At 43.4% G+C, this 142,359-nt stretch overlaps 7 protein-coding genes across 11 annotated transcripts in view; 1 reads left to right on the top strand and 6 right to left on the bottom strand.

Moving 5' to 3' along the window:
• Positions 1-4,894, bottom strand: part of TSPAN15 (tetraspanin 15) — an 18,686-nt gene extending 13,792 nt beyond the window's left edge. Inside the window, exon 1 of the mRNA XM_030488512.1 lies at positions 4,691-4,894. Within this exon, the coding sequence (XP_030344372.1) occupies positions 4,691-4,786 (96 nt within the window). The 5' untranslated portion in view covers positions 4,787-4,894. The remainder of the gene's footprint in view (positions 1-4,690) is intronic.
• Positions 4,895-9,887: 4,993 nt separating this feature from the next.
• Positions 9,888-20,071, top strand: TACR2 (tachykinin receptor 2). The gene is made up of 5 exons (XM_030487049.1): positions 9,888-10,391; positions 14,287-14,481; positions 17,597-17,753; positions 18,385-18,581; positions 19,882-20,071. Exons 1-5 carry the CDS (start codon positions 9,988-9,990, stop codon positions 20,069-20,071), a joined length of 1,143 nt encoding a protein of 380 aa, XP_030342909.1. The 5' UTR covers positions 9,888-9,987.
• Positions 20,072-22,480: 2,409 nt separating this feature from the next.
• Positions 22,481-62,953, bottom strand: LOC115608335 (hexokinase-1). The gene is made up of 18 exons (XM_030487048.1): positions 62,805-62,953; positions 54,872-55,034; positions 49,583-49,731; positions 44,574-44,693; positions 41,777-41,872; positions 40,433-40,532; positions 40,158-40,341; positions 39,787-39,942; positions 37,536-37,769; positions 35,720-36,024; positions 34,986-35,134; positions 34,766-34,885; positions 33,442-33,537; positions 32,311-32,410; positions 29,715-29,898; positions 27,487-27,642; positions 26,532-26,765; positions 22,481-25,665 (listed from the first exon to the last, which is right to left on the bottom strand). Exons 1-18 carry the CDS (start codon positions 62,865-62,867, stop codon positions 25,521-25,523), a joined length of 2,754 nt encoding a protein of 917 aa, XP_030342908.1. The 5' UTR covers positions 62,868-62,953; the 3' UTR covers positions 22,481-25,520.
• A 14,839-nt stretch (positions 62,954-77,792) lies between these two features.
• LOC115608733 (hexokinase HKDC1-like) lies at positions 77,793-99,686 on the bottom strand. 3 transcript variants are annotated; one of them, XM_030488016.1, is made up of 19 exons: positions 99,449-99,686; positions 98,740-98,939; positions 94,600-94,762; positions 91,522-91,670; positions 91,311-91,430; positions 90,505-90,600; positions 89,078-89,177; positions 88,298-88,481; positions 87,581-87,736; positions 86,562-86,795; positions 85,625-85,929; positions 85,168-85,316; positions 84,960-85,079; positions 83,200-83,295; positions 83,009-83,108; positions 81,843-82,026; positions 80,952-81,107; positions 79,959-80,192; positions 78,484-79,320 (listed from the first exon to the last, which is right to left on the bottom strand). In XM_030488016.1, exons 2-19 carry the CDS (start codon positions 98,800-98,802, stop codon positions 79,176-79,178), a joined length of 2,754 nt encoding a protein of 917 aa, XP_030343876.1. In that variant the 5' UTR covers positions 98,803-98,939; positions 99,449-99,686; the 3' UTR covers positions 78,484-79,175. The 3 variants fall into 3 exon arrangements, 2 of the variants coding, with proteins under 2 accessions (XP_030343877.1, XP_030343876.1); XM_030488017.1 differs by lacking the exon at positions 99,449-99,686 and having other exon boundaries at positions 77,793-79,320; positions 98,740-99,417; XR_003991648.1 differs by lacking the exons at positions 81,843-82,026; positions 99,449-99,686 and having other exon boundaries at positions 77,793-79,320; positions 98,740-99,418.
• A 1,897-nt stretch (positions 99,687-101,583) lies between these two features.
• Positions 101,584-123,130, bottom strand: SUPV3L1 (Suv3 like RNA helicase). Of its 2 annotated transcripts, XM_030486330.1 has the most exons (15): positions 122,605-123,130; positions 117,698-117,775; positions 117,297-117,404; positions 116,011-116,125; positions 115,278-115,446; positions 113,661-113,772; positions 113,300-113,377; positions 112,076-112,167; positions 110,970-111,150; positions 110,365-110,458; positions 109,425-109,644; positions 108,978-109,058; positions 107,380-107,556; positions 105,749-105,897; positions 103,271-105,359 (listed from the first exon to the last, which is right to left on the bottom strand). In XM_030486330.1, exons 1-15 carry the CDS (start codon positions 122,849-122,851, stop codon positions 104,861-104,863), a joined length of 2,400 nt encoding a protein of 799 aa, XP_030342190.1. In that variant the 5' UTR covers positions 122,852-123,130; the 3' UTR covers positions 103,271-104,860. The 2 variants fall into 2 exon arrangements, with proteins under 2 accessions (XP_030342192.1, XP_030342190.1); XM_030486332.1 differs by lacking the exons at positions 115,278-115,446; positions 117,297-117,404; positions 117,698-117,775; positions 122,605-123,130 and having other exon boundaries at positions 101,584-105,359; positions 116,011-116,097.
• Position 123,131: 1 nt separating this feature from the next.
• Positions 123,132-135,162, bottom strand: VPS26A (VPS26, retromer complex component A). 2 transcript variants are annotated; one of them, XM_030486333.1, is made up of 9 exons: positions 134,961-135,162; positions 131,802-131,951; positions 130,015-130,087; positions 128,923-129,079; positions 128,273-128,437; positions 127,703-127,809; positions 126,544-126,612; positions 125,802-125,944; positions 123,132-124,890 (listed from the first exon to the last, which is right to left on the bottom strand). In XM_030486333.1, the coding sequence occupies exons 1-9, from the start codon at positions 134,961-134,963 to the stop codon at positions 124,777-124,779; spliced, it is 981 nt and encodes a 326-aa protein (XP_030342193.1). In that variant the 5' UTR covers positions 134,964-135,162; the 3' UTR covers positions 123,132-124,776. The 2 variants fall into 2 exon arrangements, with proteins under 2 accessions (XP_030342193.1, XP_030342194.1); XM_030486334.1 differs by lacking the exon at positions 134,961-135,162 and adding an exon at positions 132,542-133,078.
• A 758-nt stretch (positions 135,163-135,920) lies between these two features.
• SRGN (serglycin) lies at positions 135,921-138,603 on the bottom strand. Its single transcript, XM_030487363.1, has 3 exons — positions 138,428-138,603; positions 136,438-136,585; positions 135,921-136,253 (listed from the first exon to the last, which is right to left on the bottom strand). The coding sequence occupies exons 1-3, from the start codon at positions 138,516-138,518 to the stop codon at positions 136,040-136,042; spliced, it is 453 nt and encodes a 150-aa protein (XP_030343223.1). The 5' UTR covers positions 138,519-138,603; the 3' UTR covers positions 135,921-136,039.
• Between the last annotated feature and the right edge of the window lie 3,756 nt (positions 138,604-142,359).

Genomic DNA, 142,359 nt, shown 5'->3' with positions numbered 1-142,359 from the left:
AAATAATTGATGCTAAGTCAAAATCATTTGGCATTAAACCTATGGCATGCTAAAAAAGTCACTCTGAATTATGCTAAATTAAAATAAAAAATAAATCCCACAATACTTAATCATGAAAATTGCAATGGAAAGACTTTACTGCCAACTCCAGCTGCCAGGCACATCCCCAGGGAAGAGACCAGATTCAAATAAACCATTCTGGCAATCTGATAAACATCTCATCAAATCTGATAAACAACATTCCCCTCTTCTGACCTGACATTTCCACTGGAACCCCAAGTCTGCTCCCCACACATCAAAGGCAAGGAGAGCACACCAGGCTTTTGGTTATCACATGGTATATCCCAGAAAAAAGCCTAGACAAACACAAGACATACTCACGTGCAAGATTGCGAGCCAAACAGTTTAAATATTTTTTTTTAATTATGGGATATCTTAAAACAAATATCAACTTACTAGAAATCTGTGATTTTCTACAGGAACTAACAATAAGCCCAAAGGACAATATGTGGGAAATGCCACCAAGTTGTCATTTAGAAAAGAAAAATCTCAGAAGGGTTCACCCATAAAAATAAATATACTGAAGCTATTTAAAAAGCAACTTAAAATTTTACACAACCAAATTCAGAGTAACTTCTCTGACAAATTCAGAAACTGTACTGTAAGGTTACAGGAGAGAAAACACAGTGGACAATTAACAGGTACCCAAATTTACCACTTATACGATTCTACTGTAAAATTGTAATTACAGTGTTTTATTACCAAATGGTTGATTTTAGTGTTAGTTTTAGTCTTTAAAAAAATTAATTATTTGGGAAACAAATTATAAATGGCTTTTTAAGCAGGTGACAACATAAACAACTCAGTTTGAAATATTTAAATACAGCCTTAGCAATCGGGAAAAGAATCTCAGAACCATACAAAACAATTACAGATTAAAAAATTAGTGAGTGTACATGTATATGTGATTCAAGAGCTCTACTTTGATGATAATTTCAAAAATATAAAAATAAAATTAAAACCTGATACGTTTGTGTCCCGACTGCATTCACCCTGCTTAGAAAGCAGCAGATAATACAACTTAAAGACAGGCTCTCCTGCAAACACTAAAGCAGCATTTAACAAGGTCAACATTTACCTGACAGTTTCCTTGTTTAGGAAATAAATTTAAAAAAATCCCCAAAACAAAAAACCCAAAACAAACCTGGACATAAACCAAAGGAATTAAAACTTGATGGGGATTATTTGAATTTCAGAAATGTGTTGTTTCAAGACTAGAACGTTTTACTGAAATCTTTTTCTTAGCCCTAGTTTTCTCACCAAAACATTCAATCTAAGGTTTTTTTTGTCTGCTTTAAAGATTCAAAGGTGCCTGTGAGTAGAAATACAAGACACATTCTTACTTTCAGAGCTTAAGATACATAGACACATATAGTGATCTTCATATACATTTGTATCTTCACCCCTTTCTATTGGGACTTTTGCTCACACGTCTTCCAAGACCACTTCTAGTATTCTAAATGTACAAGAAACTTCATGCTTTTTGTTTTCTGACACCAGCTTGATCCCACAAAATAAAAACCCATATTCCCCTCCTCAAATTCCCCATTACAGCTTTTACTGTCCCACGGACCAAGGTGGTCAATATCACATCCCAGACAAATGACATGATTAAAGTTATTTTGTGACCCACGGGGGATTTCTCACCATCCCTCTGATCTCTTCTAGAAGTGCATCAAGCCACTTGCTCTGGAAAGCTTCAGACATTAAAACTGTGTCACTCCCCAAGAAGACGACTACAACAAATACCCATGTAATAAAAGCAATCCTAAATTAACAGTTCTGCAAACCAGCATGCAGAGGGCATGTGCCACAGTAATGCTTCATGCTGCGTTCAGCAGCTCTGTTGCTATGCCAGAGGAAAAGCATCAGCTAACAAATAAAAATCTCGGATCAACTTATCATATAGCAGACACGCAGGCATTCAAGTTTTATAATATTTGGAAACTTAAAAAACTATTACAGGGGGAAAAAAGCTCACCTAAGTACACCATTAAAATCTTAATTTTTTACAAGCAGGATTTATGCTTTTATTATCTTTTTAAGCATTTAATAAAAATATTTTAAACCTTTAGTATGGTCAAACCAGTAGCTGAAATTATTTACGCCAAGCAGACATGCTAACTTAGGAATCATCCCACCCAAGTCTCTTCTCCGGGACCGTACTTTCCTGTGACTAGGGGTGGAAAAACAACTTTTACATAGGCAGCCCACCAATATACATGCTGTTTACATCCTGCATCCTTCACAACAGCTCCCAGTTTGGCAATTCACACTGTGTCCACAGGAAAAATTAACTGGCCTTGACTGACATTAAATGAGTATCCACCAGCAAATACCAGGGACTTTCTCTGGGGCTTTTCCATGCACAGAAATTGCTTTCCCAAGAGAAAGGAAAAGCATTTCTTAATAAGTAGTGAGTTTAACCCTATAGTTGCAATACTTACTCTTCAATAAAGTGCCCACTCAACAACAGCACCTTCTGTTTAAAACACTGGATGTTGTTTCAGCCAGGCAAGAAAAACTACATTACAGCCTCATTCACCAGCAAAACAGTTGCCTGGAAAAGTTTTTTAAAAAGCCCCAGGTGACATGGGAAGACACAGCAGCAACCGGGCCTGTAGCAAACATCCTCTCCGGCACTCCCAGCAATGCTTTCATTTCCTTTCTGCTTTTGGGTAAGGCTGATATTTAGTTCCTGGTGATTTTAAGCAATACTGGGGAATTGAATCCGGGTGTTCATCATCACAGATGTACCAGAGGAACAGCACGTCAGGGAGGAAACGAATGACTGCAGCATCCTGTACATCAAAACCCAAAAAAGCAGCAAAGGAACAGAAATCACTCAAAATTTAAACAAGCCAATGATCCACGGCCAAACTTTACTTCCATTTACACTATTTTTAAATTTTTTTTAAGTCAATACAACTAACACAGCTGGAAAAGGAACCAGACCACTGACATTCATGGCTGATGAGATCTGCTTTGCTAAGCTAGAATAAAAGAAAATTCCGAGAGAGAAACCCACGTGCCGTTCCCCACACAATACAGCATGTGTTCAGCCTGAATACCAGGAGCATACTGCCCAGCACCAGCCTTCCTGAGAGCGAACGCCATCAGCTCCCATCCTTCCCTTTCCCATAGCCCCCATCCTGCCTGCTGCCCTCTCTCCCACCCCGAGCAAACCATCTCCCCAGCAGAGCCGACAAACAGAAGCTCTTGGCTATAAACAAGGGTAGAGCATTGAAAATCCACAGCAAGCAACTACAAAGAGTAAATAAAATCCTCAGGCTGCTTGAACGGGGCTTTGTCCTCCATGGACGCTCAGAGAAACATATCAGAAGGGCTCTTTTTCTGGAACCAGATTAATGTTTACATCCCACCAGCAAGGGCCCTTGCCAACGGAAAATGCGGGGTAGACAATATGCACAGTCCTTCATAAATGATATGCTGCAAGAAAAGGGTTTGAAAAATAACGCGACAAATTTCTCTTTTCCGAAAATTGCACCTGTGGAACAGCTGCTGGGGAGTAACACAGGGAACTTCAGGAATCTAATCCCAAGGGCTTTCCTTGATTGTTTTGTCTTCTAAGAAAAACAGATTACCAGGATCCCAAAAAGTTTGAATTACACCCAAACACTTTGCATTTCAATTTTTCTTCACCCTTAAACCATAGCTTTAATCAGACACCTATTATCAAACCTGGTGGATCTGAACCTCTTCTCCCACACAACATGCCAAATGCTTTATGTTCCCACCTTGTAAATACGGTGTCTAGTAAGACAGAAACACAGACCAGCAAAACAAGAGCTTAAGAAATGTTTAAACTGAAAAAGGCTGAAAGAAACCCCACCTAAGCATCTCTACATCGGTACAGCCTGGAGCCAGCATAGCCAGACAGCATCACTCTAGTATCCTGGAACCTGAAAAAGCACGTTTTAGAATCACAGTCCTTACAAACAGCCCCTAGAGCTCCTTCCAGCGCAGGGGGTGCCTGGTGAGGGTGAATTTGCCATATTTGAGAAGTCAGTGGTGACAGTACGGACCCATCCTCCGGGACTTTGTTACTTTCAGGAGACAGCACATGGGTTTTAGCACACCTGGCTGGGGACAACAAGTGCGACACACCTTTAAGTTTTAAAGCTTTACAGTATCACCTAGACAAGGCTCAGAAAAGGAATTACTCTGTCCACTGATCAGCGATTGTGTAGGGCAAAGGCTTTATTTGCCCAGCTCCCCTGGGGCAAAATTCAGTATTTAATACACCCATAAACGATTTTTATCAGCCAAACTTTCAACCCTTACAAGTCCTCATCCGCCAAAACTAGTTTGCCGGTGCCTCGGGAAGGCCGGGGAGCTGCACCCACAGACACAGGTGTGCCACCCGCGGCTCCGCGACGGAACCATTAATTATTGCAAAACCCCGGTGCCTTGCGCGGGAGGGACCCCGCTGCCCGAGAGGACGCCGCGCTCCCGTGGGAACCGAGCACAGGACTCACGGCTGCTCCCCACGGACGCCCCGGGACGCCGCACGTTTGCACAGCCCGAGGCTGGCGGACCGCAACCACTCTCCATCAGCTGCATGCAAACACACGCACACGCACCACCATCCCACCCCATCCGCTCTCACCCAGAAGGTGGTGGAGTAGGTGATGAGAGTGAGCTTGAGGCAGAGGTAGGACAGCCGGCCGCAGTACCGCACTTGCTCCGCGTCCCCCGCCGCCATCCTCCCACCCCGCCGCACCTGCCGCCGTACGCAGCCGCCCGTCCCCTCCTCTTCCCGGCGGCCCGTGCCCGGCGGAAGGGAGCGGCCGCCCCGTCGGGCGGGTCCGGGGGCGCCGCCGCTTCCGGGAGCGGGTCCAGCCCGCGGCCGCGGGGAGGGTGGCAGGAGTGGGTGCCGGGGGATGCGGAGCGTGGTGGTACAGCACACAGCGGAGAAACACAAAGAACATGGGGCGGGAGGAGGATGTCGGAAGCCAAATGAAAAGCTCCGAAGCGCTCCCGGCTGCGGCTTTTTATTATTTCATTTTTTCTTTTCTTTTTCCTAGCCGTTCCCTTTGCAAACGCCGAGGTGCCGAGGGGCTGCGCCTTCAGGACTAACCCCATAGCTGGAGTTGTCATAAAAAATTATATCGCTACTCAAAACAGCCATCTCATAGCGCTGCCGGAGCGGCACACGCATCCACAGCCCTCGGCAATTGCCATGGAAAACGGCGTGGGCAAAAATATAGAGGCTCGGGTGCTGGGTTTTGGTTAAGCATACATAAACAGTGCAAAGCAGAATCCCTACACTTTACAGCAGCACGATTAAGCAATACCAGAGTATTTACCTTTAATTATAGCACCTAGGCAATTGCCTGTGCAAAGAGGGTCTCATCCTGCAAGTAACACAGCAGAAGTGCAACAGTTAATGGGCGTATCGCCCTGGCCCCATTTTCTGCCTATGCCGACGTTTATCCACATGCCTCTGCCGTGACAGTGGGCCAGTGTTGGGTCTTAGACAGCGATCATGAACTGCAAACACCATTCATGCCTACGAGATGAAATAACCCCTTTCAAGCTGGCAGTGCTGCACTCCAGCCCCACAAAGGGCTATTTTCTTCGGGGAAAAAAAGTCTCATTCAAAGTGGCAGACAACTGTCACAGAGTTGGTTGTTGCATCCTGGCCCAGAGCAGACAGATAGCATTGAAAATCAGTGTCTGGTATCTGAGAAGATGAAGTGCGGCAGCATTTATTCTTAAGTTACCTAGCAAAGAGATTGTGGAAAACCTCAGAGCTGTATATGTAAAAGTGGTCAGTCACACAAAATTTTGTTAGATACATACAATATAACAGTAGTTTCTTCCAAAACCTCTTTTATAAAGCCTAAAAAATATTCCTGGATAGTTCTGTTACAAAAAGTGCCATTGCTTTTGCATGTGGTGCTAAATTCTGCTTCTGGGAAACAAAGAATCTAGCCCAGGGCCCTGCCAGCAACAGAACAGCTCCTTACCTCCTAGGTTTCTGGCAATAATGCATAATACAATGTCCTAGAGCATTCCTCTTCTAAAATATCAACAACTTCAATTTTCAGACAAATTTGCAAATATCCCCAACATTTACCAGTGGTGTGCAGGCTGGAAATCACATCACATGTCATTTAAGTGCTGGGAATTAGTGTCCGCTGCACATTCTTTATGCCTCGTGGGCGTTGTTCACATCCAAACATGTTCCTGTCATTTATGCGTTTTCCTTGTTTATGTATTTAACTAAGTTAATAGTTTTGGTTTGATTTTCCTAATGTTTTACCTTGTCATTCGTGCTGTGATTTCCGCAAATAAAATTTCAGGGTACAACCTGCTGGATGGGGAAGCCAATAAAAAGGACTGTCCATTTTCCTGATATTGTGGCTCTGAACTGAGCCCATACATCAAAACAGGTTCCTGTTGCAAAGCCATATGAATATAATTGAATAATCCTTTGTCTGAATCCCAGATATTGTCTAGACAGTGAAATGGCAAGATTTCTGGACACAATTAGTATAGTTTAGCAGCAAAGAGTGGTTTAAAGTAAGATGTTATGAATTGCCTGCGGTGCTGATGGTCCTCTCCACCTCAGCCCTATGCAGCACAGAGCTGCAGTTTTCCAACCAAGAGTTTGGCATCTCTGCCAGCATCGAGACAGATCATGTATTACATGATCCCAAGACCATCCAATGGCTCAATTCCACGGCTATCAGGTTGTTGCAAGTGTGCACAAGGCATGGTAGATCCCATGGATAGTCTCCAAAAGCCACGGTCTGACCCAGGGCTTTAGGAGATCTGCAGAAAAGGAAAGTGAACCTGCAGCTAGCCCTGCACCAAGGAGCGTAGGATGACCCTATGCTTTTTAGAGCAGCCAGGAGCATTTTTGCTGCTTTCTTCCACCCCAAGCCTGGCTGACCAAGCTGCAGTCTGGCTGTGCATTGCCCCACCCAAGGTGAATGCTGATGGTCCTCACACCCCTTTCTCAGAGCTGTGTCCTAGACAAAGACCCTTCCTCTCAAAGCAGAGTCCAACATGCAATACTGTTAAAGCCTCTACTGCCTGAGTTACCTTGTATTGTTTTTCCAAAACACAAAATGCACTTTATTCACCCTCCTGACCTTCCAGACCTGCATCTTTTGTTTGCATCTCTCACCCTTTGCTCAGTCCTGGGAGCAGTGACTCAGCATGGTAACCTATGGCCTCAAACAATCCTGCCCGTAATAAAAACAGTGAAACCAGCCAAACCCAACCACTGCTCTCTGATAGTCCCTTTCCCTGGTAAAACTCTAAAATCATTGGAGAGGCAGGTTTTGCCCTGGTCCCAGGCAAGTGCAGCTTTCCTGAGGTATTTGTAGCCTGCTTGTGTAAAAAATCGCTGCAGTTTGCAAGTGAAAAGGCTGATGGCACATGCTAAATTGCTGGCCTGGCTCCAAGATGATAACTTTGTCAATGCACAACCAGCAAATGAATAAAAGGTGTGGGTGTGTATAAACAAAAGCAAGTCTCTGCTGACTTATATGAGGAAATGTTGACCAAAGGGTGGCTGCTGTCCGACTACCACCCAACTAATAGATCAGGGACTAGGGCCGACGGTTTGGTGAAGGTTCCTAGGAAACACAGGCACCCTGATCATCTTCAAAGTCAGCTGAGAGAGGTTATGGTTTCACCACTGAAACATCAGAAAGTACAGCCCTTTTTCTAAGCACTTGCTAATGTTCCACTTTAACAAAGGCTGATAAAGCACTTTAGCTGCATTCTCAGCTAAACAGCTGGATGTTTTTACTCATATTCTCCTTGGAATTTGAAGAGATTTGAGAGAGATGAAGGGAAAAAAAAATAATCTGAAGAACACTACTAGATGTTGAATTCATATTGCAAATCATGAACAGCCCTCCTGGACTGTATACAGAAAATGGAAGGTTCATAAGCTGTTTAATGAGGTGTCAGTGGAAGACTTTCAAAAAGAGCCTGGAATTGCTTTGCAATGCACATGAGAAGACACATACAAGCGTATTTTTGCAGTTTCTGGGTAGGGATTACCTGCAGGGTAGTCCATCGTAATGAGGAGGAGATACTACATGTAGTACTACAGGTATTAATTTCTAAAAAACAATGCTTGGATAATACTGTATCAGAGAAGACCTGCTTTAAAGAGTTTCAGTGTTAGGTGATGGGTTAACTGAAGACTGCCTCCAGAAATTAATGAAGCAAGGAAAAAGTCCATGCTGAGCTGGTGGAAAAGATCCTGAACTGATAAATACCACCCTGTTACAGGGGAGGCTGGCACAGCTGCAGCCCCAGCAACTACCGGAGCTGGAAAACTACTGCCATCTGAGGGCCATGCACACAGGGGGAGTTTTTCCTTTATGTTTCTGAATCCTGAAAACAGGTTTTAACACCTGAAACATTTTCAGCTTCCAGGCAGAGCAGGCAGAAGCCAGTGCCAAGTACTCTTTGAAATCTCAGCCTTGACATGTTGCTTATGTTTATGTTCTTTACTGCAAAGCTGACAGCAAGCAAGAGCACTGTGCTCTGAGCAGAGAAGGGAGACAGGGGTTCTACTTTCCCATGAGGATCAGATACTCCTTCTTGCATGTGTGAAGTCAGTAAGTTTCTGCAACACACTCTGGGAAAGGGGATGGAGTGCTCCGAAGGAGCAATACCCCTTATTAAGCCCCTCAGCAACACGGAGAGTGGAGACTGGTAGCTGAGGCTCCTCTGAATGTTTCTATGCTGGACAGCAGCTGGAGAAAGATTTCTGGAGCTTTCAGTGAAATCCTTGGTGCCAAATTCCCACTGAAGCCTTACTAGAAGTCCCAGCTCAGGTCTGTCCTTCACAAATGCCTCTCTCCTGGCATTATTCATCAGCGGCACTTCAAGCATCAACAGGACATGTTGTTGTAATTTAAATAAATTAAATCATACCATACCAAATCTATTAAATATGGCTTGTCAAGTCATATTATGTAGGGCAGTCACCATTAAGCAAAATTTACTAAAAATGTGGATAAGCCTCCAACTAGTTGCAGACAGCAAGACCATCTTGCTAAATTTGTGCTGAATATATTTTGTTTCTTTTTTAGGTGTGCAGAGACCTTACAGGAAGCCAGAGTGCTGGAAATGCAAGGATTGCAGGACTGATAAGCCTGGCAAAGTAGCTACCCTTGCATTTAAGTCTGTAAAATCCTGGTATAGCAGCATGTCCATTTCAGAGGTTATTTCGAAATGAACAGCGGAGGGGGGAAGGAGGGAAGATTTAAGTACCACTTTGCCATGTTTCATTTGATGTCAAATTGGTTGTTTAGCTTTTGCCTGCGAGAAGCTCCACCTCCCTTCAAAGTCCCCTTAAACCCTGTAGAGAACTTATCCCAGCACAGCTCCTGCCTCCCACTTAACAGTTACACCGGCAAAGAAAACCAAAGTCCTCAGTCCCACTGCAGAGGGTTCAAATACCAGGTGCCTTGGAAAACCACTGCCCTGAAAAAGAAGGATTTCCACTTGGATTGAAGTTTTTTCTGGCTTGATATGTCCTTTTATATTCTTTTTGCCCTACAAATAACCTAAAGGAAGACAACATTGCCTGTCACCTTTCCCACCCCACCATTTTTTTTTTCCTTTTTTCCTTTTTCTTTCTTTTTTTAGAGGAAAAGAATATCAAGGGGGAGAGTTGTTCTTTAGTTTTTGCTCTTCAAGCATAGGTTAAAATGCAAGGCAAGGAAGAGTCCCTCAGTACCGGTCATCTCCTGAAACTGCCTTGCATCGCTTGGAAAACAGGACGAGAGAACATGAGACATCTCATCCCAATGTCTTTTTAACTGCACTTAGGTCATATGCATGGGGATTCATAACACCAGCATCTACTGCAAGAAAATGAGCAGATGCCAGAAGATTTCATTTTATGCTTAGCTGAAGAAAAAAAACATGAGCACATTTTCCATTTTAAATGCTAGCAACATTTCACAGGCTGACTCCCATGAGGACAGTGGTAATTGGACGGAGGTAACCCAGTTTACCCAGCCGGGCTGGCGAATTGCTTTGTGGGCTATCACCTATTCCTTCATTGTTATCACATCCATCGTTGGCAACATCACCATCATCTGGATTATTCTTGCACACAGGAGAATGAGGACTGCTACCAACTACTTTATTGTTAATTTGGCTCTTTCAGATTTGCTGATGTCGGCTTTCAATACCATCTTCAATTTTATTTATGCCAGTCACAACGTCTGGTATTTTGGTGAGGAATTCTGCAGGTTTCAGAACTGGTTCCCCATCACTGCAATGTTTGTGAGCATTTATTCCATGACAGCTGTGGCTGCAGAGAGGTAAGAGGCAAATGGAGAAGATAAGGTCCAAAAAATCCACTGTAAGGTATAAAAAATTCTTGCAATACTTTGTGCAATTGGCCTGCACCTACTCTATCAGGTGCCTTATCAGCAAAGCGCGCGGAGTGCCAAGCAAATAGACTACGGGGTTAGATGCTAGTTATGGTGTGAAAGGAAGGCTCTTCTGGTTTATCCCTGGTCTGAATCACACCCAAGTCTGTAATAAGTGGAAGTGGCTGGTATTTTGTTGTTCCCACGTTATTGATCATAAATTGTTTCCCAGTCATCCTGCAAACTATTTTATTTATTCTTTTTTAAACCATGAGAAGGACCCATCACTTGGGCAGAGCTGGAGTGATAGGAATGTATTAGAGTGCTGAATGTATCAGCATCCACGATCCTGTTTGTGAGTCCAGCAAACCACCAGAAATAATGGGAATTGGATCAGAAATGTCAGTCTGCTCCGAGAGTTCACACAAATTACTTGTTCCAAGAGGGAGGAAATTAATTACAGTGATTTTGTTTGACTTCTGAAGTAGTTTGGCGTTTTCATCATGCTCTTTTACATCTGCCAAGTCTCTTTTACTCGAGCTTAAATTTGTGTAGTCTCAATGTTAAGTAGGTCATTGTTAAGCTCATTGTTAAGTAGCCTGATGCTGGTTTTCTTTTTACTAGAAAGAGGCCAAAAGTCCATGGGAATTTCCTCTTTTAAAGGCAATGGCATGTAAAAGAAATTGAGGAGGTTAAGCTCCCTTCTAGGCTCTCTGCCCTCCTTCCCCTTATCCTTCCCGTTGCCCCTCCATTACTTCCACTCTCTGCCTGGTGCTGGGAACATCTGTATCTTTTCCATCCTATGTCTCTGCTTAACCTGACAGCAAAGGTCTTCCCTGGGGCAGTCCAACACTGAACCCAGAAATACCCGGCAGTCCTTTATCAAGCCCTCCTGCTGACTTTGCAGTTTCCTTCAGGTTTCCCCCGTTCCTTATCAAGGATGCATATCCACAAAGGGCCCTTCCAGCTCCCTCAGGAGCAGAGCCAGTGTCCCTCTGGAGCCATTCAAAAAGCATCTCTCTGTAAGTCATTGGGGTCACGTTCGTAACTTCTGCCCTGCTCACAGCTTGTCTCACCCGGGCACACCCAGCCACAGGAAGCAATCGATAGACAAAACAAACCAGATAAATAAACTAGCAGGAGAAAAGTGGCTTTGCCCTGTGTGCCTGTGACGCCTGCTGCAACCCGCACTGGAGCTGGGGATATGGCACAGCACAGGGTAGTGGCTCCTGTAGTTGGTGGAAGGATTGCTAATAAACACAGGGATGAGTGGTATGTTTATCAGCCTGCAGTTGTCCAGATGAAAGCAAATCCCTATTTAGAAGTAATGACAGCTCAGTTTTAGACTCGAATACTCTTTGGCTGTTCCTTTTAATAAAGGGCTGTTGGTAACTGCTATTTTATACGTGTGGTCTGCCAAAAAATATTATTTAAAAAACAAAACAAAATCTATTTCAGCCTGTCCTCATGTCTCCCTACTCTCATTCCTTGTGGACTTTTGGCGGAAGTACCTTTATAGCCAAAATCTCTTTAGTCACATGGCAGGGATCAGAAAGAAAACTTGGCATCTCACTGCAAACCATATTTAGCTATTCTTTGCTTAGCCTTAAAATAGATCCTGACACTGTCTCCTGGAAACTCATGGCTTCCATTTATTGTTATGAGAACTTGTGTCCACTTGGGCTCCGTTGTTTAACTTTGATAAAACAATGTCTTTTGAAGCAGTTTCTTGTGAGGAAGGAGGCTAAGAAGTGACAGCTCTATAAGTCATCCTTGTCTGCTGTGGGAAAGGCCCTGGCTATATTGCTCACTGTTGGATTTACAGAATCACAGAATGGTTGGGGTCAGAAAGGACTTCTGGAGATCATCCAACCCCCCTGCTAAAGCAGGCTCACCTAGAGCAGGTTGCACAGGATCGCAACCAGGTGGATTTTGAATCTCTCCAGGGAAGGAGACTCCACAACTTCTCTGATCAGCCTGCTCCAGTGCTCTGCCACCCTCAGTGTAAACAAGTTTTCCCTCATATTCAGATAGAACTTCCTGTGTTTCAGTTTGTGCTCATTGCCCCTTACCCTGTTGCTGGACATCACTGAAAAGAGTCTGGCCCCATCCTGACCGGGATCTGGCACCTGCCACTGAGATATTTGTATGCACTGATAAGATCCTCTCTCAGCCATCCCTTCTCCAGGCTAAACAGGCCCAGCTCTCTCAGCTCTTCCTCATAAGAGAAATGCTCCAGACCCCTGATCATCGCCATAGCCCCCAGCTGTACCTTCTCCAGTAGTTCCTCATCTTTCTTGTACTGAGGAGCCCAGCACTGGACACAGTACTCCAGGTGTGGCCTCACCAGGGCAGAGCAGAGTGAGAGGATCACCTCCCTCGACCTGCTAGCCACACTCTTCCTAATGCACCTCAGGATACCATTGGCCTTCTTGGGAGCAGGGCTCAGAGAGAGGCCACAGGGAGCACAAGCAGCAGGGGGCAAAGGCAGCCCTGCCACACAACAAATGTGGCCAGGGGACCCCAGCAAATTCAGTAAATCCAACTCCAACTGGCAGGAGCTTGCCTAGAAGCACCGCTTGTCTTGGGGTGCACCCCTGGCTGACTGGGAAAGCTTCCACTCAGCAGCCCAGGCAACACCTTCAGTATCTGCAACACAGGCTGCTTCGGCAGCACAGTGGGTAGAATCACTTATACCCACAGTTTGTGGTTCACTGAGAGCCACAAATCAATTCTGGAGAATATTCGCCACTTGATTCCTCCCTGACCAGATTCAAACATTGTATAATACTGCCTACGATGAGCTAAAGAAAAGCAAGGCAACATTAAAATTTTATAGCTAAATAAGGCTCTGCTGCCAGGCAGCTCTGGCTTACTTACTGTGCCGCCTATCCATGCAGCCACTCTCTGTCCTGCACCAGCAGCCAGGCAGAACTGCCTCCCAGTGGCCTGGCCAAAAGATAACACAGAGTTTGTCACATTTTTGCTATGAAAATGAGGAGGCAATTGGACTTTCCACTCTTCTGCCCTTGTAAAAACCATGTCAAAGAGTACGGAAAGCATGACAAGAAATGCATAATTGATTATGTAGTCATTACGATACCATGCATTTCTACTCACGGAACTTAAAACCAGAGAGCCCCAGGCTTGCATGTAATCCAGTAGTCAGATGTGCCATGAGGGCTCTGAGCAGGTGTGGGATGAAATGGTCAGCCTTTCCTTTCCACTGCAAGCACAAGCACTTGAGCATTTATAGGCAGAGGTGGACGGCACAAGAGTGTTCCACGGCTAAAAATCAGAGGGGAAAAATTCAGGGTAAAAGATACTCAAGACCCCAGTCTGCTGTTGTGATAATATGGGGCATCAGAGGAGATCAAAATAATTAGGGGGGGAAAAAGAGTGTTTGGGGGCTTTTTTTTTTGTAGAGGAAGGAGAAACAGCATGGTATTAAACACCACATATCTCTAAACTAACATGAACAGTTCACAGCATGAAATTTCAGACCAAACACATAAAGCATTTGAAAAATTAATTAAAGGGAAGAAAAAAAAAAACCAAAACAAACTCCAAGGGGAATACTTGCAAAGACCATATGCAGAAGGCATAGATGACTGCTTGCTCCTCATACCTTGAAACACAAGGGTTTAATATATTCTTCCCTAAGACTTGCAGTTGTTCTCTTCAGAAAGGATCTAGCTCCTTCTAATTATTTATAGCATGGAACCTATCAAAATGTCTCTATAAATAAAACCCACTATACCATCCTGGTGAGTTTTTACACTTGCTGTATTTGTTATATAGTTTACAAATGCAACTGTAAAAGCATTACCTATTTTTCTTGCAGGTACATGGCAATAATTCATCCCTTCAAGCCTAGGCTCTCTGCTGGAAGCACCAGAGTCATCATAGGGATAATTTGGCTGGTGGCATTTGGGCTCGCCTTCCCACAGTGCTTCTATGCCGAGATCATGATGGACAACGGAACAACAAAATGCATTGTTGTCTGGCCCGATGATGTCGGATCAAAGCATCAGCTCACGTAAGAGAAACAAGAAAACTCCTAGTTCATGCAAAAGTTAACTAGGAAACTCATTTCATCTCCAAATTGTTGGCTACAGGGAGAGAGGACAGGATGGAACCACACAGCAGGGGAATATGGGTGTGAGGCAGGCAATCTAAGCTCAGTTTAAGCCAGCTGTGGAAAAAGCTGCCAGGTGATCACAGCTCAGGGTAAGGAAGGGTAATCTAGCCTCCCCTTCTCTGAAAACTGATTATAAGATCTAGAAACCCCAGATACAGAGCTCAGAAGGTTTAAGAGAAACCAGCACAGCCTGGTTCGAAGGATTTTGGATTTTCTCCCTCCATCAGGCAGAAAGAAACTGGGTATCTTTAATGCTGAAAAGCTACATATTTAGCTTAAAAATCAGGCTGCTCTTTGGGTTGGGGGGGGGGTGGGGGTGGGAAAGAGGAGCACATTTCAAGCATCCTAAGGTTTTATAGACCAACTTATCTAGGCACACATCTGTGCTCCCAAAAGCTCCTAACCCTCACAGCAATTTCCTCCTTCTTTAAAACATGATTGTTCAGACAAATGAAACAAGCCATACCCTGCATCTAGGGGATGTGCGGTGATTAATCATTATTCAAAACACATGATACACAGAGTAGTTTGAGAAATTTATCAAGCAAAACATATTTATACTAAGAAGTAATGGAAGAACTGCAGAAAAGGAACAAATCTATTAACAAAATGGAAACAATTTTTCAAACCAAAACGAAGTGCTAAACTCCCCGTGTCTGTTCTTCACTGTGAATGCTTTTGACCAGCTCTGTGTACCAGGCACCTTCTCAGTCTTCATCTCTGGCAGACAGCTGGCTGCCTTCTATGGTTAGTTATTACCAAATCAACTGTTTTTCACACTAATATGTGCCAAGTTTCAGGAGCTTCGTGTAAGTTTGGCCAACTTGCAGCAAATTCAGCCACTGGTGGCCAGTTGTCCCCAGTCTCCAGAGTCACAGAATAAGAAAGAGTCAAATCAGGCTCATATCATGTTGGGTGATCTTCCTCCCAGGGGTCCTTGGTTGGTACCCCGTGGCACATACTGGGGAACACAGTGTGCTAGGCTCCTGTCAGTTGAGAAGGAGGGATAGTAGCTAATTGCTTATATGTAAGTCGCTGATGACTATTTCATTTGGATGAAAAGTGTGAGGTTTATTTCTCCCGCATCCATGGTTTGAAACAAAAGTTTCCCAGCATAGTGACAAAAACTCTGCAAGCTGGAAAGGCTGGTCCTGAATGCAGCAAATAACAGGACAGGTTCTTTCTGGGATCCCCAGCTTGAGAGCAGCAGTTCCCGAACAGAGAACATTACTTCATTCACCAGCTTACTCTCCCTGAACAGCCTCAGATTTGCAGGTTGCAGTAGTTCTCCTAGAGAGGAAGTTGGAAGCAGTGCTCCCCAGAAATCATCTTGAGTGAGGGAGCAGTTGGGACAGATGCCTGCAATACAGACCACTGAGAAAAAAGCTATATGCCATTCGTGTGCTAGTCCAAATACAAAGGGAAAGAAATACTAAGAAACCCAAAGAAAAAACAAAGAAGCGGAGAACTGGGTTCCTCTGTTGACTGTGGGTTCTCAAAATCCTTCAAAGTTGAGTAAAACCAGCTTTCAAGATTTCTAGACTTTGGAACAAAGGAAAACCCTTTTCTGCAGGAAAAATGTGTATAATTATGATAAAAACAGGTAAAAAAAGACCCAAACAATGTACTACTGTGACTGCCAGTGCCTGAGAAACACTGGATACAAAGGGACCAAATCTGTAGAACTTTAACCAAAATAAAGAACCTTAACCACAGAGGATTTTTTTTATTTTTTTCCTAGTGACAGGTTAACTTTGCAGCAAAGTAGCAAAATTACAGCACTAAAAAGTTTCTTTTTTCCATGTGCAACTTAGGCTCCTATCCTCTCCTCCTCCCTCACAGGATGGGAACTCTAAAAGGGCTTTGCTGATTAGACCGTCAAAAGAGGTACTGCCCTGAGGACATTTGGGAAAGGCAGAAAACAGGCAGGGACTTGTCACATTTCACAAATACAGTATTTTTCTATATGCAGCCACTGCTCTGATATCTGCAAACATTCCAAGCAGCAAACACCACCATGCACCCCAACACCCATTTCAACAGCCCTCTACAAAGCAGTTGACTCCACTTGCTAATGCAATGAGTAACTCCGGAGTGTTGTCATGCTGAGAAAGACCATTTGCACCCAGCCTTTTGTGGCCATTGCCAGCAGCTTGTGCCAGAGCCCTCCTGCCTAATCCTGTTTTTTACATTGTTTATGTTAATTTGACAGCTGCTGTAACAGAATGAGCAGGTTGTTCCCTCCCCATAAATGGTGATTGCTTAAAATAATCAACCCCCAGCATGAGGGAACCAGCAGAAGCTTGCAGGGTAACATGGAAGGCTAGGAAGGGCCGAGCTAAAACACAGCCAAAGGACACACCAGCACTTTTGGCTGGAGCAGTAACCGAATAGCCTGTTGGTGGTACATAATTGTGTGCACATACAAACAAAACAGTCAGCAACACAAATACAGCTATAACTGCCACTCATGTTCTGCATGCTGTAAGCAGGCAATATTCCTTCCTCGCTATCTGCAAAGTCTTACCTGATGACTTCGTGCATGCTGTCAGCAGCCAGCTGCATCTTGCAGTCCCTGATCCCAGTATTTTCACTGTTGCCAAATTAAGCTGTTGGCACTATTGCATTCGTCAAGTTACTCTGTAGTTTTCAGAATATTCCTTTTCAATATCTGTCATTTAAAGGTTTGTATTTTTACAGCACAAGTCTCAGATGTGTCTCTTTCCCGACTGTAGTGGGATAGCAAAGTTCAGTGCTCTCTGGAAAAAATAAACCATATTACTCCATCTCGAAAGATCAGTAAATCCAGTGCAAGGACTAATCATTACAACACAAGAGAGACGAGCTTTTGCTGTTTACAGAAGTCCCTGTAAAGATGTTTGTAGACAAAATTTCTGCTTCTTTATGCTTTGAAGTTAATGGGAGCCAGACATACATGTCCAAATGACAATTTCTAAAAGAGCCCTTCAAGAGACATATTGACTGTGAAAACGTGCTTGTTCTTCTTTTTCAGGTATCACATTGCAGTGATCGTGTTGATTTATTTACTGCCTTTAATGGTGATGTTTGTTGCATACAGCATTATAGGAATTACTCTGTGGAGCAATGCGGTTCCAGGCAACCACCTTAACAGAGCCCGCTACGAACACCAAGTTAATGCCAAAAAAAAGGTCAGAAGTGAAACTTACAAATAATTACCCTCAACACACCAGTGCTGCTGGCTCCAGTTCCAAAACGGAGCTTGCATTTGATACGAACTCTTGTGGGATTGGGTATGAAAGGTTGACAAAATGGGGGTGGAGGGGGTAAAGGGCATCACCCAGCAAGTATGAAAAAAAATTGTGATCTACATGCACCACCCATCATTCAAGGAAGAAAGGCTCACGTCAGTAGGCAGCAGGCCAGTTTCCAGCAATCCTTAGAGAGTAAAGCCCGGTGTCCAGTGAATCCACACATCGCAGGATAAACCAGGGCAAAACTCTGGACAGGGTGGGAGAGGTTTCAATGCAACAGCAGTTATTTCATTTCCCTACTACATCTCTCTGATGTAGCTGCAAGCAGTTCCTCTGCAGAAAGTCCACTCGGTGCACCAGGAAACATTTGATCTAACTCTCAGGCTGTTCCTACTTTCCACCATCAGCGCTGGGGGTTTTTGCCCTAGCGGCTCAGGTCTACATACCATACGCAGTACTTCAGGAGGAGAAAACAGACCCAAACCAAAAGTAGCATTTCCCATTTCCCCAGCAGGCTCAGATGACCATCCAGAGGCCTAGGAATAACACAGTGGTTTTGTTTTCCTAGTTTGTGAAGACCATGGTGGTAGTTGTGATCATTTTTGCTGTCTGCTGGCTGCCCTATCACATATACTTCATTCTGGGGAGCTTCAAGGAAGACATCTACCAGCAGAAATACATTCAACAGGTTTATCTTGCAGTCTTTCTCCTTGCCATGAGTTCAACGATGTACAACCCCATCATATACTGCTGTCTTAACCAAAGGTGAGTAGCGTGCATGTGAGCGCACAGAGAAAACAAAAATCTCAACCTGAAAAAGCATAAATCTCTGGAGGTGACAACAACTGTGATTTTCAACTGCAGTACATGGGCTCAACAGACAATTTATATACTCTGCTAATAATGTGAGATGAGCTTAACCCTTAAGATTTTCAGACTCCGAATAAAGCACAGACAGCAGGCATATGATCAGCGCAGCCACTCTTGTACACATTTCCACACACTGACTACCTTATTTCCAAGGAAGGAGGGAGGAAGTTGTAACCTCTGCAACGCATTTGCTGACTTAACACTGAGCTGGCTTGGCCACCCGTTCTTCTAGGACTGCCACCATCCCAGCACAGCCCTGTGCCCCTCACACAGGCCCTGGGCTCACCCCTGTGGGGAGTAGAAGCAGCCCACGGGTGACCTGCCGAGACTCTCATCCCAGCACGCTGCTACGAGCGAGTGGCTGGGAGAACACAACCCCGTTGTACCAAGAGATGTCCCTCTTGCTCTGTGCTGAGAACGGGCTGCTCTCGGGACGCTGGTGTGGCAGGACGCCGAGTGTGGGGAGCTGCTCTGGCTGCCCTGCGGATCTCCATGCCAAATCCTGCCTGCGCATCGCACTGACAGACCTCTTCTTAATCCGCATCTCTCTTCAGCCTAGCTGAGCTCGCAGTGAGCTTTAAGGGTATTTATTACACACCTTGTCCAGCACCTCCAGTGCAGTTTCACTGGAACTCCACCGGCAAAACGCCTAATTCCAGGGTGGTGCAAGGAAGCTCACTCCTTGAGAGCATTTCAAACAGCATCCTGCCCATAAACTCACAAAAGGCAGCAGCTTTGCAGCCCATTCAGCCAAACTGCACTTAACGTGAAACACCCAAACACATGCTCCTCCTCTCAGAAAGCAGACAGCTTCCTCCTTTAATTATTGATGGGTTTTTTTTTTTAAAGCTTCCAGTGGATAAGCATACATATTTTTCTCAGATTATACACTTCTCACAAATGCTGTTATCAGCATGGTCATCACTATCTACTGAGCACATCAGACATCCTGCCATTTCACTGATCATACATATTTACTTAAAATATAAGGAAATCTGATCATAAACTATTGCACTTTTCCTCCATGGTTTTATAAATTTAGCTCTTAATCTCACTCCTTTCATTTCAATAGAAACGTTTTATTTCCATAGACATTCGGAGGTAAAACCACACTCTTTCTCTGTGAGAAATTTGCTCTTTCTCTGAGCAATTAAAAAGATCATTTCACAATTTAATTTCTTTTCTTTGTGTACAGGTTTCGTTCTGGCTTCAAACTAGCCTTCCGGTGGTGTCCATGCATAAAAGCAACTGAGAAAGACAAACTCAAACTCAAGTCCCCATCTCTTTACCAGACAACCCACAGGAAGTCAAGAACAACAAGTTTTGATACAGAAACCCAATTGAATGAGAAGACATCATTTACCCTCACACAGCTAACGCTCTGATTTTCTCCTCCTGGTTCTGGCTCTATGCTAACACACCATTCCAAGGCAGCAGATTTGTAGAAGCCTGAGGCAGGTCTTTTTTTTCTTTTTTTCTGGAGCAAGTGTTTCCGTCGGGACGTTTTTATCAGCATTGAAAGCAGTCTGCTGATAATGCTTATATCCACATAGGCCCAAATATCACCCAGCTATGGATACAGGTTCAGCTCTCCCCTACACCAACAACTGCAATACAGAACAGAGAGAGCTTGCTTGCCCATGAGGTCAAAAAAAGCAGCAAAGCAGACCTGAGGCACTGCCAATAAGTAAAATATCAATTATTCTCTTCCAGATGGCAATCTCCTTTCTGTTCCACCAAGACACTAAAATCTAGAAAAGAGGTGATGGAGCAGAAAGGCTGGGGCACATTTGGTCCAGTTTGGATGGACTCTTGGGGCTACGTGTGCAGCTAAGTCCCATGGCCCAGCGGCACCATGGTGGACATGACTGTGGAGCAAAGCTTGTTCACAACAAATGCAAACACTAACACATCCAGACTGAAAAGCCTGCCGTGAAAATTTTCTGAGTTCTGGGATTTTCATGCCTGCAATTTCATCAGCACTGTCCGCATCAGTTAGAAGTGAGAAACAGTTCCCTAAGACGTCTTCATTAAATGCATTTCTATTACCTTGTACCAAAATAAGATGTTATTTTCCTATTAAACTGTGCCCAAATGATTTCTCCAACTTCACATTGTTAATTGTCGTGCCTAATTTGGAAAGCGAGAGTCTCTGAAGAGTCAGTAGCCTGGTGTATGATGTTCACTGGCTTGGTCAGGGCTTGTGGATACAATCTGAATCCACCTCCTTTATCTCCTCGTAGTCTTAACGACAACCTGCCCATCGCTGTCTCTTCCCAGATAGCCCCCTTCATCTTCACTTTCCAGACTTACCCCATATTTATCATCACTGTTCTTCTCTTCTCAGATACAAAATAAAGGCTGAAATACCATCTTCAAAGCCAGGGACATTATGGGTAGGCATGCAAAACAAAAGAAGCTGAAATATAAACATTTGTATAAAAGTAATACAGCACTTAACGCTGGTGTGATAATTAGCACCTCAGAATCACCTTCACCTTTCATGACAGGTTTGTATATAATATTGCAGAGCCATGCATTAGCACACAAAAAACTCCTACAACGTTGATAAGATCCAGTTACTTGAAATACTCCATCTTGCTCTGTGAAAGCAAAACTACAAAGGATTAAATTCTGCAGTAAATTCAGAGAAAAGTTCCTGGATTGAACTGAAAGAGTACTCAGGGATATGAATTTCCTTCTCCACTTAACCTTCCTCACATCCCTGGCTGCTATGGAGAACAATTATGTTACAAACAAACTTAGCTTGCTAATGGAACAGCAGAGCACAGGACTGTATGCCCTTCTTAAAGAGTTGATTACTTTAAATCATTCCAACAGGTAGCGTCTAATCTAGATGCAATCTGCCCAGCCTTCTTAACTGGCCAGCCTGCTCTTCCCAAGACTGTACCACTGGTGCACACAAGGGAGAGGAAGAGCAATAAGAGGCATTTACAGCCAGCCACCACCGAGTCTTTTTTGAAGGGATTCAAAACCACTGTGGAGGGATGCTCTGCAATGCAGAAATCTCTGGGATTAGACAAGAGGTTGCAAAGACTCTTGCTCCAAGGAACTGAAGGACACACACACGCAGAGTTCACTATTTCATATACATAAACTGTACCTTGCCAATGCTCAGCCAATGTAATTGTAAGGCCTTTAAACCCTTTAAATCCTGCAGCTTTCTAATGCAGATCTTCTTAGACCAAACAGGCCTATCTTCAGCATCACACCTGCCATCACGCCTTAACAGCCAGTGAAAGCCTATTTCAGATGCTCAAGTGTCACACGTGTTGGCAGCCCCTCTCCAGTGCAGTCCCTGATAGGCACCAATGTTTTCTGACAGCTCAAGGCATCTCTCTCTCTTGTTCAGGTGCAGGAAGTAGAGGATGATTTCTTCAGGCCACAAGTGAAAGTCCCTGTGCCCTGAAGCACTCACACTGCAGATCCTGAAAAGTTTATCTGCTAAAACCAGCAACAGTTAAGAAAGCAGAGATGCTACTAGCCCTTGTTAGATACTGCAAGGCATGCCAAGGCAGACTACAGTACTTCTGTGATATATGAGGCAACGGGAACACCATGCTCCACAGTAAATACATGCAATTCTTCATATAAATATAGACATGATTAAATACTGCACAGCAGTAAAACACCTCCAGATCAGCAATAAATCCCTCCTCTGCACAGTCACTTCTACTCTAAGCAGCAATGGAGTCCCTGCAGTCAGCAAAGAAAAACATTTGAAAAAACCTGATTTTTATGGCAAAAGAACAAACAAAAAGCACAAAACAGGGTTCAGAAGTTCAGAAACACTTTATTTTGCCTTCTGCTATTTTCTTAAGAAAACAAAACAAAACAAAGTCTGCTTGTTTTAAAACCCATTCAAAAGGCTTCTGAGAGAACCCCCAGACGAGTAAGGAGTGGATAACATTACAACAGTGGTATGCAAATGGTCTTTTCCCCAGGAAATATAAGATTCTGTTTGTATTGCAGTAATTATATGTTAACAATTAAGAGGACTATGATTTTATTCACCAAGCTTAAAAGCTTTAAGTAAGACATCTCAGTCATTTCTTGGGTAACAACGGAGACATTTCTTTGGACAGTTATAGCTTGTGATTCACTTGGAACAGCTTCTTAGGGGTAAGAAGTAGTCTGAAAATTGAAATCCCAACAGATCTCCCTTTGGAAAAGAACTGTCATGTCTTATCAAGTACATCACCTATGGTCCACAGTAGGAAAAATTGTGCTGTTAGGAACACAAACTCACACCCTATTTGTTATGGGCTGGATCCAATAAAGAAAACGACCTATGCCAGCATCTTCAAAATTCACAGTCATCCCGAGACCAAGTTTAACTTCCACTTCTCATTCATCCTCTATCCTGCACTGACCCTAGCCCTCAGATGCTGAAGAGCTCCAAACCCAGGTCCCCAGGGACAGCTCACACTACCCCTATAGCACTGCTGATGGCAGGCATAAGATTTGCAAATCTTCAAGCAATTAAAATGCAACATGCTCCCTGTGCCCAAAAAGTCTCTCACCTTCTTCTGTCTCCTATTTGAGGTCATAGCTGCACATGAAGGGTGTCAGAGACTATTCAAGCTGTAACATAAAATGGGTTATTGGAGAAGCACAGCTTTAATGTGTGCAAAAGGGGCTTTCATATGCAACTCCAACACAGGATGTGCAAAACAGCGGTGTAGGAGAACCTAACATTGTGATTGTGCAAACATTAAGCCTATGCACACAGGGAGCATACAGACTCTGACATGCATTGGACTCCTTTGAGGACACAGCAACTATAACGTATCCATCACTGTGTATCTGCCTAATATAATCACATTGATTTTGGTGCAGTGCACTGAAGTTTTCCTGCACTGCAGATCCTCCTGCATGAGACGCAGCCAGACAAACTACATGCTCCTAAGACTTGGGCATTGTCAGCTCTGTGCCTCTGCTGAACTACATTAGGAAACACGAGGCACGGGGACCTGGGTGAAATCCACCCTGTTTGAACCTGACCCCGAATGCCCAGGAATAAAAACACACACACAAAACACAGGCACCACCGGGATTAGGCTGCAGCTCTCTCTACACAATAGCTCTTCCCAAAGCACTAAGCCAACAGCCAACAGCACCTCTTCCAGAAAGAACCACTAAACACCAGTTAACGCACATCAAAAAAGTTTAATATTTTCACAAGTATCACTTAACACTAGTACCAGAGCTACTAGTGTGCAAAGTAAAAAGACTCTCTACCTTTGCAAAACCACTTAGGCATGCAATTTTTCAGGTAGACACACACTTAAAGCTGCAATGACTGTTTGTGACTTACGTGTTACTTTACAACATTCACTCACAGTGCACCATAATGCATATTGAAATGATATTGATAGGTAGGGCAATCCAAATCTTAGGGGAGTGGAACGAGGACAAAAAGGAGTAGCCTGCAAATTTCCATCTACTTTCTGCAGGAAAAGGCAGCAGGGAAAACCATGCAGACATCTCAAATTCATTTTTGGTAGAAGAGCAGGAATTAAGGACTACTGTGTGGTCTCCCTCGTTGCAGAAAGTGGTGTGACTTGCAAATGTTGTTCAACATTTGCCTTCCTAACTGTGTCTCAATTTAAGTAATGTGACTGGTATGCAAATATAATAATGGCATTGACTTGACAGAGGACAGGATACACCAAGTGTATATGATCTTTGTTGTTGCTTTAATCCTTGGAATAAGCTGGGTCTGATTTTGGCTTTCTGGTTTGTTTAGTTTGCACACCCGGGTCCTCAAAGGAAAGATCAAAATCAAGCCTTCATATTCCTTTCTGATCACTAACTCTGGCTGCATGTTTGTGTTTTGAGTGGCTGCTTAACAGTATTAAAGATTAAAGCTTTGTGTGGAAGCAAATACCCATTTAAGGCGAGAGACGGAAGTATACACATCCGAGTGACACTGTCTAGCTGCAGATTCAGTAGAAGGGCAACTGTGGTGCCCTGATCTAGACTGACAAGAAGAGATAGAAAATATTTTTTATAAGAACTCTTAAACAGAAGAATACAGCACAACCCTTATAGGGACTATAAATCTACCAATTTCCCAGGTCTGGAGATTTGGATTACCCCAATCACCAACCACTTTGTTTTTACTCTAGGGATTTCTTGCTGAAAAGTGACAGATTTCACCCAGTAACACAACACTATTCACAGAAGCAATGGGAAATACCAGTGGAACCAGATCTGTGAGACAAGGGCGTTTACTTTTACCATGACAAAACAGGCATCAAGGAAGCAAGTAAGTCGCACTGTCAAGTCCCACTATAGATACGTGCGTGCACAGTGCTGACACACCATAATGTTTTCACAATTACTTTAGACGAAACAACAGCAGGTAGATATGCAGGAGGGAACTGTTGCTTCCCCTTCACTAAAAGCATCAACACCCAGGTCTGGTGGTGCGCTTATCAGGGATGCTGCAAAGAACACATTCGGTACAATGCAACGGTAGCTCTCAACGCATATCACTTGGGGGCGATTTCGTCTTAGACAACAACTGATTTTTGACAGCTGCAGAAATTATAGACTGATTTTTCCATGACCTACAGATGGGGAAGGTACCAACAAGGTGAATAAGAAACATGCAGATTGGGGTCCAGAAACAGGAAATATTATTAACAGCACACATTCTATCTTGTATCCTATTTTTTATGTCATTAGCTGTATTTTCTTTTTCCCCGATAAAGCAGTGAGTTCTGGGGTTTTACCAGTTCTGACTATGCAGTCGCTGCTTTATGAGAAAGTGCTCACAAGACAGAATCGGGGCCATGATTGTAGAGTTCAGTTCTGCTCGGCATCGCGAAGCCTGCATCCCACTGCTGTGATGAGTGCTGCCCCTTTCCCACTGCCATCCTCTGACAGCAGGAAGGTCACGTCGCAGTTGGGTGCCAGGTCTTTGACTGTCTGGTGCATGATCCTTGAAAAGCTGTAAAAAGAAACAATGGCAGTAGGTGAGGGAGGTCCCACAGCACCTACAGAGCATAGCACTGCCACAGGCCTTTACAGTGTCCCTCCCTTCACTGGGGAAAGAATTAGGACTGTCATGGTTTAACCCCAGCCAGCAACTAAGCAGCACACAGCCACTCGCTCATTTCCTCCCCACAGTGGGATGGGGGAGAGCATTGGAAGAGTAAAAGTGCAAAAACTCGTGGGTTGAGTTAAAGACAGTTTAATGGGACAGACACGAGGGTGGATTTGAAGAGTGGGAGCAGTGGGCGCTAAAGGAAAAATGCACTTGCATCCCACCCCTGCCTCTCTGTCTTCATGGGGTCAACCAAAATTGCTAGTATCACAGCAAAGGGGAGAGAAGATACCACGCAGAGTCATCTCCTTCCTACCCATCACTCTCCACGCACACAAGAGATGGGTACTAGTCCTCTCCTCCTCCTGCTGCCAGCTCTTAGACTCCTGCCCTTTCCTGCCATTGCTTTACAGAAGCCCATCTCCTATGCACACTGAACAGAAACATCCTCCAAAGAAGCACCAGGCATTTCAGCACTGCTCTGTCATTGCCTTTGCATAGCAAAGAGATCCTTCCCTTGCTGTGCAGCTTCCAACATGTTCAGCAAGGTGTGTCCCCTTCAGTTTGTCACTGCCCCAAGGATCCTTTCCAATTACTTCTTGTCCCTCTTGTTGCCCTTTAGAAAGCCCTGACCATCCCTGATTAAGGCGTTTCAACTGGCTCTTATCCTAGCAAATAAGAGAGACCAGCTTGGTGCATCAAGAGAAAGGATATACAAGCAACAAGCTACAGATCACAAGCAAACACATGCAGAGAAGGTGAATACTCACTGTGGGTGTAGTTTGTACAGAGTCCCATCCACACCAACCGTTATCTCCAGGTGCTCTAATCCTCTGTTCTCCCTAATTTTATCTACCATCGCAGCCATTCCAGCACCACACAACTGAGCTGCTCGCCTCGACACTGCTCCACACACGGTCTTCACAATGATACTGTCGTCGCAGGTGCTGTTGAGCCCCAGCTGCTGGAGGATGGCTCGCACCTGCAGCAAGGCTAACCTGTCACTGCAGGTGCAGAAAAGCACAGTATTAAATTAAAGATTTCCCTCAGTCAAGCCACTGCCACAAATCCACCATATTGATGGCTGCATCCATGCATCCACACCAGGCAGCAGCCTTTCCTGCCAGTGCAAGAGACCTCAGGGAATGCAAATTTATTCACACCAGCAGCATGCTGCACTGTAGGAGAGGGGTGCAGGCAGCAAGGGAGGCTCCAAGTCCAGCTCTGCAATGCCTCCCCTTCTCTTTTCTTACCAAAGGGCATTTGAGGAAAATACTTTTCATGACTGACTCAGGGTTTTCCCCCCCCTCAAAGACTCAACAGGCTTTGAGATTGCTTTAAAATACAGAGTCCAATCAATAAAGACACAAAAATATCCGGTAAAGAAATACTCTTCAGCTACCGTTCATTCAGTTCTACAGTTACAGCTAGACACACACAAGAGGCACAGGAAAATAGCTTGATTTCCAAGCAAGCAAATAAAATGATACAGTAAGGGAACCCTTGACAGCCCTTCCACTGATTTAGGACTAAGCATCACTAGAAATTCAACTGATGTTGTAGAGTCCTTCTATAAATGTGCAGCCTCTTACTGAAACCAAAATTATCTCTGGAGAACCAAGCAATACTCTCCAGCTGTCCCTCCCCTCCAGCACTGTCACCACAAGACACATGACCACATGGTATTATTTCACCCTAAAACAGCCTCCAGTGGAGTGTTCTTACCTCTCAATCTGAGAAAGGAACTTGGTTTCAAAGATATGTCTGGTCTTCAGTGTCTCTGAAATCTGGCCTCGGAACAGGAACCCCCGTTTGGTGAAGTCAATCAAAATATTGCGGACTATTTCCCCCAGGTACATCCCACTGATCATTTTCTCATACCTGCAACGAAAGACAGCAGCACAGCTCAGAGGGACGCTGCTCACATTTGCAAAGGCAGCCTCGCAGCTGTGTTATCAACCAGGCATCCTGCCCACGTACATGCTTGTGTACAGGGTGTGTATTTCATGTCCCAACAAAAAATGGCCATTTACTAGAAAAATTGGGCAAGAAAAAGTATGAAGACTCAGGGGGAAGCCTTCTGAGCCCATCTACAAACATTTCATCTGTTCCTCACTACCATGTTCCCCCAGCCAGGCTGGTGTAAATGACGGCTGGTATTTCTACCAGATGGCAGACATGAAAACCTGTCGCCAGAGAGCAGAACCATGCCCAGATGAAAGCCAAATTTGCCATGAGTCCTTCAGTGACAGCCCTGAGTAGACCCCAGGGAAAACATATCTCCACTGCACATTTGGGAGCCCTCTTGAAGCATGGCTGAGATCTTCAACGGAAAAAGCTCAGTGGCTTTGTGCAGCAAAATTACAGGAAAATCACAATGTACCTTCACTGCAAGTGCAGCATTTTTATGGGAATCCTGTGCTGCAAAACCCCGTGAAAGATAAAAGATGTGAAAAGGTATGTCCAGCATGTTCAGAGGATCACTGCCCTGTAAACTAGCAAGCTGGGTGTCCAGGGTTGGTTTAAGCTTTTCAGTTCATTCCAGCACCTGTTTCCAGTAGGGAACCAGTAGTCCAAAAACCACAGGAAGGAACTAACCTGTCTTGAACCCCTCTTGCCCTCCTACTTTGCACACAGGACACAAGCTTCCCACTGCAGGCCTACCCCCAGGATAGAGAGGGAAAGTATCTTCCATCTGCAGACCTCTTCCGAGCACATGACGAGGCAGTGATGCTTTGCACAGGTACAGGGCAGCCCTGTGCTGAGGAAGGCAGGAGTCTGCTTTCCACTCCTTCCCCTCCAGCATCATTTTGGTTGGAAGGGAACATTTGGGGGTCTGTTAGCTGTGCCATTACCAATGAGCACTGAACACTCTTCCACTTCTTGAAAAGTGCATTCATTAAAGCATCCTTTATTTCACCTCCTGAAGCTCTAAAGCTTCAGGGTTTCTGCCCTGAATTAAGCGGAGCCCAGCATACCACCCCACTGGAAGCAGGCCACACAATCCATTTAATATTATGAGCTCTCTCAGGCTTGTACCCAGCAAGTGTCCTCCCTGTTGAGTGCCTAACTCTCTCTGGAATAAATTAATCCCCCCGGCAGTCTCCGCTATTGCCTTTGGCTTCTTACTCTATGCCAACTCTGCTGCTGCGTCAGGCTTGCTCAGCGTCAGCTGGAGCCCTAACTTCTAAAGAGCTTCCCAAGGGACATGCCAGGTTGTCTGCTTCCCCCAGGTTTTCAGGCAGATTTACTCTAGTCACAAAATCTTTTTAAAAGCTCCTGGCATCAAAGCATTGCTGCAGAGAAATTATGAAGAACGGTAGTCTGGGCACGCAGCAGTCTCAACCCAGTTTTATCAGTGCTGGGTACACCTCCCTGTCAGCCCTTTCTTGAAGGGGACAGGGAAGAACTTGCCCGAACAAAAGCCTGACCCCCAGAAAGAGACCAAACTCCAGGGCCAATAATAAAGGCAGGTCCCCTAACATGACATCCAGAAAATTGCCTGAAATAAGAGCTGGCTACAACTGCTAGAAAGCTCCTGAATGCTTTACAGTGAGCAGCTCCAAGCTCCAACCATGCTGGCTGGTCTAAGCTGAGGATTTCTAAAGGCAGAGCCCTCTACAAAGAGTTCAGCTAAAAGAGATTAAACTGAGACCAAGAACAAAAGAATGACAAGCCATCTCTTAAAGCCTTCAGTACAACACAGGATGAGAAAAAGGGTCTCTTAGTAATTTCAAGACTCTTAAAGTTCTCACCAAAACCCCTGCTGAAGTCCCATGGCAGCAAATAAGCTCCATAAAAGCACAGAAGAGGGAGATCCCACAGGATAGCAGGGCTGCAGTCATTTTCCACCCTTAACCTCTCCCTTCTCTGACTAGGAAAAACCCAACTCTCTCTTAAAAGCATTTCAGGCAGCCTGGCTTATACTTAACACACCATTTATCCCATGGTACCTTTGCTTTCCAGCATTTAGTGAATAGTCATCAACTGCTTTGTCATATATTGTCCTGATATCGTCCAGGCATCCATTATCCCCAAACGCTCCCCACTCTGTGTTCACGCACATCCGTCCTTGCTCACCATCCACCATCTCTATGTTTCTCATCTCTTCCATGTAACAGGCATTGCTGCCAGTTCCTGAAAGAAGGAAATACTGAAATCACTCTTTGCTTGGAACAAGACAACACTAGGACAAGCACGACAGCCCTGACAGACCTTCTGGGGGATGTTGAATGTGCCTTTTCTGAATGATGAAGTCAAATTATCATTTGAAACATCACCAAAAAATCCCACTCTTCAATAATCCTAAATTGAAGGAGAATATTACTGCTGTGGTGCACTGCTCAGGATGGCTCAGAGAGCCTCACCCAGGCCAGCTGGACTGAGGGTCCCACGCTACAGGGAGGAGCAGCAGTGCTGCCTTTTTTGGCACGTCAACCTTCATGCACTACTGAACCCAAAACCGTAGCCAGCAACCAGCTGGATTTTCTAGTTAGAAGCCACCTTCCACAAAACCCAAAGACCCACAAAATTCAGGGGAAAATTTGCCGAACTGAAAACCTCAGCAAGTTCTGAGGCAGGAGCCAAAAGAAAACCCCAGGGGTTTTACCAGCTAACTGCAGCATAATTTCAGTTTTTGCTTGGGGTTGGGTTTGGGTTTTTTTTGTTTAATCAAATTGCTTAAAGAGTTTCTCCAGCAGGAAGATTACTTCCATGTTGAAATGATGCCATATCTGATTCTGCTTAAAGGGGATCCTAAGGAGTGGGGCGATTACAAAGCGGTCCACGTGCCCGGAGGCCTTACAGAGCAAAGCTTTATTAACAAAGAGAGGCAGCTTTTGCTGCTATCTGGAGCAAAAGTTTTCTTCAAGTTGCCTACCAAACTCTCATGTAACCCTGCATCACACATTCTGCACCAATTATATAAGCAAGTCTGGTTTCCTTTGCAATTTTTCTAGGGTACTATATCAAAGTCTGAGCATAACTAGATCCTCCCACAGTACTCCCCTGCTGCAGGAAAGCTGAGCCACAGCACAGGGGTTGGCAGGGAGGGGAGGAAGTCTGGGCTTGCAGACCTAGACCCAGGTTTGCAGGACCAAGCCCAATTGTAGACCATCGGCACTGGCCGACCTCTCAACACCAAGTCTCATTGTCCAGAATGAGGTAAGGGCTGCCTGAATATGTGGATATCTATTAAACACAGGCTGTTAGACTGATAGGCTTCTAGATGATCTCCTGTTGCCAGCAGATAAAAAGCAGAGACCTGGACTCATCAGTGGCAGTTTCCAAAGTACTCAGCAGTGGAGACCAAAAGCATTGGCTCTCCTGGGCAGGAGAGGTAACACTGGGCAGAGACAGGGCACCGGCATGATGTGAACTCGCCCTTGCAAGAATATTTTTCCCTGCCAAGCAACAGCAGGAAAGTTCACGCACCTTCCTGCACTGGGGACAACAGGACAACTGCTGGCTCATGGCACTGGGGACAGCAGGACAACTGCCGGCTCATGCAGCTCCTCAGCAGGCACCATCAGTCTAGCTAAGGCAATTCAGGCAGGGCAGAGGGAGCTGTCAGAGCCCTGGGGATTTCACTCTCATTATCCCAGATGTAGCCAGGCCACCTCCAGAGCCCTGCTTTGCACACAGATATGCTGGCTGGAAAGTATATCTGGCAGGGCTGCAGCAGACGGTCCTCAGAGGATGCTCTGAGCTCCCCAAGGACATGCTGTCCTTCCTGCAGGGAACTCTGTCCCGTGAAAACACGCTGCGCAGACACGACTTCCTACCCACACTGCACTGTGCTGATTCACCCTGGACATTTTCCAACTGTCTGGCAGAGAAATTGGTGGCATTTTATTTTCCTACAAGCCACCTCACAACTGAAAGCATTCTTAAAACTTGCAGGTGCCTCATCCCCTTCTCTCGCACTGAAAACCCACTTCTCTGGAGAGCTTTTGTAATACACACTGCCCCATGCCTCAGGCACCCCAAATGTGGCATTTGCAAAGGCAGCCACCTGTGGAATTATTTCATTTGTCTCACTGCTGGGAAGGGGGCTGTCAGTTGCTGCTCTTTGTCTATCAGAGCTTTCCATCACAAGCCACTCAGGTACTGTGGCTGTGCTTTACAAGTTTATTCTGAGAGACCACATGCCCAAGGGAAGCTGTGGGCTCCCTGAGCACCCCGGCAGGGAAACTCTGACAGGCTAAACTAACTCAAGGAGCTGGTGAGGCTGAGTCCACGTTTGCTCACTTCACAAGCGGCACAGTGGTTTTCCCAGGTCAAACAGGCAGGATTTTTTCAGCATTACAGCCTGTGCTTATATCTCAACTGATCATGGACAGAACTAAGCTGGCTGTTGAATTTCATTCTTAACTCCTTCCTGCAGCTTACTTCTGAAGGGATAGCTGTTAATCTCAAAATCTTTCACTCCTGGACACCCTAGCTATATTTTCAGTTAATTACAGGGATTTGTCCATGAGAATACAGACAGATGAGTTGATGTGCCGTTTCATAAGAAAGTGCCAAATAAAAAGCAGCTCTAACACGTACCCACAATGAGTCCAATTTCACAATTTGGGTCTTCATAAGCACAAGTCATCATTGTGCCCACTGTATCATTAACCACAGCCACCACATCCAAGTCAAACTCCTTTGGAAGAGAGAAATACAACAGTGAGAACTTTAGAGCAACTCCTCACACCAAAAGGGACACAAAATGAGCACACCAGAGAAGAGGCCATGAAAACACACTGGAAACAAACAACTGCAAGTACCAGCCTGATTTTACACATGCAAAAATGGGAATTTAATCTTCCGGCGGGTAGCTAAGGGTCCTTGCACACTCTACTTATGATAGATTATGTCTTCAGAAGAAAGTATATTCCTGTATATATGTTCTCTTTAGTTTAAGTATATTTAAGTACAGATCTTGTATATAGACACATGGTAGAGGGCTATTGCCATTCTGTATTATAGCAGTGCAGTAGCAAATCCAGTAGTAAAGGTTTTAAAACCTCTTTTTCTCTTTCTGATAAAAACTGCAAAATTAATGGTCTCCTCAGGCTATTTTTCTTCCCTTCCTAGGAAGTTTCAGCTAAGCTGCTTGAGGCTTTTTCAAGATCAAGGTTTGGGAGGGGGGGAAACTGTCATTTAGCGTGCACCGATGTGCATTCCTACAATCACTATACTGAAAACTCCTCTTTTCTCTGCGCTCTAATGCAGTGAAAATTACCATAGGGTTTGAAAGAAGTCTGGAAAGTTCTGCCAAATTTAGAAAGTTAGAATCCCTGGGGAAAAAAACCCAACACCCCCCCCAAACAAAAACAAAAAACTGAAAACCAAGCAATAAAACAAAATCCCCAGTGTAGCTCATTTTGAGTAGCAATTTCAGTTTGGTGGCTGAACTCTCCCATTTCCACGGTGCACTCTCTAGACTGTCCTATGTCAGTCAGGCTACATGCCAGCACCAGAGCTAGCACATCCACATGGCATTGGGGGCTGCTGTACCTGGACCTGCTGCAAGGCAAACACCTTCTGTTGTGGACAGGAGGCACAGCCCATGTCCTCAAAGCACAGAAACCCTGCGAGAGGGAGCCAGCCTGACCCATGAGGTCTGTCAAAGTCTGGAGGGGAGGGAGAAGTAGGGGATGAAAAAGAAAACAAAATCAGAAGAAAAATTACCTCTCTCCTTTTAATTCCTTCTCTAAGCAAATACACCACATCCTCTCCCTCACAATCTGTAGCTTTGAAACCTTTTGTCCAGTTGAGAAGGATACCCTAAAAACAAACAAAATAGGTTATCAAGTTTTCTGGTGCACTACAAATTGCCCCCGAAATCCTACAATCCTCTAAGGGATGATGACTGAGCATTTCTATTTGATAACTTCCCTGCATTTGCTCGCCTCACCAGACCATAAAAGCACAAAATCACAACGCCTCACACAGGTGACCGCAGGATATCACACACTTCTGACCCCACATCCCAGCCAATGGCCATGAATATTTGTGGCCATATGGTACATGGACTCTCAGCTCATAGGAGGTTCCCTGGGATTCACCAACATAGGTGGTATGTTTTGTTGAACAACTTGTCTTCTCTCTCCATCACACTCCAAAGTCTCCCTGGCTTGACCCAGCCTCCTATCAGCAAGGTGACAGCATTTTAGAGCTGGAAATTTGAATGCTGCTCCAAACATCACTGCCTATTTCCTCCTTCCTTATATGTGAATAGTCATCTTATTTTCACTAAAACTAAAATGTTGCTCTGCACACTTGACATTTCAAATGCTTTAGTATTAGGTTATACAGAAAAATCTCTATGAAAAGGAATATCTCTTACTATATGCGGAATTTGCATCTAAAACTACTAATCATGCTTGGTCTCTAAATTTCCAGAGCAATGTAACAAACTGAAAAAAAGTGTGACAGAAAATATGTCTTTCTTCAAAAAAAGCACTAAGCAGACAGGAAACTATTTACAGCTGCAGAGGTGGAGTTGGTGGAAGTATGTGGCAGTGAAGAAGTTAAACACGAAAGTGAAAAGAAAAAGGGTACACTTGACCGGGACACGCTGCAGGCTACACTGTCACCCCTGGGGTGACATAGTCAAGCAAGCCCTGGTCCATCTAGTCCATATAGTGAGACAAGATCAGCTGGGGAACAGGCACTAGCAGCAGGGATGGACTTTGGCTTACTGCTTGCAAAACCAGGGAAGTATCACAGTCCAGCAAGTTTACATGATTAGAAAAAAAAATGATACCTTAAAAAATGGATATCACATGAAAAATTTAAATGCTCTTATTTGTTACAGCCATGGGCAAGGAGCATTTGCATTACTACCTTTGAAGGAACTATTTTAGGAGCAGCTGTACTGGTCAGGGTCAGAGCATGAACCCTCCCCTCACACAACCTCCCTCTAAGTGTCACGTAGATGATATGAAGGCAGACAAGTCAGGCCTAGCATAAGAACAAAAGCAGATTCAAAATATACTAAGAAGGAACTTACAGCATCCAGACTGGTCTGCTTGCAAGGGAAGGAAAACGTGAAGCCAAGAGGAAGACGTGCACCTTTTATTCCCATATAATCCAGGAAGTCAGAAATGCAGGTAACAATGTGATCAAACAGCTTTAAAGAGAAAAGTCATATATTTGAAGTTGTTCATGTTACATACTCTTAAAAAATTTAAAAAGCAGCAGTGGTGCAAAAGAAACACACAAATACTCACCTCTTCTCCTGTTCCCTGCATCACCTCTATAGGAATGGCATAGATTTTGTTGTGCATCTCAACTGTTCTTCTTTTACCACTGCGGATTTTCACCAGCAAAACTCTAAAGTTTGTCCCTCCAAGGTCAAGTGCCAGAAAGTCTCCATTCTCTGTAAAAGAACATGTGTGTATATTTAAAGAACCATAAGAAAAATCTAAAAAAGTGCTTTCTCCAGAAGGCATTTTACTAAAAAAAAAATCTCTTAGAAACTCAGCTGGGGAGATCTTCATCAAAGGAGGATTTAGATCCTGCTCCGATTATTCCAGCCCTTTTTTTGTGTGTGTGTGTTTTGGTTTCATTTTGTATTAAACCAACAGGGAAAGGGACCGACAAAACTGTTCCCTGAGAAAAAGCAGAAATTTGGCCACCCACCCTGAAATGCAAAGAACTGCCCAGGTGGTGCAAACAGGGTTTGGGTTATGAGCTCAGCTATGGTTTTCTCTCCCCTGAACATGGCTAGCTTGGACCCTGGGTAAGGACATGGGGCCAGGCTGCCAGCAACCAGCACAAGGGCAGTGCAGGCTGCCCTGCCCATGACTGAGATTTCCTCCTTTGCACAGCTCAAAAGGCTCCTCTTTCATTGCATCAGATCTGTTCACCCTCCACCAAACCCAAACCCCTCTGCTGAGAGCCCATTCTGGTCACACCTCACAGCTGAGCCGGTGCCCTCACTCCAGCAAGGGCATGCCTCTACCTGTCCCATCCGGCGTGCTGCGGACGAAGGTGGGCAGCATTTTCACTTTGGCAGTCTCATGAGTCTTCTTCTTCAGACCCGCTTCCATCTCCGCCCTCATCCTCTTCTTTACCTGCAGCAGCTGCTCATGGGTGAGCTTAAACTCGGCCAGTGTCTCGTCGATGAGCCGGTGCTGTTCCGACAGCCGGTATGCCACTGCCGTCACCATCGCTGCTCCCTTCCCACTGCCGCTCTCAGACAGCAGGAACCGCACCTCTGAGTCAGGCACCAAGCGCCGGGTGGTTTTGTGCAAGCGCCGGGCATACCTGTGGAGAGAGGAGGCTGTGAACCTCTGTCTGTGTTGCCTCCCCAGCAGACCCCAAAATTTCTTCTGTGACACAGACCATCCGCAAAGGGAGCAAGAAGCCTCATCATGCCCAAACTAGCTACAACCTCTCAAGTAAGAAAACTGCCAGGGAAGCAGTTCTTCCCTATAGCCTCTTTTCTCATGAATATTTCATTTCTTTTCTTAGAAAAGCCAGCAAAAAGCAAGGGGGAGCATCAGAGTCTCATCTCCTGAACCTGACCCTAGATGGGAGAAACCCCGTGGCCCCAGTGCTGCTCCAATCCCCTCTCCTGGGGTTATAAAGCTGTCTAAACCTACTGGTTTTGATGGTGTGGGGAAAGAGTTCAGGAACAAAAATTGCCATGTATGTTATCTTAACACACCCCTGACCTACCATCTGGAAAAGCTAGCCAAAATAGCATTATTGGAAATATTTTTGTTTGCCAAAATTTTATATTTTTCTTTAAGGATTCCCCCCCCCCAACAAAAAGATGAGAAAGTAAATGTTAAACGTATTTCTCCTTTCAAAAGTTTCCTCATAAATGACGCTCAGCCCACATAGCTAGCTCCAGTGCCAAGGTATGTCCTGGATGCTGTGCTCCTGCTTACCCACAGCTAAATCCTCCAGCCAAGGCTGGAAACTGACTTGTTCTCACCAGTTCTTATTTACTAAATAGAAACCATTTACTATGTGTGCATAAACCCCACCTGCACCTGAATATTTCTTTCATTTCTTTATTCTGAACTTGGAAATTCTTATGCAGGTGCAGACGTTCTCAAACATCCACAGCATCAGGGCTTGGGCACTGGGGTTATGACACTAACACACCAAACCCTGTTATGAGGACCAGGTACACCCACAGCAGAAGAGCTCAACTTCCTTTCTGATTTCTACATAAATCTGAACAAATGTTTGATTAAAAATGTAACTTTCAAGATGGGGAAAACGAAGTCAAAACCAGTTTTTAAAAAGCCAGGGAAATGCAAGCACCATGTTTTTCCCCCTGGTTTCCAAGTATCTCCAGAGAAGACTGAAAAAAAAAATATGGAAAAAAACTACCAAACAACTGAGTTTAAATTGAAAAAGGAGATCAAAGTGCATTAATGCAGGTCTCCTCAAAGCACAAAGTAATATTTTGTACAAAAAAAGTCTCCTACCGAGAGGTCTTTTGAAATCCCTTAAGATATGTACTCAAACCACCATAGTTTCCATTAATATTACAGTACCCAGTTACTCAAGAGTTTTGGTTCTGGTTTTTGTGGTTTTGTTGGGTTTTTTTTAAGATGTCACCCTACTTCTTCACTTAAAGACTTCTCTCTTTATCACTAAGCTCCCACCTCAGACCAAACCCCCACACCCACGTTTTGGGTTCCTCATCTCATACCCAAACCGCATGCCTGGGTGACATCTTGGGGTTACATGCCCAACCCTTTGCAAGTCAGAGACTGTGGCAGGTGAAGAGTGTTAATGGCAGGAGCAGAGGGACTCACTGTGGATGCATCTTGTAGAGGGAGCCATCAACCCCCACGGTGGTCCGGAGGCGGCCAACCCCTTTATTATCCCGCAGCTGGTTGAGGATGGCACCCAGTGTAGAGGCTACCAGGTTGGCCGAGCGGAAGGACACGATGGTGCAGACGTGCTGGACGGCAATGCAGTCCTCATGGGATGGCTCCACTCCCAGGCGGGTTAAAATTTCTTTGGCTTTGTTCAAACCCTCTTTGCTTCTACAAAGAGAAAGGAATAAAGGGTACTCCTTAGTGGGAGAGCTATAAGATGCAGGACTGAGGCACATCTGACCATGAGTGTCCCTGCTTGGGGTTTGAGAAAGCATTCATAAAGAAAATTTCTTGGAGATCTGGACTGGAAAGTTCCTTGAGGCTTGAAATAAAATGCTCTAAATATGCATTCATTCACAGATAGAAACGGCTTTCCATTAAAGGCTGGTGCAAACATGCCACCTACAAACCATGCAACTCCAGGTACTATAGCAGCCACCTATGGGCAGGATTACTCCCACATGTACCCAAAGAGCCTGCCCTCCTTCAAGTTCATTTCCCATGAGGCAGACATATATCATGTCACTGGCAACCTGTCCAATGATAATCACGTGCAAGTTTCTCTCCAACAAAGAGTACATTTTTGTTGTGCCAGATGATCAGACCAAATCTTGTACCAAGCCAGCTTCCTGTACTCCAAAAGTGAACACATAAAGCATGGGACCAGGACCAGCCACATCCTGCAAAGATGGGGCATCCCCTACAAGCACAGCATGTGTGGTAGCTCAGGCTACAGTTGGTCTGACAGCACCAGACCCAATGCAGAGCAGCAATCACATGACATCTCCTTCAGTGCACCCCCAAGAAAACTAGCAGCTTCCAAGAACTTTTACAGACCTGGAACAATTACATCCATTTTCATCACACTGATGCTTTAAACTTCAGTTTCTCTCTCAAGTCAGAAGCACCAGCTCCACAATTCAGCATAGGCCCAAGCATACACCTAAATCCCACACTTGCTTGCTTTTATGTCTCAATAAATTAAGCCACATATGAAAAACAAAACCCTAAGTAATTTCATCCTAATGGGTCTCTTTTCAGGCTTTTACAACCTCCCTGAATTTCTGTCTCTTGCATTGCTTTTTTCCTCATTAGCACCCAGTCTGAGAGCGAAGTTTCTGGCAAAACTTATCCACATCCTGCTCGGTCATTTCCCAGACAAAAATCACAAGGAGTATATCTTGTCATTAGTAACTGCACTCCACACATCTTTCTAAGGACTGTTACATCTTGCTAGCATCAGCAAGAAATTTGAAGCTTCACAGGGATATGCCCTCTACTGAGAACCGAAGTGCTCTTCAGGAAGTGAGTCAGGATTTCAGGGCTAATTTTGCTCTTAATTGAATTTCTCAATACCTGCATTTTTCTCATTGTTGTTCAACATTATATTGTTGGTTGGTCCATTACGGAGACCTCTGTGCTTAAGATGAATGAACACACACATTTAATGAAAAGCTGTTCAGATGAGACCATCTGCAGGGACAGGAGTGAAACAGGGCAGGGGGCAGACACTGTGGAAGTTACTGACTGTTCTCTTGGCATTGCATTCGTAATCAACAGTACCTCTATACCTGTGCACCAAAATCAGCAGCATTTCAAAAAGAGAAGCCAGCGCAATGACTACAGTACAAACCGTCCCAGTGATGTGAATTTTAAAAATGCAGGGGGGAGAAACAGTAAGTACTGACCAAAGGGGTGATGACACTGTAAGAAACCAACTGGCGCATAGCTCAGAGGTCGCCATGTAGCACCCAGCACTGCCTATGAGACTGAATGCTCTGCCTTGTCACACTTGTTTTCTTTCTGCCCAGTGATCCCGTGGATACAGCAAGGAGCAGCACAAGTATTTGCTCGGAGGCACTAAGCCAATTCCCCACTGTGTTTAACTGCAGGATACAACTTCTGAGTTTTTGCAAGCGGGTGAGAGGTAGCACAGAGCGTACCCTGTAGCTGCACAGACCAATTGGCTTTCACACTTCCTTCCAACACAGAAAAAGGGAGAAATCTTGGGGAGGAGGGCACAGACTGTCTGCTGGGGGTCCCCACATGCCAGCTCTGCACCTGTGCTGGAGGGTGGCAGCCATCCCAGTGCAGCACATCTCCTCACAAAGTAAAAAGACATACTGGAAAATTAACATTCAGAGTCAGTATGAAACCCAGGAAGTGAAAAGGGATAGATACTTACTTTTCTATGGCAGAAACGTGCTTTGTCTCAAACTTCCCTTTGGTGAGAAGCTCAGGGGTGATTCTCCCCTCAAAGAGCAGCCCCTCCTTGGCCATCTTCACCAGAATGAGCCTTACCAGCTCCCCCATGTACAGCCCACTGACCATCTTCTCAAACCTGTGGGAGAGGATAGCAGCAGTCACCCACCCATCCACTGGCAACACCAGGAGGCAGAGCCCAGCTGTGCCACCACACCGCCCGGCCCAGCCTGCTGTTTGCCTTACCACAAAAGCTGAGCTTTCTTGAACTGCTGAATTCATAACACAAGTGGAAGAGGGAGCATAGAGCGGAAAACAAAAGAAACAAAGCTCACAAATTACTCTCTCACTCACAGCTGCTTCCCAGGATTAAGGGATCCGCGGTCAATCTCTCGATCAAACTCGGTCCTGATGTCTTCTAGCGAGCCATCATCTCCAAAGGCTCCCCACTCTGTGTTAATGCACATTCTGCCTTCATCCCCCTCCACTAGGTCAATGTGCCTCATCTCCTCCATGTAACAGGCGTTGGTACCAGTGCCTTTAGGGAAAGGACATCAGAAGGTGCTAACCAAACAGGCCAGGCAAAGAGAGAAAAGCCACATGCATGCTGCAGAAGCAATGTGTGTTACCAATGATTAAGCCAACTTCACAACGCTGGTCATCAAAACCACAGGTCATCATAGTCCCAACAGTGTCATTCACAACAGCCATGATATCGGCATCGTAGTCCTGAGGGAGGAACAAAATGTTACTTGGACCAAATGGCTTCTCTGAAAAACAGTGCTTGTGTTTATCAGTGGTTTGCTTATATCAGCTAATTTCACAAGGAACAGGAGACAAATAATTTGTCTGAATACCCCAGCTCATCTTTTTAAATATCATCTGCTCCATCTGCCAGTTTCCTGTCCCACATACCCAAGACGACAATGAGAGCAGACTAATGCACCAAGCAAACAATAAAACAGCAGTAGCATAATTCTAGAGAGCAAAGACCTGCACGCACATAAGCACCCTTAGGCAGGAAAGAAAAGAGTTATACATTAGGGAGGGAGAAACTCTGCAGTTAAACATCATGGAGTAATATGATTGAGGAGTCAATCTAGAAAATATTCCCAAGTTAAGTGAATTCTATGAGAAATACGTAAAACATCTAGGAGTTTTACTTCAAGTGAAGATTTTAATACAAAAATATAAGCAAATAATGCAATTAAATAAGCTATCCAAATTACATGCACTCATTCCTTTCCAGCTTCTTCAGCGTGTTATTCTTCCTGATACAAAGTCTGATGATAGTAACTTACTATAGTAGAGTTGTTCAGTGATAGTAAAACTCAGGTTTGCTTAAGAGTAAACAACTGCCCAAATAGAGCAAATACTGCCCAGTTTCCAATGCATTCAGATGCTGAATAATCAACATTATTACCTGGCTGCAAGCACTATGCAAACCCAAATTAATTCCATCTCACACTCAGTGCCTTTTTGTTTAAATCAGTAACCGGGTCACCTTCACCCTCTATAAAATTAGCAGTGAGGAACTGCAGGGAGCAACGCAGCTCAGAACTTCTCTTCTACTCTGCTCCTCTGCTGCTTCCAAGCAAGGCAGTTGCACAACTGAACCCAGACCATGAGACGCAATTTCTCAGGAATGGGACATGTCCGGTATCGCTGAAAAGCTGTGGTGCTGACACACAGCACTTTCTCAGTTTTTGGAGAGTGATAAAATTGTGGAAGGTTGCCAGCAACAAACCACAACATAGTGCCTCAGTTTTGTGCTATGAGGAAAGTCACAGCTTTCACATAGTGACTCTGACATCACTCCATTTTCCCAGCAAACAGCAAAACCACACATCTTCATGCAAGAAAGCAGAGCTGCACCATCACTCAGATCACATGCTCAGGTCACTGACGTGAAGGACAAAGAAACTCCAGCTTGCTGTGATAGAGAGCTAAAAAAAGAATAAAGTACAATTTACCCCACGTTTCTTGATGGCTCTGTTAAGCAGCCTCACAACATCTGCTCCCTCCACTCCACTTGCTTTGAAGCGCTTCGTCCAGGTTATCAGAATACCCTGATAAAACAAGATAGCAATATTCAACAGGATGCCACCATAAGACACAAATTGATTTTTTTTTTTTTCCACCTTAAAAACAAGATTTTATACTTCAAATACACCTTCAGGTCTCTTTTCTTATATGAACTAGCAAGCCCAACCTGAGGCAATTAGTGGTCTTTGATTCCCATTACAGTAAGCTCAAAGTTAGGAAACTGTTTTCTGCTCCCTTGCCAGAAAATGGTTTGTTTGCATTTTGTATTTTCAGTCCACTCTTATCCCTGTTACTCCTTGACAGTTTTTCTTGGAAAACCATGGAATCCTTTTGGGCCATGGAAATCGATTGCTTTCAAAAGCGCTGACTGCACGGGACTGGCTGACGGGGTGTGATGTTTGTATGTCCAGGACTTGGCTGCAGTAAGGATCAGACTGCTGCAAATTTGCTGCCTGGAGTCCCAGCTGTCCAGGCTTGTTTCGCTGTGAGATCATGCTTACGGGTTAGGGCAAATGAAAATACTGGAAAGGTAGCAATGTATGTCCCTGGCTTACAGCATGGATCAAAAAGGAAATGCTGGCATTGAATTCCTTGTCTGCAAACTATCATACAGAGTCTGTATATGCCCCAAGGTAATGACTACATCTGAATTTTTTCTTTTTAGGTAACGCCTGGCTGATTCAGAGCATATAGTAAATGAGTAAATAATAATAAAAGGAAAAAAAGAGCATTGACAGTAGTTAACAGGAGAGACATCTCAAATCAGCTCAGCTTTTCACACCCATCACAAAATTCACATCTATCACAGGAGTGCAAGAAGCTAAGAACCAGAAAAGCTGAAGCCTACAGGCACAAGCAGCCATTGCCCAGGTGTATGTTTGCCCGTACCTCAGCTTAAAAATCAATCACGTGTCTTGTGCACATTCCCCTTCCCAACAGGGGACAGAAGGGTCAGGGCAGCTCTTTCCAGACCAGAAGGTATTTGTCCTACCACTAAACCATGAACTCAGTTTGTGTAAGTTTTGCGACTGTGCTGCCCTCATTAGCATTATTCAGAAACCCAGCCCCATGCTGCTGCACAGGGAAACCATGGGCAAAGCCCAGTCTGCAGGCACAGCTTAAATGAGGGCCCCCTGTTCCATGTAAGTTTTATCATTCAGGAAACTGGTCAAACCACACTGGCAAAGAGCAGCTCCTCTCAGCATGACCAGCCGCTGTGCTGGAAGGATGTTTTGCTTCACCAGCAAGACCTTGGCAGCAGGGAGGAGCCTTTGGGGTTGAACAGGACGCAACCATGCAGTGCCACCTTGTCACCCTTGGAGAAAACAGGGACCACCCTGCCTCTTCCTGCTCACCAAGCACAAGAAACAGCACCCAGACAAGCACAGCCTCACAGAAGCAGCAATCCAGGAACAAATCTGGTCCACAGAATCCAGAAAAATGCATTTTCAAGTGTCCAAAATATCACAAAAACTCTCAGAAAGAGTTTCATTTTTTGTTTGATTTTTTTTTTTTTATTTTTTTTAATTGAGACTTTTACTATCTTACTCTTTTACTGTCCTCCTCCACTCTGCTATGGCTCATTTCCAAGTCTCTATAGGTGTCCCCAAGCCATCCCACATGCTACCTATCTGCCCTGCCTCACACAAGCATGATTTCATCCCAGCTGGCTTGAGCAAACCAGCCTGCAAACAGGCACCTTTCATCATGCAGCTAAACAAATTTTCTCAAGGGCGACTACGCTTCACAACCACATCCCCAGCATGATTCTACTGCAGCCAGTAGCCTGAGCGCTACCATGCACCATGGACAGATTCGAGAGCTGCACCAAAATCAACTCATCTTTCCTGAACTGATGCACAAAAAAGCAGTGCTCTGTTCTTAACTGCATTCAGACCCTGACTTAGTAAGCACCTTTGGTTCCAGCTCTCAGCATAGCTCAAGAAGTATGAAATGTAATAAAAATCATGCCTCACCTGGCCCTCCTCAGCACCAACATCTGGGGAGCTGTTGCACCAGGCTAACCTAGAGACCTGCAAGCTAGAAAAGCAGGTCGTGTTTTAACAGTATAACCTGTTTGCGTTTTGTGTGGATTTAACTTTCCTGCATTAATTTGCTACAGCGTTGCCATAGCAATGCTGTACCAGGAGGCTGCTGAGTCATTTGTGATACAATGGGCAAAAGAAGGAAAATATCGTAGCATCCTTGTAATGGGAATCCCATCAGCCACTTCATACAACACTAGTTATTTCCACCCTTTTTATAAAGCACATGGCTTCCAGGTGGCCTGCCCGGTTGCCCTCAGTGCAGAGCAAATGGCTCAGCACTGCTGCTCAGGAGGAAGACCCTGATCTGGAGCGGTGTGTGTGCTTGTGAAGTTCAGCAAACTCTCAGCAAACACTGTTGAGCTGGGTCCTTCCCAGTTACACCCCATGGAGGGGTGAAAAAGGCTCCACAGGAGGCAGGAAATAACTGCTGCCATGTTTACACAGTAAACCTGAATACTGAGGAGCTCACACAGAGGTGGTACAAAACATCAGATGCCTCTTCCTCATCTGTTAACCAGCTCTTTCAGACAGAAATGTAAACACAAACATGAAGTCCAACAGTGAAATATAACACTCATCCTGAAAATGAGACCTGTCTGGGATACTGCTTTCATAGCAGTGTTTTAATAACATGGTGGCTCTTCTGCATATTAACAAAATTGTGAAATCTTCTTACCTCATCTAGCTTGGATTGTCGACAGGGGAAAGAAAATGTAAACCCAACCGGTAATTTCTTGTCTTTGATTTGTTGTTTCTCCATGAAGTCACCCAGGCATTCAGCAACATGATCGAAAAGCTATAAGAGAAGTATAAAACCACCGTGATTAGACATACAGTTTCAGGGAGAATATATTTCAAACTGCATATAAAAACTGTATTGGGTGAAGGGAAAGGGGAAAATACCTGCTCCAAATTTTTAAAGATATATAAATGACATTGCTATGAAAATATTCTCAGGCAGTGTATATTAATACCTTAATAATTAATAAATTATGAAATACATTGTCCTTTAATGCACCTAATTCTGCATAGAGTCTTTTATACCCGTATAAAAACGCTTTTCCTGAAACAAGGGGCATGTGGCTCTTGAGCCTGCCATAAACCTTCCATCCAACATTTGATGAGAACAAAACTGTTCTTTTAACCTTATAATAACAGGAAGGAGCATCTCAAAAGAACATTTGGGATCCAGTCCCACAGGAGGTTGAGCACTTTTACAGTGATGCAGAGAAGATTACATCTGCTTCACTCAAGCATTGCTGAGACCAGAGAGCCCAGCACTTTGCAGGAGCCACCCAAAAGGACATAATCTCTCAAAGCTATTCCTAAAGCACACAACAAAGAAACAAAAAGGAAACCCATGGGATTTGTGTAAATATTTTACATGTTCTGAGAAACAACCCGAAATGGGAACATTTTCTGCATTTTTTTAAAATGCTAATTACACAGGCAGCCTGCAGCAAGCTCACAGGTGCCAATTCCCACCCAGACGTACCCTGTGACAATAGCACTATGTGTCCCCACCAGCCAGGCCAACAGCCAGGCATGCCAGGGAGTGTGTGGACACGAAGGCAAGGAATGTCTCTCACACCAAGCTATTTGGAAAGACACTCAGGTAGATCGCAACACTCAAAGCTGAAATCAAGCCTTAGCTATTGAAGCAATGAAAATACACATTTGTATCTACCAGTACAAAAATGCCAGACATGCTTTGAACTGGCCCATACCACAAATGGATGTCAAACTACTAACAAGTCACCACTTGCCCCAAAACATAACTGTGCTTCCCATTTTAACTCCCTGAAAAAGAACCCCAAAACAACATACAAAAACCAATCCAACCCTATCTGCAGCACTGGTGGGATGAGGCCAGGTAAACTGCCCAGAAGATTGGGGATAACTGGGAGAAAGTACAATAAGATATCTATGGGTTGCAATTAGCCTGCGTGGCTTTATTAGGAACAATTTACAGTCTCAGAGATATGAGAAAGCATTACAGACACGCTGCAGCAATTACAAAAAATGAAGAGGAATATTTTCCCATTCAAAGCAGGTCAAGAAGTGATGTGTGTAATGTTACAATTAAAGCCATTCCTAAAATGAGGTCAGATTTGATTAAGCAGAAATACAGTAGTTTCCCATAGTCCTGGGCAAATCATGGACTTTTTTCTGAGTGCACACAGCAAAACAGCATGGGAAAATAACGTAAGACTATTTTTAGCTGTCCAAACGAGGGAGAGAGGTAAAGGAGTTATGAAAAAAAACTATAGTTAAGTAATAAAATACAACAATTTCTCCAGGAGGAACACAGAAATAATAGGAGTATATGTTTTTATTATGCTTTCCATCTGAAGGTATCTTGCTAAGTACTCAATCCCACTAAAAACTTTCAGCTGCTCTCAAGATTACAAACAATAACCAGGGGCCAACCTCAAACCCCTCAGGAATTCAGGGAGCAGGAAACAGAAATATTGACAGTGGATTTTGTTACAAAAATCACTCTTATGCAATGAACCATGACTGCATAGAGAAGAGATGGGACCTGCTTTTTAAGTCCATCTGCAGAAGATCCCTGGGCATTCCCAAAGCACTCTGGAAAGTCCATGCACCTCCTGGTGTTTACCCCTGCACTCCCAGTGCGACCTGCTGAAGCTCGCCTCCGTGAGTTAGTGTGCATACTTGCTGCAAGCAATGCACCATCAGTCACCAGGGCTCTGGGCTGGCGTTGGGGCATGTGAGCATGCCACAGCCTGCATAGGCAAATGCAGTTAACTATTAGCCACATTCTTGACACTACAGTAGCAGTGTATAGTCAGTAATGCATGGTGTGGCTGGGCTACTGTTTTTAATAAAGCACAGAGGGAAGGCACTGCTCAAAAGGAGAAGAGGTAAAAAAATAAAAATAAAAAAAAAAAAAAAAAAAGAGGGACATTTCTTAATTTTGCTACCACTGACAGTTGTAAGATTTTTCCTAAGGAGACCCAAGGAAGCATTGTATGTGCCCATGCCATATTAACATCCAAACCTTACAAATGACAAACAACTCCAACAGGACACTAGAAGCAACAAAGTTCCTGTGGATTTCATTAAAGTAGGGCAGGCAGATTGAAGAAAAATCCAAATTTCCATCCACCCACAGGTGTGTGGAAGGGATCAGTGTGAGGCCAATATTTTATCAAATGTCAGAGACAGAGCAAACACCAGAGCCAAGAGGAAAGGACCAGTCATATTTTACACCTTTGTAGACCTGAAGCAATACAACCATGAGATGGCTGAGCAATATGATATCAAGCCTCATTACTTGCTCTGGTCATGAAGCTGCCTGCTCAGGTTGGGCTCCAAGAAGTCTCCACAAGGATGCATTTGGCTGGCAGCCAGCAGACTTTGGCAAGCAACTGAAGATGTGAGCTCAAGCCCCTGAAATGGGAAGATTTAAGGAACAAGGAAACCACAGCTTTGGATCGGGAGAACAGCCACAAATCCATAACCTACCTCCAGTGGTGGCAGAACATAAAAAGCAACAGCAAAATCAAGCCCCAGGCATGCTCCCATTTGCTGAGTTGACACAGAACACAAGCTTCTTACAAATTTTAGACCTGCTATTACACTGCTGAAGTCAGTGAGAGTTTTGCCCTTGATTTTGACAGGCAACTGTCTCCAACTGGCAAAGGTGTCAGCCCATTCCTGACAGATAGGCAAAAATAGAAGTTTGAATGCAATGGAGTAGAAAATATCAAAACGAACCGTGCTAGTGAGGCATGAAGCCATAAATCGCAATCCCTTCAGTAAGCTGATTATGTCTTAGGCTTTAAGTGTACTCAGTTACTCACTGAAGTTAATGACACAGCTTGCTGAAAAACATATTAGTAACCTACCCAGTGCAGGCAGTTCAGTCCAAGTGTTCCACTAATCTGGCTCAGAGATTTCAGAGAACCTCAACTGTACACATCAGTCATAAGCATCAAATCATCACCTGCTCATGTACCTCCTGGGCACCCACCATGCTTCCCTGTAAAGTCTCACAGCAAGCGTTTTAGTCATGGTTGGATATGTCATGGGACAACTTCAAACCAGATGAAATTCTGATGATGCCTCCAACTTCTCCTCTTCTTTTCCTGGTACTTAAATACTGGGAGCCACTGTCCCCCCAGGGTCAGTGGAAGCCTTGCTCGCCTCTCTTTCAGTTTAAAAGCCATAACAAAGCCTATCAGTCTGAGCTACATGTTGCTGATTACACCCCACACACACCTCCAACACCACACCCCCACACCCACACCCCCTGACAGCCAAATGGGCTTAGGATATTTAAAAATTAAAATGTAAATATGACAAAGCCACAGAAAGAACAAAGACCTGATGTCTCCTTTCCTGGCTTCTCCTTACCACCCTTATCATGTCTCCATCAAGTCTCACCTTAAGTCAACCTGCCTTTCCTCCCTGGACAGACACTTGCCACTGGGTATGTGGGCAGCCCTGCTGCTTGCCTCTCCAGCTCCCACAATCCCTTGATGGACAAGCAACCCCCACTCTGAACCTGCCTTCAGGCAGCCCACCCGACTTCCCTGCCTCCACCAGCAACAGGCAGTTCAGCTCCCCTCCAAGACCGTTTTGTGGAAAAGCCACTGCGCAACCTTTTGTCCAGAAAGCAAAGTAATAATGTTAGGAAAAGTCTTTACAAGAAAGGTATTTATTGCTGTGGTTCAGATATGACAACAATCCTTATACCAGTGCTATTCACAAGCCGTGATTGCCATCTTACACTCACTGTTGCATAAGAATGCAGCAGCAGTTATTATATATATTAAAGTGACTACAGAAAATATATTAAGAGTAGAAATGCTTTTTGCACATTTTTTTCTTTTTTTCTTTTCCTCTTTTTTTTATCCTTCAGAAACAAGCTATAATTTTTCTGCAGGTCTCATACTCCAAAATAGCACCTCATTCTAGTAAAAAGTGTAAAAAACCTTACTGTTTCCAACACTGAAAACAACCTGTTTTGTTTTACAAAACGCAGAGACAAATCTGTCAGTAGAATATTCGTTGTAATCCATTTCCTGATCATAAAGAGAAAAGAAATTCTTTTAAAGAACCTAATTTGAAATCTAAGTAAATGGATCCAAACATTTTCTACTTTGGAACATGGGAGACTAAAAACAACCATATCATTTATTCAGCAAAAATTAAGTTGAAGTTGTGCCAAAACATTCTACCAGCTTCATGTAACTTTTCTAATGTACTTGTACTTTTTATGAATGCTGAGTTGCTCAGACTGCCAGGACAGATATGTGGCTGTCATGGGTATTTCTATCCCTCATCTAACATTACAATTGCAGAGTTGGTCATGCTTGTTGCTTACAAAAACTAAGCTGCTTTCCTGCTCGCTTTTCCTACCTGTGGAAATTGACTTTTATAGTCAAGTCAGAATTTTTATTTCTAGCCCGTTTTTTCCCTAACTCAGCCAAAAGTCTCCCATACAATGACAGCAGATTTGCAGCATCCATGCATGCTCTATTACACTAACTACTGCTTATTTATTTTCAATATCAACAAAGAGCTGTAGTCAAGTCTGTGCACGCTGTAGGTACAACTGTTAAGATGCTATGGTCATTCTGGTGGTGTTTTTCTAAAATGGCAGTGTGAAAGCAACTGATCTTTAGACAGACATCCTAAGGAGGAGGTGCTTACCCGTGTTCCACTGCCATGCATGATATCTTCAGGTGTATTATAAATTTCACTTTCCATCTGTACCGTCTGCTTTTTTTCATGTGACACCTTCACCCGCAGAATTCGGAAATAAGAACCGCCAAGATCCAGTGCAATGAAATCTCCTTTCTCTATGTGGAAAAGAAGACACAAGTGATTAAAAACTGCATGCAACACAAATCTGGGAAATATCAAGCTCAGTTAAATATAATGCATAGACAAATGTCCAGTGCCTACAACAAGGAAGTTCTAGCTGCAGGGTGTCCACGTGAAGCATCAACTCAATTCCCTACAATTTAACATGAAGTTGGTACAGGCAACTGTAATGAGGGTTTCATAGAATCATAGACTAGTTTGGGTTGGAAGGGACCTTAAAGATCATCTAGTTCCAACCCCCCCACCATGGGCAGGGACACCTTCCAGTAGACCAGGTTGCTCAAAGCCCCATCCAACCTAGCCTTGGACACTTCCAGGGATGGGGCATCCACAACTTCTCTAAACAACCTGTTCCAGTGTCTCACCACCCTCATATTAAAGAATTTCTTCCTAATGTCTAATCTAAATCTACCCTCTTCCAGTTTAAAACCATCCTCCCTTGTCCTATCACTACATGCCCTTGTAAAAAGTCCCTCTCTAGAATGGACTAACAGTGGACTGTCTGTATCCAGATCTCAGGATGAAGCTGTCAGAGCAAAGAAAGCCAAGAAGATGTTGAAAACAGAGACAGTAAAACGAAGGGATGCCAGACCACTAATGAGCAGTCTTTTGCTGCAAACAAACCTGTGTCATTTTGGCAAATAACAGTGAATGGTGGCTGGATTGTGCACTGTTCTAAAATCAACAAATTACACACAGACGTAGTTAAAGCAGGAACCACTTAATTCACACCTGGAAGTTGAGATTCACTGCAAACTGCAGTCAAGACAACAGAAGTCAGAGAAACAGTTTGAAAAAGCACAGGGTAGCCCTGTCCTTCTACAGGAGTTGTGATCCCTTGCACAGAGCTCCTGAATACCTCCCCAGAAACCGGAGAAAGAGTTAGGATAGCTCCGTCTCCGCCTGTGGTGGAGAGGGGTTTGGATTTCAAAGGTCTGAAGCCAAATCCACTACCCTACTACCTCACAAACTTCTGGCAACACAGACACGTGGCCAGGCTATCTGAGGAATGACACGTTCAGCACCCATTGGAGAGCAAGGCAAATATATTTGACTGAACTGTTTGTGCTATCTCACCTTATCAAAGAGGGAGCAAACACAGCTCTGTGAAAAGATAATATTTAGAGAAGCAGTGTGCACAATTTGTCACACAGGAGTGTGTGTCCAGGCTGCAGTTAATCACCAAGGCTCTTTGCAAGCATTCGTGTCTGCGCATGGCATCTGAGGCTGCTCGGATGGCAGTGAAGCAGAGGAACATGGTACTTTCTTATCTTGGTTTGCTCATCAATTTGTACTTTTCTGCAGTGTCAGAAGTGCACCATGCCATGGCGGGATGGGCTGCCTCCCCCCCATCCTGCACCCTGATGTGTATTGCCAGTCCCATCCTACAGAGCAATTTGGCCTCTTTTCGTTCTGCCTTATGACTTTGAACTAAGACTTTGGGAAGGTCATTCCCAACATCACTGTTTTTCCACTTCTACTTACATTCGATGTGAAAAGACTTCTAGCAGTTGAGAAGACCAGTACCTTGTGATGTGTTACCTCAAACCGTGCTTCAGCTCTTGGCGCTTCTTGACCCGATGCTGTCGCTAAAATATCACGTATGCAATTTACCCACAAGGATTTCCAGACCCAGACTTCCCTCTGAGGTTACTCTGCCAAATCTCAGATCAACACTTCTAAAGTGTGATTTAGTGAGCTGCTCCTTCCTTCTCATCACACCATGCACCTCCAGGAGCCCCATCCTGCTCAGCAGTTGATGAGCCGGATGAGGCATCCCTCAGGGCAGGACCTCTATCAGGAACAGCCTGCGAGGCAAAGACACAGCAAAAGCCCATATGGTTTTCCAGGGTTGCAGTGTAATACAGAAACAAAACACTGTCACGCAAGAAACCAAAAAGACAATAAGCTCCATAAAGAAAAACATAGCAAAATGGCAGTGGAAGCCCACAATTCCTAATAATCCTCCATTGCATTGCAATGCAACTTTTCCTTCTTGCTGCTTAAGACATAGGCAAACTCAGCCTGCAGAAATACAGATCTTGCAGCACTTCCCTATCTGTTTCTAAACAGCTCAGCTTTAAACATCACTTTGCTCCAGTAAAAATGTCATTTAAAACATGAACATATCCAAACTGTAGGCGCAGTTCCCTCTGTTGGGTTCAGCATAATAAATTCAGTAACTCCTAACCCCTTTCAACGCAACAAGACTGGAAGTCAAACATGTACAAGTGTCTCATTAAGCCAAATATCCAAATAAGCTTTATCACATGAGTATCATTTGTTGAATGCAAGCCATTACCTCCAATAAACAACGGAAAATCAACACTGGACCAGATGGCCCTTACACCTTGGTACATACCTCAAGCAAACACTGCACTTCAGAAATACCTTCCCTGGCAGTAAATTAACAAATTAGCGTGTTTCATTTCCAGCATCACCAAGCTCATCACAAGGCAAAATTTATTAAGAATTGTTATCCTTTTCAGTTAAAAAGAAAAAAGAACCCTGTACTAGAATGTAAAGCTTTCATATGCAAAGTAGCAGTTTTCTTTCAGTGTACTTCAGGAATTAAACGCAAGTAGCAGCATTTAATCTATGCTTTATAATACCAAGGTGCAATCAAACCTGCTGTAAATCTATTTAGGAACATCCTTTGAAAGCATTTTGAACTAGTTTGAAGTACCGTTCTGAGCGCTCTGGACAAAAAACCTTGTGGCTTTTGTAAATTAAGCAACTCTAAATGAAGCAAAAAGCCCAGATAACACCAACATCTCCAGAGTCTCCAAAATTATCACTCAAAAGCTCCTTGTTAATAAAGTACAAAAGCACTGATCTGAAAATAAACAATAGTATTTTTCTGAATAGTCAGCTCTCATAATAATAATCAGACTCAGAGGAAAAAGCTTACAAGGCAGTAATTAGAGACAGGCCAGAGAAGAGGGCAGGCTTTCAGCCTCTGGCTTTTACAGAGGAACAGCTGAAGGCAGAAATTGCCATTGGCCAGGATCTGAACCCACACTTTGGGCGCAGCAACACAGACATAGCCATGAGGACCCCTCAGAGCCTTTAGGAGGAATGGGGAACAGGACTCTGCATCTGCCCTGGCTTCATCTATATGATGGCTGAGCCATACATGTCAGGCACGTGGAGGTGAGTCAGGGAAAGAAATACCATGACACTTACCCACAGCAAATACTGCTCATATCTGGGCTCAGAACATGCCCTTTCTGGGAAATAATGGAATGGTTTTGCCTGCATTTCTATCCAAACAGCTATCCAAACAGACACTCGCAACCAGCATATACAGATTACTATCGTGTTATACAGAAATTGTCTGGGGCAAAGCACTGCCTTGCTCTAATCCATGCTGCAAAAATCACTGCCCACAGTCCTGGAGGGGCCATCAGGAGCCAAATGGGCACAGAATCAAGAACTAAGCACCCTGTACACAATACACGAGGTTGCTTTTTTAAGTAGGCGTGTAATACACGATCTGAAATTAATGCCTTGACATACAGACACACACTCAACCAGGGCTACCCACTGCTCTGGCTCATGCTCAGTCCCAGCAGCATTCAGCAGTCTCTCACACCTCTCCCCTTTTCCCTCTGCCATATTGCATCTCGAAGTCTCTCCAGTTTGTGCCATGGAACAATTCCCAAAAAATATTCGGCTCACTGCAAGCAGCCCAGATTTGCTGAACTGCAGTGCCTGACAGAGCAGGGTACTGGGGACAGGTCTATACTCAGCTCAACTCAAAACCCATATGAAGGAAAACATGGGGATTTAGGAGCTGGTAAAAACACTGGGATTTCACGCAAAAGCCCTCAAGTCGCCTCACCTGCAAACCCTTAGAGCAACCCCTGCCCATGACCCAGCTGTGTGTGGCAGCTTCTGGCTTTCTCAACAGGCTCCAAATTTCAACACAACATTTCAAAATAACAACCAGCAGTGTTAAATTAAGGGAAACACAGGATTCAAGTCTGTTCTTCCTTTGGGGTTTTTTTAAGAGAGTATTACATTTCAACTAAAAAGCTTAAGGTGGCAGAAAGCAACAGCAAAGCAGAACTATCAAAGATTTCCCCCTGCCAGACAGCACCAAATAACACAAAGTACCAGGCTTCATTTTCTTTCACACAAGAAATTCTTGATTTTAACTCAAAAAAAGCCTCAAAAGAGGTAACCATATTATGCAGTTCTTGCAACTGTGCAATTTCTGCACACAGGGACTTAACTTGTGCTAGGCACCAAACTAGTTACCAACTCATGCTACACAAGAAGGAAATCCAGTGTTACCACTAAATATTAAACACTATTATATACTGTTAATAAATATATTTATATACCCTATATATAGTTGTTGGGGAGTTTGTTTGCTCTGTTTGTTTGGGGTTTTTTATAAGCACTAAAATAAATAATAGGGATAATCTTGGTCTCAAATACCAGCACATCTTTTTGATTTCTGATGACTCTTTGTGCCACTTTTATCAGATACAGTGAGCACAAAAAAAACCTAAGTAAGTCCTACATCTCAATGGAAAAAGCTCAGTACACCAGAGCAGCAGCTTCTGAGCCACGCACTGCCTCTCCTTGAATTCTGCAAATTTTCCCCTAAGACCGTCTGCAAAAGGTAGCTACAAAAAGCAAAACGAATGCTAGGAAACTCAAATTCAGCATATAAGGGTATTTTTTCCACTGGGGAAAAAATAAGGAGAAGAGATGTTGAGTCAAAAAGCAAATGACTAAAAGCCACTGTATTTGTCAAGACTCTAGATCACATGAGTATGAACTGCATAAATCAAACATCTTCCTATGTGAAATATTGATAGTTGGCAGACAAATCTCAGCATAAATATACTGACTGTTAGGAGACTGATTAATAGGAAGGGCTCTTCCATTGGCATCAAAATGGGTTTGACACTGAATTCACAAAATCCTGCAGCATCTGTGGGAACTGACCTGTACACAGAAGGGAGGCTGCCTTTGAAAAGGTGCCAGGGCTTGGCAGAAAGTAAATTGCTCTTGTTCTTGGTAGTGCATTGGTGTATTTCTAACAGGTTTCCCATGAAGCACACCATCTTTAATACAGAAAACAAATACTCAGCTCCTTACCTGAACCATCAGGAATGGACCTCACAAATGTAGGAAGCATCTTCACTGCAGCCGTTGGGTTAAAATCTCTGGAGAGGCCGTTCTTCATCTCTCTCCTGAAGCGAGCCATAACATCTATCAGCGTTTCATCAGAGAGTCGCATGGCGTAAAGGTATTTATCAATCTGGGGAAAACAAACAAACACACACCACCACAGAGTGAAAGACTGTCCTGAAGTGCCCGTGTGGGGCTATATCTATTTAATTGCAAGAATAGCATATAGCCCTGTCCTGGGTTCAGCTATAGCAGTCATTTTTTCTCCTTCTTAGTAGCTGGTGCAGTGCTGTGGTTTTGACTTTCAGCCTGGGAACAATGCTGATAACACCGATGTTTTTAGTTGTTGCTAAGTAATGTTTACTCCGATCAAGGACTTTCTCAGTCTCGTGCTCTGCCAGAGAGGAGGGGAAGCCGGGACGAAGCAGAGACAGGACACCTGACCCAAACTAGCCAAAGGGGTATTCCATACCACAGCATGTTATGCCCAGTATATAAACTGAGGGGAGTTACCTGGAAAGCCCAGATCGCTGCTCAGGTCGGGCTGGGTATTGGCCGGCAGGTGGTGAGCAATTGTATCCTCTCCCCTTGTTATTTCCGTTATCATTATTATTAGTAGTAGTAGCAGTAGTGGTTTTGTATTATGCCTTAGTTACTGCACTGTTCTTATCTCAACCCGTGAGAGTTACATTCTTTTGATTCTCCTCCCCATCCCTCCGGGAGCGGGGGGAGGAAGAAGGAGGGGAGTGAGCAAGTAGCTGCGTGGTTCTGAGTTACCAGCTGGGCTTAAACCATGACAAGCCCCAGCCTGGCCATGGAGCTCTGGCCAAGCAGATAACACAGCCACACACTTCATACCTTGTTTTTTTGACTCAAAATCAGGAAAATCCCCAAGTGCTAGGAGCTGTGTGAGCTGAAGCCCACCCTATCCTACTGCTTTCCCAACGCGAGACCCAGTTCACATCAATCTGCCTCCTCTTTTCCACACAAACCCATTCAACCACAGCCTCACACCACAATCTCCAGCCCTCACATCATTTCTCAGCTCTCCAGACTGTCCATGAGCAGAACAGCTGAAGCTAAAAATCCTTCTTTTGGCACCTTGTCTCAGCTAGAGTGATGCAGGTGTCACTGCAGTTCACACAGGTGCCTTGTATTTGAAGCCTTTCATTGTGAAGGACTTGCTACAGCAGTTTCAGGGCTACATCCTAGGCTGCAAAATTATGTCTGTGTAACAGATCATTTTCCCTATCCCACTGATAGGGATATCCACTGATACCCAAAGCTATCACAGCCACAGGGTCAGAAGAGGCAGAACTTGGCTGTGAGCAGGTAGCGGCTTCCTCCTCAAGACAAAACATCAAATTAAAAGTTGTTGACTTCTCCCTTGTGACTTCCCAAAACAGGAACTTTCTTTACCTCACTGGAAAAAGGAGGCCGCTCCAGTTTTCCAATAATACTGCCTTCTATAACATTACATTCATCTTCAGCATCAGGAAGATTGAGAGATGCTTTGATGCTTCAAAAGTACAACTTGGTCTGGGGGGCGTTCTTGCTAAACGCACGTCCCACCCCTTTCACCTCAGCTGCCAGTCTATTCTTGCCTTGTTTCATTATTTGCCTTGGAAATTTGGTTCTGCAAACAGCTCAGACCCAAGTCACACCTTTGGGATCACTTTCTCTTGCAGCTTAGCACGACCAAGAAAATAAAACCCAGCCCATGTTTTCTGTCCTCAGCAAAACTGGAAAAGCTACCTCATTTTAAACCCCAGGCCATCTCTGTGCCAAGGCCACCTGTGTCTCCTTTGCTGCTCTGGAAGCATTGAGAGCAACTCATGTAATCTCTTAATTGGCATTGTGTCTTACAGGGCCAATGCCACAATAAAACACCCGATGTGAAATGTATACGTGCAAGTGCTCCATATAGCGAGGACTTTGAGACAGAAAACAATGAATCATGCCATTTTCAAAGGAAATGCAGACAATCAAAATGTAATTAAACCCTGAACTGACTGCAAAACCAGTGCAAATTTAATTGCTCCTGCAGAAAGTACTTCTGCCACATGTAGTTGAGGTCTGCACCAAAGACAGCGTACCCTCGTGAGCCAGATTGCTCTCCCACTATGACCAAGCATTTACACAGACAAGGGAGGAAGCTATAATGCTGCTGCTGGGCACAGCTACCTGGCCTGATGCTGAATCACAGCAAGCCTGAACCATAGGCCAAGTCAGAGGCTGCGCAAGCTCTGATGTGTTCAGTGCCACTGCTTGCAGAGGAAGGGCAAAACAGCCATCAAATAGACGCTATGGGGAAGTTACAGTGCAACAATATGAAATGATACCATGCATTTGCTCCATGAACCGGTGAAGTGACAGTGCAGGCACACAGCTAAATGGCAGAAGAGCTGAGCCCAGGTTCTCTGCAACAGAGGACAAATACAAGACCCCAGGGCAGCATCCCCACATCCCAGCTGTGTCCCGTGCCACCCCAGGGGACTGACAGCCCCCTCACAGTGACAACCACAGCCAGCCACTGGTGTCATTTCACTTCAAGAACAAAAACCTGATGGGACGCACTCTCTCTGCAGCCCCAAATGCTGTGGGGATGGATGCAGAGGCTGGTCTCAGGCTGATCAGGAAGGTCTGCCCTCCACAGCAAACCCTACCTTAGCTGGGTTGCTTTTATTAACAGAGTGTATCAAGCCATGATGTCAGAGCATGAAGTTATTCCCTTTCTAAGGGGGGGAGAAAGGGGAAACCCTCTTATTAAGGTTGAGATTTCAGCAGCCCACGCTGCTGCTCAGAGGCCTGATTCTCCAAATCTCCTAGTGAAAGCTCAGTGACATATCATTCACACAGTCAGACTTCACTGTGTAAACTAAAATACCCCTCTACACAGCCCCACTGCTGCATCCTCCTCCCGAAAACAGGGCTGAAGGATTTCCCTCCACCAAAAGCCCTGTAGCGAACGCAGGTTTTGGCATTTGCGCAGTTAAGACCACACAAGCCCATTCTCCACAACTCTGCCCCTCCGCTGCGGAGAGAAAACAGGAGGGGCGGCTCTTTTGTCTATTTTGGGTAAGAAACCAGTGAGCACTGTCAGCGCTCTTACATAATTGGGACGGACCCCCCTGCGTGCAGGGCGCATCACCTCACATCGCCTCGCACTGCATCACGGTGCATCGCGTTGCGTTGCATCGCATTGAGGCCATCTTCACCGCGGAGACTCTCGGGGAGGGGAGGCGGGGGAGATGGGGACTAAACCTCAGTTTGAAACAAAATCTCTCCCGTGTGTTACAGTTCCCAAAACTAGGGAGGAAAAAAACCAAAAAACCAAACCATTTTTGTCTCCTGGGCAGGAAAAGTGTTAGTCATTCTGGCAGTGCAGCTGCTAGGGAAAAAGCACTGCTCTCCTGAGCTGGCAGCACAGGCAGACTTCCGAAGGAAAACCCTCAGCAAACAGCCATAAATAACTGGGAAGAGGAAACTGGAGGCTGGATTATGGGATGGAGATTTAATAACTCCCTGCTCTGCCCGCAATAAAAGCCGATCAGAAAGCAAATCTCAGCCTTATCCGAAGGGAAGCTCTGGAGGGGCCAGCAGGGACAGAGACGGGAGCTGCCGGCAGCACCCAGCCAGACACGCAGCCTCCCATGGCTGCAGCCCCGTGGGAGATCGGTGCCAGCCCTTCCCGGGGAATGGCGGAGAGCAGGAGCAATTTCAGGCAGGCAGTTGTGTGGGCAAGGAGCAGAAAACACTTCTCTATTTAGCTGCCGTTTCAGAACCACCCCCCCAGGAACGGCATCTTCCCAGAGTGCCACTACGGGAGCCCTCCAAAAATTCAACCTTTTTTTTTTTTTTTTTTTTTTCTCTCTCCTTAAAAAAATCCAGCCAGCCAGAATCTTTGAGCAATTTTTTTTTTTAAATAGGATTTCATAATCCAAACCATATGCATGTCATTTCTCTTGGTCTCACAGGAAAGGTACTTTTGCACTTGGGGAAAATAAGTTTCTGAAAATCCAGCCATCGCAGCAGTCTCCACGGAAAGTAGTGAATTATAAGTGCATAATGAAACAGGCAGTACTAAGGGCCATTCCTTAAATGCATGCTTCATTCCCTGGACACTGACAACAGTCAATGGTATCCAAGAAGAGAGCACTCCCACAACAATTTCAGAAATCATTAGCACCTAGTTTACTGACACAACCTTTTCATGAAAACCCTTCACCATGTAAACATTTTTCTGCAGAGCTAATCGTACTCCATACTCCTTTCAGCATCAGGAAGATACATCAGGAGCCAAGGCATGTTAAAACAAGTAGTTTAGACATCCTGAAACAGCGCTTACTTATAATTTATCAGGTTGGTTCCTAAAAAGCCTTTATACTGGCAGGTTACCACTACGGGGCTTTTTCTGATGCCAGTTGCTACATTTTACACCCCATTCCATTACGTTCTTTCCAAGGTTAAATGATATTTAAATGTCATTCTTGAGTTGCAAGACTTTTTTCTTCTCTCATCAGGTAATACAACAAAAAGCTACTGTTCCCCTGACAAACAGAAACCAGGCAACTCCTGGAGGCTCTCTTTGCTGGGGCCAGCTACTGCAGGTATAAACCTGTTGGAAAGAAAAGGTACTCTAAAGCGGTTTTACAAAAGCTCTCCTGCACACAGACCAGTGGCACAGATGCCAGGGATACTTTGTGAATGGGAGTCAGCCTTTTAGAGAAAGAGGGCCTCAGTTTGGGTTGTGCAAAGTCCACTGCCACAGCAAGGATGCTGAGCTCCTGATGATGCCACTGAAGGATCACAAACATTCAGGGAAAAGATGTTTTCAAAAACATCTGGATAATTTATCTTGCTTGAGGTAAAACTATGCACGTATTTATATGGTACAGAGCATCATTTGTTGGTTTGCTTCTGCACACTAGGGTTACGTGCATGTGCCCATACACATGATTTCATAGGAAAATGCCCCCTTGCAGGGGCTGCAGGGCCACAGGGCTGCCAGCATGCAATGAACAACCCGCATCTTCTGCACTAAACGTCCACCTTGCCTATTCCTCCTGCTGGCCACAACTCATCTTGAAAAATCATAGAACCATAGAATGGTTTGAGTTAGAAGGGACCTTAAAGCTCATCTAGTTCCAACTGCCTTGCCACATCCAGGGACACCTTCCGCTAGACCAAGTTGCTCAAAGCCCCACCCAACCTGGCACTGAACACTTCCAAAAGTTTTCTGGACAACCTGTTCCAGTGCCACACCACCCTTCACAGTAAAGAATTTCTTCCTAATATCTAATCTAATCTACCCTCTTCCAGTTTAAAGCCATTCCCCCTTGTCCTGTCACTATATGCCCTTGTTAAAAAGTCCCTCTCCAGATTTCTTGTAGGTCCCTTTAGGCACTGGAAGGTGCTTTAAGGTCACTCCAGAGCGTTCTCTTCTCCTGGCTGAACAAGCTCAGCTCTCTCAGCCTGTCTTCATAGGAAAGGTGCTCCAGCCCTCTGAGCATCTTCATGTTCCAGAAACTGCAACTTTGAAAAAAATTACTCTCAAGCTTAAGGGGGTGTATAAACCCAGCAAAACCAGTATGGAAGCACAAGTTCTTAGACACAGGGTATCCTGAGGGCCTGAAATCACCAGACCCATCTGTGCCTCTCAGCAAGGTTCCTACCATAGAAAGACAGCACTGAGCATAGTGCCATGCAGGAATGGGAACCCAAAAAAAAAAAGAAGGGAACAGGATCACAAAGAAGGATGTTCAGCCTTGGTGGAGACCCGGTAACAAATACATTCCCAAATTCACCTCATTTGTACTTTTAACTGGTTCACACCCCTCCTGTGACCCACAGCAGCATCCTCAAGGTTACCTGCCACCTGTGCTTCCAAATGCTGGGCAGATGGCTGCTACGGACCAGTGAGGCAGAGGAGTAGCTGCTGTGGCCTGGAGCCCCATGGGGCAGAGTAGGGAAGAGGGCAACACCTTGGTCGGCAGCCCCCAGCCACACACACATACCAGCAGAAAGTGCTGCTCTTCCGGAAGCAAAGAGGAGAGGGAGGGATCTGAAACGATGCCATGTAGGCACGTATTCCCATAAGCGGCACGCTGTGATGGAGCACAAACCTCACAAGCAGCATGCCGAGACAGAGTAAAAACCCTTTTTCCCTGCAGGGAACCAGGAAGCAGAGCCCAGTGGCTCCAGGGCAGCAGAACTGTGGGGCAGAGCCTCTGACTGCTGCAGAAACCCTCCCTACAGGACAGTCAAAAGTGAGGGGGCTCAATATCCGTTCCAAAAGGATATAAACAGGAAGAGATGTCTTACATCTTACATCCTCCCAAACCAGTAGCCTGCCTTTTTTTCTTTTTTATTGGATTTTTATTTTATTTTTCAGACAAAACCAGATTGATCCATAAGAACGCTTTACAGTTCCCTAGCCAAACAATTCCCATGCCATCAGACAATAGCAGCCCCATGGTGCCAAACCAGCCTGCAACAAATAACGCCCGGGAACACCACTTTCCCCTGTGCCTGCATGCTCCCACCACGCCTTCCCCACACAGCCTTCCTGCAGGTCCTCAGCCAGTGCGCACCCTTGTGCTTATCTTGGGTTTCTAAATATAACAGGTACAGCAAGACAGAGAAGGCCTTACCCAAGCATGCAAGCCTGGCACCAGCAGCAGCATTTACAAATCCTCCAGGAAAAGGAAAATAAGGAAAAGGGAGAACTACATACACAACGCCAGAAGGTGCAGAAAGCTACACGCTGTGCAAAGCCTTCAGCTCCTCACAACAACCGCAGGGCGGAAAAGCAAAAGACCTAAACCACAGAAAGAGATGTGGAAAATATGGGGTGCTGCCTTGGGTTTTATCCAAGAGAGGAGTTGGCATGGATGAGCATGGCTGGAGTGAGGCAGGAGGAGCCACCACATGCTGGAGATGGAGTCTCCCCAGACAAAGCCAGAAGCCCAAAGGAAGGAGATGCTCTCCAGCCAGGCCAAGCCCTGAGACCACTACAAATCAGCCTTGCTGACGCTGAGGCTTCCCCAAAATATTTTAGGGATGCCTTCAAACAGGTGCTCAGCCATGCACCTAGGTGGGTCACGCAGCACTGCTGGAGGTGGCAGAAGGGAAGCCTCTGCTTCCTGACGTCAACATGGCTCTGAGACAGGGCTGGGTGATATTCGCAATTATTTTCCCAATTTGTGCCCCTGCATCCCTAGCCCCAGGCTCTCCGCTCCCTACAGCACTGCAATATGCTCAGCCAGGACCTAACTGCCATGTTTTTATTTATGCTATACTCTACACCCATTTCCTTGTAGCAGTGCTAAATCACAGGGCTATACCAACCCTGTGCAGCAGTCTCCTAATGCTAAAGGAAAAGCAGCCCATAGAAATACTACTTCTTATTAAGCACAACTGACAACCACTTCCCGAAAATTCAGAACCTGCAGTGACACATAATTCAAAAACTGCCTGCTCTTTGCCTTCGTCACCCCTGTGCTGGAATGACAGATGCCCACAGGCACCCTGTGGAAGAAGGGGAAGTCCCCTCTCCAGGAATGTTGGTGCCTCCTACAAACCCGAAAGGCCATCACCACTAGCCTTTTTGTCAAAGCCCCCCAGCTCCTGCCTGCTTTGCCGAGCTCCGTTTCCGCGGCCTGGCCCGCTGTGCATCTCCCGCGCCCGGCAGCCTCCACACCGAGCCCCTCCTCCGCTCTCCACCGGGGATGCTTTGGGAGCCCGTCTGGGCTTAAAAACGGGTTTATTCCCCTTTCTCCCACAGCACGGTCGCTACGGGCACAAAGCGAGAAAACCAACAGGAACAAAAAACCAATTAAAATATAAAAAAAAGGATCTGTGCGGGGGGCGCAGCCCTCCGTCGGAGGGGTCCATCTACCTTTTTGACCTGATCCTCCTTCAGCTCCGTGAAGTAGTAGGCCAGGAGTTGGGCGGCGATCATCCTGCCGGCTGCAGCGGTCGGCTCCGCGCACACAGCGATGCGGCGCCCGGGGATGGCCGCGCTGCCGCCGCCGCAGCACCTCCCCTTCCTCCTCCCTCCTCCTCCTCCTCGGGGCCGGCCCCGGCCCCGCCCGCAGCCCCGCTCCCACAGCCGGACGGCACGAATCCCTCTCGGTGTTATTCCTGGCAGGCAGAGCCGGGAGGAGCAGGAGGAGGGCAACGCCCTGCCGTACCCTGAAGGCTCTTTCACAGCAGCCTTGGAGACAGGCTGCTGAAGGCTTCCCGCCGCTCTTGAACTCTGCTGTGGTACGGGAAGAGTAAACTGAAAAGGAAAATAAATAAATAAATAAATAAACAAACCAACCAACCAAAAGGAAAATAACTAACTAACCAAATAAATAAACCAACCCTAAACCAAAAATGTTTCCGGAAGAGCCTCTGCGCTCAGAAATCTTTGAGAAAATAGCAAAACGGCTGGAACCTCTACTGTACCAAACATCCCCACCTGGGTGTAATGCTTTCTCCAGAGCGAGCAGGACCCGGCCTGGACCCCCTAGGCTCCTGGCTGAGCTGCTATGAGACTTGCAGGACCGGGAGGGGATGTTTGGTATGTTTTGGAAGCAGATAACTGCTTTGACAGTTGTACTTTTGGGGACCTCACATTTGTATTCCATTAGCAAAATCCCCACATCAAGTATACTGACGGACAGAACTTCTCCTCCCTTTGTGTGCTGCCCACATTTTTGCCATGTTGAAGTGCATTCCCCAGCACCCCAAGGAGGCATCCACCACTGTGAGGGCCCTGCACGCATATAAGCAAAGCGACACAATGCCCCTCCAAAAGCTGAAGGCCAAATGCAGATGCCAAGGTGACACATGTCAGCAGCTCACAGGGCTTTTGCCTGAGCCCTTGTCAGTCCATGGGGAACTTGTCAGTCCAAGGAACACATACTCATGCAAACGCTGGTGATACTGGAGGCGTGATTTGCATAGAGATTGTCTACCAAAGTCTAAGTGATTAAAAACCTGTTTCTTGAGTTTCCGGCTTCCTTTTCAGTGCTACTTCAAATGATTGCACTGGCCAAAATCAAGAGCTACTTTGGCAGACATATCCTCCTTTAGATTGCCCTAGTTGCTGCAGGCAGGGTGGACAGGACTTCCTTCCCCACCTTGCTGCATTAGATTTAAATTCATTCTCAGAGAGATTTTCATCGAGCATTTCACTGATCTGCATGTGTTACTCCTGCTCAGTTTTTTGGCAAGCTAATGAGCAAACATGCCTGCGGTCTCCAGCCTGCCTCACTGCAGGCACAGCAGCATCTCCCTGCGACCAGGCACGGTTGGAGCTCGCAGGCAACACAGAAACGTGGGGCTGAGAGGCATCATCCTGACAGTGTCTGGCAACATCACCCAATCCCTTACACAGGCTGATCAAGCTCTCACTCAAATGTAACTCACTGTTCAGCCACACTCACCTTCTGCCAGTTAGAAACTATTTTTAATTCTCAGCCCAGGCTCACTCCTGTTTAAGATTTGTCATCTGTTAAACCTTGTCCTTCAGCTGAAATTACTCTCCTTGCTCTCATATTCTATAAATAGAGGGGAAAGTAACCATATACATCCTCAGCTTTTGCTTCACTGGGAAAGACAGACCTGGCTCTTTTTTAGTCTCCTTTTCCTGAGAAGCCCAGGCTGGTTTAATAGCCTTTTTCCTCACTTGCTCCAGCCTGAACTCATCTCTATTGAACAAGCAGCTAAAGTTGGGTAAGTTATTCCAGAGAAGGCAAAACCCCTTGTGCTAACATTCACAGTTCTCCTACTGGAAATACATCACCAATCCCCTTCCCATTAACAAGCACAAACCCTGAGGCTCCCAAGCTTAACTGGGACACCAAGATTCCCCCATACCTTCAGCCACCGCCCCCAGGAGATGGCAGACCTTTCACCCCATGTCAAAAAACCCTCCTTGTTCCTATTTCCCCAACATGGCAATGGCCAACAGAGACATCCTCACCAAAAAGCTGCTCTGCAGCAGCCCAAATAAAAGCAAAAAGCTTTAGAAGCAAAAAGCCACTTTCTGCATGTGTGCATTTATATTTGCCTTTTGTTGCTGTATGAACACCACCTGGCAGTGTTCAATTCCCACAGGCTCTATGTTAGTGGAGTTGTCTGTGCAGGAGGTTTACAACCCTTACTCTCTATCCCCTCCAGCTCGGATACCTAAATACATGATACTCCCCCAGTTACCTGCAGGAATGCTTACTCATTCAGCTAAAACGCTTTGTCACAAGTTTAAATTGTTTTCAACTAATCTTTGACCAAAGAAAGCAATTCAAACCATCTCCTCTGGCTCTCAAGGAATTTGAATTAGCCAACTAATTTGGCTAATTTGGGAGAGTTTGGGATGTCCAAAATACTCAAAGTGGTTATGAATAAGAATGGTCCTCTCTTTAACATACCTGTCTTAGGAATGTGCAAGCAGTTGCTGAGCATGGCATTCAGGGAAAACGAACTCTACAACCTAAAAACCATTAGAGAAAAAGTAACAGTCCATCCAAGGAAAAACAGCTGCTGTGTTTGAACTTCTAATATTTTTAAACCGCTCCTTGCAAGGATAAGTAAGAGTGCATGACCAGCTTTGATGCTGTAACCAGTGCTGGGATGAATAAGCTTTCGTCCTACCGGGGAGCTGGAAGAGCAGCTAAATATCCCTGCAGACACCCAAGCCATTTGCAAGCCCTCTTTGCATTGCCAGGCCAGCAGTGAGCACATAGGTGTTATTTTGGGGGGGCCTGGGAGGAGCTGTGCACAGGCTGCCCTGCAAGACCAACCAGATCTTCATCTTTACCTCTGCGACTCTCACATACTTCCTTACCATCTAGCCCTGGGTTTTCCCTTCTGCTTTACTGGAAGAGATCAATTCAGCAGCCAATTAATTACCAGCACCTAATGTACACTGCCAGGCATCCAGCAGGCTATTTTGAAAGCCACTGTCCTTTAAGACAAATTACTGGAGGCTGAATGTGACACCTGATGACTTGCAGCTATTTTGATTGTGCTCTAATCATATTGTCCAGGTTTGACTGTACTGAAGTGTTTCAAATGACTGAAGTAATTCTGTGCATCAGGTCTTCAGGATGTAGAGGTTTGGGGTTTTTTCTGCTTTACCCATTTCTTCATTAAATGTTTACTGCTCTATACAAGTCTGCATTCAGATTTGATGCCTATACAATGAGGGGATTTTGTTTTTAATCATGTCCATCACAGTTTTGATGTACACAGTTGCTAGATGCTTTCTATTTTATAAGGAAACAATGAAGTTGTAGCTGTGTTTCTTGTTCTTTTTTTAAGTGTCTGGAAAATGACCCATCCACTTTTCCCCACATTGCATTTTTCTTTCAAAATGCTTAAAGCAAAGTGAAAGAAAGCAACATCTCTAAGAAACTAGTTCCCAGTTCATGACAGCACCTCTGACTAACAAGGGAATTTTTAAGTAGTCTTTGAAGCTCCCATTCCAGGGTAGGAAACTACGTGTTTGCACAGAAATAATCATCATTCATTTGTGCTGAACTTGGTGCAGAAGCTACTAAGAAAATCCAAAAGCAGCAGAGATATTGATTTGATAAGCAATTAAGCCGAACAAGGTTAAATGCATTATGCAATTTCACCTTGCCAGGAGGCACAGCAAGCAGACACTACCACGCAGCCAGCCATGACGCTTTATCTCGTATTTCCCCTAGTAAGAAACAAGATGAGCTAGGAAGGCCTTGAGGGGAGCTCCTTCCATGCACAGGAAAGGCCATGCCACATGCAGATGGAGCTGCACAGACTTAGAAAGTGGGTTTTATGCTCCTGGTAGAGCATACTAGGCATATGTTTCCAAAAGATGAGCACTTTATCTGGGAAACATGGAGGCACTGGATAAACAAAGAGCCAGGACAGGCTCAGTGCATCTCACGGAGCTAACCATCACAGGTTTTGCCTCCATCCAAACACTGGCAGGGCTTGAAGCCAGGGACTGCATGTGCCTGTTGGGTCCTGCTCTGGCAAGTGTATTCAGAGAGAGGATGGCCACCACCGGCCCCAGGAAAGCAGGATCTTGCCCTCTGGTGACAAAGGCTGAGGACTGCCAGTGCTGATGACTGGCTAACAGCTGGTTTGGGTTTTTTTTTTTAATTTATAATTTTGTTTTATATTTATATTATACACTTCATACAAATAAATCTTTATGTATTATCAACATTATAATTTATAATTAAATTAATTAAATTAAGAAGCTAACAGCATTTTCCATGCCTGACAGCATACCCAGACCATTGTGCGCTGTCACTGCCATACACCCATCACTGTTACCGAATGCCACAGCACAGGTCTGTGGCACACACAGAGGTCTGTGCCCAGCCCCAACGCTGTCCTCATTGGGTCCCCCCAGGGAGCAGACAGGGCACAGAGCCCATGTGATACTGGGGAAAACACAAGAAATCATCCCTTATACTTTGTCCCCTGCCTCTCAAGAGGGTTGCCACAATACCCAGCGTATTTTAGGCACCAAGACTAACAGGGAATCCTGACCTGTTTTGTTGGAGTTGCTCAAGAGGGAGAACAAGCTACTTTTTAATAAAGTCCCTTTGGAACGATTTTAGCACCATTCACCGAGCTGAGCTTCTGAGGCCAAATGACACTAGTCAGGGCTATGGCTTTCAAGACTTAAATCCTAGTGACCTCCAAAGACAAGGCAGTATTTCTGTAAGCTGTGTACTACACATCTAAGGATCACAAACAGCCATGTCTAGACTGTGGCCATGATGAGAGGAGAGTGGAGAAGGAAGCAAATCCAGCAAAGGAGGAGCACTGTCTACTGGTTTAGACAGGAACAGAGACTCCTGGAACAGATGGAGAGTCCCTGTGTCTCACCTCCTCACATGTGAACATCAGCAGATGTGGGGAGCTGAGACATTTTTTATTTTTATTTCGTTAAAGTAGTTGCTGTTCTTCAGCATCAGATGGATGCAGAGAACATGACCCCCACAAAACCAAGAGGCGCAAACCAGAAAGCAGATAAATGGAAGACCAAACCCTATGGTTTACAATAAAGTCTCGCTATTTGGGAGGCCTGGCTGGTGATTTCTTTCTAAACCTCTTGGTGATGGCAATCTTCATTAGATTGGGGGCAAACGCAATTACTCCATTGTTAGTTAACTGATACTTCCAAAAGCTATGGGCTACACTGCAAAGGAGTTTCTGACTCCAAATCCTACATGGGGAAGAGGAAACAGCTCCCTGGAGTCGCACCACCACAGACGTTGCTAAAAACTCTATGTTCTTTAGTGGTTTCTTGTGCATTGTTTCAAGAGAAAAAAGAAAAATTAAAAAAAACCACTACAATAACCATCACCAAAAAAAAAAGGGGGGGAGGGGCAAAAAAACCCCAAAACCCCCAATGCACATGAGAAGGCACTAAAGGCAGCACAGCTGAAGTTTCACGGCTTAAGGGAAGGATTAACAGCACTGTTTGTGTCCAAACCTCCCTTGCTGGCTGGAGGTGAAGTAGGATGAGGAGAGGCATTTCCCTACTGTAGGGAGAGGAACCTGTTATCTGGTATTTTATGATGTTTAAAAGCTACTTGAAACCCCAAACACTGTCCCATGATGCATTCCTTCCCCGCAGCAGTGTACACAGCAGCTGCTGTAGGGGCAGCTCACTCACAGCATGGTCTTCCTAGTGCTTCAGATATCCCCAAAAAGCAGCACAGAGACCAACTGGAAGAAACAGCCCCTTTTGCTGTGGGGCTGATGGATAAACCAGGAAACTGTTTTGTCAAAAGCTTTCATTCCCCAGCAGACAAAGTGAAGTCACTGCTGTACTAAAATACTTTGTGAATGATTACAGGCACCTCCACATCCCAAGAAGAGTCCCCAGCCATGACAACATGTCTGGCTCAGTGACAGCTCTAGGGAGTGCAGGCATAAGCCTGTGTCCACCCACAGAGCCAACAGCCATGCTGTTGTTTCCCACCAATCCCAGCCAAAGAAGTGTGTGGTTAAAGCAATGGCAAGTTAATAGTAAGCAGCCAACACAGATTACAACACGTTCTTGTCCATGCAAGATGCTGGGTCTTGTATTAATGCAAGTTACAGTTAATTAAAAGTCAAGAAGTTTTCCAACCCACTGCGGTTTTCTAACGTAGATCCAGACTGCTCACATTCCTGGGCACTTTGCATGCAAGTCTACACACTTTGCTTTATCCCTTACACACTAAACATGAAATACAAGTGTAATCCGTCCAAACTCATCTTTTTTCCCCTTCTGTCTGGATATTCACCACAACTTCTCTCTCCTCAATGCTACAACTCATTTTACAATAATCCACAAAGGAAAGCAATAACCATCCTAGTTTTCTGACTCAAGTTGGGACCCTGCATTAGTTTGACATTTTTCCCACTGAAGTGAGAATCGCTGCATCGAGCAACCACTTTTTCTAGTGTATTGGCAGTAAGTTATTATTGCAAACCATATACATGTAAAACAGACCATACACACACATGTATTTATATGCACACAGAAGCATGTCAGTCAACAAACTCAGTTTATAAGGCAATAGAAGAGCAATGGTGTTATGTTAATGAACCTAATGCTAATGAGCTGCCTTTCCTACCAGGAAGTGAAGCATTTGTTTTATTTCATAAACATCTCTTGACTCCAGCACTGGAGTCTAGGAAAAATATAGACTGCAAATTGGTTTGAAGTTGGAGAAGTCAAGGGATGAATTTAGAGTATGACAGTTTGATTCAAATCTTTTATCTTGATGAGGCAGTTCAATACCAGCTAGAGGATGTTTGCATAACCAGCAATTCACTAAAGTGATGAAGCAGTTACAATTACTTAAATAAAGGAAAATATAACCTAATTTATTCTACTATACAGAGACAGCTATCCTGAATCTGCATTCAGCTACTCACAGATCATAGAGCTCGTTCATCAAAGTTTATTCCCACACTCGTTGTGTGGGAAGAATTACAAAAACAAAGCAAATTCTTCATTCTTGCAAAAAGCAGCAGCAAACAGCTGGTTTCTGTGCACTGGTATGCGCTCTCCCAAGAAGGTTTGAATGACAGAGTCCAAATCGATGTCTTTTAACCATAGTGCATCCTTGTTGTGCAAACAGTGAAACCGTAACAAAGAGATTGTACTTTCAGCATAGAGAATGGGACCTGCCCTACCCTTTTGGCTATCCACTAATCCAAACAAGGTGATACCTCTCAATCTAGGCTAAGAGGCCAGTTTCCACTTCGTATACATCTTTCTGTCTGATCCAGCATTTGATGTTAGTGAAAATCAGTTTGCATTGCAAGCCCCACATCCACAGGGGTGCAGGCATTAGTTGCAGAGGCCTTAAGTTTGTGCTCCTTTTCCAGCAAGGCCCAGTGTAAGAGACTCTCCTCCCAGGCCAGCTTAATATCCTCGTGATACGGAGCTCTCCCCAGTACTAACTTAATGACCCCCACCCTTTAGCCCAGAAGGGGTGTGAAGCAGGTACTTACTTTGCACAATGGGGAGCAGCAGTAGCCAGGCATGCCTGGGGCGCTAGGCTCCTTCCACCTGGCCATAGCAGGAGCACCTCTTGCCATATCACATTGTCATCACAGGGGGCTGTCAACAAGAAAGGAGGCAGAACTATAGGTTTTCACATCTCCCTCCCCAACCTCAGGATGCCTCTGAAAGCCCCACGCCCCACAGACAGGTGCTCTCTTAAAAACCCATCCAGCAGCTGGGATACAGTAGATACAGACCTACGGTTAGCATCACACCAAGAGAGAGCGGAAATTGGAGGCATATGGGTTATGGACCACAAGTGTGATCTGGAGTAATGGTAGAAATGGGGAATGTGTTGGCAAAGCACAAGCCCTTGCACAGCTCTGAGATACAGTGGTGCCATGGGATTCCTACCGCATACGGGGAAGGAGAGCTGAGCAAGCAAATGCTGAGCGATAAAACACCTGAGTCCTGCTGTTTGTTATCCTAATTAGAAAAACGCGCCAAGCCTTGAAAATTCAAAATATTCACATTAAAAATCAGAACAGGAAAATGGTCATAGATGGTGAACTTGCAGCTGAGCCTTGTCCAGTAGCAACCACAGATTTTGAGCTGTAGTGTGATAATTTAGTGATACCTTTTCTTATCCAAAATCCAAGTAGGTCTCAACAGAGACTGGAGACTGATGAAAATGGCACCTTCTCTCTCCCCACCCCAACTTTTGTTCCCTCAAGCCACTCTGGCTCCCTTGGGTCTTTCTGCATGCCTGTGCCCAGGGGTGGCAGTGGGACTGAGGGGTCTCTGTGGGGAGAGGGGGATATTGGCACACACTAATAACCCTTTCTACAGTGGGGAAGGTGTTGTTTTCATTTTGTCTTTGTTTCTGACCATCACAATCTATTTTAATTAATTTTCCCTAAGTGGAATCAGTTTTGCCCATGATGGTGATCAGTGAGCCATCTCCCATCCTTATTTTCACTTGTGAGCTTCTTCCTCTTTTTTATTTCCCCATCCTGCTGAGGAAGAGACTGACAACAGGTCAGGTGAGCGTCAGGCAGACAAACACAGTCAACCTGCCACACCAGGTCGAATACAAATCTAGAAGGGATTCTGGACCCCTACTTTCGTTCTCAGATTTTCACGTGCAGAAAAAGAAGAGAGGGGATAAACATTTGTCAAAATTTCATGTATGCATCAGAAAGTTAGTTCTTATTTTAATTAAATGCATTTCTCTATCCCTCTGACCCATTCCTGGGACTAAACCTGAGTCTGGTTTCATGGCATAGCTACAAGAGATGAATGATCTAAACCAAGAAGTTTTTCTTGTCATCTCAGTGCTTTGAATGGGCAACTCAGCTCTATGGGCTTCCCAGTCCACAGCTTTGCCCCTAGATTTCAGCAGCAGTCCCCAGTATTCACTGTGACAACCCATAACCCCATCCTACTTGTCTTGCCCTTCCTTCCCTGACAAAGATATATGTTTTGGCAAAGCCGAAGTATCCTCACAAAAGCCACAGAATCTTAGGCCACTACAGTTCGTCCCCTGCTAGTTCCTTTGACAGCTGCCATGAGTTTACCATACTGTCTGGGATCTGACCCAGCATTGTAGACCCTCAGGGCACCTCTCTCTCCCAGCAGGATTACAGATATCTCTGCTCTAATATTTGATATTGATACAGACAAATGTTTTAATCACGACTTTCATCTATAACCATGTTTTGGACAAATAACAGCAACAACAGGGTTTGATTTGGTCTCCTTAAAACTTTGACCAGAGCTGGGACAGTAAGTCCAAATGATTTCCAACTGCAAAACAGGAATTTGCTTAAAAATAAAACTTAATTTTTCACATACCCTTTGCTTTTATCTGGAGAGCAGTCTGGACAGTAAGACACAGCCACCAGCACAAACAGGATCCCAAATATATTTGAAGAGTAGAAGAGCCTCTCTGCAGTCGGGTGACGATGGTGCTTCATTTGGATCTGCTTTCCAAACACTTACACAGCACCCCCTTCCAATCACAACATGCCACTTTGAAATGCCAGTACCACTTAGCTCCTGAGTCTATTAGACCATGAAGCAATAAACCCAGAGAAACAAAAATAACCCAGATACCTACTTTAGCACCCAGTTGAGTTGACAGGTGTTATCCCGAGGGCTCCATGGCAAAATCATCCTCAGAAACATCATACCTTGACCTCTGCACAACAGGCAGCATGAAGTTGATTTCTAAAAACCGTAGCGTCTTCCCCAAAGGTGCTAATATTAACTATAGCCCTTTGTTTCTTTGCACTCAAGGTTTCTCCCTGTCAGCTTTCTGGCATTTGCCAGCGTGATGCACGCTTTACTGGGCAAATATTAAGCTGCAAATTCCTTCATACTTCTCTATCCACAGCATTCTGCAGCTAAAGCGCTAGCCGGCCAGCAGATGAAAATGCTACTTACTGCTTATTCCTGCTGGAGTTTGTTGAATTAAAACCTCTTTGTTTGCAAGCTGTAAACAAATTCTTCTTAATCTTTCAATAAAAAATGTCAATTATGCTCTCTAACAATGTAACTTCATTGTGATGAAAGAAGGCATTGCTATTGCTCTAATCGTGATAGCATATCAGCTGCTTTTAGAGTCAATTCCTTTTTGTGCAAAATTTAATGACCATGCAATTATTCAAATTTCAGACTAACAGACTGGGCTTTAGACCTACAGCACTGCTCCCTTGCTCTGAAAACACGCACTTGAAAGCAACAGAAAAGTCTCTAGAGCAGAATTTCTGAATTCGAAATGCAAAACACCTTCATAATTCATTCAGCATAGCCGGACTCAGGCCCATGTTAAACACAGCTACCTCATTGGAGAGCCAAGGGAAGAAAGCCAAATTCTCAGCACGCTATTGCAGGCACTTCTCAGGCCCATGGCTTTCATTTGGCTTCACCAGGAACCAGTGTTTATGTCCAGCCTTCTCGTGCCTCTCTGGTTTCGCTGCATTTCCTGCAGAATCGCTGGCCACAGCAGATGTGCCCTTCAGGCAGTTCAACTTTTTTTTTTTTTCTCATGCCAGTATTTATCCCATTTGTTTCCAGAATCAGCTGCAGCTCCCAAATCACTGTCTGTAACTTTCCGCTTTGAAGTATTCAGGACATGCCTGCTGGGAAAGCTTCTTCCTTGTTTACCTGCTCAGACCCTCAGACTTTCCCTCCATTCCCTTCTGCCACCCATTTTCTCTTCCTGCAGAGAGCTCCCCTCTACCATGAAGTTGTCCATCACCAGCTAATCTGCTCCATTAACCGCTTACATTCCAATAGCTGCTTTATTTATGCTTTCATGCAGCTGCAGCCATCCCTGGCTGCCCCAGGATCTCATCTCACCCTATAAGGTGCCTTCCCCCCCCCTGCAGAAATCCCCCTCATGCTAATCTAAGCCCTGCAGGTCTCATCCCCTCCACATCTTCCTGCTCTCCAACTCTCTGTGCAGCAAAGGACAGCTTTTTTTTGCTCCAGGAGGGGACGCAGCCTGCACTGATGAGGACAGTCCTCTACAATGGCCTTGCAGGCAGCACTCCCAATTCCACGGCTAAACAGATGGTTCAGCATCACAGTATGATTTGGCACTGGCCAAGCCAGCCCTATAAGAATGGAGACTTCTCGGGTGCACAGAAACCTTTGGTAAGCTGATCATTCAAATAGCAAGCAGCAAATTAAGAACAACAAAACTAGCCCTCCAGAAAACTAAATTGAATCAACAGCCGTAGTGGTTTTGAGAGCTGAACCCTGGTATTTCTGAAATGCCTAAGGCTGGGAGCTACATCTTGCCTCCAAATCCAAAGAAAACGGATGCCAGTAAGGCAGAACTCCCATCGCCTCCCTCCCCTTTTATCCTACCCACAGAACAATAAATTATGAACCAGTTAACTCAATTACATCCTTGAATAGTCCTTGTAATACACTGCTTTTAATGTATCACATCTTGCATTGCTGCTATCCCTTTTCCCCACTATTATGACTTTAAAGTTGTTCTGATATGCAATAACAAATTTATGGGGAAGCTTTGACTTTTGATGTGCCATACTCTTTGCACATCTCTTCCCTCTTCTCCAAACAGCCTTCCCAAAAAAAGGAGAAAAGAAAATACAGTGGCAATGAAAGAGTTTCAGTCACTCTCAGATTATTTTTTTTTAAATCTTTTTTTTTTTATAATGCAGCTTTGGCTTGGGGGTTTTTTTGTTCTTTTTTTAACTTCTGTTTTTCTGGATAAAAACAATTTTGGTTTTGGTTGGTTTGGTGTTTTTTGTTTTTTGTTTTTTTAATAAGCAGTCAGGAAAGATCAAGGGTGAAAGGACCTTCTTTCAATCCTTCCAGCAAGCTCCTGCTTGCTGAGGTTCCCTAGCATTTGGATCCTCAACTCCTACACTGAGACCTCCAGTCTGGAACCCCTTGTCCATTTTCCTGTAGCTAATTCTTTGTGCCAGTGGCAAGGGTTTTTTGGAAGAACGCATTTTTACCAGGTTTCTTACCAAATCTGTTCTCTCTTCACAGCACAAAGCTTTTACTGTCACTAGAGGTGCCTGGGCTGTGTGAGGCCCTTGGACACACAGTGCAGACTAAGTGTAAGGCTGGGTAAGGAAGGGGCTGGCATCTGGAGGAGATTAAAAAGCATGCAATGAGATGAAAGTTGTTTTGGCATTCCCCTCTCAGATAGACATGACCCGTCATGTTTACAGCACCTTCAGTGTGCACCTGCAATGTGATAGCATCAATGAGACAGGGGAAAACATTAATTAAACTTTTGGTGGTTTTATATCTTGCTTTACATCAGCTTTACAGAGTGGATGCAGTGTTGGGACAAAGCAGACGTCCAATTTCCCTTGCCATTCTCACCCCAACAGGCCATCCATAGTCATGTACATGACTAGGTCTTTTACAATTATTAAAAAATTATTAAAAAAAAAACCAACTAACTAAATAACTACCACTTGACAAGCTACCCACTTGACAAATCTGAGACATGCTCTGGATAAGCCCTCAATGACAGTCCAAGGCAGTGGAGGTTCTTTCTAGAGAAACTGTTAAGTTTACGTATAGGTAGACAACATTCCCTGAATCTCCCCTGCTCCTTGCATCTCTCTCTCCCTCTCCACCTACTGCTATGGTGATATTTTAACTGGGACTCTCAACCAAAAGCCAGCACATTTCACCAAACACAAAGAAACAAATCACACCAATACTTTCATTTTGGTATTACCTATATTTCAGCCTCAAACTCCTTTACACTGATCTGCTAATCCTATATAATATTGACTTCCGAAAAAGGAAGATTATGCTAATCAGGATTTCTGAAGGACTTACACATGATCCTATATTTACTTTTGAACTTCATCAGAGTGACAAAAGGAATATGCCACCACCAAGCTGCTGCTACATTTTCTCTGGATTACAAGTCAACCACCACCACTGTCTGAATCTATAACCACCAAAATGCGTCTCTAGCAGGCAAATCCAGATCATCTTTTCCTCACAGATGAAAGGGAACTGCAACCATCTATTGGGAGCTTCTGAAAAGCACAAACCGGAGTGCCTCCATCCAGTAATGCTTCTATCACAACCATGGTTTAAAGATCTTCCAATTTTCCAAATCAAATGTATGAACTAGGTCTGAGAAAGGATGTTCATATCTTCAAGAAGCATCTAAACAAAACCAGTAAATTCAAGAAGTACTAAACATATTGACTTGAGGGAAGACCCACAAAATACACAGAAATTAAGCATCTCAAAGCTATCACAAAAAGCAGTAGAAAAGCACATATAAGATGTGAAACTGGAAGAATCTAATTTTTTTTTAAATTGACTAACAACTTCATGTGAATTGTACTACATTTATTTCAGCATATGGTAGGCTGTGTTACATTTAATGGAAGGCCCCTACTTTTATTTTAAGCTAGGGCTTTAAACTGAATTACCACATACAATGTGCAGAGAAGGGTTTTGGTTCAGTGGCTTAAAATCTATACAAGGGAGATTGCAAGTTTGCAACAGTCCTTGAGTTTCTATATGTCAACATAATCAGGAATATGATGCTGCAACATTACCCAGATGGAGAACGTTCTGTTTTAGTCAGCTGAAGCATCAGTGTGTTTATGGGATCCCTGGGAAACTACAAGTGAAGTTTGTACCCCTGGTAAAATCCCACAGTAGCCAATCCTTCCCTTCTCCAAGGCTGCCCGGCAAATCTTTGCCCATTCCCTTTCAGAAAGCAGCAGACTTCCCAGTTTGGATGCCATCTCCCTGCCCAGCAGATGTGTATCAGAGCCGCGTGGGAACTGCCTGGCTTCCAAGCAAGCCAGCAGCTTGCACAAAAGGTAAGAGCATGCGTGTCCTGGGCCTTAGGCACCTCGACAAAAGCTGTAGGTCGCCAAGCACTTTGTGAGCAGTTTCAGGTTCATGTGATCGGATTCCACGACACCCACAGACTCAGTGGAAAAAAACTGCAGATGCAAAAAAATATTATTGTGTGGGCCTTATCTACTGCAGAACAGGAATAACTGCAGCTGGTGTGTAAACTGACCCTGTGCAAGTCACAGAGTTAATTTCCAAAAAAGACTAAAAGGAAAAAAAAAAAAAAATCAACAGAATATGGGATTTCTTTCTAAATTTAAAGGAAGGATCCATGCAAGGGGTTGTTTTGTTACTGATTTGCATTCCAATTGTGCAGAACAGACTTTAGAATAAAAGTGCAAAAAGTACTCTGCACCATACTCATGTAGCCATCCTGGGGCAAGTCCGCGTCACCTCACTCCAGATATACAGGGATATACTTCATCCACAGATGCACTTTTGCAGATCAGCACAATCCACTCCCCCAAAAGGACCCAAACTACACAGATAGTACAAGATTTCAGAGTGCCAAGGGGAGAAACAGCCAATGCAGAAGACCTGTTCTAGGCTATTTCTATGCCACACACAGCCCCACAACATGATGGTTTTTTCTTCTATACCCAGCCCCTCCAAATTTAGCCTGTTCATCACCAGGAAAAAACATTTGCTCCAAATAACTCTACCCCCACTATATAGAAAGGTTTGGTTTCTGTAGCTCTGTGGATTCTGAAATATAAAGAAAAAGTAAAATACTAAGTTTCTTGACAAAAGGAGGAAAACATTAAAACATAATACGAGTTCACTACTGGTCTCTTCCCACTTGCTCAGTATAGTGAGCTAAGCACCACAAGGAATTCCTTCAGAAGCGGAAATTACTTACAAGTATTATTTTTTACCTATCCAGTGACTCCAACACAGACACAGAGCTGTTGACATGTTTCTTTTAAGAACTACAAAACAGGAAATGTTGATGGCTTCAAATTTTGAATTTGCCATTGCTAAATTTAAACCCAACAGCCTTGTTAAAGATTATTACATAAACCCAACTGCTTATCCCCCTGCACGATAGTTACTTTTGACCTAACTAGGCTTAAAGCACATTTCTTGGCCTGCTTTCTGCTACCAGCTGAAAGGAAGCAAATACCCAAGAAGAGAGGATTAAAGGAGATACGGAAATACTTGAGAACAGAGAAGAGCAGGATACAAATTTGTTGCTTCTCTGTACCGCATTATTATTTCAAGTTTATTCTGAAATAGGTAAATCAGGTGAGGGACATTAGATCACACAAGCACATGGGCTCTATCTGCAAGCCACCTTCATAATAACTGCAGTGCTGATGAGTCCTGCTATAGATAGATTTAATGAAAGCTCCCACTTGCCTGCATGTTCTTCCCACAACTCAGAAGAGGCACTAGACAGAGAAGCAAAGGCTCACAGCACCACAGATTTATTTACAACAGACTACACACAGGCAGAGCAGCAAGCAACAGCAAATTAAAAACAAGGATAAGCTCCTTTCCACAAAATGGCAACTATCCTCTCATGAGCAGGCAAGGAGATAACAAAGAGGAGAATTTCAGAAATTCAGGTGATTTTTTTTTTTTTCTTTCTACACAGCTACTTTGGCAGCCCAAAAATGAACATAGCAGACCCTGTAGCTGCTTCTACATTCTCTCTTTCCCCCAGTATCGAAAGAATCAGTCACAGTCAGAATCATTCAGCATTGGTTTAGGTTTATGTGCACTCAGATGCACGAATGTATTTTGACACAAACTAATATTTTGTGGAATCATATTTTTTTTCCTTTACATTCATCTATTAAACATGCTTCCTGTACTCAGGGAAGTATTACATTACAATGCACTTGCAACCAATGTAGAGGAGGGGGGAGCATCACTGACCAAAGTCCATTAATTTATTTTACCTGCAGATTTATTGTAAAACCTGTGAAGCATTGAACAAGTATGTCCACTAGATAGGTGCAACATCAGGATCTCAATATTCCTTGAGCCAGGCCAAGCCAAAACTAAACCACACAAAAATCCTAAGAAACTGGTGATAAACTCAACTGTAGTGCAGTAGCTTAATTAAGCCATCGTAAAAAGACACATTTGGGGTTGATAGTTTTGCTTTGTTTGTTTTCACTCTCCCGTGTGCGTTACAGTTGCATTGCAGAAAGTACAGAACTGAGTAGATTGTGGTATGCCAAGACATAATGCCAGTGGGGAGCAGAAACATCTGATCCAACTTATCAAAGGACAAAAATCCACGATTGTGGTTGGTCAAAACTAGCTGCTCCCTGAAAACAGGTACCTGTGTACTGGTGTCTGGCAAAGCTATGTTGAATCACCACTCAGCAAATCTAGAGCGCGCGCCTAGCAGCGCTGAAATGACTTGACCTCTCATTTTCACTTCTGTCCAACATTATGCAATCTTTTTGCTACTGCAGTAATAAGGGCAGCTCCCTTCCCACTTCCATCTTCAGAAAGCATGAAAGTCACATCGCACTGAGGTGCCAGTTCCTTCACTGTTTCCTGCAGGACCCTAGAAAAACTGAAATGAAAAGGAGAAGAACAGAACATTTTAGCAGCCGCTTTCTGGTCCCAGATCTTTATCTTTATATATTATCAAGGAACCATAACTTCAGCCAACATCTTCTACTGGTTCTCCACAGCATCCCTTTTTGTTTGTTTTTCCTCCTATTCATGAAAGAGAAAAGATTCTGTACACAATCAAACTTTAATTTCTCTTTCTTCACTTGAATTTTGTTCAGTATGATGCCAGACACCTCCCTTGCCTTTAGAGAGCATGGAAGAGGCTCTCTTCTCCCAGCTGAAAAGCTACTGCATCTACTTCTAGGTCTTGCTTACAAAATACTCCACCCCACTCCAAAAACTCAACACAGCCTTTCATCTGGGACACCCACATATCCCAAAACTTTGGAAAAAATGTATTAGAAAAGTAAGCTCACTCAACACCCCAGAGAAGAGCCTCCCAGCGGTAACTAGACTTGACTTTGCAGGTACTGATCCTCTGGCTAGCCAAGAGAACTGGCAGGATGCAGGGAAATATGTTAGATCTTTATCCCCTCTCTCATTTTTTATCATCTTGGCAGAAACGTGATACAGCTCAGTATGTTTTCACAGTGGAAATGAGCAAACAGCAAAGGGAAGTGGTACCAAGGTACTCACTGGGGATGGAGCTTGTACAAAGTCCCATCTACTCCAACGGTGATTTGCAAGCGCTCCACACCTCGGTTTTCTCTCTTCTTCTCTACAATAGCCGCCAGTCCTGCCCCACAGAGCTGAGCAGCTCTTTTTGAAACAGCTCCACACACCTCTTTCACAATGATGCTGTCTTCACATGTGCTGTCCAGACCGAGCTGCTGCAGAATTCGCCGGACTTGGAGGAGGGCGAGACGGTCACTGCACAGAAGGAAACGCATGCAGCGGCAAGGCATTAGGGGAAGTTTGGCAGCATGCAAATGGAAGTCTGACAGCTGAGACTGACATGATTCTAAGGAAATGGGACTACTTCTCGAGCTCTAACACCCTCCGATTGTTTTCATGTAGATTCCAGTCTGAATTTAGATTGAAGACTTGCTCCTGGCATGCCCTTTGTTATGTTAGACTGTGTTTCCAGAAGGCACAAACAGCCGTTATTTACCTAACTCCCAAAGTCATGAGGGAGCTAAGCCAGATCAGCCACCTGACTCTGTTATTTTTGATCTCAAGGCTGGGACACTACCTTTCAAGGTTTTCAACAATAGAAAGTGTTTCAAATAGCCTGGAAGACCATTGCCATCATGCACAAATATGAAGGTAAGCACATATTCATGGAGTATTCATATATCACTGACTTTTTAGTTTTTAAATAAGCACTATTTTAAGTCCTACAAGAAACACTTGAAGTATAATGATGCTTGATGATTAAGGCATCCAAGATAACACAGCTGCGTGGACAGGAAATGATAATTCACAGAATTACAGAATAATTCTGGAACTCCCACAGTTCCTTCTTTTTGGCTTTTATTCAGGGGATGGAAGAGGAGGAGGGAGGTGCACAAAGAAGACAGCTACAATTGACTTCTTGAGGGAAAGGACTCCAAACACTTGCAGAAGACTATTTTCTAGAGGTCACAGACCACTTTAGGGATTTAAATCATGTAAATCTAACAACTTTACCTCTCAATCTGAGACAGGAATTTTGTTTCAAATATGCCTCTTTTCCTGAGTGATTCCGAAATCTGTCCTCTGAACAGCAGTCCTTGTTTGGTTAAGTCGATCAAAATTTGCCTTACTATTTCACCTAGGTACATTCCACTAGTCATTTTTTCATACCTGTTATGTTATCAAAAAAAAAAAAAAAAAGATTAAAAAAAAACCCGAGCAAAAGTACTTTTAAAGAGGAGGCATGTTGGCTCTGTTTAACATGAGTGGTACATGCATGCCGTATCAACTCTAAAAAAGCAGTAAAAGCTTGCAGAGCAATAGCTGTTGAACTCCATCTTTCAACCATCATAAGTATGTTGCAGTGACTTCAAGTGCAAACATTAATTACAACACATTTACCTATGTTAAAAGGTAGCAGAACTAGAAAATAAAAACTTGCAATATTAAACAGAACATAGTGCTAAAGCCAGAGTGCACACCGGAGCAAAACATTTCTCTGTCCCCCTCATGCATTCACCAGTAAGCCATATATAATTGATGCTGTCTTTACCAAATGAAGAATGGTCAGGTTCAGTTTACCCACTTGCACAAGTTGTATTTTTACCTTTGAAAAAACACCTCAAGAGGAGGAACACAGCAAGGCCTACACTTTGCAGGGAAATCTTAAGAGCAGTACTGTTTGGTAACTGCCCTAAGGTGAAATCAGTGCTGTGGTAACAGAAACAAATGTACATCTTTGGGCTTTTTTTCTGGATATCTGCATTACTTACCATGCAACACATGAAATGTAATATTAAAATTTCCTTCCTGATTATTCACTCACTAAGCACATTTTTAAGAGTAGCCAGTGTGTCTCAAAGACTGACTTTATCAGGCTCTTGGCATCAGGACCATCGCACTTACCTCTGTTTCCCTGGGTTTAGTGAGCCTTCATCTACTTCTTTATCATATTTTGTTCTGATGTTGTCAATGCAGCCGTTGTCACCAAATGCTCCCCATTCTGTATTAATGCACATTTTTCCTTCATTCCCTTCCACTATTTCTATGTTTTTCATGTCCTCCATGTAGCACACATTACTGCCTGTTCCTAGGAGAAAAGAAATAACAAGGCTTCAGCCAGAAAAGTGAAGTAGCAGCTGAAACACATAGAAGCTGTCAGTCACTGCTGCCAGTCTGGTTGTAATGCACCACACATCATCTTGCATGACAACATGCTCTCAAAAGCTAACACTGCCAAGAGCCTAGCAGCTAGTCAACCAGCTACAAAGTCTGAAATGACCTGGTGAGCAGAGTCTTACCACTTGCAACATGGGTTACAACAACTAATATAAGAACCAGTTCTCCAAATAAAATGCAATAGCTGGTGCACTTAGCCAGCCAGAAGAGTCTACTTTCCAAACGGGGCTTCGGGCCTTTTAAGGTTAGATATAAGGAAAAAGTTCTTTACTGTGAGGGTGGTAAGGCACTAGAACAGGTTGCCCAAAGAAGTGGTAAATGCTCCACCCTTGGCAGTGTTCGAGGCCAGGTTGGACAGATCCTTGGGTGACATAGTCTTGTGTGAGGTATTGGGGTTAGAACTAGAGGATCTTAAGGTCCTTTCCAACCCTAACCATTCTATGAGTCTAGGATCTTACATGCTTAGCAGTAATTCTGGCTGAAAACTTGGAGCGACCTACTGGGGGAATCATCTAGAGCACCCAAAAATAATTAATTCAGATTTTTAAATATACTTGCTTGTTCCAAGGCCTATGACCTTGCTACACAGTAAATTTGTCCAAACCAGGATTCATGTTCTATCTGCTGTTCTTATATTTTACCATGCATACACTTACTAGGCACCATTAGAGATGTGATCAAAAGTCCAACAGATTCAGGATCCTATCTGCTACAGGTGTTATTATGTTCCCTGTTGAATACCATACAAATCTGCCAAGAACCCCAAGTGATTAGTAGCACCATACATCAAACTGAAATAAAAGATGTTGTTTTACAAATTTCAAAATAGGGTGTGAGGCCTAGCACCTACACGCATGCTTACTTCTACAGTGGTCACTTCAATATGATTGTACCTGCAATAAGGCCAATCTCACAGTTTGGATCCTCATATCCGCATGTCATCATTGTGCCAACGGTGTCATTCACCACTGCTACAATGTCCAAGTCAAACTCCTAAAACACAAGTCACAATCAATAGTGAGGTCCCAGAGGAAGAGAGAGGGTGCATTAAATACACCAAAGAGAACAGAAAATAATAGCTCACATTTCTTCTCCTGATGGCTTCTCTCAGCATATCAACAACATCTTCTCCCTCACAGTCTGTCGCCTTGAAACCTTTTGTCCATCCCACAAGTGTTCCCTGAAACAGCAGAGGAAGAAAATAGCAAGTGAAGATAGAGAGAAGACTGTACCTTCCAAGCATCAGCCTGTTTTTATCTCCACACATACCCACCCTTTCCTTCTTTCTTTCTTTTTTTTTTTTAAAACGTATTTCCCTGGACAGGTTACTGTGGGTATCTGGTGCAGAGTGTGTGCAAGTGTACCTTTGTTACTCGACTGCTGATGGTAGTGACTCCAGGTTTACTGAGCTATTTATCAAGACACTGCCAACTCAGTGCCTTCTAACACACTCATTTGGAAAACCTTCTGTGCATTAAAACATTGCATTATCCAAATAATAGGAAAGACTAAAAAATACTTTTGCTTTAAATAATTAAACACCCAACAAATATTAATGAACATCCTCTGTTAATTTTTGGCTGGTTTACTGAAGGACACTTGGTATGATCCCACTACTTCAGCCAACACTAATTTGGGCATTTTCTTGGACAGCGATACAGCCTGACAGAAGTAGATTTCCAGATTACATGAAGTAATTAACTTTCAACTTGGTGGCTGGCTCTGGGCTGTCTGTCTGAATAAGAAAAAAAAGAGTGCAAAAAAGCTGCTCTTAAAAAAACCTTCAAGTTCTAGCAACAATAAAAGGCCAAACACACAAGGTGACGTACTGTGGGACCCTGACACAGATGTATCTCACTCAGTTTACCACCACTGCTTTGGAATTTGTTTTCTCATAATTTGTCAAGCCCTAAATACTATGCTTGGAAACATTAGGTTTAGAAGACATATTGAGTTGTCCCCCTACTTTTCTGCTAAACTCTCAACTGTGATCTGGAAATTGAGACAGAGAAGACTAGAAGCTAAGACTTAGAAGTTATCGTGAAACCCACCAGGACATAATAATATTGAATAAATTAGGAGCCTCTCATTTCCCCAACATCCTACATATTTGACTAGAATTAAGCAGCACAACCTTCCCCACCCCTCTTGGAAAAGCATCAAAATATCTGACAATTACTTTTTCCTGGTTTTTCTTTATTTTATTTTTTTCTTACATCAGATCTGGAAAGATGAAGATAAGGTATCTATCAAAAACCCAACTCTCCCAAGCTGAACAAGCAAGCTCAGTTCTGCCCACTGACACTCAACAAAAAGAAACTAATGTAGTGCAGAAGTTATACAGTCAGAATTGTGCAGCACAGTTAGGAAAACACCCTGGGATTGCAGCTGAGCAAGTAGAAGGAGACATCTGTTATCTCTTGCCATTGAAGAGTTAAGGCAGCATTAAAGATTCTTGGGCTATTAGAAACATGTAGTTATTTCACAATCATAAGAGCTTAATTTTTACGGAATAAAAGCAAGTAACATCCACTGCTTACCAGATACAAGGTGAAAGTTCTACCTCCCATATTTCTATAGGATCGTAACTTTCTCATGAAACTCAACTAATATGCCCAGTAAAGTAATAAAATCCCCACAAAACAGGTGAAATGTTTTATCCAAAGACAAATTGGCTTTTCTCTCCCCCCCAACCTTGTAAAGCCCTGTTTGAAAGAAAGCATGTAGAAGAATAGCTTTTTGCTTGCAGTCTCCAAACCAACAAGTCACCCTCATCCAAAATGATGTCATTTACCAAGCTGATGCACAGCTGCCATTTGACCCATTCTGTGTTGCAGTCCTCACCTTGTCAATGCTGGCTTGCCTGCACGGGAAGGAGAAGGTGAAGCCCAGAGGCAGGCGAGCACCTTTAATCCCCATATACTCCAGAAAGTCTGCTATGCACTGGACAATATGGTCAAAGAGCTGGAAGGAAAGAAAAAGTATATAGATCTCACAGTAATCCTATGCAACAGGCCTTGGCTGGATCAGTTAAAAGTTCATTAGACATTACCTCTTCTCCCGTCCCTTGCATGATCTCCAAAGGAATGGCAAAGATTTTGTTATACATTTGCACTGATCTTCTTCTCCCACTTCTGATTTTGACCAGCAGAACCCTGAAATTTGTCCCACCAAGATCAAGGGCAAGGAACTTTCCTTGCTCTGTAAGAAAAGAAAGGTATTTCATTTTGGTGCTTCTGGTAGCCTGTTTGCCAGTCAGAATGTTATACCCTGCCGTACATCCCCAAGAAGCTTCATCTATGCCAGCGATAGCACACTGCTCTCTACAGCATTTATCCCACCAGCCTGCTAGCACAGGCCTGAAGGGTCAGCCAGATAACATCGCAGGAAGCACAGGTTTGCCAACATAAATCACCCTGGCATTTTCAAGAATAATTGGGATATTCCCCCCAGAAGACAGACAAGCAGCTTTCCTGAACAACCACCATGTAATCAGAAAACAACTCCACCTGTTCCGTCTGGTGTCCCACAGACATATGTGGGTAACATCTTCACTGTGGCACTGGCTTGTGTCTCTCGCTTTAGCCCGTATTCCAGCTCAGTCCTCATTTTGTTCTTAACTTCTCTGAGGGTCTCCAGGGACAGCAGAAATGGTGCAAGAGCAGCATCAATTTGCTTACGCTGAGCAGCCAGCCTGTAAGCCACTGCTGTGACCAAGGCAGCCCCCTTCCCACTGCCACTCACAGAGAGGAGGAACCGAACATCACAGTTTGGGACCAGCCTTCTCACCACCTTGTGCAGACGTTTGGCATATCTACAGGAACAAAGAGTTTCTTTGGATTCTCACAGGCATTTCATGCATGGTTTACTCCACACACATTTCTAATACATGCACACGTGAAACAGCACAAGTGCTGAAGCACAGTCAAGAGGAGCACGTAAGTTCAGAAACTGGTCTAGGAAATGGATAAAATGATCCTGATTTCCGGCTGTTCTGCAGAACCTGTATACTTGCAGGAACGTGAAGATACCTCTAAATGAGTGCCAGTGCCAAGGGAGGACACTGGAGAAAAGCCAGGCAACAACAGAGTCACAATCACAGAGGGTGAGAGCCTCCATCTGGAATCAGACTTCCATCCAGTTGATGGAACCCTGTGGAAGTGCAAGTGCTCTGGAGACCAAGAGTCACTTGAGGAACCAATTGCTCTTCCCCAGACACCATTATCCCATGTGTCATGTTGTTCCCACCCTGCACCAAGTTCTAAAGCTCCTGAGGCAGCCTTGCCATAACTAAGCCAGCCTGATCCTCTGCGCTGCACCAACCTCACCCCAACCCTGCAGCAAAACCAGTAGGTCTCTGAAAAGCCATACACATATATGCAGATGGCGAGTCTTTGCAACATGAGCATGTGGCCAGTGAGTACCAAATCCCCTTTAATTACTTACTGGGGGTGGGTTTTATAGAGTCCCCCATCAATCCCAACCGTGGTTCGCATCCTCAACAGTTTTTTATTCTCTCTTAGTCGGGTCAGTATGGCTGCCAAGGCAGCAGCACAAAGGTTGGCCGAGCGGAAGGAAACGATGGTGCAGACATGCTGAACAGCGATGCAGTCCTCTTCAGAGGGACACAGGTTCAGCTCTGTAAGGATCTCTTTTGTGTTGCTCAGACCTTCCTTATATCTGCCCCAAAACAAAACAACACATCATCTAATGCAAGGATATTAAGGCAACACATAAATCAATATCTGCATGTTGGCTCAAAACGAAATGAGAGAAGACCTCAGCACAACCTATCAGGCAGCGTCATAATTGGTTCCCATAAACCAGTAATGTCTTTTCCTGCACTATTCCCTAAAGTACCTGTGGGAGAGACCAGACTTTTAAGCGGCTGCTTCCTGAGGTTCGTTTTTTTCATGAAATTTACCAATTGGCTAGCTAAGAAGATAACAGAATAAAATATTTAGTCTGTAGAAGGAGAGCACAGAAATAGGTGTACAGCTTCACTCGATACAACAAAGAAAATTGTTCCTGGGTAACAATGAGGACTAGGAGGATAGATTCTAGTGTTTTGAAGGATTCCTCTTCAAAACACTAGAATCTATCAGTTTTCCACATACTCATCCATTAGCTGATCCAGAGTCTGTACTACATCTCCACAACCCCAGTATTCCCACGTCACAGAAGCTGAAAACTGCAACAATCATCCCATGTACTCAGGTCTCCAAAGAGGTTACTTAAACAACCTGTATCTGTGATGGTTAACAACACATTTTCTACTGTGGTACTTTGCTAAAACTTGACCTGCCACCAATTCCTACTTACTACTTCCTAGGCAAAAGCAAAATCAAGTTGAAAAGTTCAGGATTGTTCACAGTACTCATGGATTATAATTACACATTCATTATCATTGCTGTGCTTGTGAAAGAATAACAGCCACTCTCAAACACTATATTGCAGGTTCTTACTTTTCCATTGCAGAGACATGTTTCATTTCGATCTTGCCCTTAGTAAGCAGAGCTGTTGACACCTTCCCATTGAAAAGCAGACCCTCCTTTGTCATTTTTAGGAGAATGAGTCTTACAAGTTCCCCCAAATACAGGCTGCTGATCATCTTCTCAAACCTGGAAAAGGGCACAGGAAGGATTACAGGTGTTCACCCACTAGCCAAAGCTATGAAAAGTTCAAGCATGAGCATCTTACGTTCTTATGCAGGTTGATCACATTTAAGCACGTACAAAAGGAGTTTGGGAGCTAAGTTGTAGACGGGGTGTCATTCTGAGGTCCTGGGACGCAGCAACACCCCCTCAAGATAAATAAGGAATTAAAGAGAATTTTCAAAAGACTTGAGAGCAGCTTAGCCAGTAGAAGCAATTTTGATGAATCATGCTTTAAACATGCCATTTGTTTACCTTCTTCCTGTCTTTACTACTCCACAGCACCATACCAGAGCAACCACCTATTTTTAACAACACATTAGCAACTGCAGCAGCAATGCCTTGGCCTGTGAGGCCAGGGAGTTGTGAAAGGTACCCATCCTTCCCAGAAAGGAAAGGTCTGGATAGGACAGAACCAGATCAAGTCAACTCAGGTTCACTTAACCTGATTTCTGTTCCAAAGGGGGTCCTGGAAGCACACTCAGAGAACTCAGACTGCTGAGGCAAATCAGCCAGGGAGTCACTTACAATTGTTTTCCAGGATTGAGAGACCCCAGATCGAGCTCCCGATCAAACTCTGTGCGAAGGTCATCCAAAGCACCATCATCTCCAAAGGCACCCCACTCTGTGTTAATACACATCCTCCCTTCATCGCCTTCCACCAGATCGATGTGCCTCATTTCCTCCATGTAGCATGCGTTGGTGCCAGTTCCTGTGCATATTGGAGACAGTGCAGGTAAGTTACCTTTTTGTTCCGGGTTTGCTTTTTGTTTAAGTCCACATGTTTGAGAATAAGTTAGTGAAGAAGAAAATATAAATACCTAAACCCATGGTTAAATAATCATTTCATAGTGAATGAAAAAACTTCAGAAATTAATCTAAAGCTTGGACAGTTTAAAAACATTTTTTCTTTTTCAAATGTACCTCTATGTGCCTTAAAAAGCCACCACAGTGCACAAAGTGGAGACATTGTGGAAAACATAGCTGATCCTAACTACCAGACGTGAGAGGAATTCAGCTTTCTCTAGACAGACAAACAGTAATTTTCTATAGTCAGCAGAAAAGTTTAGTATGCTGGTCACAACTGAACCCAGACAAAATGGGGACTGTGGTGGCAATGTGATCAGCATAAAACCAGCTGCTTTACAGAAGGCAGCCAGGCTTGAAAATCTGAAAATCTTTGAAAAGAATTGTTTTTTCCATTTTCTTCCTGCTCTTTCCTGTACTGGGACATTCCCTTCTACTACAGATATTTTAGGATTAAACAAATGAGGAAAAAAAGACTACTTAGTGAACAGAAAAATATACCAATTATGAGTCCAACTTCACAGTGCTGGTCATCATACCCACAAGTCATCATGGTTCCCACAGTGTCATTGACCAGCGCCAAAACATCAAGGTCTATGTCCTAACAGCAGAAAGATTGGTGAGTAACACAAAAAAAGCTTGGAAAGCTTCCTGTATGTTGAAGTAACAGCATGCAGACACACTCCCTGGGTCATACTTTGAAGGCCTTGTTCAGGAAAGCTCTTTAGTTGAAAGACACACTACTTCCTTTTATAACACTATCCCCACAACCCTGTAAAGTAACAAATATCTCTGAATTCTCAAGTGCTTGGCCAGCCAGGATCTTTGCTTGCAGGATTTGGTTTTACCCAATCCAATCTCATTTGCCAGAAAAGCAATGTGTTGTTGGTTTGAATTCTGTGATACTCTAGCACCCATATATCTGTCCTATGAACTGCACAATAATGTTCTACTACCTGAGCAGATCCTATCAAATGGGATAGAAAATATACATACATAAATGCAGTTATTTAACACAAAGCCATGCACCAATAGCACACTCAAGTAAAAAGCCTTTCCATCAAAGCTGTGCAATTTTCCTTTCACACTGCAGTAACTTGATAAAGTAAAATCAAAGTTATCACAGGATTCTTGTAACTCAGATGCCAACACCAGCAGGGGGCCAGACTTCACCCAGCAACTCTCAGATCCTTTGATCCTGCTAACTATAGCAAGACTGGTGCAGAGAAAGAAGTGAACTAAAAACCAAAATCAAAGTTGGATTTTTACCATGTGAGGAAAAAGGATTTCCTCTTTTTTTACAAGGATTCAAGGTATGGAAAGATGCTTTGTATTTCTTAGATGGTGCTATCAATAGCACCGAGCTTTCAACAAGGCTTTCCAATATACTAAAACTTAATGTTATTCAAAGGTATACACTGGTTCAAGGGCAGATTTAATCATGCTTACTGCTGTCTTACAATCACTCACTCCATCCCACCGACTGAAGTGGACAGGCAAGCCCTGTTAGAGTTGGGTGTGCCAATTTTAAATGATAGCTTCCCCCTCCCAACCTTCATCCCACAAGCCAGCCTACAAAACACAGTGTGCATCTGCATCTTACCAAATTGTTTCACAACAGATTCCCTTTTGCCTAGACAGACAGTGGGGCTATAATGATCCACTGTCACAGCCAGCTCAGTTTATCAGTGTGCTGTTGCCATCACTGTTAGACTGACCTGAGGCAGCCTGAGTTGCAACCCCTTCCACAGCTTCAGCTCCAAGTTAGAGACAGATCTACTAGACATACAGCCGTGTCGGACATTTGTTACTGACTGTCCTCGAAGTATGTCTGACAACTCCAAAAGCAACCCACACACCAAGAGCTGATCTCCTAAGAGGACAATCTGGGGCCAGTCGGGTTCACCTCCTGCAGGTACAAAACTTGCCTTATGCTTCTGGAGGGCCTTGCGCAGAGAACTGACCACATCTGTGTCCTGAACTCCTCTGACCTTGAAGTGTTTCGTCCAGCCAAGAAGAACCCCCTGCAAAGTAACAGTCCAGTGACCCAAAAGCTCCAACTTTAGCATACAAACCTGCCACAAAGTCACAGAACATCTCACCTCGGGGTGCCTGTCAGTACAAACACAATTAAGCAGGTACTGCAATAAAGCCCCAATCCTGCAAATGCTTCTCCCTGTACTTTGTTTACTGATGCTCATCACAAACTAATAGCATTAAGCACAAAGCATTTGCAGGACTGGGATGCAAAGCACAAATCCCTAGAAATAAAAGAGAGGCTAGAATAAGAGAACACAAAATAACTGCAAGCAGCCCTTCATTTCCCCATGCAGCCTCTCAAACAGCTCAGCCAGAGGTCTTTCCTATTTAGAATCAACTGTAAAAAAGAAATTGGATGACAGCAATTTAAAAAAAGAACCATGATTCAGAACACAAAAGTATGTGTTTTATAGTCTTCGTATAAGGGCAACATGGTTAGTATGAATTGGGTATTGATTAAGTAAAAGAACAGCTTTAGGTTAAAGATCACGTTGCCCTGAGGTTGGAAATGAGTGTTCGAATGGTAGTCAAGTCTAGTTATATGCTAATGGTCATTCATGCCTTCTCCACAGAGCTACGTAAACATGACCCCACAAAAAAGGCCATAGGGTAACACTGCCATGCAATAGCTTTCTCCAGGTTCTGCAAGGAGCTAGGCTTGCAGAAGGCAAGTTCATTTCTTTCTGCATCTTACCTCTTCCAATTTGGTCTGTTTGCATGGAAAAGAAAATGTAAAACCAAGAGGTAACTTCTTATGCTTCAGGTTTTTGGTCTCCATGAAGTCTAACAGACAGTCAGCAATGTAATCAAAGAGCTGCACAAGAAAAGAGAAGACAGAGTCAGGCTGTGTCCAGCAGTCATGCATTCAAGCACAGCACCAGCACAGACGACCCTGCGTGCCCTACCTCAGCTCCATTTCCCTGTATGACCGCCTTGGGAGTGGGGTAAAACTTGCTCTCCAGCTGGCTGCTCTGCTTCCCGTCATCAAACACCTTCACCCGGTGGGCACGAAACTGGGAGCCACCCACGTCAACAGCAAGGAAGTCACCCTTCTCTGCAATACAAGTGGTTAACCGTCACCAGTGGTGGCCGAGAAGGATGACCCAAGACGCCATGCTGAAAACCACAGTCCAGGACCCCTACCTCACCGTGGACACAGGCTCTTCTGCCCCACCATGGCAGGTCCTTATCCTATATGCCTGGGAACTTCACCAGGAAGGTTCAGAGCTGGCAAACCTTAGCAAGAGCATCAGGTCCCTCCTGCCAGCTTGCTATGTGGCAGCTAATTTCATTTTCAGCATGTTTTCAAGCTGCAGAAGGATAAGCTTCTCTGCAAAGGAGGCCCAAAGCAACTGCAAAGCCAACCAGAGCACACAAGGGCTACAAAACCGTACACCTGAAATGTGGGGAAATGAAAGTTTGGGAGCATTACCCACGTCCAGCAAAGGATGCAGGATTTGAAGTCACATTAAGACTTGGCCTACTGCAGAAGTCAACTTTTAAGTGGGGCAAAACAATAATTTCCAAACGCCTTTAGGTGTTTCTGTAAAAGTACCATTCTGTTTCTCGGTCAGCAGCACTCTTAGCTCAAACACCTTCTCTAGCAGGAGACCTCAGACAGAAGGACTTGTGGCCTCATGGATACAGTAATAATAATTTAAAAAATTATCTATCTCACACAGAGGAGAAAGCTCTTCCCAAAAGGAAAGTGCAGCGGTATGTGCATAGCCTTGCGTGATCTTTGCTCCACAGTTCAAACACCTGACTAAATTTTATCAAATCTGGCTCTGAAAGGGAAAGAAGCAGGAAATTCTACCTGTAATTCCATGGTTAGATATCACAAAGGTGAGGAGGCAAACTGGGTTACTCAGTAAACTGTGACATCAGTCAGACCATTAATCCCTAAATGATTAAAAACTGATGATGTTCCATATGGGTCATTTCAGGTAGATTCACTGAGAACACTGAAATATCTGAAAGTTTGCTGCTATTGCGAATAGGAAAATCCAGCCAAGTTTAAGGTATTTAAACCTGCTGGAAGTTTTGTCGGGAAACAAAACCAATAAGGATTTTGCAAGAGAGCAAAACCAGAAAAATCAATGTGATACTTAAAATAGGTAGTATGTCAATAAGACATAGCCCAGCTTGACTCTGCAGCACTGACGCAGCAGGAAGGTCACACAGGCCAGGAGAGCATTGTCCAAAGTTGGCCTTGAGGAACATGAAGTCTTGCAACATGATACTAAATGCAGTTTTCCAAGTCTCCTAACCTCAGAGGATCCCTACTATTCCAGGACAGGGTCAGTGCCATGTGGGACCTCAAGGCCAGTGATGGTTACTGAGATAGCAAGGGTTGACCTAATATTTCTTTTTCTTTGATGAAGGTAGCAGCAAAATGAAGAGTGCCCAGTTCCAGCCAGGCAGTTTGAGGGGATTTTATATAATTTCTCTCAGATATTCTTCATTTCAAGGGACTAGCCTACAAATCATAGAATAGTTTAGGTTTGAACAGACCAAGGAAGATCATCTAGTCCCAATCCCCCTGCCATGGATAGGGACATCTTCCACTAGACCAGGTTGGTCAAAGCCCCGTCCAACCTGGCCCTGAACACTTCCAGGGATGGGGTAGCCACAGCTTCTCTGGGCAACCTCCAACACTTCTCAGTGTCTCACCACTCTCACAATAAAGAACTTCTTCCTAATATCTAATCTAAATCTACCCTCTCTCAGTTTAAAGCCATTCCCTCTTGTCCTATCACTACCTGCCCTTGTAGAAAGTCCCTTTCCAGCTTTCTTGTAGCCGCCCTTTAAGTACTGGAAGGCTGCTCTAAGGTCTCCCTGGAACCTTCCTTTCTCTAGGCTGAACAAGCCCAAGTGTCTCAGCCTGCCTTCATAGGAGAGGTTTTACAACACTCTATCTTCGTGGCCCTCCTCTGGATTCACTCCAACAGGTCAATGTCCTTATGTTCCCTTTATACCATGAAAGGTGTTATTTCTCATTTAACTGTAGGAAAATCACCTTCAGAAAGAATGAAGTCCTGTAGAAATGAGGTACAAAGCAAACATTTCTCTGAAGTTTTCTGCACAGCTGTTATACACCAAGTCCTGACCTAGGGCAGACACAGACTCCTGCACAGATTCAAAGACTTGGTTAAAGCTGGTAAAAACATAATTTTCTGTCAGCCTGCACTGCCAGGAGCAAGCTGAGCCAGTTGAGTTATTTCGGATGTGCATACTTCTTCGAACAAGACAGGCTTTTAGATCCTACCTCACCTCACATTCCCCTGGAGGACACCACTGCACTTTCTCCCTCTGTTTAAGTCTCAGGGGCAACTGATCTAGCCATAGAAGCGGAGCAGGCTGTTTCCTGGTAGACCCCATCCAGAAGCAAATTTTCCCAATGCAGAAGGCAAGGAAGGGCAAGAAGGGATTACTTTTTGGGACAACAAAGAAAGCAGTGCAGAGTTTGCTGTGAGAAGCCAAGAAGGGATCAGAGCTCTGAAAACACAACATTGCTGCCACTTTGCAATTTGAGGGGTTTCACTGCAGCATCTTGCCTTCCTTATAGGTCCATGAAGGCCAGGGCAATAACATTGCCGCATCCCCCCACCTGCAGCACACTGCACTGCAGGGTCTGAGCTGTAGAGGCTGCCCTTGCCGTGTCCAGCCACACCTCCTGCAGCAAGGCCTGCACTGGGTACAGCGCATTTTACGGAAGAAAGAGGCTGTTTTCTGAGCACTTACTAGGTCCTTTCCTCAAGCAAGCAGCACTAGGACAAAAACCACCTGGGGGAGGGAAAAAGTCCTCTGCCAGCACTCTCCCATGCTGATGTCTCCTCAATACACGCCTTTCTCAACATGAGATAGGCAGTAACCAAAAGGCACTGGCTGCCCTGTGTCTTTGATGTGCTGTCCTTGAGTACTGGCAGCAACCCACCATCCTCCTAAATCAGCATTGCTGTGATGGAGCAAGGTGAACTCACCTGAGCCATCGGGAAGTGAGCGCACGAATGACGGCAGCATTTTTACTGTTGCTGTGGGGTTCGTGTCTCTCCCCAGGCCCCTCACCATCTCAGCCTGGAAACGAGCCATCACGTCCAGCAAGACATCATCGGAGAGACGCATGTGATACAGGTACCTGTCAACCTGGAAAGATGAAAGGTGATACTTGCATGCAGGTTCCTCAGTGCTTAGCAGTATGATGGGATGAGTACTGCTTTCACACTACAGTGAACTATGTGTACTGAGGAGTCTTCCTTTATCTCTGCAAGCAGAGAAAATGCAGGAACTTCATAGCTACTTGCACTAGTTTTCTAACCATGAGGGGTGCAGTTTGGCACGAAGGATCTGAAAATCCTGAACTCCAGTTCTAGCAGCACTCCTTATTATGTTGGACAAGAAATACTAGGCTCATTCCCACCCACTTGGTGGACATGAGGCTACACAGATCCTAAGGAGACAAAACAATTCCTTTCACATATGTAACAAACTGAAGGTGAGCACATAACCTATGCAAACCCCACCTCTCTGCTTCTAAAAGTTCATTTCGTTTTGACCTCAGCACCTAAATTCCCATGACTGTTAGCGCAAGCAAGCTCCAGAACATCATTGGAATATTTACTCTTATAAAAACTTTGTCTCGAAAATGTTTAATTGAGACTTGGTGAATTACTATTAAAAAGTTAGCTATCTTTTCAATGGCTCAGTAACTTACCAACATACATATCCTATGAAACTTACTTGAGACCCTGACAAGCTATTTTTACACCATCCTCTCCTCCTATAACAAACTAGAACTGCAAAGTATCTCAACCTGGTGAGAATTTGACCTCTCTGAGTCAAGTCCAGAAAATGCCATCAGTATCCAAGTGTGTCAGCCACAACCTGAAAACATCTATTCAGCTACTGCTTCACTCCACAGACAATTAACTTTGTTAGCACGCCAGGCTGGAGCTCAAAGCCTCTTCTCACTCCAGCTCTGTCCTCCATTCTCTTGTGATTCTAGGGTTACTTCTAACACATTTTTGGGTGCAGTCAATATCCTTTCTTAAGGGTCTGTAACTCACAGCATACGTCAAAATAAAAGACAATTGAATTTAAAGGAAATCAAAGCATCCATGAAACAACACTCATTCAGATAAACTGGTAGAGAAGCTAATCAGTTTCTGTACAGCTTCATCAGGGCAAAACTTGAGGTTTTCTTCTTCAAAACCTCACATTGCTTGGACTAACATTTACCTGCAGGGCTGGATGCATGTCTGTAAAGTGGCCTAGAAACTACATATCTGGTACAAGAAAGGATTAACGCAGCAAAATAAGAATCTGTCAACATCTAAATGCTCTGCTGAGCCAGACTTCAGTGCTGTATGAACAAACATGATGCAGGCATAATAATTCTGTGCTCCAAACAGCTGGATGTCCTCTGGAGGGAAATCTGTGTTAACATCCTGCTCTCCATGACGTGAGACTCAGGCCCACAGGCAGAGGAGAGAGGTGGGACAACTTCCAGTGCTTCACTAGTACAGACGCTCAGCTCTTGCAGCATGGGGTACATTATTACATTTCTTTACCTGTGCAGAGCATTGTATCAGTCCCATTCACATAAGGAGGTTGAGGGTTAGGAGAACATGCACAAACCAAGTTCCACTAGCAACAAGGCAGGTTTTAAAAGGTAGCATTGTTTAAACAGAAGAGGAGAACATGCAGGTTGTAGATAAATTGGCCTCTTCTGCAACTTGGACTAGCCACCTGTATTAATGAGGCACAAACTAATTACCTATTCCCAGTCCCATTCTAAACTGGCCAGCAATCACCCACCTGAAAGAGCCGGGACCCTGAAAGTAACTCCAGAACTTATCTAACAGCAAAACATACACACACAGAGGAGAAAGTCTTAAACTACAAGATATAATTGGCGAGGAGCAGCAGCTGCCTTTGGATACCAGCTGTGCCTTGAAAAGACCATTATTTAGACCTTTCTTTGTAGCCCTTGTTTGCAGAAGCACTTGATTTCCGCCAAGGCTTTTTTGAGGCCCCATCACTATGTATGATCCACCATCTCAGCCCAAACACCAGCTCTGTTTTTTGGGGCATACCAGAAGAAAATAAAAAAAAAAAGAAAAATAAAAAAGAAAGGAAGAAAGAAATTACAATGACTGGAGACATAACAGCACTCACACACTCTCACACAGACCCAAATAGAAGTCTCTGTGGAAAAAAACCCAAACAAACAACTAAACAGTAATAAAAATAACCATGTCTGTTTGCAGAGAACATGCACTAGCTCTCTGCTCCCCACAGAAACTGCATTCCCCACGCTGTTTGCCTACAATCACAGGAGGAGACAGTCCTCTCAGAAGAACTAGATAAGGCAGAGCCCAGGAAAGCCTGCTGATTCTCTGGCCTGATTTACAACCAGAGCAAGGGCTGCTCACATACCATTTGCTTGTAAACACAGGAATGGCCAGGCTGTGCAACACCCGCTGTGCAACACGAACTGTCCCGCTGTCTCCTTCATACTGCACAAGGACAGTCCTTGTTTCTAAGTGTCTTGCCTCAATTATGGAAACAGCAGTGTTTTCATCGCAGGGAAGCTCTTGTTCTTGCCACCAGAGAGCAAATAAGCCTGGGCAGGGAGAGGTGGGAAGGTGTTCCTTCTTTCTAACAGGGAGAAATCAACTCAGTTCCATACAGCCTACCCTGGGTTTCTTAAAAGAGAACTCTACAGAGCATGTGGTTTCTTGCCTCAAGGCTGGGCTAGTTTGCACCTAGCAGAAGGATTTAATTTTTTAAATGGCTTTGCCAGAATCCCTCTGCCCCTTCCTCTCCACTGTCCTCACTTCAGGGAATTCCTCCCTCAACTGCACTCTGGATGTTTCTCTGAAGAGCCCACTCCAGCCAAGCACTGCTCCACAAGGTCTCTCCCTTAGTAAAAAATAAGAAGAAATAGTGCTGTCTAGATGAGAGATCTTAGATCAGATCATCACAAAAGAAAAGGGTACTGTGCCCCCTTCTGATGATAAAATAATGGAAATAAAATGGGAAATAAATGGGAATAAAAGGGCTATGACTAAGAGGTAGAGTCAGAGACATCTGACAGTTGAGATACCAGAACCTCTCTTGGAATGCTCCTCTTCAAGACAGAATTAGTGGAAGAAGCCCTCCCTAAGAACAAACAACTCCATGTTTAAGCAAGGGCACAGAGAAGACAATCAAGTGCTGCTTGCTTTGCTGATGAGCTCAGCAGTGCAGGCAGATCTACCCACCAGGACCTTGGATCTCCCACCATGGGTCTGCAGACAGCCCTGCCTCTAGCTGGCTGGAAACCAAGAGGATGGAGCCTGGCAGCAACGGCCAACAGAAAGCACTCCAATGGAGATGCCAGGAGAACAGAGGACCGCAGGGGACATGTCTAGAAACCAGGCAACCTCTGACCCGAGAAGCTTACAGGTCCCATGTGGTCTTATGATGGAGAGCCAGAAAACACTTTACAGCATGGTCATTAAAGTAGATTAGGGAAGAGCGACCATTAGGCAGCTCGCTCACTCCCAGTACTGATGGCTTCAGATATGGGCCATCTTGAGCTTTTCCGACTGTAATTTAAGATCACATCTATAAACATTAGAGTGATCAGCCAGATTTGAACCAGAGGAGACACATGCACTTCTCCCACACCAACACTAGTTGGAACTGCCTCTTGAGTCCCAAAAGACCTGGCCCAAAGACCCCAGGAGTCTTCCGTGGTACAATGTGGGTAACACTGATTCCTACTCAGCTTTAGAGATCCCATCCTTCACACTACACTTGCAAACCAATTCAGCAAGAGGTTCCTTTCTGCCCTCTGGGTTACAGCACAACATGCCAGATAAAGTTTAAGCACCACTTTTCCTTTCTGGAGATCATTTGCTGAATTGCTGGAAGAGAACTTGTAACTGCAGGGGAAAACACTAACCAGACCTATTTTCAGACCTGTCAGATGGTTTAGGGCCCAAATACTTTTTACCCCATATGGCTCTATGGCATTAGCAGATAACATCATTATTCAGCCTGCACGACATACTGCAGACCCCACAGTATCTGAGTAACAGTTTTCAAAACAGGAATTACATAACACTGCATCTTACCTTTTTTATTTGATCCTCTTTTAGCTTTGTGAAATGGAAAGCTAGCAAGTGGACAGCAAACATTTTCTTGAAGCAGATGGATGAGCCAGTAGTGATCGAGCTGCTGTGATTAACTCCAAAGAGACAGGTCTTTATTCAAGAAGCTGGAGCTAGAAAAACTTCAGCTGAGGCATTTCCCCCAGGGTGGGATAGTGGAGTTCCTGGGAAATTGAGTCCAGAAATAAGTCCATCCAGTGTGATCTGTTCAATGATTAACCTCCTGTCTCTTTGTATCACCCCCCCCACATCAACCCAAAGTCCCTCCCTCCCCAGCTACACACTTCATTGTGCCAGAGCAGGCACCTGGAGAGCTGCCAAGCTGAAGAGGAGAAAAATCGATTTTGTTACTGCCCTACTTGTGAATTGTTACCACTTCACAGCATAGTTGCTACGCAGCCTGCCCTGCTTCGCCCAGCTTCATTCCCGGGGGGCTGACAAGCTCCCATCAGCACAGCCTGCAACAAAGTGCTGCAAGGAATCTGGAAAGTTAGAGAGGATTTTAGGTTTCTTCCCTCTGCTCAGTGCTCCCGCTTGTGAGACAAGCTCTTCTGCATGAATTAACTTCACTCTAGTTCTACACAGTGCACCCTTATCTCCGGCTTTTTTCCAATTAAGCTTCAGCAGCATAAAGCAGCAGAGACACACAGACCCCTGCCCCCAGCTGAAATACCTCTTGTGCAATTTCCAGCAGAGAGGTTTGGTACAGCTTATTCTCCCTTCACCCCTCCCGAAGACAAAGTTTCAGAGCAATGCAGATCCTCAGTATTGCAAAACCTGGGGAGACAACAGATCTACCTGGCAGCCAACAGTGTTGGTATGAGTGTGCCTCACTTGATAAATGCCTTTAATGGGCAGCACAGAATGCCTACAGCAAGAGCAGTTTTCTAAACACCATCAGAGCTGTATCTGACACAGCGTCTATTACTCTCAGCAGCTAATTCTGAATCTGAAAGTGTTTCCAGGATTTTGTCATTGTATCAAGTGATACCGACTACGGAAACATTATCCAAAGGAAACTGGATGAAAAGTTGACACAAAGGAGAGAAACAAAAAAGGAAAAAATTATGACAAAACAACAACAACAAAAACCAGGGCACACACACAGTGTGTTTCCCTCCTAATTACTGTTCAATACTACAGCTGGAACTGAGCACACTTACTGCACTGGCAGACAACTGCCACCCAAAATTTTGCAGAATAAGACTGCAATCAAAAAATGTTTGTATAAATTAGAAAAACAGCCTCAGGGCAGCGGAAGAGGGAAATGGAAAAGGGGAGGGCAAATACTGGGAGTAAATACAAAGAGCTGCTGAGCAGAATTAGAAAATCATCTACACAGGTCCAGAGCAGGGCAGAAGCAGCCAGTTAGCAGAAAAGGATCTCAGGTTATATCAATTCACAGCCTGAACTGGACCAAGCAATCTCATGCTATTGTAAAAGAAGTGCAATTGCTCATCATGCTAGGCTGTATGAGTAGGAATATAATCCACACACACAAAGCAATACTCAACTCTACAGTGAGCACCGGCCTCAAGAAGAGGACTCTATCCAGTTCTGGCAGCTACAGTGTGTCAAGAAGGCATGGATCAGGAGATAGCTCTGCTGAAGAACAGTAGTCGCAGGTTACATTTTTTTCAGCCTCTGATCATGAAAGACTGAAAGAGCTGAGGGAGGGGAAGGGAACTCCCTTTGCAGTCAAATTATATGGAACCTCTGCTAGGAAAGCTTGAGGTCTTCTGTCTTGCATTAGGAATGAGCTCTGAACATTTGGAGATACCCCCAGCTCTCTTTATTTTCCACTGTTCTATAACACGAGTAAAGCAGACAGAGTGGCTAAACAGTCCATAAATATGGCTTGCCCTAAAATTAGGCCTTTGATCTTGAAGAGAAAGGGAGAAAGAAAGAAGAAAAAAAGCCATGCTACCAGCCAGAAAGCACGGTTCACTTCTCCTGTATTCATCTTTTAATAACTGCTGGCTCGTTAGACACTGACTCCCAGAGGGACTGTCTCTTTCCTCATTGTTTACCCATGCCATCCGAGTCACAACCCCTCTGGCCAGCAAAATTGAAAACATCACCTTTCAAGCTCCATCCCACTTTGATCCAGAGCTCATTGTGTGTGTAATACAGTAGATTTATTTTTCATTCTCTCTTTTCTTTCTTTCTCTAATGGATGCCACTGGAAAAGGGTCTCAAAGATCTAAATGTTCCTAAACTGGCAGCGAGCTCTGTTAAATACCCGACATGTCAGAACCGCTGCGTAACTTGTCGGCTCATCCCTGGTGCATCCTAGCTTCAGGCAGGCTGTTGTGCAAGAAAAGACAAGACATTATCTCATTTCCACATAGACAGTGGTTCAGTGCTTTAAGGGCCCAATACCCAAATATGTTACAGCCATTTTGTGTATTCTGACCAGTACAGGGGAAACAATCCAGGACCAACTGAACAGATCAGCTCCAACTGGATGCAGTTTGGAGGCTTGAGGCAATGTTGTTTTTTCCCTTTGTTCAAGCTGCACCCAGTAAAAGTGAGTCACAAACCCTCCCTTCCCCCTTTGCAAGGCCAATAAGACTTCAAAGTTATAATAACCCTCTCCCTACTTTCTTGTGCTGCAGTTCTCCCTCCAAACCGTGCCTCATGGCACAATGGAGAATTCTGAAGAGGCTGGTGCTCATGTGCCTCTCACAGCCTCGCAGTCAAAGGCCCTGCAATGAAGGGAGCTCACAGCTACATGGGTTATTCAGATAAATACCTGAGTGTATCAGCTAAACATACACCAGATTCCTCCAGAAAAAAGGTACCATATTAATAAGCATTTTATTGCATTTATCTTTGATGAGGTATGAGAGGTAGTGACAACCCTGGTTGCTGGGTTTGGCACCCAGGTTTACAAGGAGACAGTGGACAAACAAGGCTACAGGTGAATAATTAAGAGAAATCCCTCTACATTATAGCTTATATTTCCAGGACCAACGAATTTGTGGTCTTGGAACATGAGTCAATGAACACGTTTACCATCCCAATAGCAGCAGCTTTTTTCCTCATTATATTCCCACAAATCCATCAAAACTCAGAACAGAAAGGGGTCCCCACATTTGCCTTGCATATGTCTCTCCTAGGGCAACATCAGCCTGCAAAAGAAGGCAGAAAACCTGAGAGGACTGACTGGAAAATTCACTCCAAGGACAGACGCTATTTAGAAGAGATGGAGACAGTTCAGACAGAAAAGAGCACATTGGCTTTAGAGAAGTTAGGCTTTTACCAAGTAGTGCTGTTACAATCAGCATTTTACATATGACGCATAACAAATAAACACACCAAAAAATGTAATTGTGAAATCAATAAACTTCTAAACATCTGTGACTTGAATGCTTGAAATTAATCTGGAATCTGAACACCTGAAATGAACAGTTTTGCAAATGTGATTCCCAGATCAAGTGAACACTGTTGTTGACGTTGTTTAAAAAGAAAAGGTTTTGGCACAGCCCCATGAAGAAGAGCAAGAGGCCGCTCAATCCTCCCCCAGGGGCTTGCTTGCACAGGGCATGTTAAAAACGTGCAGCTGGCATACCTTTGCCCCACACCAGTCCAGATTCTACCATATGGGACCAATTTCGCAGTCATTCTAATGGGAGTCAATGACAGCCACACCATTAGCTCAGAAGAAAAGAAAACTTTCATAAAAAGTCAGCCTGTAAACGCCTGAATAAACTTCAGAGCTCTTAAAACAGTTACTATGGAGTCACTATGGAAACAAGCACCGAGTTAAGCCAAGTGCTAATCTCAGCGAAATACTAAAAAGAATGCTTATAGTCATTTAGCTTCCTTATTGCAAGGCTTGCTGCTCATACACAAGGCTGGCTTATACACCGAAGTCCCAGCCACTCTTTCCTTGCCCAAAAATATACACTAGTATGCAACTTAGCATACAATTAAAGGATAAATTCATCAAAACAGACTAGAAGCAAAGTACAGTAGCAATGTAGGCCTCCTGCAACCCAACCCCACATGCACTGGGGGAGAGAAAAGAGAGGAGTTGTCCTTACACAGCTGTGGTTTTGAACAGTGGTTTGCAGATTCAGGAAGGAGTCTGCAGTCCAAGAGGTAAATGGAAATGCATGCCTTTAAAACCCATCTGCAGGCTTGAGCAACTACAACTTCCCATTGAGCTTGTCAAGTGCAATTGATACCACTCAATCACGTAATCCACATCACACAAGCTACTTGAACAGTATCAAATGGAATACATTTGTAAGGGTTAATTGCAAGCTCGCATTCTGTGCAAGTCATGTTGTTCTTAAGCAGAGACTGTCAGGACTCTGAGAAAGCAAAGCAAAATTACCCATCCACAAAGCAGGAAATTCATGATACTCACATTGCCACTGCCACACACATATAGCTGCTTGGTTTTTCTTTGGGGAGGAAAGAAAGCTGGGGCTTTCCCTCCACACCAGTGTGGTACTAAAATCAGCAAGAGATCATATAGACTAGAAACATTTAAGCACTGTCTGCTTTTAATGGGGATAGAGTTAATGAAATACACTGAAATCAGCTGTTAAAACATTATTCAAACTGCTGCAGACTTGTTTCCAAACAGCAGCTTAAGGGATTGATACCAGGAGGAAGCAAAGGGCATTCAGAGCAAACTTTCAACCTGCGGAAATATTTGGCTGATCATTTTAGAATGTCAGGTGTTTGATACAGTGAAATTCAACCTGGCTTTTACAAGTATCCCAGTATTAAGACAAGCAGGGTCTGCAGACTTGTATGTAGCCAACCCCAGAAATACAGTTGCTGCAGCACTATTCTCCTCAGGCAGCCTGAGCAACACATCCTAATGCTGAAACCTGCTTCTGATTCTTTCCACTCTCCAGTATCCCTACCGAAGGCCCAAAAGCATACCTTAACATTGCTCACACTCTGAAAACAAATGATAGAGCACCTGCACATATATGAAAGAGCCATAGCCTGGTCGTGCACTTAAATATTATTCAGCAACACTGCATCGGGAAAAAAAAAACAAAACCAAAAAAAAGTCCTTTTCAAGAAAATTTAGTTCCAACAAATTAAACCTTTCACCAGCAGTAAGCACCTAGCTTTTCCAGTTTATGATAGCCATGATAAACTAGGTATGTGGAAATACTACTGGCACAAATATCAACTCAGAAGCTGTTACTTAAACTATAAGCTGTTATGTGAGCTTAAGTAAAATATTATAAGTGTCCTCTCAAAATTCAGGCATCACAAACTGGCATGTGAAGCAAAAAAACATTTATGAAATGCTACAGAAGAAAATAATTTGTATTAAATGGAACTAGAAAAGTCAAGGAGAAACAGACATCTGAATTTCTCAAAAGTAACTAAAATTACACCTATGCTTCTAACATCTCCTCCTTTCTCCCAAAAAATCATAATCCAATTTTTTTTGCTTTTCTTTCTCCCTCAAAACTTTGTCTGAATCAGCATGATGAGCTTTTCCTAGAAGAAAGAATACAATTCAAAGAGCAAGGACATATTCTGCTTTGTTTCAGTAATTACCCCTCAGATGACAGAATTGGAATTTACTCAAAAATTCCTGTGGCCAGAATTTTACCATCCTTCAATGCATTAACACAAATGCTTCCACATTTTAACACACACAAAGGTTACAGGCACATGACTCCTATCACCATTATGAACCAATTTCCTGCCACGTTGTTCATTACTTGTTCGTTATCTGTTAAACTCTGCCCTTTGGGAAGGGATGGAATGAGTAGCTAATTCATTACTAGTGAAATATGTGACGTTTATTAACGACGTGAGGATATCTTGCAAGAAGACATCAAGTTCAAATTTTCACACAGCAGCAGATCATAGACTTTTGCTGAATACCATGATTGAAAAAGTCTACAGCTGACTGGTAAATGCAAACGTATGGCCTCTGAGCTTTTAAGAGTCCATTTCTCTGACTGCTTCATGTATCTGGTCACAGGAGAAGGGAAAACATCAAGGAGCTGTAGCAGTGTAAACATGAAATGCCAAAGAAGTTATTAAAATAGTATTTTATTTTATTAATAAAACTAAACAGAATTAGGACATGGTTCTACTTTTTCTTTTTCCCCATTTCCTTTGAACTACTCTGATCATCTCTTTTTGAATCAAGGCCATATCTACCATTCCTGTGCTGATCCTGCCACTCACTCTCCAGCTGTCTGAGCATTTCTTGTGTTAGAAGTCCTTCACGCAGCAATCTGTTGGCAAGAGATCCACGTCCATAGCTTTTCAGATCCTCCTGCCTTGTTGAAGACCGATAGGCGGCTTTCAAGTTCTTTGCTCTTCTTTCTCCTGGCACGTCCACTGCAACAGAGAGTGCCTCTGTGGACCTTGCACAATGACGGTCTGAAACCGCCCTGGTATCCCTCTTAGTCCTTGAAAGAGGAAAGTCTTCTGACACAACTTCTGCTGTGCCAGGAGCAGCTGCAGATTGTGAAGCTCGGATCAGCTTTGTGATGTTGCTGACACCAACTTGTATAATGTCATCCAGTTTTTTCTGTATATCCCTCACGAGGACAGCATCAGGGAACATATCCATGAAACGGTAACTGAAGAGAGGCAAAACAACACAGAATTCAGCCTTTTCACTGAAGGACTGCAGACTGGGACAAAAATGAGATACATAATATGTATGGTAAAAAAAAAAAATTATTACATGTTGCATGGGAAGGCCACTGTATTTTAAGTGGCATTTCAGCTGCTCTAGTCCAGGATCACTTTGTTTCTAACCTTCTCTGTCAGTCACAAACTGCTCTCTGCAGAACACATGACTTGCTCCCACAACATCGCTACATTTGCATTTGTCAAGATCCTCTAAAGGGTCAAAGGAGGTCACAGTGCACCACATACACACAGGCTTGGAGACATTGCTTTTTTAGGACTGTAGTTGTAAGCATTAGAAAAAAATAAAAACAATTTTCAAGCACAAAAACAATACCTTAACCACAAATAGAGGTCAAAAACGTCATGAACGGCTTCAAGGTGTACAAGCTCTTTGATGTTCTTTGGAGCAGCTAATGGCCATTTGGTGTGCTGACAGAGCCAGTCAAATGTCAGAGGCTCATTTCTACTGAACTGTCTTGCAAACTGAAAAAGAAGTAGATTCAGTGAAGTCCCCAGTTAGTTATGAAGGAAGAAATCCCATATGAGTTAAATTCTCTTGCGTCTGTGTACATAGAATACTCCAGAAAATACCTGCTTTGTTTTACACAGTCCAAATGCCACACATTCTTTTACTGAATTACTCAACACAGGAGTCACCTCTCCTTCCCAGGACACAATCTGTCCATGGGCCATGCCCAGAGTTAAGCAACAAATGTCCAGAGCTATTCGGAAAAGCATAACACTTAAGATACATGATTTCATCTAGCAAAGCAGATAGACCTTTTCCTTTTTTTAATTCTCCTGCTCCTATTACTTTGATTATCTCGTTTCAGAATCTCCAGGATTGAGAAAATGTTAAATGTGTTTCCTGACTTAGGAAACACACTATTCATAAGTCAAACCAATTAATCTGCACTCAGAATCAATCCTTCTGAAACCCAGACATCTCAGCTCTTTTACCAAGACATAAACAAGCCAAATAAGAGCTATATTTATAATTTTCAGGAGTGTTGATGACTTGGAATAACTGCTTCCTAATTGGCTGATGCCAGAAGGGTTTTTTTTGCCAAGGAATGGGGTTTAAATTCACACAGACATTCACAACAGCCTACCTCCATCAGAAATCACATTATGCCCCTCTGCGCCTTCATTACTTGGGACCTGAATGCTCAAAATTATCTTAATGAGGCACTTTCCCCCCTCCACCCAACTCTTTAATCACTCAATTTTTAAAGAAAATTATTAGCCATTTTTGAAAAGCACAGGTCTAATATCTGTGACACAAGGGCACCACATCAGTTTCATTTTTACCCTATTTTAATGTTTAATGCAGTCTCTAAAAGGGGACAAAGTTGATACTAACAAAGTTAAAGACCCAAACAAAATTATTAATCCTGAAAAACTGACATCAGCTGACTACATATTCCTCAAAATAATCACACCAGGGGCACAGTGGAAAACAGTTCATCTAGGCCTGAAAAGTTAAATGAAGTAATTCTGAGAGCAACTTACAGCACTGTATTTTCTGGGTTGTTTAATTCTATGTAACTGTATTCTAACATCAGCAATCACACTTAATGCACCACTTAATGCTTAAGGGTGCACAAGTAGCTACATCACACAATTCTGATCTCTCCCAGTTCATAGATTGCCTGCAAGGCAAGCAGTAGTATTCTCTGAGGCAAACAGCAGAAAAGCTACCCAAATTTTAACTTACATCACAAAATGAGAATCTGTCTCAGAAGTTTCAGAAGCTTTGGCCAATAAAAATGGTGAAGAATGCAATTAAAAAGAAAATATCTCCAGCTATTTTACATTACTACCTGTGAGCACTTCAAGAATGCTCTCACATGATCTAATGACAAAATCCACAATCAATATAGCAGCTAGATACAATCTCAATGCACCAAGACTTGCTTGCTCCAATGTAGATACCACATTTTTTTGAGAAAATAAATAACTGACCTTCAACAACGTGGTACACACAAAAGGCTCTTTTCTGTTCAAGGGTGCAGTGCAGAAGACATATCGTGATCGCAAATTTAGTGGAATGTGCTGAATCATATCTGCTAGAAATTTAAAGTCATCAATATTGCAGACGAAGTAATGCCCATCAACTTGTGAGAGACTCACAAAAATATCCTGTGAAAATATAACCAAATGAAGAGAATGTTATCACAGGAGAGAGTTTTTAAACTTTGTATTACTAAACCACAAAGTGATTCAGTGTTTCAAATTCTAGTTATACTGAAAGAACAGTTAAAAATATCAAATTTGATCACAGTAATAAAAAAGGGACAGGGGAGTTCCTTCTACTCTTAAGAGGATTTTCGTTAAATTCTCTCACACAGGATCAGAGAAAACATAATGCACTATGCTTCATTTAAGCATTTTCAATTCATCTCCTAAGTAACAAATACACTGTTCTGGAAGTGCACATTTTAGTTACAAAGAACACCATCACAGGAACCAGCTCTATGTCTAGAACTCGTTAAACGTTTGTCACTTAGCATGACCCAAAAAGCTAATTTTACAGCATAAAATTCAATAATTGAGGTATTTTTAGCACAATGTCAGGAATATTTTAGGAAGAAAGAAATCACAAGATAAATAGAGTATTGCAACAGAAGAGTTCAAAGAATACCTGAAACGTATCCAAGGTTTGGAGAAAAAGGAGATGCCAACTGCATGTTGCAGGGGGAATTTTTATGCAGCCCCAAAATTATTTCTCTAGTCTAAATCTTTGAAAGACTTTTTTAAAGATCTTTAAAGAAACACTGATCTTCTTAATTCAATATGTGACCAAATATTTAAGAGATCAATAACAACATGAGTTTTATCTTAATACTTCTATGCTAGCCCAGAAATTCTCAATCATAGAATTTTAAAGATGTGCTGTTACCCTACCAGCCTAAGTCTTCCGGGAAGTCTCCAAGTATAATCTTTTAACTCAAGGTTAGAAACGGTACACTTTGCTATATTAACAGTAATACAAACTTAAATCCATGACAGCTGCTAAGAATTTCTCAGTGTATTAAAACCCATGATACTAATTTCTAAATACAGCATTGTAAGCTTAATTTCTACTTTAAAAGGTTTAGGCACTTCCAAAAATTCTATTATCCAGCTAATGATGAAATCAAGTAGATTTAAAAAAAACTGTTTTCTCGAAGTTAAGCAGACACTGGTTTACAATAAAGTAGCTCTCAGACCGGCCCAGTTTCCCAGGAATTTAACAAAATTTCAATCTCTAATATTTTCAGCCTCTGACCAAAAATTCTACACTTAAAATATAGGAAAGGTGAAATGAAAAGGTTGTTGCATACTCTTCAACACACGTGAACATATGTACACACTTCAACAGCTTTCAAGTTTATTTTAAGAAAGAAAAGTTAACCATTCTGAACATATTTGCAGTCACTGTGGTGGTAGAGAGAAGAATCCAACTGATAAAAGACACACACGGGGCTGTTAGGTTCCCAAAGAGCATGTCTGAGCAAAAGCAGTGACCATAAGCAATGCTTAATTTTTAAAGCAGAAGCTAATATTTTGATCATTCTTACAATTAGATTGGATAGAGTGGCATCAGGGAGATGATAAGCAAACATTTCTATCTGCTCAGGAGTAGGATGTAGGCCAGCTGCCTAAAGGGAAAACAAAGAAAAATATTTCCATTAATTCTCAATATTGTTTTTAAGTCAGTGCATCAGAAACAAAATCTCGAAAGACCAACTGCAAGAAACCAAAGCACCCTACAGAGTCCAGTTTATTTAGCATACTTATGTAGAACTTGAGCTTGTGTTTGAGCTTTTAGTTCTTAAGAGCAGCATCAATATAAATGAAATATTGCAAGCCTCCAAATGGGACATATATTCAAAGTCACTTGGGCATGACACAAACCATTTTTAAGACTAACATGTAAACACACACAAGGTAAAATAATTTGGGATCAGAACATAGTAGAACAGCTCCAGAGCATGTCTGTAGAAACCAGGTACTGAGCCTCTCACCTTCACAGGGCGCACAGGCTCACTCAAAATTTCCTTCAGCTGTATAAGGTCATCACGATGCATTGTAGTGACTTCTCCTTGTTTGAAGGATGAGCCATAACGCCCAGCTCTGCCTGCGATTTGTAGAGCCTGCGAGGTTGTAATGGAGTCTATTTCCTTTTCTCCCTTCTCATTGATAGCTGGCTTTACTATAGAGTTAAAAATTATTCTTCTTATACACCTGAAATATTTGAATAAAGAGGAATCCTTTTTTGCAAATTATTTCAACCTACGACAGAAGCATGAAAGGCTTTTTGTTTGGTTGGGTTTTAGCTTTTTTCTCCTCTATAAATTACAGATACTACTTATGGACACAGCATATTCAAAAGGGCAGCATAAGACTACTGGTTAGTTTGGTTAGTTGCAGGAGAATCATCATCCCTATACACATCAACCATGTTCTAATAAGGTCCCAATCCATTCATTATTAGTAGTTTAGCCTTAGTAGTTTAGTTTTTTAGTTAGCCTTAGTAGTTTATAGCAATGTGATTGCATCACCTCCAGTACCAAAATACATCTGAAATTGGATTGAACTCGCTCTGTATTTCAGAAATGCAAGAGACTGACACTGGCAACTGTGCACATCTTACTCCAGTGAATTGAAAGGATCTTAACAGTGCCTACTATCACACGGAATTAGGCCAAGTGAGCCATTTAATTTTTAGAATGAGTTTTAAAATTAAAGCTTAGTTCTAACACATCAAATTGATCGCTACTTCAGAATCAAAATGTATGTACTGTGTTATCTAGACATAGCAGCTATTCAGCCAAATTAGCCAAACTAGGGAGAAATAAGTGAACAAATTAACGTAGGTACCACACCCCAAAATAATCCAAAACCAACAACACCACACAAAAAATCCACCACAAAACCATACCATAACCTGTTCCAAGTACTTACAAATTGAGTCCCATTCCAATTGCATCTGTAGCAACTAAAATTTTGCATGGATCATCAGGATCATTGAACTTCTTTGCCTGTTCAAGTTTTGTCCCTAAAAAAATGACAAAACACTTCACATACCAAACTTTTCTTACAAAACAATGATGATGTATTACTAAGACCAATGCCTTTAGGGAAAACAAAAAACGAAACAAGAAAACAAGAAAACAAAAAACCAAACAAAAAACAAACAAACAAACAAAAAACCTCAAAAAACAAACATACAAAAAAACCCAAACAAACCCCCCCCCCCCCCCCCCAAAAAAAAAAACCCAAAACAAGCAAACAAACAAATTGGTATTTGGCTGTTGTTGGCGGAAGAGGGCAGGAGGGATTTAAATCATTCCTAGAGCTGTGGACAGACCTCACTTAATTACATCTATCTGAAGATCAATATGAAGTACATAATAAAGGTCTAATCCCAAAATAAAAAAAACAGTCAACGATTACTTTCTCAAACAATATACAGATATAAAACTAGAAAAACTTGTACTGCTTCATTTTAAAAGTTTTTCTAAGGAAGAGCAAGAAGCAGAACATATCCTTTAAAGCAAAAGTCTTACCTGGTGGTAGACTGCCATATATGACAGCACATTCTAATCCTCTGGCTTCAATCTGTCGACTGATAGAATAAATGTCATTCTTACTGAAACAGACAATGCAGTCTCCAGGACGGAGGTTATCTAAAGATTCTAAGGCATAATCCAGCACAGTGAGAGGAGTGAGTCTCTCATAGTTTCGGACCTAGAAACAGAGGAGTTGGCAAGATAATATGTTTTTAAATAAAAACTTCCCATGGAATATCAGCCAGCATGGTTACTATCACAGTTCATTGTAACACTGAGGGACCTCTCACAGTCCTGAAGGGATAATTACTGGGGAGAAGGTGACATACACCTTACGCACTTACTATCTTGCAGCACCTCCCAGGCTGAGAACTATATGGTCTTTTAAAGAAACAGAAGAACTATATATTTTTACATGTAAGCTAGATTCAAGAAAAGAAATGTACAGGCTATGTAGCAATTCTATAAAGAAATGAGAGTTTGTTTTCACTCAAATCATCTGAATGCTGTAACTGGTCCTCTTTCAGAATTACACACTCCACCATATACACATATATAAAGCTACAGCTAATTCACCATGAAATCATATAGGCTTGACTTAGGACCAAATTTTATGTTTTTAAATACTCTTCACAAAGGAATCTTCCCCCTCCAAAGAAAGTATTTATGACAGTAAAGCTGGGATTCAGATATCTTTCAATCACTTTGTTCTGGAGATGTTAGCTCTTTTAACTCCTTTCCTTTTCATATGGAGAATAAATACCAAGAGATCCAGCAACCTTGGTAAACTTTAGGGCACTGTGCCCTTCAGGAAGAACAGAACTGTAAAGAAAGCCCCTGAACAGCTGTAGCATTCCCTGAAGGGAACTCAGCAAAACACTTTGCCTAAGCAAAACACCGCTATTAAAAAAAAAAAAAAAACAAACCAAAAACCAACCAAACCAACTTTGCAACATCTCTTTTAGTTTACAGGAATTGAGAAACATTTTAACAAGAAGTCCTGCAAGAACAAATTTGATCAGTGAAGCCCCTAATTTTTGCCAGTTTTCCAGCAAGGAAAACCTGATGTTCTGTCCATAACTTGACAGAATTAAAAAGCTTACTTCAACTTCCTCCCCTGTAGTGTACATGAGCTCTGTCACCAAGTCAACAGCAGCAGCTTCTCCACAAACGTGGATTTCTTCTGCACAGAGTCCTAAACAAGATCCAATGAAATAAAGTGCAAAATGTTATGTATTTATAGACACAGTAGCTTTAGCTGACTTTTAAGTTAATCAAAAATTATATTTTGCTTGCTAAACATGTCAATGAGGACTGCATTTCATTTCCTTCAACACTCCAGATCAGTACCTAACACTTCTCCCACTATACACTACTTAGAGCTGCTCTTGATCTCGTATCAGCAAGGGATGCTTGGAAATCCACTAGTATGATAATCAGAGTAGCTAATACTTTGTTGCACCCTCTCAGCCAAAAGAGGTACCCTCACCACACTGAACAAATGGAGCAAAGCTTTGAAAATGTTTTATTTACTACAAACGGTTTACTAACTCCCAACCCACAGCAGAACATAAGAGCTTTGTTTTCTGCATGACCTCCTAAAATTATGAATATGTCCCCAATGCAGTGAGAACAGAAACGGTAATAAAACAGGAGGTAGAGGAAATGTGACAAATCATCCTGTTAAACTTAGCACCACAAGCAGTGGAGGGAAGGGAAGGGGGAGAAGCCACATTCCAGACTTTTGCTCAAAATCTGAGGCAAAATGAGTTTCAAAAATTCCTCTTGAAAAATTCTAAATTTATCAAAAGAAGCATTCTTCTAAGAATTTAACAGATCAATGCAGCTCTATAAACAAGCCACTTTAGATTAACACTATAAAATATTTAATGTTTGTCATGTTGCCATACATTTAACAGTATCTCTTCATAACAAAATCTCTGCCCAATTGTGTTGTTTTAATTGAACAATAAAAAGCTAACCTCTAGAAAATAATCAACGTAAAAGGACAACACAGAGTAACAACACAAAGACTCCGTATTACCTAAGGAAGCAAAACTAAAAGAGGCATCTGCATAATTTCTAGAATAGAATCTTAAAAAAACATTCATTAAGTAAAACATGACAGGTAACTTGCTGCATACAGACAAATCCTTCAAGGCAGAGTATCTCTCTATCCTGCTATGAGAAGACATAAGATGAAAAAATACTTTTATTTTGCTTCCCATATTGAAACCACTTATGAATATACCAACTGCTAAGCTTGAATTTAATGTGCCATTTATAGTCACATTAAACTAGCTCGTTGTCAACACAAACAAGCTTACCTAGAAGGGCTCTTGTCCAAGCCCACCCTCTGGCAGGATCTCTGATCATCTGAATTTCATCAATCACAGCAACTTCATCTTAAAACACAAAAGAAAAATATCATGTACCAAGGAAGAGCATCTAGAACAGCAAATTAACACAGGAAGGAACTCAAAGGCTTTCTAAAAAAGGTTGCTCAAATCAAGTTAATCCTCTACCACCAAAAAGCTATCCTGAGATGATCATGGTTTTAACTCCTGTAACACAGTTTAGAAATTGTTCAAATATAAGCAAAAAAGAACAGCTCAGCTACTTCAGAGTGCAAGCAATAATGCACATAAAGATACCATAGATATGACTGAAACAATTCTGTATACATACAAGGTGTATTAGTGCTGCACATTTCGATGGTACAAGCAATATGAGGAGCTTGTCTGGCATCTTCACTGGCATACACACGCTCTTCTCCTGTCACCAAGTCACATGGCACATTCTAAAGGGATTCAGAAAACTCATGTTAAGTTTCTGTGACACAACGGAATCCCATTTCCAAAGGGGGAAAAAAAAATTAGCTTCTTAAAGTAGCTTCTAAGACAGAATAATGGACACTATCCAGAAAATGACTCAGCCTTTTAAGACTTGTGTCCTGTATTTAAGGGACATTATTCATAATGACATATTCATAATGACATATTCATTATACCTGAAGGGTATAATGAAAAGGTAGTGTCTGTAATTAGATGCCCTCCCCTACTCCTGCAGGATATTACATCTCCTCTGAGCATTTCAGAGCTGTCACATCTGCAACAAAAGAACTGTCAGAAGAGCTGTAGTACAAGGGGCTCATAAAGCATTGTCCAGCAGTGAAGGAGCCTTGCAAACTCCGGCCTCCTCCAGCTCATTTGGTGATTGCCCTGTTGGATGTCTCACCTACTGCCTTATACTCACACAGCAAGAGTTCATGAGGACTGGCTGTGAGAGACAGCAGGGGCCACTATCCTCTGTCAGCTTTACACTTGCTGAATCTCAGGTGGATGGCTGTTCCTTCCATGTTTACAGCCACCTGGAAAGGCATGCAGGAAGCCCTGTTTAAGCCTCAAGGGCTATATATGATTCATGAGCTGCCTAGTTAAAAGTCCTTGCACACACTAAACACATGGGGGAAAAAAGTGCAGTAACTCTACTAACCAGGAATATCACTGCATGGTATCCACATTCACTACAAGGCACTTGTTACAGATATCTCCTAAGACAAGCCAATCTTTCTTACGTGTTGCTTTGATCAATGAATAATTGGAATTATAAACCCTAAATCATAGACTTATCAGAAAAAGAGAAATCATAAGATCATGTGGTAAACACTACTGTACATACATACTATGCTGCATTAACATGTGAGGTGTTATCATAAGGCTTGAGAACTGGTGTGGCTCTGTGTAGCCAGAAACTCACTGGTGAGGAGCCTTCAAAAAAGATGCTGGAAGCAATAAAAAGAGTACTAATGAAAACTTCTTCTAGGGACCTGATAGAGGGCAGTGCTCTTCCACCCAACACATCTGAATCTGTAGAAGTTTTTGTTAGATGGTTGAGTGAAATATATTTAAACACTGAAGCAGAAGGTTGAGTTAAGAAAGGGTAATTTCTCACCTACAAGCTAAAATAAAGTTCATGGGCAAAAGAAGCCATGGTTTCCACACTGAAAAAGCTAATAACAGAACCTGGCTAAACCCAACAAAAGGAAGGCAGGTCACAGGGATGATTGCACGGCATGTGCTTTGGGGAAAGTGATGTTCCATTTGGAGAAATGATGTTCCATTCTGCATGCACAAAGCAGAAATGCACAACTGGTGTTCACATGAGCTGTTACTGCAAAGCAAAGGCATCCATTCAAGCATACTACTTCATGGACTATCTTAAGCAACTACAGTACTTTACAAACATGCATTCATGAGACTGTTCCAGTACTAAGGACATAGGCAAGTAATATAACATACTGACAGCATTATTACTCTTTTGGAAGATCTCATGAGCCAGAAGTTTTAGTGGACCGCAGTATATTCCAGATTTTGCTGACAAAAATCTCTGGATAGCATGGTAAGTTTTTCCACTGTTTGTAGGACCGGCATGGAATATTATCTTTCTCTGAATAGCCCTGGCATCTGGATACCTACAACATACACAAAAAAACACATCTGCTGAACAAATCTGGTTTTCTGGATACTGATTCAGGGGAAATTGTAAATTAGCTTAAAAATTTACTTATTAATAGACTTTTTAAAGCGTGTTGAAAGCAGAAAGATCAAGTTCTTAGAGACAGTACAATGAAGTTACTAAGTCTTACACATTCATCTTCTAAACAATGCAATGCAAAGATTTAGAGTGGAATTCACACACACCGTTCAAAATAATTCTCATTACTGTGATCTCTCTCATTGGGTGTATTAACATTTTAATGTTATAGCATGCAACCTCCCAAACAGATACAGCCAGAAGACAGCTTTCTGAAAAGACTATACCAACTCAGCAACTTTAATAGCCAATATAATCTTATTTTCTTTTTAACTGATTGCAATATATCTTGGAACAAATATAGAGTTTCTGACATTAATTATTGTAAAAACAGAGAAATGGAACTGAAAATATAGTGCAATTACACATCACAAAGCTTAGGTCCACAAACTATGAAGTTCTGTTACACAAGAAAACATTACAACCACTTAAACACACTGACCAGTTGGGCGGCAATCTTAAATCACTGATCTTGCGTAGATCATCCATACAGTCCAGCATTGGAAAGATTTGCTTTGCATGCCTCAGGAAAAATGGAAAGAGATCATCTACGTGACCTAGAAGACAAATCCTTTTAAGAAAGTTGCATGCTTGTCTGAAGGTGTGTGTCTTCATCAGAAACTTTACCAAAAAAAAAAAATTCTGCTACTTCCACCAGACACTTAGATAATTCTTTCAACTTCTGGCTCCCTACAATGTTCAATAATTATCTCAATGGCAGAAAGATAAACTAACATGAGTACACAGACCCACTAAGCAATGTATTACAAATACAACAATTTGAAGAAAAAAATAAAATTCAGTATATTCACTCTAGTAGTCTACATGTCTAGAGAACTTCTAAACTGCCCAGCTCTCACAGAATTTCAAAGAACTATCTCAATCTAAAAACCTGTCATCAAACATACACACACATGAAAAAGCAGTGGGGTTTTTTGTGTGTTTTTGGTTTTAACTGAGAATTAGTAGTCAATGAATGAAAATGATTGTGAAAAATTTAAAGAACTTAAAAACTGTAGTATTTTCAAGTATTATCTCAGTAAACTCAACTAAAAAACTTCAAAACTTGCCACAAAACTTTACACTTCTATGTATGTGAGTTTTAAGGCATACATAAACAATGCTCATATATAAGTAAATAAGGAGTGGAAGTAAGGAAATCATGTGGAGGATTTTATGCACAACTCATATAAAAAGATACTTCACATTTCCTAAAGACAGTAAGCACTGCAGCTCTAAGTGTGGAGAAGGCTGTTTCCACTGTAACCAGCTAGCATCACCTCTCACTTAAGTGTCTTTGATTATAACACACGATGCACTAAGCAAGCAACACTCACTCCTATTAATACTACACAGAAACAGAGCACGTCAGAGCTGTATTCCCAAGCACTTAAAGCTACCTGGTCAGGAGAAAGCTCCCAAAGTGCCCCCTAGTGACTACTGAATTTTTAAGAGAGGAATAATTGGAACAGTACTGTTTTTAGGGAAGTAAAGATACTACAAAACAGGCTGCTGCTTGCAAAGACCTCCACCTCTTCTGTTTCCACTTTGGAAGATTTAAGGATAGATCCCTCCATAGGAGGGGCACAAATATTTCTGATGGGGAAGCAATGATTTTTAACCTCTTTTACAGCTCAGTAGGGGGATCCACAGGTACGTAGGTAAGCATACAGGTCGAAATCAAGAAAAAAACATGTATTTAATTTTAAAAGCACTCCAGATACTTGCCTGCATCACAGCATATATCATTGAGAATAATATGCAAATCAGCACTCACAGAACTGGATTCCATGATATACTTCCTAAAGCTTATAAATGCTTGGTGAAACAGGCGAGCTGGGGGGGAGAGGGAGAAAAAGGAACAAAGTGAATGTGACTGGGGTCACAAAACCATACCTGTAAACACCCAACAAAACACTGTAGTCCATTAAAAACCTCTAACTTAATATCAGATATTAAAAGTAAATATAAAGGTTTGAACCAAGTGACAGAGACAACCTAAACAAGCAGTGTTGTAAGACCCATAACAGATCAGATCTACTTAATACCACACCTGAGTAGAAACAGATAACACATTAAAAAAATAAAAATTAAAAAAACCAAAACAAAACCTTAGAACATTTTCTTACCATCTAATCCATTTTCTGCTCCTAGTCTTTGGATTTCTTTTCTTTTGTAGAACTTATTTAAGTTTTTTAGAACTTCACCTGTAGAAAAAGAGTAACTTTTTTTTTTAGTTTGCTCAAAATTAAATCACATTCTCCTAGCACAAAGATCATGGCTCATAGTCTCCTTACTCTGGAGAAAGGGATTCTTTGCTATGCTGAGGGGATTCAAATGATTTATCCCTAAATTAAACACAATCAATGATTGAGCCCCCTGTAGGAAAGGACAACCTTAAACCACAGCAGAATTAAGAATTGACACAAAGCTGAGGTCAGTATTTGAGACATGCTCTCCTTGATCCTTGATAGAAAAGCATAAAGGTGGGAACCTGAGCCAACATGTTACAGAACAAACTAATTAAGGTTTTGGGGTGTTCTTTGTTTGCTTTTTATTGGCACGTATCAGGAAACAGCAGATTTTAATGTGAAAAGTAAACCTACTTAAACTACTTGGTGACATGTTTTACTAAACATCTCAAAATACCTTCTTCCCTCCACCCTACTTCCAAGACACACTCCAGATCAGGCAAACCAGATGCAGTATTATTCCTATTTTTCAGGTTAAATAAAAGAGAGGAAAAGAAAACTTAACAGAGTTTCCTCATATATGTCACCAGCTTTGTTTGCATAAATATCTTATTACAAAGTTATAAATAAACCCTTTCCTTCCCCTAAAAGGCACCTTCAGATTTGCAACAAAACTGTATTTACTAACGTACACTCTTGAATTTAGTTCATTAAATTGCAATGTTAGTTAAATCATAACGGCAAAATGTGTCCCCTCTCCATCTATATAGCAGATCAGAAATTCACAAAAATCTAGCAAATATCATGAGCACCTTTTCATAAGCTTATGTTATTCCTAAAATTCAAGTCTACAAACCCTATGTTATAAAATGCTAGGACTGATACATAATGCAGCACACCCCTGGTTTGTCAATACAAGTCACTGAACACAACAGTGCTAAGCTCTGCTCTCTGCAGCTAACTCTGTAACTCTTTGAAATCTCTGCTATGACACAGAAAGCTTACCACAACATGAACCTTAAAAAATATTTAACGGTCTAGAAATCAAATACAGATTGGAAAACGCTGCACTAAAAGAAAGCATGGGGCTAATTCTCTTCAGAGCTTCCACAAGAACTTATAACAGTTAACACATCAGCTATGCAGATAAATTCACAACCTACTGGCCTTACAAGATGAAAAGGTCAATGCTAGAACATTTGTTACTATCCAAGGCAACATGACATTGGGACCATCACAGCCTACAACATCCAAGGTCATGATGCTTCCTAATCACAAATACTTCTCTTAACAATAAAGTATATCAAAACGAAACAAAGCTGGCCCAATGAGACATGCCCACATTAGCTTAATCTAACTGCACGTAGTACTACATCTACAGCAACAGCTAACAATCAGGGTACATACTTGGATCTTTGTCCTGCCCCCACCACTACCTTTTGTACCATTCACTTCTGTTTTAAGATTTCCCTTTCTTTATCATTTCCTCACTCTAGAATAGTATTTTAGCTCTTAGTCCTCAATTACTTTGACTTGTCAGCAGCATTAAGGTTCTGTGTAAAAAGATGGCCTGACTCTGTGATTAAGTTCAGAAATTTTGCAGTTAGCCTCTAAAGCATCAGATTCGTTTAGCTATTTCAGCCCTATTTGCAGGAAGACTCTTCAGCCATTTTCCTGCATCTGGGATGACAATATTCCATTTCTGTATGCTACCACTGGGGCAGTTGGAACTGCTGTGTTTTAAAACTCCCCTAGAACCATTAGACTTATATTGTCCTGTCCAAGTGACCTTGTGTATCTAAATAATCCACTTGTCTGGGCACCTCCTGTTTCTGATGCATGAATTGCTGACAATACCTCATCTTTCCTAGTTTACATTCCTCACCAGTAAGCACAGTCCACTGGTCTGACAATCGAAGCCATAGAACTGACACTCAATATGACAACCGAGCATTAGGGCCCCAGATCAACAACTATATCAAGGATTCTGTGAAGCCACATGGCAGAAAGTGTTGATCTTTCACATAGCAGGTTTTTGTTTACTTTAAAATGGATATTGGGTCATCCCCATACCGGAAGGCTCGCAGTCCAAATAAACCTAATTTGTGTTGCCCACTGACTTGGCAACATTCAGGCCCGGTATTGAAGATCATGAGGTCAGGTACCAATCCTTCTTTCTCTCTCTGTACTGATAGCAGATCACTTACCTTTACAACATCCATATCTTCTCTCATTGCTCTTTACATCCCTTTCTTCTGACGCTACATGCATGAGCAGATCTCTTGTTCCCTTTCATTCTCTAAGATTAATATCACAGTTTCTTTTTTTTTTTTACATAACTACTCCTTAGATATTTTGGTATAATGTGCTCATGTCTTACCTAGTCACTCAACAACTGGCTTGTTTAATACTGTAATCATACAAGAAGTTTAGCAAACAGCTACTTAGATCTTTAATAATTCCATCATACAGCAATTTCATACTGTTCTATGGTTTCCCATCACGCTGTACATTTGGGCCTTTCAGAATGAAGACATCACCATTACAGAAATCTATCAGAAACATTACTAATGTAAAAGCAATGAAAAGCTATGGAAAGATATATTCTGCCACAATTTCTTTAAGAAAAACTCAAAATCAAAGCTCCTGCTAACTGTAACATACTTGATACACCAAACCTGAAAGTATACATCACCACGCATAAGGATCCATTTCCTATGAAGTCACAGAAAACAGCCATGACTGAATTCCACTAAAGGCCGTTAAGCGGCAGGTTTGTTATAAAGACTTTGCAAGCTTCTAAAAAGGCTTCTGTTATACAGACAGTGTTTGACCAGCATGAAAACTATGAGCGCTGTCTCACTTCAGCACGTACAAGCTAACAAGATGATTCACACTGGAACTACATGCTCTGCAAACAACAAAGTTTCTTCACAAGCCATAATCAGAAAGCCTACAAATATAATATTTCTTTATTGAATCTAGTTCAGTATTTGACAGCAAAATCTGACAGAGCATCTTCATTCAAACTATAAAAAAAACAAACCCAGACAAGCACCATGCTGGCCACCTGGCTGGTCTCACATGAAAGAACTTCAGGCTGTTCAAAGTAGTTAATTTTTACCTGCGGGAACATGAATAATTTTAGTCAATCTGTTCTCTCTCAACAAGTTAGCAGAGACCAAACAGAGTCTATACTTATCTTCCCAGGGCATTTTAGTTGTACCTTTGAAGAAATCCAATATAACCCAAGACAACAGGTAAGGTACAAGTAAGATGCCACCACTCATATTTACTAGCACCCAAGGAATGCATTACTAAATATAAGTCAACACTCAAAGACAAGTCTGAAAACAACACAGATTTTTTGCATAACAGCTGTTCAAGATTTTTCCTCATAGCTGGGTTTTTCAGCTGTTAGGACCAGGTATTCTCTTCTCAAGAGCTCTGAACAAATTAAGATCATTTTCCCATGCTTCCTATACATGGAGTTAATATAAATAATGTGCTATCAGAACACTTAATTAGGAGAACATATGAAGAATAAAGTTTCCATTTACACCCTCATTTGGAACCAGCAAACATCAAAAGGATCAAGAACTTGTTTCTTATGTATGAAGTCTTCAAAGATAGTATGCTAGCACAGCTAGATAAAATAAGACCTTTCCCAAGCAGAAGACTGAATATGGATGAAAAATTAACAGGATGTATGGTTTATAACTAAAAATTAAAAAAAAAAAATTTTAAAAGAATTAAAATAAATGGAAAAAGCTGAAAAAGCAGTTACAACTCACTCAGTGGTTCTTGAGGTATAATTACATGTAAAGACAACAAAGAACAGAAGTGTAGAGCATCTAAAGGTCAACCACAGAATTTCTTGTTTCCACTTACATGTCAAAAAATGTATTAAGCGAAATGACACGACACATACCCAGCAGATAGACAAAAGAGGAATATAAAGCATTGAGAAAGATATTACTTTACTTCAAGACTGAAGTTCAAACTCCTATTCTGCTTCTGACATACTCAGCAGCTCTCATAACACAGAGGGCACTGAAGTGAATAGTTCTTGACAGAGCTTTCCTAATTGATACACAGAAACCTACACTTAAAACACAGTTGTTCATACCAGAAAACACGCAAACCCAAGAATACACAAACAGACCTGCACTATTCTAACTGAAAGTTAAACTTAAGTTTCTAATGCTGATGCCCGATGCTAGAAATACTAGTGGATGCTTTACCCAATTTTGATCTAAGCACATGCACAAAGACAGTGCTATTCTGTCTATTACACCAGTACTTGCGAAAACTATGAGAAAAGTAAGGCTAAATATTTGAGAAAACTATGACTTGTAAGTTCAGATACAGTTCCGGTTTTGGAGTGCCACATGATTTCAGTTTAGCAGTGGGACCTGCCCCCACGCCAAGTACCTCTATTCTGACTGCGCTGAAACAAGGAGTGGAGGATGTAGGCCAATGGATTTTTCTTCCCCCACACAGAGCACACCTAATGAGCCCTGGTAAAATCCTCGCTATCGGCTGTCTTTCCCCACCTGGCAGCTTTTATCCCACTTTCATCTTCGTGGGCACGAGCAGCTACATCGGCCAGAGGAGCCACAAGGCAAGACCTCTCGAGATAAGGCCGCAGGAAACAACCCGAACGGAGCGGCGGGCCCCCGGGGCGGGAGGGGAGCGGCCAGACGACGCCCGGCGGGGCCCGCCAGTTCCTCTCGGCCCTCATGAGCACCCAGCCCCGCAGGCGGGTCAAAGGGGCAGCACGCCTCCGGCCGCGGAAGGACAAGGCCTGCACCGCCGCCCCACAGCTGCCTCGCCACACTCACCCTTGTCGAGGGGCCGCGTGAGCTCGGCGCCCACATCCTCCTCGGCCCCGTCACCGACAGGCTTCAACGGCACGGGCACGAAGAGAGAGGTGTCGGGGGCCCGGGCGCTGCCGTCCCCGCCGACGGAGGAGCAGAAGGAGGACGCGGCGGCGGCAGGGCGCAGCCGGGCCGCGGCGGCCCCACCATGGCGGAGCACGAGTCCCGCGCGCGCGGGGAGCCGCAGCAGCGGCCACGCGCACCGCCTCATCGGCAGCGAAGGGCAGCGGTGGCGGCGCGGTGCTGCCGCGTCATCGAGCTGCGACCGACGTAACGCCCTCCGCCGCGCATGCGCAGCTCGGCCCTCACAGCGGCGCCTGCACGACGGGATCCAGCCGCGGTGCTACGAGGCGCTAAAAGGCGCCGGAGCCCCCGTCACGTCCGGGCAGCTCCGCCCCTCTGCCGCCCGGGGCGGGCATTAGCGGGGATGCTGAAGTAACACGCGCTGCGGCTGCAAAGGGCAGAGCCAATCAACAAAGACGACCCAGATGTTAGTGAGAATACAGCTGTTTTAATAATTCAAAGAGCAGCTCAGTATGTTTCCCGGTTGTTACACATGGTTGCACAATCTGAGGCTGGTTAAATACAATCAAGTTTTCAAAATCTCTTGGAATCATTTCCAGGTTACAACATGAAAGTGACCATGAAAATATTTGGCTTTTTACTTTAAATTTCTGAACAGGCACTTACATGAGGGAGTTGAATTTGCTCTCAAAGATATCCACGTTAGAAGTATACCAGCATAAAGTACAGCATCTTTGTCTGCTTTATCAAAGTGCCACAGTAATAAAACAGTTCTTACAGAAATGTAATTTGATTAGTTACTTACTCATAAAGTAAGGTTACCAATGACACTTGCACCAGAGTTGAGAAGCCTTGGTTTAAAGACCAAGTGAACTACAAGCACAAGTAGCCTTCCACACAGCAGGCTTCATTTCATGCCCAAGTCATGTGTCTGATAACAGACTGCATGCTCAGTTATGAACAGATGAAAGCTAACTTCTTTTAAGCTATTTCTTCAAACACTAAATGCATATGAGATGATTAAGAGAAACAATCTGCTGTGCCAGACAAGCTTCTAACAGTTTTAAGGCTTGCCTGGCTTCAAAATACCTTTCCAGAAGACCACAAAGAGCTTGCGTGCCCTCATAACAGGCCCAGATGGACTAGGAGGAGGATGTCCTTTGAGGACATTTTGTCTCTCCTGTCAGGACAATGAGACGACAGACTCTGAAGACAGTGGAAGCATGAAGCCAGGAGGAATCATAGTTTCACGTATTTGCAAAATAATCCATGTTACACCAGCATTTATTTCATCAATAAAGATAATTACCTTCAAATACTTTACCCACTCACCACCTGAAGGTGAAATCATGACAACATCTCTACATTGCTCGTTACCAGGCAATGAGCACCCAAAAGTCAGGAGTGACTCACACAAAAGGCTTAGAGAAGCATGGCAGAGAGAGAATTAGGGGAAGGAGGGCAAAGATGCTTCCTAACATTCTTCGCTACTGACAGATTCAAAGCTTCTCAGAAACCTTGGTAAGGTGCCCAAAGACTCCGCAGTTATAGTGCATATACATGCAGTTTCAGTTAAACCCTGTCTAACATAGTAATTAGAAGTCTTAGGACAAGTGTCTTAGGACACAATCTCACTGTAAACCTCAATTTTTAGTGTGATTTAGTCAATTGTGTCTTACTGTAGTTTCAAAACAAAACAAATGGAAATAAGCAACATTGGAAAGAAACATGCAATAAACAACATGAGAAGGGAAATGCTTTAGTCTACACTGTATAGGTGATCAGCAAAAATCAAATATACCAGCCTACCATGCATGGAAATAATTAGATTTAAGATTATGCATATCCAAGTGCATATAACATTATCAAATAAAAGTAAATGTGCAGTATAAAATATAGCTTAAGAAAGTTCCAGTGTTTGAGAAAGCACTTTATTTTAAATGTATATACATACTTGAATGTTTAACTGAAGAACGCTTTAGTAGTATGGTAAATGCAGCACTGCAAGATGAAGGAAGACAGTTGTAATGGGAATTCTGGCCTTCTTTTCCCACAGGCTGCTGCCACCTTTAACCTGCTGAAGCATCACAAAGTTTTTCACCTTATATGAGTTCACATTTCAGGTTGCTCAGCAGATGTTTGTGATTCTGGAGATTCAAATCGCTGGTGAAAGTTTGTTCGTTGTTTCCTCAGCTTCTCAGGAGCCTTTCTCCATAAAATTATTTCCTATTTGAGGAAGCAAACACTTTTGAAACCACCATTAAGTCAGCAGCATCAACTATCTTAAGTTCCTGATAGACAAAGACTTTTTGGGGAAAAAAAAACAAAACAAAACAAAACAAACCCACACAAACAAAACACAAAAACCAAAACACCAAGACCACAAAAACTGCATCCCCATTAGTTACAGAACAGTGCAGTACATATGGAAAGTAACAGAAAGATGACACAAGTAAATTTACATATTTTGTTACTGTCTGAACGCTTATCTTTATTAATATTGAGCAGTCACCTCTTCCTTAACAACCCTACTAATCTGAACTTCGAAAGTATTAAAGTTTTTCTTCCTTTTTCTCAAAATCCAAAGCCCATCGTGGCCACTGTATGCTCAGCACAGTTACCTTCAGTTTAACATATTTAATTACACTGCCTTGACTATTCTTTAAAAGGAAGATTCTGACCTAATCCACATAGCTTCATTCCAGCGACCTTTTTTGCTATTCCTTTCATGACCTCAACTTTTGTTATGTTTCCAGTCAGGTGTCTTATCCCTTACTATAATACTGCAATTTTGAACCTGGGATAATGCTGGGAGGGGAAATCTATCGCCAGTAGTTTAAGCAAGCAAGCAAACAAATGCAACTGTAGCTTATTTTACTCACAAAGTGTTTTCCCTGGATATTCACAATGCAAGGTTGTTCTATGGCACTAAACATCCTATACTTGCTAAATTAGTATCAATCATTCCCCTTGACTACTTTTTGCAAACTAGCATTTTCTATACAGCTTCCAGTACACTCGCCAGCAGAAATGGTTATGCCACACATGAAGCACAGGTGGTTTTTAACATGCTGAATATTCAAAGCAGCACGTACAACCACCCAGATAATTCTGCAACAAGATTCCTCAGACCATACCTGCTGTTTGAAGTACCGTCTGTCTTCTTCATCCACAAGCACTAGATTTAAGAAGTACCTCACTGAAAATTTTTTGTTCACATCCCTCATTGTTGGAGTTGGGTCATAGCCTGCTAAGAACAGTCTTATGGGAATTGATTCACCTAAAAAAAAAAAAAAAAAAAAAAAAAAAAAAAAAAAGATAAAGGAAAATAGAAAAAGAAAAGCAGCAGCTTCAATTAGTTCCTTAAAACTGGATGTCACTAATACAGTTTCAGAAGACATGCAAAATAAAGGCAGTTTCCCTAGTACTGTCTGTGCCCCTTCCTTGGCTAAAGAATAAAAAAAGGAAACCCACCAAAGAACATCACAAACTTAACACAGCACAGAGGCAAGTGTGAAATCAAAAGTGGGAACACTTTCTCAGCAGAAGCATGGTAGCCAGGCAAGACAAAAGGATCAGTATTCTTGAACTCTTTAGAGCTGGTCTATACCAGGAATCAGGTTTGAACCAAAGTGATAAAAGCATCAGTCCTAGAATTTCCAGCGGTAAATAAGGGTAAGAATTGCTAGGATCCCAAGTGAAATGCTGTAAGTTAATAAAAATGTCTGCTTTGAACACGAAAAGCCACTATCATTTCAGCAACTTAAGAAGTGTGGTTTCTCCAAGAAAAATCTATACAAGTAATCTCTTCCCCTCCAGATTTTTTTAAATACAGTTTTAACTCAAAATGCTTACTTTAAAACCAGCACAGTTACTTACCTTTAACGGGTGCACCATCCATTATTTCATACTTTGCAATAGTTTCAGTCTCTGTTGTGGTACTGGGTCCTGGTGAAACAAGTTTTCACTGTGAGAACACGTGCTTCAGTTTTAAACATTTACAAAGCTTTATCACAGCAATTTCTACTCTGCAGCATTTAAGTTACACAACACTCCATTTTTTGCCTTTGTCTTGCATACATGTTACACGCAGCTAAAAAAAGTAAAACCCTCTCCCAGGCAGAGCATCTATTTCTTACTCTTTCCTCCCCACACTAGCAAAGAGGCAGTATTTAGCATTTCAAAAGAACTCTGGGTATGCAGGCATTAAATAAGGAACAGGCATGTGGGATAAGACCTGTGAAACCACTCTGTTTGATGGCCAGTGCTAGCGAATGATACTGCTACCTCATGATCAGACTAGAAATCGGAAGGGTTATCACCTAGCACAAGAGCCACCTTTCTCTGGAGCCTAGGATAAAGAAACCAGAGCACCTAATTTAGCCACAAAAGCCAACAACAAAGTAGAGCTTTCTGCCATTCCTCTATCACTACGGAAGCTTTCCCATTCTCCACACAAACAGCTCACTGGGGCCCCAGCCACTGGGGAATGAAGTCATGAGCCATAGCCTCTTGCTACTTTCCTAGTTCCAGGGTGTACAAGCCTGACCTGCAATATTCAAGTTGTTGCTGCTTCAAAGCCTCTTGATATTTCCATCATACCAGTTTTAGATCAACTGAAAACGGTGTATTTCTAGACCATGAGAGACTAACGCTAATCTTTACCAAGCGTGCTTTACAAGCTAATCTCTGCAGAGGCAAGGGGTCTTCAAGATTCATTTCATACCTTCTCCCTTGTTCATTATCTATCAAGACTGATAAAGCTGCTGCATATTTATGCCCAAGTTCCATTTACAATGGTTCATATTTGTGAAGCTAGCCCAACAGTCACAATCCCAAGACAATGCTACAGACTATGTTGACTACTAAGTACGATTACCAAAGCACAAAATGCAAATGGTAGCCAAACAGCAGTGAGGAAGAAGCACATGGAGCATTAGTTTAGCCAAAGCTGCAACTATTGCTTTCACTCTCCAGGTTTGCATAAGGCTCAACTGGCATACAAGTTGCCACTTCTTTTGGACTTTGTTTCTCTTACCAATTCCAGTAATCTCCTTTTTGATCAGCTGCAACTCCATATGCTGAATTTTTATTCTCACCAAGAGAAAATAAATTTTTCCAACAATCACATCCTTTAAATGATACCTTTAAAAGAACAAAATTGGGGTTTTAATTAAAGAATAAACACATTTTTTACACCTTCCTGAATACAAGTTATACAGGCAGTTACCTTATCTGCTTAACTACTTAGAGCTTACTTCCCCACTGAGCTAAGCATCTCAGCCAGACCAATACAATTAGCACCTTTCCATCATTGCAGTATTAGTAAAGGAAGTACCGTAGTTATAAAGAAAAAGCATAAATGCAGAAATCAAGTCTTAAATATTTGCTAGTGACCTTGCTATTAGCACTGAAGGCAGAACAGACAAATATTCCTCAAAAAAGATCACTGTGTAATTAGTAACCAAACAGCTCAACACAATAATTGAAAATGTTGCTTTACATTTTAAGCCTCCAGATGCCAAGATTGTTCATCAAATATTATGTACTCCACCCTTTTATCCCCGAGATATTTATTTCAATTTCTTTTGTTCTAAGTGACACTTACTTTGACTTATTGTATTCAAACTCTATATGCAGACAGTCTTCAATGCCTACTTCCATTTTAATGGAGTTGTTCACATCTGGGTACGTAGCAAGCTGGTGAACAATCAGATCATATTCTTTTACCAAGTCTGACAGCCGTCTCACTATCGTTACTTTCAGAAAATACCTAGGAAGAAAGCCACCAAGTTAGCCATAATTATTCAGAATTGCATAAGTAAAAGCTCTTATGTTCTGAAGTACAGGTCATCTTTGAAAAAAACAAGAGTACACTCTTAAGACTAAGCAGAAAAGAGTAGGACACCAAAATACAAGACAAAACACTTCTAGGTAGAAATATGGGGGTGTTTTGTTTAGTTGTGGGAGTTTTATTATTGTTGTTGATTTTTTTTTTTTAAAGGAGAGACAAGGAGCATCTTCACTTGATTGAACTGAAAGAATTTTATCTATAAAAACAACACTGAGCAATTCCAAAAATGTAGAAATGGCTACATTATAACACTACCTCAAGTCCAGTCAAGGCACACTAGTTATTGGCTGTTACATGTCTGATTTGAAATCCAAAAGAAGGAAGAGAGGGAGGGCACAGCATAATTACTAAATTACAAATTTTCTGCAGGGGAGGAAAGGAGAGAAGGCTTAACAGTTACAAACCTCAGTCTGACATTGGCACCAATGTAGGATTCATATGGCTTTTCAACCTGCATGAATTCAAAGTCATAGCTTCTGCTTTGGGTCAGTTCTCCGGGTAAGGCCAGTTCTTTCACTAAGTTTACAAATTCGTGGGTATTGCTTTTGTCATTGAAGAGCTCTACAGTTGAGGAAGTTAAAGGAAAACACTTTTCAGTGTTTATTTTTAGCAAACAAAACTGCCTCTATTTTGGCAGGAGCAGGTAGGAGAGGACAACAAGAATCAATTAATTTGATTTAAGCTACATGTATGTGACCAAATGTTGTATCCAGTTTTCCTAAGTTATCTTCAGTTTCAGCAGCCTACAGTAAGCATTGCTAAAGAACTAACTGCAACAAACAGAACACAGCATGGCATTCACCAGCATGGCACTTTTCTAAATGACAGTTCAGCTAGCTTTAATAAGTACTTCTTGTAATTCTCTGTAATTAGCATTGCCTGATTTTAGCTTCAGCATTTATTGCTGAAGGCACAAAACCTAAGCAACATCAAGACTGGTTCATGTAGGACAGGCCAGCAATCCCAGCTGGTCTCACACAGATTAACATCACCTATCAAACGATTTATTATCACTACTAGTCTACAATCAAATGGCTTATTACAATGACTGGTCTAAGTCAGCCACTTGGAAGCAAGTTCTTAATACATAAGCATAGACACAGCAGTTTCACAGCAACAGCACCTCCTGTCTCCAGACCAGTGTCATTATAATTCATCCTAGATCTGTGCCATGCAATTCTCAACAAGATAAAAACTTAGAAAGTCAGAAAAAAAATAACATTAGTCTCAAGTGGTTCTTAATCAAACTTTTAACCAGTCTGACAGACAGAATGCTCACTATCCCAGTTCTTTCTCACATGGACATATCTTCCCTCCCAATGACTTTGAGTAGCACAAATCAGTACATCACTTGTATGAAAATAAGGAGGATATAATCTTCCTTTGGCACTTTATCAACTAATCTGATAAAGTTGCAATGTTAGAGTCAAACTGCTGACAGCGCAAAGTTCCATAAACCACACACACCTAATATCCCCTTTATAGCTTAAACTCACCAATTTGTCCCACAAATTCAATTCTAATTCCTTGGTGCTCTAGTCTCTTCCCATGCTTAAGGGAAACGTTCACCTAGCAAGGGAAAAAACAAATAAACAAACCACCAGTTACATTTTTTCCAACACTTCACTCTAACACATGATCCCAGTCAGAAGAAAAACATTACTACATGCCTATGAAAACTGAGACCTCTTCTCAACAGTGCTACCTGAGCTTGAAGGCAACCAAATCAAATAGCTGGTTATGAAATTAAGCATTATAAAGGCACCACTAAAGCATTTAAGAAAAATCTAATCACCCACAAGCCTGAATTTATAATGAAGCTTGAAACCCTTGAGTCCCAAAATTAAGAATCCTAGCTAGACCTTAAGCAGAATTCACATAAACCAGTTATGACCCTCTTGCCATCTTTGAAGGTAGAAAGCTTCAAGCCATCTTCTGACAGTCACATTTGGAAGTCCAAAAAAGAACTGCCATAAGATGCATTTCTTTCAAGTCAAGTGAATGTAAGTCCCTTCCTCAGCAGCCAGCCACATATTTCTGTTAGAGAAGTCAATGAAAAATAACAGATAATGAAACCTACTATCAAGACCTTCATTTGTGAACTTGATTCTCAAAACCAGACCTAACCTCACAAGAAAAAATTCCATAAGATTATTGTCTATGGAAACATGTAAATATTAAGCATATATAATGTTTTCTTACAAGACAGTGATGACTAGAGAAATTCCTGTACCTTAAAACCCAACATATTATTGATATCAGAGTAGGAAGTAAACCACTTGAATAACTTATCTTTGTGGTAAAAAGGAGGAAAGAGGTAGAAGGAAGTTGTCCAATAAATTACTAGTCTTCCAGACCTCCTTATTCCACTGTGCTTCTGTTAGCCAGAAGGATAACACCTTTCATCATGCTCTCAGGCATCGCCAATACAAGTGATAAGTGCTCAGGCCAATGAAGATACAACAGCTAGTTTTCTCAGTTTCCTGGGTTTTGAGGCCCATCTTGTGAGAGTTTCACATCCCTGAAAGGATCTTTCTAGAAAACCAAGATCTTACGGAAAGCATGGAAAGATATCTTTGGAGCAAAAAGATGCCCAGTGACCATAGGTCAGTCAAGATCGAACTAGGTATTCAGAAGTCAATCTCAGTACCCAATATCTGGATCAAGTTTTTTTGAGGAAAAGTAAATTGTAACAGAATCATTCAGAGAACAAGAATGGCTCTAGTAAAACCAGAGTGCTGGCAAGGAGTCGTTGTCCCTCATCCTCTTCACACACACACCCCCCCCCCCAACAAGAAAAAATCTTGCTGACTCAGCAGCCAGCTCAACTTCATGCGTTACCAGTCTGATGCAATTCCATAAACCACTTCAGGGCATGAAACACAAGGTTTAGCTTCAGGGTATGCAAAGCAAGTTGGCTGTGCCAGCCAAAAACTACTGTTGCACGGCTGGGTTGTGGCTTTTGGAGTTCAAGGGGAACCAGAAGCAGAGGGATCCAGTTTGGAATAGTTTTCTTGTCAGAAGCAATGATAGGTTGCACAAAAAACTTGTTTACAAATACAAGATGACCTGAAACAAAAAACTAGTAAAACATTCGGTTTTACCAGTTGCCTAAATGACTACAGGTAAAAAATACATATAGGAAAACAGTGTTTCCTCTCTGAATAACAACACAAGCTGAAATTGCAGCTCTTGCTTGCATCAGTTTTTCATTTACCTTCTTATATGCACTCATATGCCAGAAACAGTACAGTAATAATATTTACTTTAAAAAAATATTTACCTTTCCTGTAACAGATTCTCCATCATAGAAGAGAAAATGCTTTTCTACTTTACCATCTTCTGTTTTGATTTCTGCTGTTTTTCGTGTTTCAGCATCATTAAGAATAACATCAATCTCACCAACAGAACTGAACAAGCCTCCAAGAAAACTCTGGAATAACAAAGAATAGAAAAGTTACTACACAGTGGACATGCCATTTAAAATGTGGTATTTACTTGGAGCTGTACATTTTACATTGGGAAAAAAACATTTGTGCTCCCATGAAGTTACAAAGCCATTCTGTATTAGAGACCCAAGAAAGAGCAATGACAAAAAGACAGTTGTTCACCTCACAAATAACTCAAATGAGGTCAGTAACAAGCAGCAACAGCTCTCACAAAATATAGCGTTTATAAAAAAGTACACAGCGTAATTACCATTATTACTCCTACATTAAAATATGATCAAATATTTAAACTTACTGCATAAATAGCAGTAACAAGGATGATCAGAAGTAAGGCAAGTTACAGAGCAAAGTAGGGCGAAAAGAAACAACGATAGGGGATATAATACAAGAGCTAAAGCATCCCCCTGGTTGGTGCAGGGGAATAGGGATTTTTATTTGATGCCTCTTGCTACACCCCTTAGTCGCCTTAGCAAATGAGGAGAGCACTAACAGGTTCAAGAGGCAGTGGTTCTTCATGCAGTCTACCTTAGCTACACAACTCTGCCATCAGATAGAGTGGATGTTACAAGTTTACCTGTAATACTGCTCCAGGCACCAATCCATTATAAGCATCAAGTGTTTGTCCTCACCTCACAACAGCATTCCCTAGACACGAACTTTTGACCAGCACAAAACACAAGAAACTAGGAGAGCTTATCCTTTGACCTTGCACAAACATTTCTTACAAGAAGCTGCAAAACATGTTAGTGGCTCTATGGGAAACTCAACAAGATAAGGACAAAAGTCAACATTTTCTCCTAAGAATTAGGCACTAACCTGCTTTGATGTACTGTAGCAGACAACACTAATTCAGTACAATTCTGAGGAGGGTTGGAGAAAGTACACTATGTTCTCAACAACAGCATCCACTTCAACTATATGAATTTGGTATATATGAAACAGTCATTCTCACTTCATCAATTTAATATCAAAAATTGAGTAAAAACACATTTCAACACATTCTGGAAACCTGAAGTTTGAAATGTAGCATTAATAGCAAAAAGTCTAGAAGAAAAGTTTGATCTGAATGATACTCCTTAGCAGTGTGAACACTGAGTGACTTTTTGCTTACTCCTACAAGTCAAGCAAAGACATGGTGCAAGCTTCAGCTATAAAACACCAATTCACACAAAACTAAACTGACTTTCTGTTTGTTCAGATAGCAAGCAGTCCTAGTTCAATCCACAAAGATGTATAGAACTCTAACTGAAATCCAGTTATAGCTACTTCACATTCTCAGAGGAAAGAAGGAGATGACCAACAAATATGAGACCAAACTGTCTTCCAAGTCTCTGCCAGGCACATATTTACATTAACTGCTGAAACAATAATTTTTTATTTTTTAAAATCACTGCACACTAGAACCATTCTTGATTTTTGGCTCCTGGTGAAGGGAGAACGAAAGTTTCAGTAAGAACTGTTACAAGTTCCTGTTGAACATGCCCTTATTTTTTCCTTAGAAACTGTACACATTTTTCCAGATTAGCCTTATACCCCCCCCAACTAAACATGGAAGCACATTACTTTTATGTAAACATCATACAAGATGCTCTCACAGTACCTTCCAAATTATGAAGCTGTACCATCATTTAAAACAGTAAGCCACACCTAACATCGGTAACATATGACTTCTCGAGACACTGTGCATGAATATTTCAACTGTACCCCTTAAAGATTAGCCATGGTCTCATCTAGAGAGGACAACAACATATGGAATAAAGAAATCAACAGCTAGTATCTCTTCCAGTTGCTATCCACGATATCGCTGCAAGGAGACTATGCAAAAGAAGAATATTTTAAGAAGCCATCATATGGCTTATTATGTTACAGCTTAAGAAAATGAGAACTAAGGTCTTCAGAAGCTGGCCAAGGGCTAGGCTATGTTCTTGATTTCATGCAAAAGACAGACGCTGAAAATTTTGCTACATCAGGGCCAAAAATCAATCTGCATTCAGTCCTTAAGTGTTATGGCTGTACTAACAGACTTGAAGGATGCCCAGCAGCTGATCAACAGTGCAGAAATCCCAGCCTCAGCTTCACATACAGCCCTAAAAAGTTTTTGCATGTCCAACAGATAGATACACGTTAAAGAATCCACACACTTCAGAAACAAATCTAGCTGATTCTTTAAAATAATGGGGGTCTTTTTTTAACCTATACATCACAGCACACCAAGCACTTTGCCTACGCCAAGCCTGCTAAGCACAAAGTGGCCGCTATTTCACCAGCTCTGAAGGATCACTACCAACTACTGTCATTTTAATTGCTGCCTTAAGGGGCTGCTGAAAGATTTACTGACGTTTTCAGGACTACCACATGCGCTCTCTCCCAAGCCTCCCCGACAGCAGCTGTGTAGGAAAAATGGAAGCTGAGTTCCATGACTAAACCCCGTCCTGGTGAAGACATGTGCTGACGGAAAAGCTGGGGAAACATCCCAAGCCTTACTCCATTAGTTATATTAAAAACCCCCAAACCTTTGTTTTTCGCCTGCCGTGTTGCCAGCTGTGCCCCGAGCCCGCCCCGCACAGCGGCGGCTGCCGCGGGGAGGCCGCCGCCACCTCCACCTCCCCGGAGCGGCCGCACCCGGCGCGGGGCGGCCGCGGCCAGGCCGGGGCGCAACTCGGAGCGAGGCGGGCGGGGGGGAGCAGCGCGGTCGCATGACGCAGGCCGGGGAGGGGGCGGCCAGACCGGCGGCGGGGGGGAGAGTGTTACCGGGCGCTCCGCGGCCCGACCGGAGGCGAGGGAGGGAGGACGGGCGGTGCCGGAGAGCAAACTGCACCCGGCGGGTCGGCTCTCCTCACGCACAGTCCGCAGCCACAGGTGGGGAGGGAAGGAAGGAGGCACCGCCCGGCCCAGCCCTGACCATCGCCTCAGGCGGCGGTCGCGCGCGGCGGTGGTTGGCGAGCAGCGTCCCGCGTAACGGCGCGGCGGCGCCCCCCCCCCTTCGCACTCACCATGGCGCGTTCCCCTCCGCAGCCGACCGCCCGCCCCGCGCGCCGCCAGCACCAGCCGCCCGGCCCGCGCCCCTGTCATGTGACCTTACAGCCCGGCCATGCCACGCCCCCCCCGCCGCACGTGACTGCCCCCCTCCACCCTTCCCGCCGCCGCCACCGCCCGCTCCGTGCCCGCCGAGGGGCCGGGCCGGGGGCGGGACAGGGTCCAGGCGGTGGTGGCGCATGCGCTGAGCGCGCGATGGCGCCGCCTAGCGGCCCGGAGGCGGCAGTGCGGAGGAGGCGTCGCTGTCAGGAAGTAGCGGTGGGAGTCAGGATCATAGAAGCGACTCGGCTGGAAAATATCCAACCATTACCCCAGCACTGCCAAGTCCACCACTAAACCATGTCAGTGAGGGCCTCATCTACACGGGTTTTGAACACTTCCAAGGACAGTGACTCCACCACTTCCCTGGGCAGCCTGTTCCAATGCCTGACCACCCTCTCTATGAAATCTTCCCTAATATCCAATCTAAACCTCCCCTGGCGCAGCTTGAGGCCGTTACCTCTTGTCCTATCACTTGTTACTTGAGAGAAGAGACTGACCCTCACCTCACTGCAACCTCCTTTCAGGTAGTCGTAGAGAGCGATAAGGTGTCCCCTGCGCTTTGTGTTCTCCAGACTAAACACCCCCAGTTCCCTCAGCTGCTCCTCATTGTGGTCCCAAAATGTTTTCACAAGATTTTGCGCTTTTCAGGGTGCGAGGCAGCCACTTGGGAGGATTTTAGGTGATTAGTGCAGGTGGCTCCCACCACGCAAAGGTTTTTAAGTTGTTACCCCTGGAGCATAATAACATCCACACAGACCAGGCAGAGCCCCCAAAACCTGTTCTACCCTGCTGAGGATGGCTGCTCTACCCACAAATAGCAAAAAGCAAGTTCAGACTGAACAAAGATTTTTTTTTTTTTTAGTAAGTGAAAGCAATGAAGATCTTAAGGCAAAGTTTTTATTGAAGTTGGTTTAAAACTGCTTCATGGCCATCACATTGGGTTAGGCGCTGGCAAAGGGGTGCAGGAGGCACAAGAAGGCCAATGTCTCCAGCCCTACAGGAGCAAATCCTCCTCCGTTAGCTTTCGCTTCAGCTCGCGGCCTCGCGGGCCTGCTAGGAAGACAGGCATCTTCACCTCGGAGAAGCTGTCGCCATCACCAAGCCCTGACCCAGAGGCTGACTCTGCTTCCACCATGGTGTCAGACCCAGAGCCGGATTCCTCGTCCGAGAGAGGGAATATGTCACCCAGCTCCTGGTATCGCTTCATCCTGAAAAGCAGAGTGGCAGCGAGTTTATTGCAAATTAATTGTTTTGTTTATTATCTCTTAAGTGAGCATACAGAAGCCTCACATTCCCATGGGTGAGCCAGCCTGTGACAGGACTGTTGAGACAGGAACGCCAGACGTTTTTGGATGCTAGCATTAACAACAAGCATGTGACAAATGAACTTACAGGGACGGGTCTGCCATGGGAGGAAGGATCCTGTTGGCTCCACCAGTGGGCATGTAAAACCAGGGCCCCTTCTCTTCAATGCAGTTAGCAGACCAGGCATCAGGTCGGCACCTCACTCTCTTGTACCTTGCCTTCTGCACTGGAGCACCTGATTGAATCAGCTGTGTGTTATTCATCAGGACCAGGACATTATTCGCCAGGACTATTAACTTTATGAGTACCTAACAAAGCTTAAAAGAGCGGAAGAAAGCAATTTGTGTGGCCCTGATTGCTAAACCACCAAAAAGTAAATTAACCCTGGAGACATTTTAAATGGCTACTGATATCCTAAGTGACATCTTTGCTCTCAGAAACATCAGGTGCTTCTCACACATGGCCATGGGAAGTCCACAGGAATTAGAAATGAAAACCTCATGGGAAACCACTGCCTCACGCTGTCATCACAGTGGGGCTTACTCCCAGTCAGGAATAAGCATGGCATGTCCATGGGGGACCTGTGGGCTCAGCCACCTGCAGCTCTCCCCAAAGCTGGTGGAGGTATCTCAGAATCCCCTGGGGACAAGCCACCCCAGCGCAGAGCTGGCTCTTGTGCCCTTCCTTTCTCTTTGGCTCCAGCAAGGGTCAGAGCCAGCTCTGCTTTGGCTTTGAGTGACTCAGCTCAGCCCCCTTAAGTTGAATGGGATGAGTTTTGGTGGGGAGGTCGGAAACTCAAGGCATGCCAAGAGCCGCCTGCCACGGGAGCAGGTTTTGGGGATTACGTAGGCTTTTGCAGCACGGCACCAGAGGAGAGATGGTTCAGGTGTCTCCTAGATATGACTCAGTTACGTAAACCTACGCTTGCAGTTCTGGTGCCCCCCGGGTACCTGACTGGGGCTGTCACTAAAAAGTGGGTCTTCAAAAAATACCAAAAGGAGAAAATTAACAATCGCATAGTAAAGATAAAGACAGTGGCATTTCATCCTTCCTCTTTGTCTCATGTAATTAATTTGTTCTGAAGCCTCCTGACACATTCTCCTCCTGTTGGCACTTCAAACTATTTTTTTCTCAGTTTCTTGGGAATATCTTTCTGTAATTACACTTTTCTATTGCCCTATATATTGCTGTAATGTACTAGATGACTTTCAGCTACCTCCTACACTCTTCTGCAAGAGAAAAATGATCTCATGAGTATCATTTCCTGCTTCTTTTACAGCACATACCTTTTTCATACTTATTTTCTTCTCATATTATTAAGAAGATTTTTAATAACAACAGTGGCAACAAAATAAACAACTGCAGCTGAATAATTTGCAAATAACGTACAAAAAGCAGGCCATAATCCCTCAACCTCTGAGTGGTAGATACCTAATGAAAGCCTTTCATTAGGTAGATACCTAATGAAAGATACCTAATGAAATCACTATCACAGCCTTGGTCTGGGGACAAATTATACTCTACATGCTTGAAAAGCACTTCTCTCTCACAAGAAATAAATCCAGAGGATGCATATCATCATGAATCAACATTTCCCTTTAGTTGTTTTAGTGCTGTGTGTTGCAATATTGTACTGAATAAACGTTTAATTTCCTCATGCTTAGAACTAGTTTCCTTTCCTGTCATCACAAGAAAGTAGACCATAGTAGTTACGACATGGGAACTGTTACATATTTTGTCTGTAACTACATAACTGAGTAACAGTAGTAACTGGACCACTATGTTGGTTCAAAAAAAACCCCAAAACCCAAATTGAAATACATGGATTGAAAATATACACACATACAGCAATGTATTTTATAAAGTCTTTTTCTCATAGGGAAAGGGACACAGAAATGCTCCACTTGCAAAAAGCACCTTTTCTTACCATTCCCCCTCCAGAAAATGAAATGTTAGCAAGACAGGTTTTCTGAGCAGAAAGAAGAAGGCCAGTTTGAAAAATTCGGAGACTCCCTATTTGGCCTATACTGCGTAGCCCAGAAAGAGGATTACCGAGAGAACAACCGCCCTGTTTTACCTTGTGCTGTGTATCCCACAAAGAGGATTAAACAAATAGCCAGGAAAATCCTCCCGTTACATCTGATAAGGAGCTGCATTTTGGCCGGCATCCCTCCACTCACCACCAGCCTTCACCACGGCTTCACACTTCAGAAATATGATGGGGCGAGGAGATCAACTTTTAGAAAAGGTTTCCAAAACCTCAAACCCAACCCATAACCTGCGTCACCACTTCCTGATTGACGGGAGTGAGACATGTACAGGAAAGCCCACAGCACTCTGGCCTCCCGGCCTTCATCATGCAAGGAAAAAATCCCCACTGACTGCATCTCCAGTTTTGCCAGAGGAGAAAAGCATACCTGGCACCAACCAGGCCGACTGAAGGTGTGTGCTGCTGGCAGCTTGTGGTCTAGGTGTGCATCCCGCCCAGCGCCTGCATGATGCTCAGAGGGCTCCAGGGCATTTGCTGCTTCCTCTGGAGAGAAAAAGCAGCCGCGCTTCATTTCACCCCAACTTTCAGTCAGCTGTATTTTCACATTGGCACTGGCAGTGATTTTCATTGCTTCAAGCCTGTGTCAGTCAACCAGGAAGGTTAGGAACTGGCTGCTTGCAGTTGGTGCAAGTTTCACTGACTAGAAAATAATCTTTTTTCCAGAAAAGTAAACTATTTCTGGAATCTCATGGCAGGTTTGATTTGTTGGTTTCTTTTTTTAAAGCAGGATCTTAGATATTCACAGCAGAAGTGAAAAATGTATTCATTTAGAGAATAAATGCTGGTAGAAATACATTGGCTCCTTTCTGAAAGGACACAGCAGATTTGCTCAGCCAGATCATCACCATGTGGTGCAAGCGCCTCAGGAAGCATGGCAAAGTGTTTGAACAACATGTGGCTCCATAAGAGGCCTGTCTGGAAAGCTGTGAAAGCCCTTCCTAGATACATGGAAGCTGCCTTTCAGCTAGCTCATACCTTTTGCTTGCATTTTAGTTGGGATTAAAACAGACTTGAGTCCACTTCAGAATAAATTACAAACAACAAGATGATTTAAGTAGTGGGGTTTCTCTTAGTCATACCATTAGCTGCTGGATTAACTTGTGCACTGATGTGTGGGCCTAACGTGCTGCTGGCACCTTCAGTGATACTGCAGCTGATAGTGTAAGTTGTCTGTGGTAGATCTATTTTTGCACTGTGGAAAGTCCACGGAGGCCCCCAGTGGGGATCTGAACTGAGTAGTGACTTTCCCTGGGGCGCAGCACTCTACCAAAACCCCATGAGTGGTGGAGGAGACCCCTCCAGTGGCTCCACTCTCCAGACTGGGATTTACCACCAGATTCAGGGATCGAGCTGCATGAGATTTATTATGAATTTCTGCACATGGGGTATTTTCTGGCACAGGTAAAATAGAGGACTCAAACCAAGCAAGGATGGAAGGACTCATGTGCTGCGCTTATTCCTAGCAGCCAGATTTTTACTTTGTATTTTTAGCATCAACTCATTTTTCTTTCTTTTTTTTTTAAGGCGGTGCTCAGCATAAATAGGAAGCCAGCAAACGTGGGGGGAGGTGATCAGCCTCCACCTGCTGAAGGCTGCGGAAACTGTCCCTACAATAACACCTCTCGTTTTCTGCTGGTCACGGGCACACACCAACCACTTCCACACCTCTTCAGCATGTGCAAACACTTCCCCATGTGGGAGAGCACCCCTCCACCAGCTATTTCTGCCCTTCCCACCAGCCCAGAGCTTTTTCCACCCCAGCACTGGAAGCGTCATGGGATGTAACCAGAGGAGTACCCACCAGTGGACATGTTTGTTGGGGGCCATGGATCCTGCAGGAGCGGGGGTAGCTGCTGGGGGTATGTGGGAGTTGCAATAGCCCTATATCTCAAGGCGGATCTTGCAGAGCCAAATTATCTATCATGTACCATCAGCCGATGGGGGAACTTGTAGCACTGACAGTTTTGCCACACAGTTTTGTTATTTTCTTGTGTCAGCATTGTGCCTCAGGAAATGAGACTGCTTTACAATTGGTAACCATGGGAAGGCCAAAGCAAAATTTCCACTCTCCTGTCTCACGTATGCCTGCATAATGGGGGCCCCAAGCCTGCAGGGAGTCAGCCTGTGCCCATCTTCTTCTGCCCTGATGCACTCTGCTGGTGCCAGCACCCCACTGCACTTGGCAAGCAAAGAGCTTTCCACCTTGCTACGAATGTGGAAACGATACCATAGACCTGGATCTGAAGCAATCTGGGATGAGCAAGTCTTAAGAGTAAAGCATGCCTTTTGTGGAGTGCCATGGGATACCTGAGGAACACTGTGCAATTGTTTACGTCCCTCTAAAACATACAGGACATAAAATGCAAGTAATTAAACAATCTCACCTTGAGCTAGAGGCCACAAACTGCTGTAAGTTAACAGGTTAGTTTTTTTTTTAAACAGAGAACAGCACACAAGCTATACTATATTGTAACACTAACCTTGAAACATGCCATTGCATGACTTTCAGAGTTTAAGAGAAAGAGGGTTTTTTAAATCAAATATTTTAAATCCAGAGGGGAGGGGACAGTCACTATACCTAGGTCAGCTACCTCAAATCTACCTCCTGTAAACTGCGAGAAAGATTCATAGGATAGTACCCCTCTTGCATAGATCCTGTGTGTATAGACTGGAAGATTAAATGCCCCAACAGAATAAGTCTATAAAAAGAAGAAAGTAAATGAGGAGCAGGTATTTGAGAACGCAGCTCACTCCTGAAGCATTTCTTACAACTACTGCACTGAAGTGCTGCCATTATTTTCAATCACATGCAAAGCAGATTAAGAGCTTTGCATTTTTCTAAGGCATTAATTTGGGGAGCGGGGGGCAGGCAGAGGGAGGAGGCAGCTTCAGCACCGTGCACCCAGCCCCTTGACCAGAAACCCATACTCTTCGTTATGTACCTGAAAAATCTGGGAGTAGCCCTTAAGTTATAATAAACACTTCAAAATCTAAAGTGATGAACTGATCTTTAGTCATAATTCTTGGGGCTGTTTAATCTCACAGTTGGTTTCAGGAGTAATGACTAATTTAGTAACATCACTAAATGGTGACCACACTGCAAGAGTGCCTGATATGAGGACATCCATCCTGCTGTCAAGTATAGGGAATGCAGGGGAAAAAAAAAAGATTCTCAGTGGGCTCATTTCACTAATCCAGAGGGGCATCAGGAGGGTGTTTCAGCCAATTCTTTGGTGGATGCCAGCCCCTGCTCTGCTTTAGCCCAGATAAACTCTGATGAAACGGTTCAGTCCAGAGGACCAGTCTGGCACAGCCACTCTCTCTGCTGCTTTTCCTAGCCAGGCAGCACAGATTTACTTTGCAGCCTGTATGTCCAACAAGCAGCCAGCCAGGCGATGGATTCCCATGGGGTGCATAAGCGCTCACAGTCCCGGTGCTTATCAGCAAGGCACACAGGCAAGGTGATATCTATCCAGAAGGGGGGGTCCTGATAAGGAAGTTTCTCATTTGTAACTGCTCAGAAATCAGATAAACCCTAACTGCTGCAGGGTCACCCTGCTCCCCCGGGTCAGATTTTCCCCTGCCCCAAACAGTGGAAGCTCTGTCCTGACTTGAGTGGGGATCTAGGCTGACTCCTGCACCCCTTGAACACTCATCCCCAGCAGAGCAGCAAGGCCAGCAGCTGGCTGGAGCAGGCGGGAGTCCCGAAGCCCTGACTGCAATGCTCAGCTCTTTCTTTGCTCTGCTGGGAACGTGGGAATATGTATTTTGTATAGGTCACTGCTCTGGGCAGCAGCCAGTCCAGAAAGGGCCACATGTGTAATGAGCAGAGCTGGAAAAGGGGATAGAGAGAATGATGGCAACAGAAAAAGAAAAGGTCAGACTGAGCAAAGGGGAAAGTTTCTGAATGGGAGCTGGGTTGAACATGAGGAGCTTTTTTTTTTTTCCCCCCATCTTGT

This window comes from Strigops habroptila, chromosome 5 (genome assembly GCF_004027225.2).
Source record: "Strigops habroptila isolate Jane chromosome 5, bStrHab1.2.pri, whole genome shotgun sequence".
In the NCBI taxonomy this organism is placed as follows: Eukaryota; Metazoa; Chordata; class Aves; order Psittaciformes; family Psittacidae; genus Strigops; species Strigops habroptila.
The sequence above is the reverse complement of the archived record's forward strand: the minus strand, read 5'-3'. Positions and strand labels throughout refer to the sequence as shown.

What these genes read in the sequence shown, in the direction of transcription:
- TACR2 (XM_030487049.1), top strand. Translation starts at nt 9,988, where the DNA reads ATGAGCACATTTTCCATTTTAAATGCTAGCAACATTTCACAGGCTGAC. An exon ending in ACAGCTGTGGCTGCAGAGAG is followed by an intron (nt 10,392 to 14,286) that starts GTAAGAGGCAAA and finishes TTTTTCTTGCAG; the next exon opens with GTACATGGCAATAATTCATC. An exon ending in TACTGCTGTCTTAACCAAAG is followed by an intron (nt 18,582 to 19,881) that starts GTGAGTAGCGTG and finishes CTTTGTGTACAG; the next exon opens with GTTTCGTTCTGGCTTCAAAC.
- LOC115608335 (XM_030487048.1), bottom strand. Translation starts at nt 62,867, where the DNA reads ATGATCGCCGCCCAACTCCTGGCCTACTACTTCACGGAGCTGAAGGAG. An exon ending in AGCAGACCAGTCTGGATGCT is followed by an intron (nt 33,538 to 34,765) that starts GTAAGTTCCTTC and finishes GTTTGTTTTTAG; the next exon opens with GGTATCCTTCTCAACTGGAC. An exon ending in AAGGAATTAAAAGGAGAGAG is followed by an intron (nt 32,411 to 33,441) that starts GTAATTTTTCTT and finishes TCTCTTCCAAAG; the next exon opens with GAGTTTGACTTGGATGTGGT.
- LOC115608733 (XM_030488016.1), bottom strand. Translation starts at nt 98,802, where the DNA reads ATGTTTGCTGTCCACTTGCTAGCTTTCCATTTCACAAAGCTAAAAGAG. An exon ending in CTCTATAAAACCCACCCCCA is followed by an intron (nt 85,930 to 86,561) that starts GTAAGTAATTAA and finishes TTGTTCCTGTAG; the next exon opens with ATATGCCAAACGTCTGCACA. An exon ending in TGAGATTGGCCTTATTGCAG is followed by an intron (nt 82,027 to 83,008) that starts GTACAATCATAT and finishes CTTTTCTCCTAG; the next exon opens with GAACAGGCAGTAATGTGTGC.
- SUPV3L1 (XM_030486330.1), bottom strand. Translation starts at nt 122,851, where the DNA reads ATGAGGCGGTGCGCGTGGCCGCTGCTGCGGCTCCCCGCGCGCGCGGGA. An exon ending in GTGCAGCACTAATACACCTT is followed by an intron (nt 113,378 to 113,660) that starts GTATGTATACAG and finishes TTGTGTTTTAAG; the next exon opens with ATGAAGTTGCTGTGATTGAT. An exon ending in CTACAGGGGAGGAAGTTGAA is followed by an intron (nt 111,151 to 112,075) that starts GTAAGCTTTTTA and finishes CTCTGTTTCTAG; the next exon opens with GTCCGAAACTATGAGAGACT.
- VPS26A (XM_030486333.1), bottom strand. An exon ending in TGAATTTGTGGGACAAATTG is followed by an intron (nt 129,080 to 130,014) that starts GTGAGTTTAAGC and finishes CCTCAACTGTAG; the next exon opens with AGCTCTTCAATGACAAAAGC. An exon ending in GACGGTACTTCAAACAGCAG is followed by an intron (nt 124,891 to 125,801) that starts GTATGGTCTGAG and finishes TTCCTCAAATAG; the next exon opens with GAAATAATTTTATGGAGAAA.
- SRGN (XM_030487363.1), bottom strand. Translation starts at nt 138,518, where the DNA reads ATGCCGGCCAAAATGCAGCTCCTTATCAGATGTAACGGGAGGATTTTC. An exon ending in TGTGGGATACACAGCACAAG is followed by an intron (nt 136,586 to 138,427) that starts GTAAAACAGGGC and finishes TGATTCAATCAG; the next exon opens with GTGCTCCAGTGCAGAAGGCA. An exon ending in CCCATGGCAGACCCGTCCCT is followed by an intron (nt 136,254 to 136,437) that starts GTAAGTTCATTT and finishes TCTGCTTTTCAG; the next exon opens with GATGAAGCGATACCAGGAGC.